Source organism: Hemibagrus wyckioides, linkage group LG11 (assembly GCF_019097595.1).
Source record: "Hemibagrus wyckioides isolate EC202008001 linkage group LG11, SWU_Hwy_1.0, whole genome shotgun sequence".
NCBI lineage: Eukaryota > Metazoa > Chordata > Actinopteri > Siluriformes > Bagridae > Hemibagrus > Hemibagrus wyckioides.
Genome location: NC_080720.1, coordinates 18,435,817 through 18,561,064, shown reverse-complemented (window position 1 = coordinate 18,561,064; position 125,248 = coordinate 18,435,817). Strand labels below are relative to the sequence as shown.

General features: G+C 39.6%; 3 protein-coding genes across 13 annotated transcripts; 2 read left to right on the top strand and 1 right to left on the bottom strand.

The window, feature by feature from the left end:
• Nucleotides 1-17,922: 17,922 nt before the first annotated feature.
• LOC131361191 (inhibin beta B chain) lies at nucleotides 17,923-21,144 on the bottom strand. The gene is made up of 2 exons (XM_058402160.1): nucleotides 20,733-21,144; nucleotides 17,923-20,044 (listed from the first exon to the last, which is right to left on the bottom strand). Exons 1-2 carry the CDS (start codon nucleotides 21,142-21,144, stop codon nucleotides 19,278-19,280), a joined length of 1,179 nt encoding a protein of 392 aa, XP_058258143.1. The 3' UTR covers nucleotides 17,923-19,277.
• A 6,850-nt stretch (nucleotides 21,145-27,994) lies between these two features.
• Nucleotides 27,995-82,671, top strand: LOC131361694 (R3H domain-containing protein 2). Of its 11 annotated transcripts, none has more exons than XM_058403161.1 (27): nucleotides 27,996-28,658; nucleotides 55,966-56,030; nucleotides 56,213-56,392; nucleotides 56,497-56,729; nucleotides 58,688-58,729; nucleotides 59,033-59,122; nucleotides 59,209-59,332; nucleotides 60,382-60,460; nucleotides 62,409-62,468; nucleotides 63,015-63,155; nucleotides 63,425-63,533; nucleotides 63,610-63,705; nucleotides 65,912-65,961; nucleotides 66,683-66,736; nucleotides 70,072-70,304; nucleotides 71,052-71,269; nucleotides 71,584-71,685; nucleotides 72,230-72,508; nucleotides 73,330-73,459; nucleotides 77,068-77,228; nucleotides 77,320-77,477; nucleotides 77,583-77,683; nucleotides 78,849-78,994; nucleotides 79,937-80,081; nucleotides 80,963-81,063; nucleotides 81,220-81,304; nucleotides 81,757-82,671. In XM_058403161.1, exons 4-27 carry the CDS (start codon nucleotides 56,568-56,570, stop codon nucleotides 82,113-82,115), a joined length of 3,225 nt encoding a protein of 1,074 aa, XP_058259144.1. In that variant the 5' UTR covers nucleotides 27,996-28,658; nucleotides 55,966-56,030; nucleotides 56,213-56,392; nucleotides 56,497-56,567; the 3' UTR covers nucleotides 82,116-82,671. The 11 variants fall into 11 exon arrangements, with proteins under 11 accessions (XP_058259151.1, XP_058259144.1, XP_058259145.1 ...); XM_058403162.1 differs by lacking the exon at nucleotides 55,966-56,030 and adding an exon at nucleotides 54,079-54,155; XM_058403168.1 differs by lacking the exon at nucleotides 55,966-56,030 and having other exon boundaries at nucleotides 27,995-28,658; nucleotides 81,220-81,300; nucleotides 81,757-81,897.
• Nucleotides 82,672-83,192: 521 nt separating this feature from the next.
• LOC131361696 (SH3 and cysteine-rich domain-containing protein 3-like) lies at nucleotides 83,193-97,530 on the top strand. The gene is made up of 13 exons (XM_058403169.1): nucleotides 83,193-84,003; nucleotides 84,462-84,516; nucleotides 85,973-86,051; nucleotides 86,923-87,079; nucleotides 87,159-87,256; nucleotides 87,403-87,484; nucleotides 87,614-87,714; nucleotides 87,794-87,857; nucleotides 87,958-88,001; nucleotides 88,106-88,209; nucleotides 88,368-88,419; nucleotides 90,993-91,130; nucleotides 91,299-97,530. Exons 2-13 carry the CDS (start codon nucleotides 84,500-84,502, stop codon nucleotides 91,395-91,397), a joined length of 1,035 nt encoding a protein of 344 aa, XP_058259152.1. The 5' UTR covers nucleotides 83,193-84,003; nucleotides 84,462-84,499; the 3' UTR covers nucleotides 91,398-97,530.
• The last annotated feature ends 27,718 nt before the right edge of the window (nucleotides 97,531-125,248 follow it).

The following is a 125,248-nucleotide window of genomic DNA, read 5'->3' as shown; positions in this document are numbered from 1 at the left end:
ACACGTACAAAATACGTATATCCCATATTGGTTCATCTCAGTGAAAAGGAAAGAAATTTTACTGTTAATTGTTGAAAGTACATTGAAGTCTGTATGATGTGAAGTTTGTGGCATACTGTAACTTTGATACAGCAAGGTCACTCAACAACAACAACAACAAAAAAAGAAGAAGAAGAAGAAGAAGAAGAAGAAGAAGAAGAAGAAGAAGAAGAATTCATGTGTTTTAAGCAAGTCTGAACTTTTTTTTTTGTATATGAATTTCTTCATGTTAAAGGCAGAGGTGTGTGGGCTGAACTGAAACGCTGTGTGTGGCTGAGGGAAGAAGAGGTGAGACGCAAAACCCGGAGTGGATTCTCACACACCACACGCCTGCTTAGAGGAGCTGAGGAGAGCGGAAACAGTGCAGTCACATCCAGCTGCTGTTGGGACGGACATGCAACAAGCACGAAGGTCTGGCATTAAAAAATAGCTGAATGCAAATAATCTTTTATGTGCGTGAACGTGTGCGTGCATGCATGTGTACATTCAGTTCAATTCAATTCAACTCGAAGTATAGAAGTATAGAAACACAGAAAAATGTAGGTTATGCATATATATATATATATATATATATATATATATATATATATATATATATATATATATATAACCGCAGTGTACTTCAGTATTCGTTCTAGTCTAGTTAAAGTAATGTAAAAGTCAAAATGTCTTTCTGTCCTTTTTTAACATTAAGCAATTTGAAATAAAATGTGTAAATATAATTTCTCCTTACTTGCAAACATACACTATATTGCCAAAAGTTTTAAGACACCCCTCTAAATCATTGAATTCAGGTGTTGTTTTTCAGGGGTTCAGATTTGCCCCTTAGTTCCAGTGAAAGGAACTCTTAATGCTTCAGCATACCGAGATATTCTGGACAATTTCATGCTCCCAACTTTGTGGGAACAGTTTGGGGATGACCCCTTCCTGTTCCAACATGACTGTACACCAGGGCACAAAGCAAGGTTCATGTGAGTCCTGACTTCAACCTGATACAACACCTTTGGGATGAATTCGAGTGGAGACTGAGAGACCTTCTCATCCAACATCAGTGCCTGACCTCACAAATGTGCTTCTAGAGGAATGGTCAAAACTTCCCATAAACACACCCCTAAACCTTGTGGAAAGCCTTCCCAGAAGAGTTGAAGCTGTTATAGCTGCAAAGGGTGGGCCAACTCCATATTACATTCATGTGCATGTAAAGGCAGATGTCCCAGTTTTGGCGTGGTTCACAGTCTCCACCCTAATTCATCCCAAAGGTGTTCTATCAGGTTGAGGTCAGGACTCTGTGCAGGCCAGTCAAGTTCCTCCACACCAAACTCACTCATCCATGTCTTTATGGACCTTGCTTTGTGCACTGGTGTACAGTCATGTTGGAACAGGAAGGGGTCATCCCCAAACTGTTCCCACAAATTTGGAAGCATGAAATTGTCCAAAATGTCTTGGTATGCTGAAGCATTAAGATTTCCTTTCACAGGAACTAAGGGGCTGAGCCCAACCCCTCAAAAACAACACATGAATTTTCCCAAATTGTCCCAAAACGTTTGGCAATATAGTGTATCTCCTCATAAGCATTCTGCAAGCACAGCTAGAAATAAATTTATCTAAGACAATTACTTAAGTACTTCAGTTTATTCAATAATACATAATGTCTATATTTATATCTAAGCCTAAAGAGTAATCCAGGATTATTCTTGTTGTATACTTCAGTAGAGATAGAGTGAATTTAGCAAAAAATCAAGTGTAGTGCACAAAGCTTTCAGAAAAATAGGACATTTTTGAGAAATGTCCTTCATAAGCTGGGCAAGAAAGAGGATTATGGGGTTGTAGGAGGAGAAACCACTAGCTACACAAAATGAAGATCTTCTTTCTGTTGGTGATACATGATACATGGGTTGCATTGCTAGTTGTTGTCATGGGAGCAATAATGTGAGGAAATGTAAGGAGAAAAATCTCACTGGAACTTTGGAATGACATTGAATGAATGTCATATTTTGACTACAGCTATTATTTATATCATCACCCATTTCGATTATCCGCAGGTTTTACCTCCTACAGTCAGAGTTGAACAAGGAACTATATATACATATATATATATACATATATATATATATACATATATATATATATATATATATATATATATATATATATATATATATATATATATATATATATATATATATATATATATATATATACACCCTGGTATATTGAATCCTTCCTTTGATCATGGACTCAAAGTAAACCTGGAATTCCTCTAAGCTCTCTGCCTAAGTTCTCTTGCTCTTGTCAGGAGCAGATTGTGAATGAGAGTTGAAGCTGTCTGTGATAGCATGGGCTTAATTTCAGGCAGATGCTACAGCCATATGCCAGGTGACTTTAGTTATAATTTCTGTCCTCTGTTTCTCTCTTTTATCTCTCTTCTGTCATGCCCCCACCCCCACCTCAAACACATATGGTCTATCATATGAAGAGTCTTGCATTCAGGGGTAGCTGATTTATGAATATAAACGGTGAGGGGACTGAAGATGTTTTAAATTTGTCCATTGCTACTTCACACATGTTACTGCCGTTTTATGTATTATGTGTTACGTATGTGTCCTAAGAGTGCCATTATATATATTGTGTGTACTGAACGTATGTATGTTTGTATGTGTGCATGAGTGCATGTATGCTGTAGGTAGATCAGCAACTCTGCCATGCTTAGAACAAAGGCAACATTTGCTTGAGCTAAAAGCAGGCTTCAAAGAGGCTATCAAAAGAAATTAGTGAAGTTCAGCTTTACTACTTTAGGCTCAGATAAGATACTGACCACCTGTGCATCCAGTGAATTGGAATAAGCAAGCTGTAGCTTGGTTCACAAATAGCCTAAAAATTACAGGTGTCCATTCACAGATGTCTGGCTGAGATCAGTCACAGCTTTGTGGATTAGTTCAATGGCATGCCATACGCCAGAGCAGAATCTAATTTGAAGAAACAGCCCTGTCCAGCACTTTCCAAACAAAACTCTAGTATCTGTTGTGTTGTGATAGTCCATGATCATGTATATAGTCGTGATCCATATGTAACACTAATGAAGACAAATGATGCTTTAAAATCATTGCAATTTCAGCATTCTTTCTGGTTTTTGTGTGTGTGTGTGTGTGTGTGTGTGTGTGTGTGCATTTATTCCACTATAAACCACAATTTTCCATGGATTCTTATAATCTTCAGATATTATTTAATATCATAAAGTTGTTGGCTCCTCCATAGATTTAGCTACAGGCAGAGATAGAGAGTGTGTGTTAAGGTTTGTACATCTTGCAGTACATCTGTTGCCTGAGCATTTTGTTGTACAAAATCCACACCATCGTTATGGGATTTGTTTTTCCATTGCAGATGGTCTCATGCACGTTTTCTTCTCATTGGCCCAAGATCCAGAGCTGCTACCGATACACCACACACAGAGTCTCATATAAAAGGCAGCTTCTCCCCTTCTTTCCCAGCTTCTCTTTTCCACTCCTGCACAGCAGAACGAGAGAACAGGAAAGACAACAGAAGTATGAGGAGAGGAGGATGAGCAAAGTCATTCTGCAGAGATGCACTGAAAATGCACTCGAAACAGCAAATGTATATTACAAACAGGTTAGTAATCTCTGCTAAATTTCATTTCATTTTGCATGCTTTCATTTTTTGGTCGGAATGACAGAGGAAAATAATCACTTAATTAAAAAAATGTTTTTGTTGCATTTACTAAAACAGGCAGCATGCCTTAAAATGTTTGGCAAATGTAAAAAGAGCATGCTATTCTGTGTTACTGATCTGCATATAATGAATGAAGAAGTGGCATCCCTGAAATAAATGATCTGAAATTAAAAAAAAAAAAAATCATAGTAATTTATTAAAGCATTTCTGTTTATGTGTAAATTTAATATATTGGTAACCTTCACATATTTAAGTATAAATTCCATTTATGCCATGGGAATAAATATGTTTCCCTGCACTTCATACTGGAGATGATGTAAATTATTGTTAATTTAGTACAGTATTATATTATTATATATTTTATAAAACTTGAATGAAATTCTATTTTTTGGATTTGTTATGCACTTAATTACGTAACAAATCTTTTTTAATAGGCAAAGAATAAAAACACAATTAAATGTTAAGTGATGCTGTAAAATGCAAGGAACCTATCTTTGATTTAAGAATTAATCAAAGTAAAAACATAAGAATAGTTCGAGTTATACTGTTTTGCATATTTTACATCTGTGATACATTTGTCACCCAGCAGAGGGCAGTGCTACACAATCTCAGCTACAAAAACATTCTCTCAAAATCACTTCTTACCTAGTACTGTATTTCATCAGCTTTAACTTTGGCAACGTTGAGTATTGTACTCATGTTATGTTCCCTATTTTAAACTGTATTTGCTAAATTTTTGATGATGTCATATAGTAAGATATTCATAGAACTTTAGCCTTGAAATCACCCCTTGGTTTCCCCTTTGGATAGATAATAGATATTATTTGCTCTTCACAAAATAAAACCACCCACAGAGGCTTATGCACCTTCCAGCAGCACCTGTTTTCTTGTATCCACATAAATCTTAAAGAATTAGGTCTCCTTAACAAATTATATGAGTGGTTGAAATCCTTGTGCCTGTGGGGGTTAACAGAGTGCATCGCCTGTGACATTAATTCCCTGAGCAGGATCACTCAATAGATAAATCTACTAGTCCTCATAACACGCACATGCTGCTCTCTAGATGACTTTTCATACCCTATCTACAGTGAGGGGAAATAATGATTCTGACACCTAATATTGTTATTAATTATACTTAAAATGCATATATCAAATTAAAATTTTACACTTAAATAAAATACACAAATTTACACAAAAAAGGCAGAAAATTACAATAAATTAAAAAGATATAGGGTAAGGTAAACCCAGAAGCATTTAAATTAATCAGAATTTATTTGAAACAATATACTGTTTCAAGATGAAACAAAAAGAACAAATAAAGAACAAATCCACTCACCAGCCAAGAAATAACCAGCGAAGAAAACCCAAAATATAAATACAGCCATCATAAATCAAAAGGCCCAGTCTGCTGACTTAAATCCTTTTGAATATTTATGGAGAATTGTGAAATTGCAAGTCCACCAGAGGGACCCTCTTTGCCTTGGGAAATTGAAGATAATTTAGGTTTTGGACAATGTTGCAAAAAGCCAATATTTTCTTACCATAAATGTGTTTACAACTGCAGCTTTGAAAAAAAAAAAACCCCACTAATGTTGGTATTTTTGTTGTGTGTGAATCGTTTTTTTCAACTTTGCATTCTGACCCTATCTTTGTTTGTGATTATGAATTAATATATTTTTGTTTGTATTTATTCCACAGTAAAAGGACATTAGACAAGCCATTTGAAGCAGATATATATTGTTTTTTATTTCTTCCTTTGTCTACTTCCATCTGGGGTCACCACAGCAGATCACTGGTCTGCATATTTGATTTGGCACAGGTTTTAGACCAGGTTTTATTACCTGGACTGGAGCTGGGCACCAATGCTTTAAGATTTGCTCAAACTCAAAGGAAAATGTCCTCCATCCATCCATCCATCCATCCCTCCATCCATCCATTTATCCATCCAGTCATTCTCTACACCGTTTATCCTACTGGGTAGTGTGGAACCTGTAGTCTATCCCAAGAGGCACAAGGCAAGGTACACCCTAGAAGGGATGCCCATCTATCACAGGGCACAATCTTACACACAATCACACCCATTCACACACAGTTTAGAGATGCCAATCAGCCTCCAGTCTTTAGACTGAAGGAGGAAACTGGTCTACCCGGAGGAAACCCCTGAGGCAGATGGAGAATATACGTGGCAGAGGCGAACATCAAACCCCCAACCCTTTTCCAAGAAGCAGTTATTGATCACATAAACAGACGTTTGCATACAGGGACTATGAATGAGAGTGCTGAGTGTGTTGTTGTTGTTGTTCTGTAGAGCTGTCTCCTGCAGAACGAATTAAGCTGGGCAGTTCATTCCAGCCTTGTGTAATCACAAGTGGAAAGAAGCTGGATTTAGGCTTAGTAGCAGGTTGGTAGTATCAGCAGGTAGTTTCCTAGCAGACCAGAGTGACTGGAATAGACCATAGACCTTTATGAGGTATTGCATATAAGCATGGGAAATTCTTCTATTAATCTTAAAATGATCAAGACCTTGTAGCCAATGGAGAAAAAGAGTGTTGTTTGGGCTGTTTATTCATTGGATAATTTAATATGGCCACACTGGTAGTTCAGCCAGCCTTGCAGAATAGTTTTGAGTTAACAAGAGAATCCTGTTGTATTCTGAACAGAATAGTCTGATTTTTCTACATACTCTATGGCTACTCAAGGGTTCATGGAAGTCCTCCTTGGTAATATTGATGTAAGAGATTTGTCAATGAAAGTTTATTGATTCAGAGACAATATCAGCATGGTAAGAAGATGAGAAGAAGAGATGGTTATACTGTATTGTCAGTAAGGTATCCTGTTAGTTAAATGACCTTGAGCTTGGATTATGGTCTTTGTGGAGTTTCTAGTCATGTTCTCTGTGTCCAAATGGATTTCTTGTTTAAGTGAAATATCATACTTCAGCTTATTTTTAAACATTTTGTAAGGAAGGCACGCATCTAGCTCTAAGTAAAAACGCTGTTTTGAACGCAAAACTGAATCTGGAATGCTGAATAATGAAAGATCCTAGTCTGGATTTAATTGATGGTACAATTCCAGGTGTATATTGTATCACAATACATTCTTCTCAAGAGATGTTTGTTGTAATAAAATGGACTGTATTTCAAAGGTAGCTATGAATCTTTTAGCACCACCTTTTGATCCTGTCACTTTTTTCTTTTAAACTGGAAATAATTATTTGTCATTCTATGCATTATTCCTTGTCTCCAAAGCTGTAGCCTCAGTTACAGTGTGGAATTGTTTTACATGATTTAAAATACCAGTTCTCAGTTCATTACCAGTTCATTCTGGATTCAAATTTGGTTTGTTAGTGCAGGAAGTGAGTTTGTCCAAAGCATGTTTCTTTATGTATCTAAGCATGTATCTGTGTTTCATGTATCTTTAACTATAGGCCCTCACCTGAATGGTCCTACAGCTCTGACATGCATTAATCAACTATCAGAAAAGAAGCTCCTTGCAGATTGTGTCCATTAGGCTTTACAGAGAAATTCTCATAGTATCCAATGTGATATTAGCAGATACAAAATATTTGTCTTTAGTGACGTGATTTTCTATCCATTTTGGTGAAATTCAGTGACACAAAGTCATTTCTGAAAATGCAGTAATGAGTTTGCCTGGGCTGTTGAATCAGGATAAGGTCCATTACCAGAGTATACTCCCTTATAACTATGTAAAAGGATATTGTCGTACTTCCTTTTACAAGCTACCTTCACAAGATGGACTGTGGACCTCTAGTGGCAAATCAGTGTAGATCCACTTGATATGTGAAAACATAACCCCAAAATAATGCTGGTCCTTAGCAGGCTTCCCCCTTCATGTGAACCCCATTCCAGCCCTCTTCAAAGCATCCCAGGTGCTTTTGAATTCTTTACCTTCTTTTCCTTCTTTCCTTTCCTTGCTTCTTTTCACTCTGAGGTTGTATGGATGACATGCAAGGACCGAGGACTCATCACCTAAATTATTTGCCAATGAGGCCCTTATGTTCATTGAAATATCACTCATTAGCTTCAATATTGCTTCTGAGCTTGGGTTTCTAGTTTTGCATGTTCTTCCCATGTTAGTTTGAGCTTCCTTCGGTATCTCCACTTTCGGTGCACTTGGGTGGATTGGCTGCATCCAGTGTTTCCAGGATTGGCTCCAGATTCACAGGATACAGAAGTTATTTATTCATGTGAATTAATTAATGTATAAATAAGTAGGCTATTTATTGTTAATCATTACTGGGAGGAGATTTTAGCAAGTATACATAGTAAAAACTGTATTAGATTGTTTTATTTGCCATTACTTTGCAATTTCCTTCAGAATGAAAGTGATACTAGTCACTCCCTGGACTCCCTGTCCAGTGACAGTTGATGTTGGTGAGTTGTTGGGATTGCAGAGTGAGTGTGATGTAACTGTTTAAATAAATCAGGTAACTGGATCTAGAGTAATTGGATCAGCACAAAGCTTTGGAAGTTATTTCAAGTGGCTTTTTAAATGCGTTGTGGGACGAACACAAACAGTCTTCTTGTGACCTGCTGACTGTACACATGATTGTTAGTCTGCATTATATGGTTTATTTACAAGGCTGTCAGAGAGACAGGAAACAGAGTGTTAGGCTTATATTTGGTCTATTTCTGATGATTGGTATAATGACGAGGTTGTATTGGGTACAGAGCAAAGCATATTGGTTGGAAGTACACAGGCTGGGAGAATCAATGTCTGGTAGATAGAATCAATGTTTATTTGCCCAGTAATTCTTGTACCCAATTGACAAAACTTTATTTAGTCGGCAAAGACCAGTTGGCCATTGACTCACAAGCTGGCAGTGATTTCCACATTGCACGTAATAGCCTTCCCTGGACATAGACCTGGTTTGGGTGCTTTTTCATCATCCGGTTAATGGGTATATTGGTAGAACACAGTGTCAACATATTTCATAGGCATTTCAATGTTTGGTCTCCATCCCAGACATGGCATGTGTTCAATACTGCTTGTAATTCACTGAGTTGTCTGACTGTAATGAAGGTCAATAATGAATAGTAAAGCTGTCTTATGTAAATGTATACATCTTAGTATGCTTAGCATGACAAAACTCATACAGCTGTAGATGTTGCCAACTGTGTGACTGCCCTGTCTCTGAACCACACTGGACAGTGAGTTAGGTAACAGATCAGATTCCACATTACCTAAACTACCACATTGTAATTTTGCCAATCCTTGTAGTAGTGGGCTGAAGTGAGACCATGACTGTGATTACATTTACTCTTAGCACTTCCGCATGCAAGATTAGGACATGTCTATATTATTAGGTCCTGTTGATTCTGTCCTCACAGCTGCCAATCATCCATAAATGGGAGTAAACCCAGACCCTGGCATTGCACACCTTGGGTGTGATTTTATATTGCTGATATGAGTAGAAGACTAAATGACAGTTATATTAACAACATATTTAGGCTTCTTAGATTCTGGATCAGAAATGATTTTTTTAGTATTGTTTGTTTCTACACTAGTGACAGGAACCTTATGCCTCAAAATGTCCAGTTTTTATTTAAGACACAAAGGAGGCAAAAATCTCCTGCTCTTGGTCCTGTGTGCCAAAGACCTGTTGTATGCTAGCTGATAACATTTGGAAGGTATTTTCAGTCTAAGATGTCTGGTGGATTACCACTATATTTAGCTGCGGATTGTGTTTGTACCTCTGTGTAGCTTCGGCAGATGGTACCCTGAGTATAGTCTGACATTGATATTCAACTATTTACAGAAACCTTTTCATATATTTAAAGCAAATTGTACCCTACTGATTCAATGTACTCTGGGATTCCGTAAACAGCATTGGTTAGCAGTGATTTCTAATTGGGGCCAGTGGGGACATAGGGGATAGTGTGATCAGTGGAGAGTTTAGGTAACAGAACAAGTATGTAAGCTTTCAAGGATTTATCTATGATAAAAACAAACAGCAATTTGCACCTGGAAATGTTAAGAGACAAAAATCAACAGCAGTGAGGGAGTTGAACCCCAGCATGGAATGAGCAGGGATTCTAATTGTAGGAAGATGGCAAGCACAGGCAGTTTTGCTGTATAGTCCTTCTCAAATATTCAAAATCTTGGGGTCAGTAAGATTGAGAAATGGATGTTCTATTTCCTCTTTACATTCTTCCAATTCTGACATGATGGCAGGTAACTCTTCTCGACAACTCAGGCACTAATAATTTCTTCTAGCTGTGCTGGGAATAAAGGCATGGGATATCTGAATTTTACTGATATAGAGTTTAAATCTTGATAATCAGTACATTTCCTGGCCTATACTCCTATATGTTCCTCCATGTCCAGTGTCTCAGAAATTGAAAGAGGTACTCTTTGCTTTAAGGACCAGTAGTCCAATGGAAGAGTGTCACAGTGATGAGATGGTAACTTAGCTGCCTTCTTTATACTCAATACTTCAGAAAGGCCACTACTGACAGAAAGAATATAGATGGTGTTATCCATTTCAGGGCCTTTTACCTGAAAGCATTTTATTGAAGATTTAACTATGTGGGCTTTATGCTGTTAATCTCCTCTTCACTCCCCAGGTAGATTGGTTTGGGGTAAACATGGACAACCTAAAATTGTGGGGTTTCTGTGGGATGTTGTCACAAGTAACCAGATTGTGTTAAAGCTGTGCACTGCATCATTAAATTCATCACTATGATGTTATCTTGTAGCATCCTTTTAAGGGACTTTTAAGTGAGTTTACTTATATTACTGTTAATATAACTTATATTATATTACTGTTACTACTATTGTAAAAAAAAATTACAATAAAGTTAAATAATAATTTGACCATGGTAACAGTTTTTCTATAAATAAGTTTTTTTCTCTGCCTAGGTCTGTTAAGGATGGTAGAGTGATCAAAAACACACTGAAAGGCTTTCTTTTGTACCATTTAAAAAGACTGCTTTTCCAGTGTAAAAAGATTTGGGTTAGAGGGATATGCTGGGAGGTACACTGCACACTGAATGGGTGACCACCTACATTTCCTGAAAGATGTTTCAATGGCCACTTGTTTGATAAAGATGATCATTGCATTGTCAGGAAAAAATGTATTTTGACTTCTTCATGGTTATGAAACCCTGCTGTTGACCTTGTGAAGGTACTTGGCATTGTAGTAGAAAATTGTTGTTAAAGTATATACATTTTTGTCATGTGTGTACCTGTGTGTACTTTTTTACCAGTCTGTTCCTGACTAATGAGACTATCTGTAGCTCAGTGTGCCATGTAAGAAACCTTTTAGTGCAGTACACTGTGTGAGGATTAATGGGATGGGAGATTATCTGTGTGTGAGGACGCATGTGCTGGATTAGAGTAATTTAGTGGGTCTGTGGGTTAGTGTGTCAGTGTTTCAGTAAGTCACTAGGTTTCCCTGGATTACACACTTCTTTATATTATCCACACATAGCAGTCCATTCTTTGTTGCAAATACTTTCACACTTGGGCATGTGGACAGACACACCTAGACAAACCTGCACACTTATTGCAAAAAATGCATGCATACCTTTTTCCCTACCTAACAAAATGTATATTGTGTCTTACTGAGATGCAGATTGGTCCTCTATCCAGGATGCATTCCCACCACAGGTCCCATGGTCCTTGGAAAGGATCTGGATATACACTGACCCTGGCTAAGACAAAGCAATTATTGAAGATGAACAAAATGAGAAATAATGTGGAAAAATTGTGCATTTCTTGTTTTTATGCCAGAAATTAAGATGACATTACAATGTTTTACTCTTCAGTATTGACATAACTGAAATTTGACAGATGACATGTGATTGGGACATGAAATCTGTTTTGTCTGAACTTCAGTATATCTTATAATTTGAAGAAAAATAAAGCGGGGAATAGTATTTAAAGCATTGCACAGTAAAACGCAATCCCTGATCTGAAAATAGTTTGTAGTAGCATTAATTCAATATGTAATTAAATTTCTGTAAATTTGATTGAATTTGACACATTCCTTCTTTTTAAATTTTGATTAACTGCTTAGCCTATAATATGTTTTGTCAATCCAGATATGAAATTAGGAGAAAAGAGAAGGCCACTAGATATGATGAAAACTTTAAGAGTACTTTATTAACATATTCAGCCCCAATTTCAGGTTTTTGACCTGACTCAAGTTAGTCGCAATATAACACCCAGCTGTTTCATGAATGACTCCCTAAGGTGCTTCAACTAAACCACTTACTTTTAGTAAGAAGGCCTCCACCACTTGGACTAAAGTATGAAAACCTGGAAGGTTGATGAGGGAGCAGGATTCAAAATATCAATGAACTACAACCACTGTATCCTGAATCCTAAATTTAGGAAGCCGCAAAACAAAATCCACAGTGTTATGTGCTGTTGAGCATTGGAAAATTAAAATACTGGCAACTTATATGGAACTTTTGATCCCTGATAGCAGCTTGCAAACGCAATAGTTGAAAACATTTCAGTTTCTTGAAGGCTGTTTGGGTGCAAAAATCCTACACTATACACAATTCAGATATTTCCCACCATAATAAATACTGTTTCAAAATGACCAGCTAGTAAAGAAATATTCAATGTCACAGTCAGCGTTACCGTCCTATAAGTTTAGACCTAGATAAGACAGATAAAAATATTTATGGTTTACAAATATAAACTGTATTATTGTAGAGTGAGGATGCAGGAGTACCAGCAAGCAGAGGTAGTCGGAATGCTTATGTTTGAATATAAAATAAAGAAAATAAATGATGACAATAAATACTGAAATTGTTTTATCATCATCTTCATCTTGAATATGTTCATTTTCCCAGGAGATGCTGTACTATTCAGAACACCCTGCTTCTATTCTGCATGGTTTAGGACACTCTGTGGACTGGATATTAATGATGAGCAAGATCAGCTGCCAGGCAGTGAGGAACAGCTAGAGCTCTGAGGCAAGTATCCATGTACTGCCTATAGCTTCTTCCTTAGACTAAGCATCATTTTCTCCTCCAAGGTTTGCTGATGGTTACACTATAGATGTGCTCATGTGCTCACTATAAATGTGCTCATACCGCTGAGGTTACTGTAGAGATATTATACTCGGGCAGAAATCAAAACAAGAGACAGCATAATTCTCTCTTTTTATCATACACAAATTCCTGTTTTGTACAAACCCTGAGCAGACATAACATTACAACCACCTGTCTAATATTGTGTAAGTCCCTATTGTGCAAAACAGCTCTGACTGGACATGAACTACACAAAAGAGCAGATCCTTTAAGTCCTGTAAGTTGTGAGATGGGGCTTCCATGGATCAGAATTGTTTGTCCAGCACATTCCATAGACGATTGATCAGATTGAGATTTGAAAGCCAAGTCAACACACTTTCATGTTCAATGGTTTTTGCAGTGTGGCACTAGCGGATATAATTGCCATGAAGGGGTGGACTTGGTCTGCAACAATGTTTAGGTTGGTGGTATGTGTCAAAGTAGCATCCACATGAATGCCAAGACCCAAGGTTTCCTAGCAGTACATTGCCCAGAGAACCACACTGCCTCCTACGGGTTGACAATAGCATTCTCTGTGGGCTTTGGGCAGCCATGACCCTGTTACTGGTTCACTAGTTGTCTTTCCTTGGACCACTTTTGGTAAGTTATTCACATCCTGAAGAAACCTGGATCCCTCAGACATCAGAAAATACAAACTGGTATCACTTCTCTTTTTTCTGTCTAAAATTCCTGAATGCACTGCTTTTAATAAACTGTCTATCTCTGACAGAATTGGCACTGGTGGCTCAGTGGTAGGTTTCTCACCTACTATACGGAAGGGCTGGGTTAGATTCCCAGCCAGTGCCCAAGCCCCAGCCACTGGATGCAGTGTCAGTCCCAAAACCTGTGCCAAGATGTTGTGCAGACCAGTTGGTCCACTGTGGTAACCCCTGAGACATGTAGGGAGCAACTGAAAGATCAACAACAACAACTATCTCTGACAGAACAATCTCCAAGATCCAAACCAGTTTGGCCTCAAACTGGCACATTCCACAGAGACTGCCCTTTCAAACAGCCAAGCTGTCATCTGTCTTTATTCTCCTCAACCTCTCAGCAGCGTTTGACACAGTCAACCACAAGACACTCCTATCAGCCATCGAATTTGTGTAGAAGCATAACAATAGTTTGCTTCCTACCTAGAAGTAGCTCATATCAGGTAACATGGAGGGGATTGACATCTGCTCCATGCAGACTCTCCACTGGTGTCGCATAAGGCTCAGTACGTGGTCCTCTTTTTTTCTCACTCTATACTCACTGTTTTGTTGAAGTTATATCCTCACATGGGTACTCTTACCAATGTTTTGCTGATGACACTCAACTTATCTTCTCTTTCTCTACCTCAGATACCACAGCTTCTGCTCAGATTTCAGCATGTCTGGCTGACATATCATTATGGATGACAGCTCATATGCTGAAACTCAATCCCAACAAAAGTGAACTGCTGTTCATACTTGGTGATTCATCCCCTGGTCAGGATCTTGCGATCTCCATGGACAACTTGCTCGAGCCACAACCTTGGGGTTACCGTGGATAATCAACTTTCCTTTTCCTCGCACATTGCTAGTTTGGCATGCCCATGTTGGTTTCCTCTTTACAACATGAGAAAGATTTTTACCTACACAGGCTGCTCAGGTGCTTGTTCAGTCTCTTGTCATTTTCAGAGTACTGCAACTCTCTGCTGGCAGGTCTACCTCTGAACACAATTCATCCTCTGCAAATGATGCAAAATACAGCTTTGTGACCTGCCAAAGTGCTACCACCCAACTCCATTTCTACGCTCCCTCCACTATCTCCCGGTAGCTGTTTGCATCAAAACACTGATGCTTGCATACAAAGCCAAAAATGGACCAGCAGCCTCTTACCTCAAAGCTCTTATCCCTCCTTGCAATGCACCATGCTTCCTCAGATTTTGTTAGCACTGCTTGATTGGTCCCACCATCTCTCAGGGTGCAAGGTAGGTATACATCGACATACAACTCTTTTCTGTTCTGGCATCTAGGTGGTGAAATGAACTTCTCCTAGATGTCCAATGTCTGAGTCGATGATTGTCTTCAAATTATGGTTGAAGACCTATCTCTCCCTGAAATACTTAAATAAAAAAATACATTGTTTGTGTGCTATATTTCATTTTAACAGAGTTTTAAACTTATAATATTTGCAGTCTGTGACCGGGTATTGTTGTGTTCATTGATAGAGACTTCAGAGCCAAATGTTGTAAATGTAAATGCTTAATCATTAGCCATTTTGGTCATTGTAGTTGAAGTCATTGTTTGGTCATTGAAGTCCCTCAGATCCTTACACCTTTTTTCCTGTTGTCAACATATAATGAACTCACTGTTCACTTGCTGCCTATGGGTCCCTCAGTTAACTCAGTTGAAAGTCTAATGAGTTGTCTGTGATGTTTGTGCAATCTTTTTGATATTTACAAATTCCATGTTACCTTACAATAACATTTCATGTTATTACATATAGTACTATAGTACTTACTGTAGTACCTGTACTGGCACTTTGGGACCAGTCTGCACTACTCCTTGGGGCAGGTGTAGTTCACCACATGCCCCTCCCAAGGCCAGCTCTTACATTAGCCACTGGTTCCACCAGGCATGTGCAGTGCTCTGGAAATTAGGTTGTTCTACCACTTTCTGTACCTTCCCCATCCTATTCCCACCTGAGTGCCAGCCTGTGAGTCTTTTGGGTGACTGAAGCCCCTGTGCTGTTGGACTAGCCTTCATTATTCAGTTCCGATACCAGGAACTGATGTAGTACAGTCTAGCCATCCATGAATGCCCTTATCGCTGCACTCATTGTAGCCTTCATCAATATGGTCATCAACTATGCAAAGAGGATGACAGAGATATGCTTCCCAGTATGACTATTCCAAGTGTATATTTTCAGTGGTGACTCAGTTTCATATCAGTTTCAGAAAGATCAAACTACAGGTAATGGTCAGGTCTATCAAAATCACAAATTTTTCAATTTTATTTAATTAAACAAAATTGGGAAGCATGCCCATTCACACCTCAACCCCCCTGTGTTCAAACCAAATCTATGCATATGACTTGCTTCATCCTTTTACCACATGTTACCACAAGACTTGAGGCTACTTGGAGTATGAGGTACAAGTGAACTGATGAGTTTTCTCCAATTTTAATACTGGCCTTGCATGTCATAGCCCTAGACGGGGGAAGGTTATATTACGGGGACTGTTACGCTCTGCCTACTGGCAGAGCGTAACAGTCAGCATAAAAACTGGCCACTATGGGAAGAGATTATGGCAGAGGTCTTCATCTTCCTGAGAATGGTATTCTTGCTGACAAGGGAGGAGCCTCCCCAAGATTATTTAGGAGAGGCTACAGTCAACAGAGACCTTATTTACAGTCAGCTGAGCCCATGTTACTTCAGGAGGAGGAGGACGAGTTGAGACAACTGAGACTGCCCTTCATGAGGCTGACGATAGGACCTCTCTAATTAACCCTAAGCTGGTGACATAGCCATACTAGCTCTGCTTGAGGTCTGTGCTGACGTGTCTACAGCCAAGCCAGAGGCTGATGATGTGACCTTTGAAGCCAAGCAAGAAGATGATTCTGAACCTGGTGAGGATGTCATCATTCTCTTTCTTGAGCCCAAAGAAGACTTCATTATTAAACCAAACCCCCTGACCCTCTCGAGAACAGAGTTAGCAGAGAAATGCTGGGCACCATTTAACTTTTTCAACAATTCACCTTTTTCAACATTTTTAGGGGATGTGGCCATTGGCCAAAATTGCCCTGCTTTGCCCCACCTTTGCAAACAATATCTTAACTTGTTCCAGGAAGTGCCAGTCTAAAGTCAAATTGCACTTATGAAGGTTCTTCCTAGGTGTCCAAGACCCCATCTAACGCTTTGGGAGTCATGCTTTGGGAGCCACACTTTAAAGAGGGGAGATTCAGATACAAATTCCTCATCTCACATGGATGCTCTTTGTTCTGAATTCATATGTTTCCTTATAACCATGTGCATTTGCTCTAACTCTAGTATTGTCTCTGGCCCTGTCCTGTTATTGGTTTCCTTACTGTGTCCAGGTGTTCTGTGTTAAGTCTTTATACCCTGTTGTTATGTTTATACCCTATACCCTTAATACCCTGTTGCGTCTAAGTTTGTGCAGTCACCTGTCTTTATTAATATTGAAGATAGATTATCCTTGTCCTATTCTGTGGATTACAACAACAATTAACTGACTGACCATAAAAAACACCACACTGATTATGTCTACTTGTGTCATCCTTCATCCAATTACTGCACTTGGAAACGTGCTACAACTATTAGGTTCAGGTGAGCATGTACATAATCACTATGGAACAAGGTGTGAAGTTTTTAGGTAGTGTTAGCAATATTTGTATACAGGTTATATAAATTTTGTCATTAAATAATCAAATTATGAAAAAGGTACTGATAAAGCCATCCAATGTTAGAAGGTTTTATTAACACTTTATATACTTAAAAACATTGTAATAGGAAGGTCACACAGGCAAGCCTTTTGTGTAATGCATTAGCTGTAACTAAGTAAGCCTTAGTTCAGTAACAGGCCACTTAAGAACATAATTTGTTATGTGTATAATGAGACTGGACATATAAAACCTCTTTGCTCTACTTTTTAGAATGTGCTGTGATTATCATCCACTGGCTCTTGGATCAGAAGCCATGCATAATATGCTACAAAGGTAAAGATTCAGTGTTACCCATTTTTTCTTGAAGATTTCAATAAATTTCACAGTGGATTTGGGTCTTGAAAAAACAGATGAATGTTTACTTGGCAAATATAGACGGTCCATAGAAAAACTAATTCAGGTGTTTGCCCAAGCAAACACACTCTTTACCTTTCAGACATTATTGATTTTAAGGGCTTTAAATCAATAACAGTGCATATACAGTTAGTTCTTTTTTTATGAAACTCTTTTCCATAGCTTTTAAGGTTTTTGTAACCCAAAAACATGCTTATCTGAGCCAGTTATCAAACTGCATTACTCTATCACATTACTTTTTTTTTTCAGATGAAAAAATATGATGTCATATTACAATATATCAGTCTTCAGGTTTTTATATTTAAAAAAGAACCCAATAAACTATTTGCTTTAATAAGTAAAATATTTATTCTTTAAAATAGAAAAAAATCAATAAAATTACATTATATGGTACAAGATTTCCAAAATATAACACTTTAAGAAAATAACACATTGTTACAAAATTATATAAATTATATTAAAAATGACTTTTCTGAGAACTTAACATACAATATTGCCATTTATACATAAGTTACGGTGCATTTACCAATACTACTGGAAATGGAAAAACAAAATTTTATACATGTGTGAATTATTAAAAAACAATAAAATAAAGAAAAGCATTTAAATGATTCAATTCTGACAGATAAAGTGCAGCCTCAAATAAGAAAAAGCTTTCCTGGAAATCTTACATGTTTTCAGTTCAAACATGAAAGTTATAAAGGCAGACGTTACATAAGCCTAGCATTAGAAAGACTTTGTTCTTTTTCTGTGGCCCTGATGGTGAAATCAAGAGAAGTGTAAACATGGAATATGAAGCAAATGATGATGCCATAACCCTGAAACATTCCCGTGTTAATATGTTTTAGGACAGGAAGTGCTTTAAAAATCAATGAAAAGACAACTTGTTGCAAGCTTTGGTTTAAGTGACTGCTTTGTCTTTCATGGTCAGTAAAAAGGTTTTGCTTTGGATTTTAGCATGAATTCAAAATGTTTGCCTAAAATAAACAAAATCTAACCAATATCTATGCAAAAATAACATGTCTAAAGAAAAGTCTTAAGTTAATATACTTGAATAAAACATATCAAGCAAACACACGTGTGCACACACATACACACACACACACACACACACTCACACACACAAACATCATTTACTAATGCTTTACATAACAAAACAGTACCTAAAAAGCTTTGAGAACTTTGGTAAAACATATATCATGTTTTGACTGGATATGCAGATTTAGACATAATCTAATTTATATCTAAGCCTTACATTCCAATAGCAAGCAAACATAAGTGTGTCACATTTACCATAATGTCTTCTTAGACCTTCATTTTAGCATGTGGCAATAATTAAATGTTTACCCATCTCATTGGGTAACCAAGCAGAGGTCAGGCCAGTGGCCTCAGATGAAAACTAAACAAACAGTACAGTGAAAAGTCTTGGAACCTCCCTATAATTGCTAGAGAGGTGTAATTTCAGCAGTATTTCAAATATATATTTTTATATGCATTAAGAATATTGCTATATGTATCTTGCTTTGAAGGGAATAAAGAACAGGACGATTTGCTAAAGTCGGTTATAAATTCTGTTCAGCTGCATTGCTTTATACTATTACTGTATATAATGCTTCCTTGGGTATTTGAATGTGTATTTATAATCTCAAAAGATATCTCAGGAACATTTATGGTAAAAGAGACTTTTTGCAACATGGACTTGATTCTAACACTTCGATTTTGTTTATGTGCACCCACAGGACTCCACAATCATGTCAGGCACATCAGTCTTCACAATGCTGTGTTGTGAGTTAAAATAGACCATGGAGAGTGGACGCCTCTGGATGGGAACACAGCAGGATGAGACAGCTGTGTGAATGCCATTGGCCTTTAGCTGGCTAAACACTGTGGCATGGAAGGAGGAAGCGATGCCTGGTGAGCCAGCCAGGTGCTGCGGGCACTGGCCCATACAATAGTTCATATGGTAGCCCTCAGGAGCGATGATCCAGTCCTGCCACTGGATGTCTTGGAACTTGATGTAGAAGTCCTTCTTGCAGCAGACGCTGACGTCATCACCACAACTCAGAGAGCGCTTGCTCACTGTGTGCTTGGGGTCATCATCACGGAGCTTCACCTGTGCCACCAGGTAGGACCTCTGAGATGCATCAACACCACTCTGGCTGCACAGGTTTCGGCCTCCCACTTCACAGTGCACTTCCAGCTGCAAACTTTGCTGCCCACCATCCAGGAATGCCTGCAAGGTGCGGGTGATGGGAAAGATCTGCCAACCACCCTGTGCTACCTCAATGCTGCGTTGGAGCAGGAGCGTGCGGTTGCCATTGCTTGTGTTTGACAAGTACACCTGGGCAGAGACACGGCCAGCCGGGGAGGGACTATTAGCTGGGTGCACATAGACCCATAGGGAGGACTGCAGCACCTGGATGCTTCGACCTTGCTCCTGCAGAAACTGGAAGGACAAGATGGAGTTGATACCGCTGGAATCCACATCATCTGGAAAGAGAGCAACACATGCAAGAGTAAGAGGACAAGAAATGGATGAACCTTCACGTGACTTGGAAGGGAGTAAGGGTAAACGTTTTGAAGGGAATAAGAGAAGTAAGCAGTGCATTGATTTATTTTGTTGATTTGCTATTTTCACAAATATAGAAGGAAATCACCAGCGTGAATATTTATAGCATTCTTTTTTCACAGAACTGAGTTACATGAACATTACAGATTTAAGCAGAAGTCAATTCAGCACTAGACATTTTGTTATTTACTGTTGATCTGTGTCTCTACAGCTGAGTGTTTTTCTATCAGAATCCTTCGAAGAATACCTTTTTGGTTGCACTGAACAAGGTCTTGTATGTCAAACTATTATACATTGTCTACTACAACAGTATTACATTAGTAGAGAATGTCAGAACATTCGACTACTGTAACTGATAGTTTATATAAATAGTATGCCAACTAAATTATACAAATCTGTGCATAAATGTATTTATTTATTAGAAACTGTTAAAATACTTTTGCAACACGGGGTTTAAAAGAAACTAAACGATCCTTCAAGAAACCTTAAAATCAAAAGTGTATAGCTGTGTCGGAAACACTACTGACATACTGACACACTAACTAGTATTGGTTTTAGTATTAGTAGTAGCTACTAATGTTATGCTGATTTCTAAACTAAACTCCTTACCCATATTTGCAAAGCTGACGATCTCGTACGCCTGGTCTGTGTGCTGTGCGCTCGCCAGGTTGTTGTCCAGCTCCACTGTTCCGTCCGCTCTCACGCGTCCCGCATGCAGCTTGCGCAGAGCAGTGGCGAGGGCGGCACGGGGCAGCGTCTGCGTGATGTTGGGTCTCTCCCTCAGGTGAAGTTTGCTGAGAATCTGCTTTTTGGCAAGTTCGATGAGGAACTGCTCCTCCGAACCCTTGTCCATCTGTTGAACGCCGCATGTCGTGCAGCCAGTCACCGCTCCCAGTCCTTCAGGCACGAGTGCGCCCAGCAGCACGAGCGAAGTGAGCGCAATACCGCGCCACCCATCGCCACAAAGGTATGCCCAGATGACTGGATAGACAAAAGAGATTGGTGCCGAAGCTGACCACATTGTAGAGTCTTTTTGACTTTTAGTATTCTCTATGATGGGGCAGAGAATAGGTGATGCTGTCGCTAAGAGGCGACTGTCACGCGCCGAAGAATGTGGAGGCCGGTTTGTGACAGAGGCAGAGCAAAACTGGGGTAATCCACCAAAAGTTATGACACGTCCAATGAGCGCACCAATGAACGAGGCAGGACACTCTAACGGGCGCGCACGTACGCACACGAGTACTCACACAGACAAGCGCACACACACGTATATATACACACACACAGAGAGAGAGAGAGAGAGAGAGAGAGAGAGAGACAGAGAGACGCTGTTATTGCATAAGGCATTTAATAAAAGTTACTATTACTATGGGATTTGACAAGAAACAAACAGAAGGGCTACAGTACGTGCCGTATACGTGCCACACTAGACAGCCAAAATGCTGGCAGCGCATCACCAAGAGAGAGAGAGAGAAAGAGAGAGAGAGAGAGAGTGTGTGTGTGTGTGTGAGAGAGAGAGAGTGTGTGTGTGTGTGAGAGAGAGAGAGAGAGAGAGAGAGAGAGTGTGTGTGTGTGTGTGTGAGAGAGAGAGAGAGTGTGTGTGTGTGTGTGTGTGTGTGAGAGAGAGAGAGAGAGAGAGAGAGAGAGTGTGTGTGTGTGTGTGTGTGTGTGTGAGAGAGAGAGAGAGTGTGTGTGTGTGTGTGAGAGAGAGAGAGTCCAGAGCTCATGATCTTTATCCCAATGACCTCCATCCTGCCACACATTCAAACCAAACAGACAACTTCACGAGAGCATGCGGAAGCACGTGTTGTAAATATCACGCAATCGGCTGTTCACCTCCATGGGAAAGAATAGACCAAATCTAACGGTTTCAGGGTCGCTGAATGGAGGTAGCTATTTTTGTATGAACAGTTTGTTGTTGAAACTGTGACTTAAACACCATAAATATGCTTTTTTCTTTGCACAAAGTGCATTCCACATGTAAAGTTACACGTATAGTAAACCTTAAGTGTCGCACAGTTAAGTGTAATTATATATCTCAGGTTGTTCTGTTTAAAAATAATGAATGTTTAATGAATAATGAACTATTAGCCCAATTTTACAAAAAAGCCTAGTCGCCGCCTAGCAGTGGGATCTTGGAGGTGCAACCAATCTGAGACACGAGAGCAACAGGTCAAGTGTTTTGCATGTGTGCTTTTATTTAAACTATAGAAATCAAATTCGATGGATAACCAGAAGAAATCTACAATATCTCAGGATATCTATTAATAACATACGTGTACATTTTCCATTTTCCACTGAAGCTGATCAGAGACACAGAGAATCCCCTACCCCACCCCAACCCAGCACACACACACACACACACCAAAAAAACCTTTGTGTACCTGCAGGACCATCTATTAACAGAAGCAAACAGACATTTTCAGGAAAATACTAAAGGTCTAGTAACCTCACCTTTATCAGAACTTCATAGTGGTAAGAATTTTAACCCTAGAAAGAGAGAGCGAGAGAGAGAGAGAGAGAGAGAGAGAGAGATGTAACATATTTCATTTAAATTATTTTATATAATTATATATTATATAAAAATTGACAGCCCAGCAGCCCACAACACATTTCACTAAGTAATACAAAATCAACAAGTTTGTCAGGTGAGAATAAGATTTGGGGAAGAATAGATTTTGTACAAATCCACTGATTTTCAGAATAACCATGTTCAACTATACAAATGTTAGAAAAATGGTATGAAACTATAACTTCATTTTGGTTGTTGTGGTACCTAAAATGGTCCACTTTTTGTACACATCAGGAAGATGCATGTAGTAAACATTTATGCCCATTTATGTACCTTAAATCATTATATCCACATTTCCAGGTGAAAGATACATATTAAATGTACAAAAGATTAAGAAATCATCTCAGCTGCAAAAAAAAAGCTATAGGTTAATAGAATTTTTCTGAGATTGTACATTCCGGTAATAATCTTTTTTTTGTGCCTTTTTGTAACACAAACACTTGAATCATGCAATCATGCAGTAGTGAGTTAACCTGTACCTTGGACTGAACAAGAGCAGATCAGGATTTTACAGGTGGCCTCATATGCACGCTGTTGACTGTGGAGCAAAGGTCACAAGAACCTTCCAACTAAGAGAACCATTAGCCTTCAAATATATCTGTGGAAATGAACCATCTGGAAGATGTCTTGACTATGATGTCATTTTAATTGTCTATTCATCAAAATTACTATTAATGATAACACAGTATACTTACAGTAGATGTGACCAAAGTTGAATCAGCTGATTATACTTTCTGTTATTTTATTTTAAATGATTAAAAATTTGACTTTTTTTAAATAAAAAAAACCAAAAAGGTATAAGCATTAAAATGAAATCAATTACATTTTTCTGTGATGTTAATATTTATTAGGCACAACTGTGTAGACACATATAGCTCATAGCTCACAAAGAACTCCTTTAGTAGGTGATGAAGTGAATTAATCACATTGTGAAGACAATGCCAAGTCATGGAAAGCTATGAAGTCCTTTCAAGGAAGACGTTGGTGATCCAGATGCCTCAAGAAGATGTCACTGTGTCTTATGAAGTGCATTATGAGTTCATTTCTAAAGTACAAGCATCAAAACCTTGGTGCTATATGAATTTCACAGAAGGATGATGTAAACACACAACACAGAAATAAAGAATACATGCCATGTTCTTCCATATAAAAACAAATAAATCATATTAGAATAAAAAACAGGAGAATCAAACATGTCCAAACGTTCAGCACAGACATTTACATAGATACACATTTCAAGAAAATAGCCTGCAGTCCAACAACATGTTTACAATGCTATTTGAACGTCTGTAAAAACAAGAAAAGACCACAAGGTGGAGCTACACAGAAGTACAAAGAAGTTTAGGTCAAGATGAAATCTGTGAAACATCCGAAACAAAGCTCTTTAGGGTGCTTTCACATCTATAATGCAATTTGCATAAACTGAATCTAATAAAATTTTATCCTTTTGGTTCGCTAGTTTGTTTTGGTTTGACACTGCATACATATGACATATAAAATGGTCTTTTATGCCACCTACTGTGGGGTTTTGAAAAGTGTTTGTGCTCCAGGAAAACAACAGGGACACAAACATATGGAAATGTGGCTTAACTCTTAGTTACACCGATCAGGCATAACATTATGAGCAGTGACAGGTGAAGTGAAGAACACTGATTATCTCCTCATCATGGCACCTGTTAGTGGGTGGGATATATTAGGCAGCAAGTGAACATTTTGTCCTCAAAACTGATGTGTTAAAAGCATGAAAAATGGGCAAGTGTAAGGATGTGAGCGAGTTTGACAAGGGCCGAATTGTGATGGCTAGACGACTGGATCAGAGCATCTCCAAAACTGCAGCTCTTGTGGGGTGTTCCCGGTCTGCAGTGGTCAGTATCTATCAAGAGTATCCTTTAAGTCCTGTAAGTATCCTTTATGTCATGTAAGTTGTGAGGTGGGGCCCTTGGAGACCCCACCCTGCAACCTACAGGACTTAAAAGATCTGCTGCTAACATCTTGGTGCCAGATCCAACAGCACACCTTCAGGGATCTAGTGGAGTCCATGCCTTGATGGGTCTGGGCTGGTTTGCCAGCAGCACAATATTAGGCAGGTGGTCATAATGTTATGCCTGATTGGTGTGAATGTTGAAGTCAGCTTCCTCCTATATTCTAATTTATAATTCATATAATATTTTGGTATGTAATAAACACAAGTATAAAAAATATATAATATTTGGAAATTGCTGTTCCTTACAGTTTTGCTGTTTGTCTTTACAGATTATTATTATTCTATGAGATATCATGGATCCTGGCACACATCAGTGATATGGCTCATATGCAAATAATATAATAAATCGGAAAATTCAAATAATACAGAATGAATAATAATAATAATAATAATAATAATAATAATAATAATAATAATAATAATAATAATAATAATAATATTTTTTACACCCAAACAGTAGACGTTTTATGAAAATAGGAAAAAAAGAACAATTCATATTTATTTTAGCCAAAAAACAGAACAAAAACAAAGAAACTAACAAAAATCTCTCCAACAACTTTTTGTTAGACTATGCTTTCCAGCTGTGTGTAGGAAATTGATATAGATTGCATCACCTCAACTCTCTCTGTAGTGCTACAGATCACCTGGTGTCTGGATGAGAATTTCAACCTTCTAAAATCATTTTAGCCAATACAGCACTTTAGTTAAAAGAATACCGAAACAGAACAATAAAGTGTGATTTCTCATCTATCTGTGGCAACGGTTTATTATAGCTGTCCCGCTAAATTCACTGTCGTATGTTTCTTCCTGCATAAAATTAGCAAAAAATAGTCACTATCTAAAGGCCGTAATATTTCTAATGGCATTTTAACTAAGGTATAAAATTTAACACAGTTGTTTATCAACTGCCACAGAATAGATATTTCTACTGCTACCCTGGATACTTAATAAAGAAAAGTAAAGTGAGTCCATCACACTTCTCTATTCATCATACAGTTCATGTTAGATAAATCAATACATGAATGAATCTATAAATCTATTATATACACTTACAGGTCAAGAGCTTCAGTTAATGTTCATATCAAACCTCAGAATGTGGAAATAACATGATCCCTGGACTTTGCCCACTGCATGGTTGTTGGTGTCAGATTGGCTGGTTTGAGTATTTGAAAAGCTAGTAAACTGTGATTTTTCAATCACAACAGTCTCTAGAGTGTATACAGGATGGTGTGAAAAACAAACAAACAATAAACATCCAATGTGCAGCAGTTATGTGGACAGAAACTCCTTGTTGGTGTTGAGATCAGAGCAGAATGGTGAGACAGGAAGGCTATACTAACTCAAATAACCATTTTTTATAAGCTTGGTGAGCAGAAAAGCATCTCAGAAAGCACAAACTTGACAGCAGCAGCAAAGAAAACCAAATCAGGTTCCACTCCTGTCAACCACAAACAGGAATCTAGGGCTATAAAGGGCACATGCTCACCAAAACCGGATAGTCAGAGATTGGGAAAACCTCACCTGGTCTTTTTCCAACAACCACGCCACAAAGCCAAAGTCCTGAGATCACATTTTTCCCCTTTGTGATGTTTTAGGTGAAGATTAACTGTAGCTCTTGACCTGCATTTTCTGCTTTGTGCTTCTGCAACTGGTTGCATAACTGCACTGATGAGCAGGAGTACCTTTTAAAATGGCCAGTTAGTGTATGTTAGTATTTCCTCATGCATAATCAAAAGCAAATACTTTAGAAAGACTATGTTTAATATTCAGGCCTCCAAGTAGAAACCCAATGCAACGAAAGTGAATACACTTGTGATGACGCACAAGTTAGAAATCCTGTGCTCACTGAAACAAAATTGAGTATACCTGTGATTTCAAACTTGTATAAGCATGGTAATAAAATGTCTATAAAAATCTTTAATCAACAGAACATCTCCAGTTTTGTCTGCATCATGGCTCCACATGAAAGGAATTGTAAGAGGAATTGAAAAATTTGATTGCTGGAAAGATGGAAAACGATACAGGAGAATCAGTGAACAACAAAAAAGCAGTTGAACTACTTTTACATTTATGGCATTTAGCAGACGCCCTCATCCAGAGCACATTACATTTTATTTATCTCATTTTATACAACTGAGCAATTGAGGGTTAAGGGCCTTGCTCAGGGGTCCAGGGTTGGACGCTTGGTGGACCTGGGATTTGAGCTCACCACCTTCCAAACAGTGGTCCAACACCTTAACCAATACCTTAATACAGTTACCAAAATACCAATATCAAACTGTACCAATAGCAAAATAGAGCTGCAGAAGTAATCAGTAGGTATAAAACAAGCCACAGTAACACTAATCAGAACTGCAGTGAACCTGACCACACTGAATGCATAATCATGACTGTGAAGCATGGAGGTGGGAGTGTGGGCATAGGAGGACATATAAAGTATTGGGGGAAAAAAAATTTTGCATCTTATTAATTAAAGGAGCACTGTCTTTTTTGCATTGTGTTCCTACTGTGGGGCTTAAGCTGGTTCATCGGTTGTCCTTCTGTGAACCACTTTTGGTAGGAACTAACCACTTCATAATGTGACCCCAAAAGATCTGCCATGTCGGAGATGTTGTGAATCAGCCATCTAGCTACTGCGATTTGGCCTTTTACAGGCATCGAGTAATACCAGTCCATCCTTGGTTAACCATGTCTTCACTGATGGGAAATGAAGAGAAATGGCTTCAGATGACAATGACAGACAGATAGATAGATAGATAGATAGATAGATAGATAGATAGATAGATAGATAGATAGATAGATAGATAGATAGATAGATAGATAGATAGATAGATAGTTGGGTGGATGGATGGATGGATGGATGTATAGATAGATAGATAGATAGATAGATAGATAGATAGATAGATAGATAGATAGATAGATAGATAGATAGATAGATAGATAGATAGATAGTTGGGTGGATGGATGTATAGATAGATAGATAGATAGATAGATAGATAGATAGATAGATAGATAGATAGATAGATAGATAGATAGATAGATAGATAGTTGGGTGGATGGATGGATGTATAGATAGATAGATGTATAGATAGATAGATAGATAGATAGATAGATAGATAGATAGATAGATAGATAGATATCCTTGAGGTGGAAGTTTGAAAAGTTTCAATTAGTAGAAAGTAGAAATTAGACTAATTCAATATAAAGCACACATATCAAGCCAGGCTTTTGTCTAAATTACTTTTTATTTCCTCTCCCGTTTCATTTTATTACACTTAATCAACATCTTGTGCGGTTTTTTTATTTTGGTGACATGATATTGCTACTGTTGTGTATGTGTATATATATATATATATATATATGTGTGTGTGTGTATGTGTATGTATGTATGTATGTGTATGTATGTGTATGTATGTATGTATGTGTATGTATGTGTGTATGTATGTGTGATCATAGCGGATTTGTGTGAAGTGAAAGTGCGCTCTGTCATACAGCGCGTCTGACGGCGCTGGAGATGTGAAGCGAGCTAAGCTAAGTAGTTAAGCTAAGCTAAGCTAGATGTGGAATAGTGGCTCTAACAGCATTAACTAACCGCTGAGGACTAGCGCGCTTAGCTAACGGGATTTAGGCAGAGACCGACACTCAGTGAGACTCACACAGCGAGCTGGTGTGCACGAGCTGCATTTTGACAGCGCAGGCTGCTATTCGGTGATTAAACATACACGCACATACGTGCTGAACGCGGTTAGCTCTCTGAATGAAACACCTGCACACCGGCATTTATGACTAGGAATTTCTCGCAGGCTGTAAGAAGCTAGCGATAAGTTAATGGTCCGGTGTTCGAGCGCTAACGCTAGCCAAACTAGACGGACAAATCAAACAGAGCTTTAGCGAACATTTTAATCAATCGGTGTCGAAGCTCAGTGTATAACCAAGGAGTTTGACGTGTTGCTGCTTTGAATGCACATGTAAATACACGGTAAGTTAAAACAAGTTTATCCCCAGTGACACTCGTCTGTCCCATTGACACTTATGTAACGCTGTAGTAATGTAACTTGGCTAGCTAACTAACCCCTTGCTTGCTTTTAACTTGGCTATAGCTACGGCTAACTGGCTAGTTAACTAGCAGGAGCTCTGACCCGCTTATTGAACATGACACAAGGCTAATTAGTTAGCTAGCAGTATCGCTAGCGTGATACGGCGTAGCTAAAAGCAATGTTTAACCACGTTGGCTGTAAACGTTATTCATACATTTGCTGTTCAGCACCTTCTGAATAGTATCATTAGGACCACAGGCGTTCATTGGTGGATGGCGTTTTCATTCAGACTAGCTCTAAAGGCTAATCTACTAATATTAGCCATCACAGCTCGTGTTTCCAGGATGATGGATTTGTCGCATCCACCATGAGAGACGGAAAGAGCTCGTGATTTCATCTAGCTTCCTGACACAGTGAATAATCCTCACACACACAGGAGCACATAATCACGCGCAGGTGACAAATGAGAAGCTCGCAAAGTTTCCTCCTAATTAATAATTTACAGGATTTGTAATGTGTTGGACTTGGTCGACTTTCGGATATGAACCTTGTTGATTTTATATACAGCAGTTATTTATTAAATGCTGCCTGAACCTGATCTGTGGCACTGTTCTGTGTGTGTGGTGTTTGAGTCAGGTAACATTTGTAAAGGTCCAGTTACATCATATGAATTGCTTTGGAAATATCTGATATGGAATGTTGACATTTTTGGTTTAATCAGATTGTTAGATAAATGTTGAAGCATTAGTAATTGCCTTGTGCTTCCAGGGTCAGGGGTTTGATCACCCGTATCTGCCTGTGTGTGTGTGTGGAGTTTACATGAGCTTCAGGGGTTTTCTTCATTTAGGCCGGTTTTATCCCCCAGTCCAAAGACATGTGTTGTAGGCTGATCGGCATGTCCACATTGTCTCTAGTGTGTAAATGTGTGAGCAGTTGTGCCCCACAAGGCGTCCAGGGTGTCCCTTTCCTTGTGCCCCGACTCCTCTGGGGTAGACACTAGGTTCTAGGTGCGACCCTGTGGAGGATAATTAGTACAGAAATTGATTTATGTTAGTTTTTATTTATTTTTTCTTTTAGTAGCATACCGATTTCAACTTTTAGATTTGGTCAAATTCATAAAGAGAACAATTCATGTCAGTATTTCACTAATCAGTCCACAGGGAGTACATGAAATGAAAAATCTGTGAAAACCAGAACGAATGTCTCTCACCCTGTAGCTGATCTCTGATCCAGTGAGCTGCCTTCAGATAAATAATCTTTATAAATGCATGTGAGTGGATAAACCACATCAGAGGATCTACTGGCATGTTTCATTCTCACGACATACTGTGATGGTACTGATTTGTTGTTGTTGTTTTTTTTTTGTCCCTCCCAAGTACTTGGTTTCGTCAGCTTTGCTAAGTCCATTTCAGGATTGCAGTCTGCCAGTTAATGGCCGCTGGCGTGTAACTTTAAAAAAAAGTTTAGAGTGGACTTTAGATTTAGGTACCGTAACGTCACCGTGAGGCTTACAACGTCACAGGCTTTTTTGATTACCCAGCTGTAAAAACGTGTTGCTGTGCTTGTTTAAATGATACTCTGTTGTGAGATAACCACAAAGGTGTTGTGAAAGTATTCTTTTGTGACGCTTGGCAGCAGTGTGAGGAACAGAAGAAGTTTGTCCACCAGTAGAGACTCTTAGAGACCCATTCTGCTGTGGTAGAATGTGGTATGTGCTGTGCTAGATTATAGAAATATACGTTGTTGAATATAGTTCTTCTGAAACACAAGAAGTTGTGATTAATGTCTGTGTATATTTAAAATACGTAAAATATATCGCCAAAAGTTTTGGGACACCCCTCCAAACCATTGAATTCAGGGTTTGAGCTTGGCCCCTTAGTTCCAGTGAAAGGAACTCTTAATGTTTCAGCATACCAAGATATTTTGGACAATTTCATGCTCCCAACTCATCCATCTCTTTATGGACCTTGCTTTGTGCACTGGTGTACAGTCATGTTGGAACAGGAAGGGGTCATCCCCAAACTGTTCCCACAAAGTTGGGAGCATGAAATTGTCCAAAATGTCTTGGTATACTGAAACATTAAGAGTTCCTTTCAATGGAGCTAAGGGACCAAACCCAACGATTCAGAAGGGTGTCCCAAAACTTTTGACAATATAAGTATAGCTGAAGCAGTACACCGTGAAATGAGACAATGTTTGTCCAGGACCCTGGTGCTACATAAAACAACCTAGAGCTACAAAACAGCACAGAGCTAAGGACAGAAAGTAAGTTGTCCTAGCTACATAAAGTGCAACATGTGCAAACAGTGCAAGACAAAAAGACAGTATGTTTCAGCTGTAGCGCAGAAGTGAATAAACTAAACTGTAGTTCCCTGGCCTTCCTAGAGCCATGATCCTGATTGCATTCTGCTACTCAAATGTTCTCACGAATATCAGTTTTTCTACAGCGTGAGGTATTGCTTTGCTGCCCAGTCCTTGTTTTGTTCAATATGCATATCGTTTTTGAAGACAAGAGAACATGCCAAACCTATACCGAAAATCCATTTGCTTTCCGCAGAAACAATCTGCAAGAACATGCCTTACAAAAGCCAAGACCTTTACAAATGCCAGTAAAATCAGTGTGTCTGTGAAAAGTGTGCTGCCCTGGACACGAACCCGACGTCTACGTCGCTTGTGTTGCCTGCGATTCCATTTTCCCAAAACCCTTTTAACACTTCGTTCATGAACGCGCTAGTTCTCTAAGCCTTATGTAACACGTTATGTTTCCAGCATGGATCCAGTAGGTACAGTTGTAGTGAAATTCGACTCTCCACATGTCTCTGTGAGTTATCAGAACCACAGCAGCCCTAATACTCTCAGTGGCGTAAAACATTCCTGCCTCTCGCCCAGATAAATTGATAATGCAGATAATTACGACTTGCTGTAAGTACAAGCACCGCCATCATGAATAATTTAGATCAAATTGATTCTCATATTTCTTCTCGTTTGCTAAAATGGCGAGTACCTGTCTCATTGTGGTCAGTCGCTGAAAGTGTTGTGCTTAATGTACGACACACAGGATCGAACCTGCACAATAAAATCCTTCATACTGCAGTTACATTTTAAGCTTTACTTTGGCGTTCTATTAGTTTGAATGATTTGATTATGGTAACATGTAGGATGTTCTTGTATGGTGATTCCCATTTGGTTATTCTGATTATTGCTTTAGTTCCTTGCATGTTGTCACCATGACCAACCTCAAGCAGTATAGCAGTGACTCTTACCTTGTGTTCACACGAGCGAGCGACAGCGTGACAGGCGAGCGTTCATGTTCTGTGTATGCGCGTGACACAGAGCTGCGATTTCAGGGAAAGTGACAAACACGCTCAGCTCAGCTCTCTCCAGCGAAAAGAAACCTATGGAGGTTTTTCCTCCCCCTTTCCATTTCCCATTCTCATTACATCGATCCAATTAGTCCGCATGACATGTTTTGATGTTTGTACCAAATATGTTTTGCATTAGCATGTTTTCTTCTTCTGATATATTTGCATTTCCCGCATCATACAGTATATGTGCCAAACTGCAGGCATGCCCAAATGTCTCCATGTGCTAACACATTTGGTTCACATTTGGTGTAACATCGTTTGGGACAGTTAACACAGGCTGGCCATGCCAAGAGCATTTTCCCCAAATGTGCAAAGCAGCTTTTAAGGTACATATGTGTAAATAATAATCATTCTAACCTCGCAGATCTTTCTCCTTCTTGAGAGTTCTCTGATTTTTGGCCATGAGAGCTCAGTGTCAGCTATAACAATGTGCAGCTTTATTTGGTGCGGTCCTCCCACGTCCAGCAGTGAGTCATAGACGCCGGTGATGTTTAGCAGGAAGCACTGCTCAGATATTGACGAGGGAGAATCCACTGTATTACGTCTTAATGCGCTTTACACATCGCACACTGCATTTCTCAGTCATTTCCTATAATTAAGCAGATTTAGGCAAAACCAAGCTAAAATTTCCTTGAGCTTTCGGTAAAGCTGACATTCTTCTTACGTTCATGTTGAATAAAAAACATGTACTCGTAAAGTACCATAGACACCCCGAATCTTCATCTTTTTAACTGCAGCTTTTGAAATTGAAGTAAGTATACGGTTCCAGTGATATATTTTGCATCTAATGTTGCAGTGTGTCATTCCAGTTATATGATTTGAAGCATGTCACATTGTTGAGTCTCCTTATAGATACAGGAGCTTCTGTAGCACACGTTTCACCAACTAACTGGATCTTCATGAACGTAGTTATTGTGTATATGCTCCTGTAATTTAACTCCTTTCTGTGTAAATTAGTTTTTTTCTTGGTAAATGGGTCACTGCATTTGTGAACTCTGATTGATGTTACTGTAAGATCACAGGAGAAACATGCATGTGGATTGAGACATACGGTACGCTCTCTCCATGCCTGTTTTCTTATGGTTGGTTTACAGCAGGAGCAGAATAGCTTTTTTTGTGCTTCAGAGATTGGAAGTGCTATTTATAGACACCTACTGGTGCACCAAGTGTGTGGTGCTGCTGCATCTCCCTCCCTCTCTCTCTCTCTCTCTCTCTCTCTCTCTCTTTCTCACTCACTCTCTCTCATGCTCTCTCTCTCTCTCTCTCTCTCTCTCTCTCTCACGCTCTCTCTCTCTCTCTCTCTCTCTCTCTCTCTCTCTTTTTCTCACTCATTCTCTCTCTCTCTCTCTCTCTCTGTCTCTCTCTCGCTCATTCTCACCCTTTCCCACTTTCCCCCATATTTACCATGCTGTTAATTTCTGTATTCTCACCTCTCACATCTTTATATCGTTTTATCCAATTCCTGTCTTTGTTTCTATATTGGGTCTTTTCATCTTTTGTCTTCTACATCCTGCTCTTTCTCTTTTTTTTCCGCTCTCATTTTGTGATGCCTCCATGCTCTCATTGTATGCTGCTGTCTCTTTTTCTCCTCCATGCCCCTTTCCCTTCTGAACCCCTGTCTCTCTCTGGCTCTCACTCTTTCTCCATCTCTGTCTCTCTCTGGCTCTCACTTGTTCTTCATGCCTGTCTCTCTCTGGCTCTCACTACTTCTCCATGCCTGTCTCTCTCTGGCTCTCACTTGTTCTTCATGCCTGTCTCTCTCTGGCTCTCACTTGTTCTTCATGCCTGTCTCTCTCTGGCTCTCACTTGTTCTTCATGCCTGTCTCTCGCTGGCTCTCTCTCACTCTTTCTCCATGCCTTTCTCTCTCTGGCTCTCTCTATCTTTCTCCATGCCTGTCTCTCTCTGGCTCTCTCTCTCTCTCTCTCTCTCTCTCTCTCTTTCTCCATCTCTGTTCTCTCTCTGGCTCTCTCTCTCTTTCTCCATCTCTGTTCTCTCTCTGGCTCTCTCTCTCTTTCTCCATCTCTGTTCTCTCTCTGGCTCTCTTTCTCCATCTCTGTTCTCTCTCTGGCTCTCTTTCTCCATCTCTGTTCTCTCTCTGGCTCTCTTTCTCCATCTCTGTTCTCTCTCTGGCTCTCTTTCTCCATCTCTGTTCTCTCTCTGGCTCTCTTTCTCCATCTCTGTTCTCTCTCTGGCTCTCTTTCTCCATCTCTGTTCTCTCTCTGGCTCTCTTTCTCCATCTCTGTTCTCTCTCTGGCTCTCTTTCTCCATCTCTGTTCTCTCTCTGGCTCTCTTTCTCCATCTCTGTTCTCTCTCTGGCTCTCTTTCTCCATCTCTGTTCTCTCTCTGGCTCTCTTTCTCCATCTCTGTTCTCTCTCTGGCTCTCTTTCTCCATCTCTGTTCTCTCTCTGGCTCTCTTTCTCCATCTCTGTTCTCTCTCTGGCTCTCTTTCTCCATCTCTGTTCTCTCTCTGGCTCTCTTTCTCCATCTCTGTTCTCTCTCTGGCTCTCTTTCTCCATCTCTGTTCTCTCTCTGGCTCTCTTTCTCCATCTCTGTCCCTCTCTCTGGCTCTCTTTCTCCATCTCTGTCCCTCTCTCTGGCTCTCTCTCTATTTCTCCATCTCTGTCTCTCTCTGGCTTGTTGAATGTTAATTATTGATGTTTGCTGGAGGGTGGGGATTGCTATTATAACAAGTAAAGAGCCTGGTTCCTGATTGGACATTTGGCATGCATGCTCCTCGGGCAGTCAAGTGTCTAAAAATAAAAGTGCCCAAAATCAAACAAGAAGATTTGTCTATGTAACTTTTGAATCACTGAAAAATACATTTTGCTGATGAACAGGCTTGTCTGCAGCAACACTAACACACACATCTCCAGTTGTGTGTAATGGGTGCACTGTTAAAGTGCTACAGCAGTTGGTGTGACCGGAACTGACTGTTCTTGTGACTGTCCCTGAATGCACACAGAGCTTTCCAAACAAAGCTGCTTACTTTAGAAGTATTTGTACTCGTAGTCCAAGGCATACATCGGTATAGATTTTGGGTTTAATAGTAGCTGAAATATCTCTACTAAGGGTTCAGGCTTAATAATAATAATAATAATAATGGCTGCTCTGTGTAGCTGTTAATATTGTGTACCAACTTTCAAGACAGTTAGTTGGGATTCAGGCTCGAGATCTCCCTGTCATCCAGAGTGGCTGTGGTCTTTGTGCGGGAGGGCTGACTTGATCGCTTCCTGTCAGTCACAGGGACACTAGTCAATCTTGGACTCATCAGCTGGCCAGAAGAGGGTAGATAGTGGTTTATAGAGAGCGTGTATGTTACTCTTCCCTGTGGAGCAGCATGAGCAGCAGTTTGAAAAGAGGAAAGGGTCTCATGTGTTTTGAAGGAAGCACATTTGCCTAAACATCCTTGTATGTTTATGAGCTGATTTTAATCTATAATTCATACTAGTGATTCTTAGCGACTTTTTGTAACAACTGAATCCATTTGTTGTATGGAAACAGAAGACATATCAGCAGTTTTAATAGTGTCTGAAACTGATGACACAGTGAGCTCTGGCTTCTACATGGATTCAGAGAGTATTATAGTTTCTGCATCATGCATAGAAATGCAGCATGTTTGTTTCTTCTTTTACTCAGTGCCTATTAAATATTTGTGAGTGAAATAACTGTAAATGGCAATCCAGGCCTTCTAGTAAGGACCTTGTGTCAAAGTGCATGATGTCAACAAGCACGGAGAGTAGACTACGCATATACAGTCTATATGTGTCACTCACAATTGTGAAAAACATGTCAATTATCGAAATAAAGCACCTACCCTTGAAAGTAAAGTCTGCTGTATAGTGCTCAAGTATGGCACTGATGCTAAACTCGCTAAAAGCAGCACAGCCAAGCCAATGTGGCATCTAGGTGTATAGCTACACTATATTGTCAAAAGTTTTGGTACGTCTGCCTTTACATGCACATGAATGTAATATGGAGTTGGTAGACCCTTTGCAGCTATAACAGCTTGCTTTCCACAAGGTTTAGGAGTGTGTTTATGGGAATTTTTGAACAGGCACTGATGTAGGACGAGAAGGTCTAGCTCCCAGTCTCCACTCTAATTCATCCCCAAGGTGTTCTATCAGGTTGAGGTCAAGACTTTGTGCAGGCCGGTCAAGTTCCTCCACACCAAACTCCCTCATCCATGTCTTTATGGACCTTGCTTTGTGCCCTGGTGTACAGTCATGTTGGAACAGGAAGGGGTCATCCCCAAACTGTTCCCAAAAAGTTGGGAGCATGAAATTGTCCAAAATGTCTTGATATGCTGAAGCATTAAGAGTTCCTTTCACTGGAACTAAGGGGCCAAGACCAACACCTGAAAAAACATCACCTGAATTCAATGATTTGGAGGGGTTTCCCAAAACTTTTGCCAACACAATGTATATATTGCCCGTGCAGCACATTTTTACTTGCTTTCGTATAAAAATGTGAATTAATCTGATTTTGTAGCTCTGCCTTTGTCGTCTTCATTTCCTGGCCTCTGAATAGTGCTTGCATGCTAGTTGAATTGATTTCCTGATTTTTCTTCCCAGCAGTTTTTACTAAATCCTGGCCTCACAGTTTGCAGACCAAATTTGCCGAGACAACGATATACAAAAAAACAGATTCCATGATTTCTTCAGCTTAGCTAACAGTAGAGTGGAGTTTTATTTATATGGTGCAGTATGTGATACATGATATTACTGTCTTTTGACACGTGTGAGTGAAGGTGGGTGTATCCAACATTTACAGTATGTCTGCCACTCAGACACACACCCCTCTTTAGTCTGTGCAGTATTGGGTATTATTAGAACAGGCTCTCTTTCTCAGTTACGTGAAGCATGTCCAGTTTAGCCTTTCCTAAAACACACATGTATGCTCTGTTAGATTTATAATCTTTTAGGGAGCATTAATATTTTATAAATGCAAATTTTTTCAAATTTCTGACTGAAAGAGTAAAGTGTATTATGAACAGTTTCGACCTCAAGTCTTCATCAGTTACCATCAGATAACTTTAACAGCATAGACGTCATGTTATAACTAGACTGAATTTCCTGGTTACACAATTACAGTGACCATATAGTGCAGGAAATATTTATAATCTCACTATATGGTGTCACCCAGATGATGACTCTCTCTCTCTCATATCAGTCCTACAGTTAGACAATATAGACCTTTGGAACATGTTGAGACTGTATGGGAGATGTGATAAAGTTGAAGCGTTTGCATTTTCAGATCTAGGTTTTAACATTAGGGGTCAGGCTTGACAGCCTTTACTCGACTGGACCAGAATATGAAAGTGCAGCTGTAACATTAAATTAGGACTCATGTAAGACATAAGGCTCTCTACGCTGCTTAAAAATACCATGCCATGTTTACACCAAATAGCGTAACCACACTTGCCCTGGTGAGAATAAGAGTCTCTTCCTGTAAACAATAAGAGGAAGAGAATAAGAACTTCCTTCAGTTCTGTGTTATTTCTCAGAGCGTAAATAACAACTGTTTGGTCAAAAAATAATAATAAAAAGTAAACCAACATTCAGAAAACAGTAAATAAGTACACCTTCTAATTCAGTAACATGTAGAACCACCTTTAGTACCAACAACTTTAAGTGATTTTGTTTTAATTTTTTTAAACGTATGTGTTGATTTGGCTAATCATCTTGTTGGCATTTGTATTTACACCGATCAAACATAACATTATGACCACTGAGAGGTGCCGTGAATAAGACTGATGATCTCCTCATCATGGCACCTGTTAGTGGGTGGGATATATTAGGCAGCAAGTGAACATTTTGTCCTCAAAGTTGATGTGTTAGAAGCAGGAAAAATGGGCAAGCGTAAGGATTTGAGCGAGTTTGACAAGGTCCAGATTGTGATGGCTAGATGACTGGAACGGAGCATCTCCAAAACTGCAGCTCTTGTGGGGTGTTCCCGGTCTGCAGTGGTCAGTATCTATCAAAAGTATCCTTTAAGTCATGTAAGTTGTGAGGTGGACTTAAAGGTTCTGCTGCTAACATCTCAGTGTCGGACACCACAGCACAACTTCAGGGATCTAGTGGAGTCCATGCCTCGATGGGCCAGTGTTTTGGCAGCAGAAGGTGGACCAACACAATATTACACAGGTGGTCATAACGTTAAGCCTAACCGGTGTATGGCCCGAGTCTGAACCTCCTGGCAGAGACAACCAGGGTTGGCGCTTAAATATCCTGGTACTTGGGAGACTTCATAATGCGATAAGTCTTAACAAAGGTCCCTGAACCACTGACCATAGAACAGCACCAATGTGTCAGAGATCGGTGTTATACTCCAGGGAATCAGGACACGGTTTAAAGCAAAAGCAGGCAGGCAAAAGCAATAATGTTGGATACTTTAGGAGTGAGAGCAGAAGAATGAGAGCTAATACCTTACTTTTCTTGGAATAAATAAAGATTGAGTGGGAAATTTTATTTTTGCATGTAAGGTTTATATTACATAACCTTTTCCACCGTTTTTTTTATAAAGCATGCTGGTAATTCTGGTGGACACTGTTTAATAAAATAAATTTCTGAGAGCTGCATACTTATTTTAATGTATTCTATTTTTAGTGTCATTTATTCATAGAAGGAACTGGAAGAAGCTCTTTTAATGGTCTGAATCTGCACATCAGTGAAATTATACTCTGGTTATTTCAGATATACTGCGCTGTAGAAAGTATTTTGAATGAGAGCATGTTAGTGGAGAGAGTGAATGAGCGCATGCTCGTAAGTTGGGGTGAGGGAGAGAGAGAGCACGAGCACGAGAGCGAGCGAGCGTGAGTGAGTGCAGTTCAGTTCTTCTTGCGCTTCATTCAGAAAAAGAAAGGGGGCATCAGAACTGAAGCGTCCTCCGTTCACGCTAAACGTAGAGGAGGAGAGAGGGAAGAACCAAGCGTGAGCAAGGGGAAAAAGAAGGTGAAGATTTGTCTCTTTCTGCAGGTGAGTGCATCAGTAAGGTTCTGCAGCTGCAGTTTTATGATTGTTGCTGTACACTTTGCTGTCAGTCTGTGCTTCAGGCATAAAATACTGATCGGAATCCCCGAGAATATGCCACTGACGACAGTAAGGTGTGTGTGTGTGCGCGCGCGCATGTGCATTCAGGGTCAAGGTAACCGAGAACTCATAATAATGTGTGTTATTCTGTATTGCATTTCATTCATAGTTTCTTTGAACCTCCTGCAGCTCTTCTGCTGCCTCAGTCTATTGTTTGTTAGTGGAGTTTCTGCTTTCCTCTGAGCTAAAGAAAGGTGTGTGTATGTGTTTTAAATCAAACCAGAAATGTGCTGAGTTTAATGTTGTGTGACTATCATCGCCTTGCATGAAGCAGAGAGTGGGGAAGGTGTCTGGAGGGTTCGTGTGTGTGTGTGGGCACACATGCATATGTGTGGTTTCTGAACTTGGAGTAGGTGACAACATTTCGTACCTTCTCACCTCTACAGCCTTGCGTTATGCTTATGAAGGAACTCTATATTATTTGTGAGATCTGCTGATTTTTATCCTTTGCCTCAGTGCTAAATTGTGCTGTAGGTTTGTTAGTAGACTGTGGTGCACATGCAGTGGCCATTCACATATTGTGTGTATGTGGCATTGAGAGAGGTCCCTCTGTAGCCACCCACTTGTGTATAGAGAGAGTGTGAGAGAGAGAGAGTGTGGAGGAGGGATGGAGGCAGGGCCACTTTCTGAGGTAATGAGGAATTCCCTTTTACTGCGTCCTTCTACACCACGCGCCGGTGGTGGACGTGGAGGTGGAGAGTTGGTGGGAAACTTGCCATGCTCCTGTCATCTACACTGTCACACACACAGTTCAAGGAGTGAGTAACTGTGTGGGAGGTAAAGGTGGAGGATGGATGGATTAAGAGCATTAAAAGGAGGGGTGAATCAAACCTATAAAAGAATTTTCCAAAGACTTTGTTAGTGAGGATGCTTACCTTTACACCTACACACAGGAAAAAAAAAGCATCGTCCCCCACCCCTGTGTTCTTTTGTTTCTTCTTCTTTTTTTCTCTGTTCCTTTTCTATTTCTCACTTGCTCTCTCTTCTCTCGCTCTGTGTCTCTCGGCCCCTGCAGAGCTGCCTCTGCCATCAACAGCTCTGTCTGTACCTTCACCAGAGCCTAGTACATACACACAAACACACATGCACGCACATGTGCACACACATGGGTGGCTATTTTTGAACATTGCTTGTTGGACAAAGTCAGAGAAAGGATTAGGTAGAAATGGAGAGTAGGAATTGGAAATGGGGATGTAGAAGAGAGAGAAAGAGAGATTGTGAGCGAGAGGGAGTGAGGATGCACAGAGAAAGCATCGCCTGAATAAAAAATCCAGCACTATAAATAGCAGACAGTCCTCATGGCCTCAACACTGTGAGGTTTTCATTCCCCCCCCACCCCCCACTCAGGCCTATTTCCTATCTCCACCAGCTCTCAACATGTCAGGTAAACATCTTGTTTTAAATGGTTGTGGTATAGTATAATTTTCTACAGTCGGGCTCTTATACACTGGTTTTAAAAATGCAAAAGATCTATTTATTAAAAAAAAATGCCTGCAAGCGTGCTTTCACCTGAAAGCAGTGATTTATGCACTCATTGGAAGTTGTGTAATTGGTTTTTAAAGTCGTTGAGTTCACAATTCTCTCATCGGAAATCACAGCATCAGAGACTGCATGCATACATCAATCACGGTCATTACAGAAACAAGGCTCCAAATGATGGCTGTGTTGAAACCCAGCAAATGTATTGAGTAAAACCTACCCCCTCCTCTCATTAGCTGATGTTTTTGAGGAAGGATCCCCCCCCCACTTCTTCTGCCATTTTAAGTACAAAGGGCACATTCACACAAATGTCAGATAAGTAATTACAAAAGGATTCTAATCTGAAGGAGTGGAGAAAGTTCTTCTGGTCATTCTCAATCCACACACACCTTTGAATTTCGGGCCATCATTTAACACGCGTCTGTGTTTGCCTTGTGTTTTCTTGTAACCACAGACCTCCTCCTTCTGTTGCTGATTTGTAGATAGATTGATGAAAAGCCTGGGAAAAATAAGACCTTGCTTGGAGTCAGTGTCAAAGATGTGTACCTGTAAGCTCAATGTTGCTGTTATTGCAGTTTACTTTTTTTTTTTGGTTGGATTGAAATGAAGCAAATGTGCCAAAATAATTGGGTGGGACCTGGCGGTCAGGGCTTGTTCCCGGTCCACTTTACTTCCTAAAGCTGCTGTATCCTCTGCCTGTAGAGAGCCTTCACTTTTAGACGTTGGTTAGTATTTTAAACTCTGAATGGGATTTAATGCCTAGCTGATAACGCTGCAACACCTTTATTACTTTAAGACCATCATTTAGTTATTTGCATAGCAAGGTGTATAAAATGCCAACACATTTTTATTAAACACCAAGTTTTGACACTGGCTGTAAAATGTCCTGTAAAATGTTTCTGCACGTGGGACTCGGATCTGATCTCCCTCACCGTAATTCAGTGATGCTTTGCGCCTCACTGGCTCAGGATGCAATATGGATACGACATTGTATATGAACAACGCGTGCAAATTCATAGGGAGTTGCTGGAAAAAAAAGAAATTAAACGGTTTACCGAAGTATGACGCTAAATGGCACTGAGTGATGTAGTTATAAAATAGTAAACACAGTGTATAAGATCTATAAAGCCCTTCCAATTAAAAACTGTTGGCAGCAGTATAAACTGATTAGCTGATTGTCCAGCTTCTGCTCAAAGACCGAATAAATATAATATTTTTGCTTTGAAAAAGTGATCATTTCCTGCTGAAGTCATTCGGTACTGTGTTAGCATTATATTATTATCTAAGAGTGAAAACTATTTTTTTTAAATGTTTTACAGTCATTAAAGGAGGCACACTGAACAGTCAGATTTTTAAACTAACCTAAATCCTTTTAAATTAGTCACACTGGTACGGTAATTTATCAGATGTGTTGCATATTATCAAGCTATTATGGTTTTTATTTGTGCTATTATATTGGCCTTATTCCAACTGCCTTCCTGCTGAACACTTAAGCTACTTAGTTACTTAGATTGTGTACTGCTGGCATTGGTGAGAACGATGTGCCACAGCAATTTCAGGGTTGCCAGGTCTTATTTTTGCGCAGAGGTAATTCAGATGACTCTAATCTAGCAACACTGAAGAAGTCAGGCAGCATCTTTCTAACCCCTAACCACTGTTTGAAAGTCTAAAATGTTGTTTCTATTTTCAGGTTTGTAGGAGCTTGACCATCACACCCGTATGTTCTTGTTGACCATACTATTTCAGATTTAGTCCTTATAACCTCCACTCTTCAGGGAAGGCTCATCACTAGACTTTAGAGCATGGATGTGGAGGTTTGTGGTCATTCAGCAACAGGAGCATTAGTGAGGTCAGGCTCTCATGTTCGGCTTGTGTACTGTCAGCATTACATTTCATCCCAAGTGTTCAGGTGGGTTGAGGTTCAGGGCACTATGGTTTTTCCACTCTAGCCTTGGCAAACCATGTCTTCACAGGAGCAGTGTCATGCTGAGACAGGTTTAGGTCTTTAAGTTCCAGTGAAGGGAAATTGTAATGCTATAGTCTACAAAGACCTTCTGGACAATTCCAACTTTGTAACAACATTTTGGAGAAGAACCACGCATGGGTGTGATGGTCAGGTGTCTGCAGACATTTGGCCATAAAATGTACATTTGAAAAAAGTAATGGAATATATGCGTAAGACACATGTAGTATGTACAGTAAACCATTTAGGAATGGTTATGCTGTTAGTGACTTTGTTTAGCTGGTGGCAAACCCCTTATTCAAATATCTGTTTAGGATATAATTCACTAGTTGTAAGCTGCGTTATGTGAATATGACGTGGGACTAGTACTTAGTTGTACATTGTAATGTTTTATGATGCATCCCTTCATGTTTGCTAGCAAAACTGATGGCTATGAGATGTGCTATGACCTCACACTCAGAAGGCGTCGAAATGCAGATCACAAATAGGCCATGTGTGCAAATTCGGAGAAGGTTTTTCACCCTCAGTGCTAATCAGTACTAACGATTGATGCGTGTTTCAGCCCTCGTATGTAGTCACGCCTCTGTCCATGTGTACACTTTTTTCATTTTGCAGTTCATAAAAGATTCATACAAGATCTATCAGGCTTTTTGTTTCAGTGCAAGCTACAGCCGAAGCCGCAGGAGGGCTGGATGAAAATAGAAAGGTTTTTTTTTTTCCCCCCCGCAGAGGAGTGAGGGAGAGTTAACATTCGGAGAGAGAATAATAGAAGGGACAATTAGGGAAGGGTACAGTGTTTATTTTGTGCCATCCTATTTGAAGAAGTATGGCACCTGAGCAGATGGCAGGGCTCAGTGTGATACGGGCAGTGGCAGCACTCACAGGTTACTTACGTCACACAGAAGACTCCAACTCTGCAACGCTGAAGTGCTCATGAGCCACCCGTGTGCAAACAAGAGACATGCTGAAGCCCAGGATAACAATCCCAGTAAGTAGTGAAGTGATAAAAACACCTTTAGTATACGGTCTGCTGTTTACAATCAGAAGAGAATCCAGCCATTACAGTAACAGAATACTTACTATTGATTATCTGTTTGTTTAGATCTGTGCAGTCCGAAGAATCGTTTTCAGTCATAAATTCTGTCCGACGACTTCAATGAGAAACATCTTTTTGATGAAAGATAAAGTTTGAATTTGTTGACTTGAATGTTTACTCATAAATAGCAGAAATGAACATATTCTATACTTTTACTCTAGAATTTACTTATTTTCCTTCATGATTTGTACTACCTACCGATTGGCTAGTGTTGCTGTGATTGACAGGGGACAGAGATGGCAGGGGAGAGACTCTCCTTCTCACCCAGAGATCACAGCCAGTTTTGCTCTCTTGGACTCCCGCCTAGATGGCTGTAGCATCGCTGAGATTTTAACTCACGATCTCTGGAAGATAGAGTGAACATTTCTGTGCCGCCACCCAGGAGTCCAAATCGTTCACTTTGTGTCAAATGAAATGAGAGCATACACCGATCCGGCATAACATTATGACCACCTGCCTAATGTTTTCTTGGTCCCCCTTTTGCTGACCTGCCATACACTGTGCTGTGTACTCTGACACCTTTCTATCAGAACCAGCATTAACTTCTTCAGCAATTTGAGCAACAGTAGCTCACTTGTTGGATCAGATCACACGGGCCAGCCTTCACTCCCCACATGCATCAGTGAGCCTTGGTCACCCATGACCCTGTCTCTGGTTCACCACTGTTCCTTCCTTGGTCCACTTTTGATAGATACTGACCACTGCAGACCGGGAACACCCCACAAGAGCTGCAGTTTTGGAGATGCTCTGATCCAGTCGTCTAGTCATCACAATCTGGTCCTTGTCAAACTCGCTCAAATCCTTACACTTGTCCATTTTTCCTGCTTCTAACACATCAACTTTGAGGACAAAATGTTCACTTGCTGCCTAATATATCCCACCCACTAACAGGTGCCATGATGAGAGAATCAGAGTTATTCACTTCACCTCTCAGTGGTCATAATGTTATGTCTGATCTGTGTATGGCCCACCCTGTAAACAGAATGCTGCAGGCCAGTCCGAAGAGAAGGGTTTGAAGGCAGCTGCTCTAGGAAGCTGACCACAAGATACAATGGGATAAAAATGGCAGTGAGAAATTTTGGAGAGCTGAAAATGAGTTCTCATTAAACTGCAGCTCGTGTAATATAACCTCCTTGCTGTAAGCGACCGTTGAGTCTGTTTCGAAATGACATGAGGTGTGGTGTATCTCAAACACTGTTGGCTTTTGTGGAAATCAGTCAAACTCATTCAACACACACTTTCATTTCCCTTCCCTCAAAAGGAAATGCGTCGACAAATCACAGCTCTCAAACCATTTCATGGACGCGTTAAGGAAGTGATTAAGCCTAATCTCCAGCTAATCGAAAACTAAGCTTTAATGCATCTGTAATGCATGGATGATTAACAGCGGGTTTTTTTTCTCCCCAGAACAGAGAAAAATAAAACTTTAAGACTAACAGTGTAAGTCTAAGGGCTGGTGGTGTTTGAAATGTGAAACTTGTATTTATGTAAAAAGCTTTCATGCATTATTTTGGGGTATTTAAATCAGTGGTGCAAATTAAATATATCATCATAATTAATAATTATAGCCTTTTATTTAACAGTATAGATAGTGGCATTTTTGGAATATTTGTAATCGTTATTGACAGTGACAGGCGCACCTCCTGTGGAAGAAAACCTGACAATAAGTGATATGACGGAATGCCTCATAATTAAATGTATGAAAACTAATTAGGGTTAAATTGGCCGGTGTAACAGGTCGTAATTTTAGTTTGTGACTATTTTAATCTTCCAAGTTCCCTGTCTTTTGGTCCCCTTGTTCCATATTTTCTGAACTGTTGGAGTTGACATATTGACACATGCCTCTAAATTCTGTCTTCTTACATTAAGCATCTGTGTTGTTTATCAGTATACTCATATACATTATTGAGATGATTGCCAACTTCTTAAAATTAGGTAAACAAAAAAAATAATCGGAATCAGTCATTACAAAACAACATTTTTTTGAGACATGATCAGCGTCTCATTGGCGTGATTTCCGTAGTATCCAGTTTGACGTCAATAGGAATTTGTTTGTACTGCCTGTAAAATGTCAGTGCGGCTGTGTCTATAGGTTTCGTGTTGCTTCGATTCACCTGTTTGCTGAGATAAAGCCTTTGCTCACATGCCACCTAAATCCCTCTGTCAAGCCTGTAAGACGACTCCCCTTGCAAAGTTATAATTATGTATCGGTGTGTTTTTCTAAAACTTTCTGACTGCACAGTATCACACGAACAAGATTGTTGTTCTGTTCAGTATCAGAACATCTGTGATTCAGCTGCAGGTAATCAGCATGATTGTGTGATATTGCATTTAGACAACAGTTCTATAAAGGAGACATGAATATCGAGTACCTGACATTGGACACAATATGGCCAAATGTTTTGTTTGTGCTCTGTCAAAACACAGAGACTGAAACACCTGGTTTTAGACAATAGTCATTTATTAGTATGGTGTGGGGTCTCCTTTGGGCAGTGCATCTTGAGAATGATGAATATACACTGATCAAGCATAACATTATGAGCAGTGAGAGGTGATGTGAATAACACTGATGATCATCTCATCATGGCACCTGTTAGTGGGTGGGATATATTAGGCAGCAAGTGAACATTTTGTCCTCAAAGTTGATGTGTTAGAAGCAGGAAAAATGGGCAAGCGTAAGGATTTGAAGGGCCAAATCGTGATGGCTAGACAAGGTTTGACCATGAATATTGACCCTGTAGAAAGTGAAGGGATGTGTGTTTGTGTGCCTTCCTTTTTCCTTTCTTCCTTCGTTTTCCTGGGTTAGTGCCCGGATATCGACAGTTATTCCTGTTGGATGTGGTTTGTTCTTCGTGGTGTTATGCAGACTTTACCCTGGTTACCGTGGCTCTTATCAAACCACAATGACTTGCTGTCCTGGTCACAGTTGCACCACTGAGATGTGCACCAACAATTTTTGGAACTGTCCCATTATGATGTGAGAACTGCAGTGTTTTAAATACAGCTGTGTTATTGCTCTTCACACACTGCTCGTACTTATGGCATGTGAAATGAGCGAAGATTTTCCACCAGGCCGTGCGTATTATAGGCGTAAAACCTTTAACACTATATTGGCCAGCGTTTTAGTTTTATTGTCCAACCTCTGTAGCTACCAAAGAAGCCAGAGCTGGAAAGAGTGGTGGTGTATTTTGCCATGCCAAAAGACAGACATGACTGACAGCCCATAGTAAGTCTAGTAATGGTTTTAATGTAATGAGCACTTGCTAAAAATGATTTTTTTTTTTTTGTAGTGAACACAGAAAAACACTGAAATGTACCTTTGGACTCTTGAACACTTATAGTCCAATCAAATTAGTGGAGCAGAACTAACTGTTTTATAATTGGCAGTTTTTTTGGTTCATTTTTTTTGCTACATCTAATGACTAATAGTGGAATTTAAAGTATAATTAATAGTCCGGAAATAACACATACCGTGTAAAATATCATAGTGAACAATATTAGATATATTCAACGTTTTCTTTAGTATAGTTGAGTGCTGGGGCTACTACATGTTTAGGGTGAGTGACATTGTGCATACGCAGTGTTTGGAGACACAGCTCTCTGCAGACTCAGTTTAATATGCATACCCATGAAGCCAGATATGGACTAGCAATGTAAACCAGTGTGAGGACACTTAACTAATGACCATCGTCCTGTAAATACACTAACAAATGGTATTGATTTGCATTCAGTTGTAGCTCTTCTTGTAGTTATTAAGATCCAAACTAAGTTTAGGTGTGTGTGAGAACTTCCTTACAACTTCTTTTTGTTCTGAATGATCAGTTCACAGAATGCTTACACTCTTCTTTTTTTACTTAGTTACTTAAAACCGATTTTGATGTCTTAAACTTGAAATTATACTTCAGTTGTCGGAAATATAAATATAAAATGCAACACTTACAGTCTGTACTGATGCAAGAATCTGCTTCTGTTGCCGAAAGCCATTTAGTAGTGTTGTTTCAGTGCCAAAAGCCATTTTAGGAGTTAGTGATGTTGGTGAAATAGTTGGTTCATATTGCCCACCAAATGCTTTGGTTTACTCCAGCATGCCTTAGTCGAATCCCTCGGTGTTCTGTAACTCATGAGGCATGCAAGTAATTTAAAGGACTTCAGTAATGTGTATATGTGCTGAAAGGTGTGTTTGTCTAACCATCCCATCTGTCTCTTTGGGCTTATTTCAACTCCATAGAGTGCCATGATGCACACTGCAGTACTGCTGCACTCTGTTGTACCGTGCAACCCTCACAGAGACGAACATAGTTGTTCATGCAGGACTGTTCAAGGGAAGAACATGTCGCTAGTGTTCATTCAATTCAAACTCTTGCAATATGTCAAGAAGTGTGGAATATTTGAAGACACCTTACCAGTCCCAGGTATTAGGAGGCAGGTTTTGAAAGCACAACTCTGAAACTTAGATAACTTGCGTGCCCCACAACTCATGAACTGTGGTTAAAAACGTTACAGTGCGCAAAAAATAGGTACAATACACTGGCACTGATACCAGAAATGCTGTGGGGGATTTGTGGATATTCAACCATTGGTGAAGTCAGCTGAGGAGGCCTGGGGTGCAGCCAGCGTTCCAGTTCATCCCAAAGGTGTTCACCAGGTTAAAATCAGGGTAGTTACATTCTTCTACTCCATCCTTGGCTGAATCATGCCTTTGCTTTGTGCACACATGCATTTACAGGTTTGGGTCCCTTAGTTCCAGTGAAGGGAAATTTTAATGCAAAAGCACATAAAAACAGTTGTGTGCTTTAAAATTTGAAGAAGACCCACATGTTGGTGTGACGAGCATGTGTCCACATACTTTTGGTCACATAGTTTATGTCTGACATCAGTTCTGTCTGTCTGTCTCAAAAATAGAAATGGATCAACACATACACACTTAGTCTGCAGTAAATCACTATGCCAATTGGGAAGTTTCTACTCAGTAGTGGAGAAAGTTGATAAGTTCATAATAATAAAAAAAATCACATGTAGGGCTACAGAGAGCTAGGTGACTCTTGACAGAATCAGAAATGCCCTATGCTTTAAGAGACACAGTCATTAGAGTCACGCCAGTGAACGATTAATCATATTTCATTTTGTTTATCCTAAGACACGTTTTTATGGTTATATGCTGTTATAGTCAATATGCGTCATGCAAACACCGTCAGTACTATATTTCACTTATTGTCATTTTATAATGGTTTAATAATTTTCAACTCGATTTTTTTCCTGTCATCTAAATTACAATTGAAGTTAAATAGTTAGACATACACAAGCTGCAGATTTAAACAGACTCCTAATTTGTGCTTTACACACAGGGGCAAGTTGGAGAACTGTCAAAATAACCTGATCACGGTTGTTGTGGCTAGGTGTTTTGCACAAGTTTACAGTTAACATAACACAAAAGTGAAAACTAGCCTTAGAACAGTCCACATGTCCACAGCTCGCCAAAACCCGGTAGCCGGATACCGTATGCTGTAGTTAGACGCAGGTAACAAGACGGCGGCGTTTCAGACAGAAATGTAACTGCTATCTGTATGCTTGGCTTAATATAATTTCTCTTGTATTGATTGTGGCATGGTTATGAACGACAGCACGATGAAACATTTTCATGTGCTGTCACTAAATCACGTGGAGTAAATGGTCAGTGGATGAAAGCAACAATGCGTATGTGTTCTTGTACATCCATTCAGAGCCATTAGTACCTGTCTAACCGGAAGGGGAGAATTAGACAGGGGCAGGATCTGTGTTTGAGTGCAAGAGAGCGAGTAAGCATGTTTACTGAACTCCTCTCTCAAACATGGATAATTGGGGTGATGCAGAATGGAGAGAGAGAGAGAGAGAGATATTGGGGGACAGGGTTGAAGTGAGATGGATGGGGGGTAGAGGGAGAGATCACTGTTCTCTCTTGGTGACAGAGCTTGTTGCCATGGAGCTGCCTCTCCTATTGGTGAAGGCACCAGCCAATGGCACCGCCGCACTTACTGTTTCATCATTGAGAATTTTTCCTTTCTCTTCTAGTCTCCTTCTCTCTCCTCTCTCTCAACCTTTCTCAAACGCTCCTCGGCAGGGAGGAGTGGAGGAGTTGCATAAGGTTTGCAATGGGATCCAGGTTTTTACCTGACACATTTATTTTTAGAGCATCGAACTGGAAGAGAGAAACAGCAGTGATTCTCACCATCTCTCTCTCACACACACACTTTTGCTTGATAGTGATTGACACATGAGCATGCATACCCTCAGTTACTTCCTGCTAATGTCCTGGTCTGAACAGATGAGCAAAAAGCTTTAGTGTTTGTTTTTTTTTTTTTTAGGTCTTTTTGCATGCATCAATCTCTCTCTCTCTCTCTCTCTCCCTCTCTCTCTCTCTCTCTCTCTCTCTCTCTCATGTTCTCAATCTACTTCGTCAGAGTGAGGATCCCCTTCTGCAGCCTCACCCTTCCCCTCCCTCTCCATCTATTCCTACTTATATCAAGCTGTGTGTGTGTGTTGCTGACGCCATCCTCCTCCTCCTCCTCACATCCTACTCAGTCCAGTGGGACCAACTCTGACTCATACTCATACCCCCCCCTTTTCCTCTCTATATCTCTCTTTCTATATAGAAAATCACGGTCATTATAGAAGTCTAATGCCGTTTGCTCAAATTAACGTTCAGTGCATAATCTCTCATTCACATCCTCACAAGCGAAGTCGTACTTCTTCCCTAGTGCGACTGCCTGTGCTCCTGGACATCCGTCTATTTGTGCATGTATACACCTGTTAACAGCCGGTCAGCACATGCCCAGGATTGTATACAGACCGAGATTATCCACATAACAGCTGTAAGTTGTAAATCCACCCAAGATTCATTCATGTTTTAATCCAGCTGTCATTTCATGTGCTCTGAGGTACATTTGAAGCAATAATAGTGTTACTTTCTCATTATTTTTTTTTTTTTTTAAACATGCAGCAGGTTTGTGGAGTAGAATGTTTAATAGGAAATAAATAATTATCTTATCTGACCATTATATTCACTGAAGCTAATGGTCATTATTAATTGTTATACCACGTAATGGTTCAGTTTTCATATTTAACTGGCATTATTTTTGAATGACTACAAGGCTTGGGCAGTAGATCTGGCAGTATCGTGAACGGTAGGTTTGTATTAATGTTCTGGTTTTAATTCGTTAATTCTGTTTTTATAGTTTCTTTATAGGTAGAGCATGGTGGACACACCACATCATCTAAGACTAATAATAAATTATAAAAATAATAAAATACTATAATAATAAATAATAATAAAAAATAATAAAATGTCTGTTTAACAAAAACTTGTAATTGTATAGAATCGTATTTATTTTATATTTTTTTAATTTATTTATTTTTTTCAATATAAAATTCCTGAAAGTAGTCTTTCAGGATTTTGTAAAGTGCGGGAGAATTTTTTGGGAGATTAGACTTTCCATTTTCTGATTACTTTGTAAAATTCCATGCTAATTTATTTATTTTTTTCTTTTTTCTTTTTTTTCATTTTTTGTCTTGTTTACTTCCCAACTCTTTGTTACCTTCGATTGCTTCCATGCTTGTGTGTGAGCTGTGGTGTATATCCCCCCTTTAAAACAGCATATTGTATCATCATCGTCATCATTAATTTATCATAATAAATTAAACGTTGTAATCAATAGCATAGCTCCTTGGTATAAGAGTAATAACTCACATTTGTGCCATCATACTATAATAATACGACTCAAAGTAAAGCAAACCATCACATACGACCTGCCGTGTCGTAGTTTCATCTGACAACAGGATCCACTGTGTGATATTCCTTACTTAAGTGCTAAATTTACCACGAAACCGTATTTATGTAACATATATGACTGTTTCATTTTTTTCCCACCCGTGATTCGCACTCATCTTGTTTAGAGCTCATCTGTTCTGAGCATAATTGCAGGCAGAAAATTATAGCTTGTTGACATGACTATCCCGAATGAAGTTACCACATACTCGCTTGGAATAAATTGTAAGCATGATGAAAATCCACTAGTTCATTGCTTCCGAATCCATCTGTGTGCCTGCATGGCAATATACGCTCACTGTCCACTTTAATAGGAACATTTATGCAGTTATCCAGTCATGTGGCAGCAGCACAATGCATACAATCATGCAGAAGAGGTAATGTTCACATCACAGAGAAAAAGTGTAATCTCAGTGTCTTTAGCCATGGCATGGTTGGTGGTACCAGAAAGGCTGGTTTAAGTATTTCAGAAACCATTGATGTCCTGGGGTTTTCACACACTACAGTCACGAGAGTATAAACAGAATGGTGTGGAAAACAAAAAAAGAGTGCAACTGATCTGTGAAGATGATTTAAAAAGAAAAAAAAAAACCCATGCTCTCTTTCGAGTCTTCTCTTATCCAGTTTCGGTGAGTCTGTGCCCCTGATAGCCTAAAGTTCTGGAGGTTTTTTTTTTTTTTTTTGCAAGCTTCTATGTAAACTCTGAAGATTGTTGTGTGGGAAAATACTCAAAGCAGCCCTCCTTATACCAACAGCCATGCCATGGTTCAAGTCACAGACTCAAATCACATTCATTCTGATGTTTCATGTGAACATTAATGCCGAGTTCACACTGCACGATTTTAGCCCTCGCAGACAGGTTTTGCCAAATTGCAGACAAATGCCCGTAATTGGTGCCCGTTCACCTGAGTGATAATCACGCAGACGCGATCTGAGAGAATCGTCAATGCGTCGCCGGTGCCCGTGAAATATTTCCCATGCTAAATATCTGGACCTGTCAGTAATTCAAAATTTTGCATTGTGAAATGAGTTCTGACTGAAAAATACATTGATGATGACCTACAGCCAATGAGAGCGCAAGATACAGGGCAGGGGGCATTTAGAGAGGAGTTATGCGTTCGGTTGTGAAACGCAGTTTGTGGACCAGACAGAGTTACACAAGTCATGCAGTGTGTAACCTCCTGTCCGATCCATCATGAACATGGCAGTGACTGAATGCTGCCCTACATAATCGTGCGGTGTGAAAACAACGGTGACTTTGTTCACTGTGCTGCTGCCACATGATTGGCTGATTAGGTAACTGCAAGAACAAGCAGGTGTACATGTGTTCTTAATCAATTGGGCAATGAGTGTGTGTGTGTGTGTGTATTCTATTTTTAAAGTTTGATACCAAACTGAAATCATATCACTAAACAATCCATAAAATTCGTTGTTTAGATCACATTTCCATTTCCAGATCCCTTCTAAAAATGTGAAAATATAATGATATAAGATTTTGTGTAAATAGCCCAGCTGAGTCAGTCACGATTTTTGGTTCCTAGCCCAGTATAATTGCAGCTGAATTTAGCACACGTCGTCCCGAAGCGTTATCAAACAGCATTGTTGGGGAGCTAGGTCTGAGATTGAGACAAACAATTAGTAGTAATGTATTTTATCCGACGATGTGGTGAATCTCATCTTGAGCACGTCTCTTTCTCTCTCTATATATATATATAAAAAGAAAGTAAAAGACCTTGCAGAATAAGTGTATTCTATTTTAAAAAGTACATTATGTCTGAGAAGTCAGGCGGCATGGTGTAACTGAAGCGCTGGAGCCAGGACTTTCTGAAGTGAAGGGAGGGAGCGTAGAACGAAACGGTCAAAAATAGGCACAGTCTAGCAAAGTGTAGGAGGAGAGGGTTAGCAGTGGCACTGCTGGGAGAGACAGTCTCTGCTTTTCTCTCTCTCTCTCTCTCTCTCTCTCTCTCTCTCTAACACACAGTATGAGTGGATTGCTGCACTAATGGCAAGTGTGTAATTTATGCGTGACTAACATGGGAAGTGGAAACGTGTAACAGTACATCATGTTTCCAGTCTTCCTATTGTCCATTATCAACTTTATTCCCCCCTGACACACACACACACACACACATCCAGAGGAGGATACACAATATACTCTAAAACTATTATTAGTGCAAAATTAGGATTGTGTAAAGTTAAGGCTATAGCAGCGCCACTTAATTCATTCATAATAATGCCTTTTGTTTCGTGCAAATGAGCCTCGTAACTAGTAACTTCCTGTTTTGTTCTTGCATTGTCATCCTCCTGATTGTCCTAAAGCATGGCTGTGGGTGTTTTGATGAATCATGTTGCAATGTGTAGCAATAAAACTACACTATAGTATATTATACACCTGTTTTGTTTTTTTGTGGTCATTCTGAGCAGCTCCTAAATAGCTAGTGGCAGTGAATTGCTATATACACTGTTTTCCCAGGATGCTGAACAGAAATGACCTGTAATATTCGTTATAGGCAGTAGTGGTTAAGGTTCTGGGTTTCTGATTCAATGTTCTTAACCCTCTCTGCTCCAGGTGTGCTGTAACATGGCTGACTCCAGCTTACTAACCAGGGTGAGGAATATGTGACGAGTTTCACTGTGCTGTAAAAGGTACACAATATATAATGGCGCCTGCTTGTTGAATTATTTCCTATACCAAAGAGTTTCCTTTCGGTCAGAATGAGCCTGAAATGAATATCAGAGTATTCAAGATCACGTTCCGCAGACAGTCATAAGATGATGCCCCGGTCATCTGCAGTCCTGCTGTCTGTATAGGAAGGACAGGTTTCCTCTCTCCCCAGGTTTTAGCTCATATGTACATCACAGAGCAGTTAGTGCTCTCCTTCAGCGCAGTCCACACCCTTATGATGTTACATGAGCCGCATTAAAAAAAAGTGTGGTGTCTCCGAGGGAGCATATGCTGGACTTGAAGAAGGTTTTAGAATTGTAAACAGTATTCGCTTTGTGCACAGCGATACATATTTGCACACTATTTTTGAAGTGTTGCTCTGCAGCTACGCTCACACATGAACCCCATATCTGCGTCACGACCCAGATATGCACACATGCGTCTAGTCTTGGTTTCTGAATTGAGATCTGTCTGCATTGTTTGAAAGTGGAGTTCAGTTTAGAAAACTGACCAGTCTGATCCATATTTTCAACTGTTATGTTTGGCATATGGCTTATCTGTGTCTACAGTGCACAGTTTGGACTTGACCATCATTTAGATGAGCACATGTTCACATACACCCACACAGACACAGAGCCCTTGTGCGCGCACACACACACAATATATGAACCATAGTCATGTGCATTTACAGGATGTCAACGTGAAACAGCAATTGTTCCATGAATCATTTCTGCCCTCCGTTTGTCATCAGCCCCAGAAAATAGACCCAGATGAACATGGCTGTGTGTGTGTGTGTGTGTGTGTGTGTGTGTGTGCGCGCGTGTGTGTGTTAAACAGCCAGACCTTATGTTGCCCATGTGTTTGCCTGCATGCATGTGTAAGCTTGTGTTCATGGCCTTGATCAGGCCAGTGAGGTTTAGATTGTTTTTGAACTGTCCAGACGAAATGAGGGCACACGGTTTCCGTGGTTACTAGCACGGAGCCCAAACATGCTGTTTAACACGGTGGGACGTGGTGTTTGTCTTTGGTTGTCTGCAAAAACAGACAACCAGTTTTGTTTTTTCCCCCAGTTTTTTTGCTTCCACTTTCCTCTCATATTTATTTTTATTTTTAATATCAACTCTTCGACCTTTCCTTGCGTTCATGCGAACAGACACAGCTGAGATTGGTGTTAACGTCTCCTTGGCAACTCTGTCTGTCCTGTGAAAAAAGGGGGAACGTGTGCAGCAAGACAGGAGTGAATGAAGGCCATCGTTCATTCATGAACATTCCTTGCTCTCGTTTTCTGTCACTGGAGTTTGGTTCATTTCTGACTTCTGAGTCTTGTGTTACATAACAGCAATACTGCTGCACGGCTGTGTGTGTGTGTGTGTGCTGGAAAGTGTAGGGATGTGTGTGGGTGACTGGTCAGCAGTGTCATGAATTGCAGATGACGTCTTTTCGGCAGTTGGGAATCCCTCCTCTTTGTGCTTGCTCTCTCTCTCTCTCTCTCTCTCTCTCTCTCTCTCGTGTTTGTGTGAATGTTACTGCGCCTCTCTCGCTCTGTTGCTCACATACGCACTTTCCCCCTCCCTCCCACAGTCCCTCTCTCTGCAGTATGACGTCATTACTGGAGGTTCCTCTCTCCTTGCAGCACCTGCTGTTTTGCTTCCTTCACGTACAAAGCCTCAGGCTTTCAATGCCTATGTGCCTTTACATCCAAACGATACTATTTTTTTTCTTTAAAAACCTTTTCTGTTTGTGCCAGTGTGTTTATATTCATGTGTCTCCTTTTTTTTTTTTTTGTGGCAGATGGTTGGTTACTCAGCCCTGGCACTCTGTTCCTCACCACCCAGACACATCCAGCTGAAATGAGCGTATGAATAAAATGCTGACCTTTAGCTCGTCATATGACTCTTTCTGTATTTAAGTCATACCGTGTCAGTCATAGAGCATATATAATACTCATTCAGTGCTTCGCAATTTCTTTCTTCTTCTTTATTTTTTTTTCCTTTAGATGACTCACTCATTAAAGTTCTCCCACTCTGTGTGTCTCCAGCAGGAGGGGTTGATGTGACTGTGTGTGGGGGAACTGCAAGATGCAGGAGCACTGAGGACACACTCTCTCGCCATGGCGTGTCCCCCATCCCCTTCCCCTGTTTAAGAGCACTGTCTGTCCAACATCTGGTCTCTGGGGCTTCAGAGTGGAGCCCCGCACACCAACACACTACAGTTTCAGGTAGTGACCTTATTTTTTTTTTTGCCTTTGATAGTTATGCTTCATAAATATATAAGCTATGTTCTTGAACAAATCTCTCTTTTTTTTCTGCCTCTGTTTCTCAGTCTTCTGTGTTTGTGTGTGCAGAAGGTGTGTGCGTGTGTGAGTTGGGTTCTAACCTCTTTGTTGAAGGAAGATGTCTGTGGTATTGCCCCTGGATGGGGTAAGAGAGGGGGAGAGCATGCTGGGTACCGAAGCTGCCAGCCGCTGTAAAGGAACCACTACTACACTGATCAAAGACAACAACACTGAGAACAATGGTGCCGAGCCTGACGACAACCTCACACAAGACACACCGGTAACATGTGCTAGCATACAAACTGTCAAGGCCAGGACACAGAAAGCATAACCATGATCTTAAATTCTACTCTAGAGTGATCTGTTCTTTTTTTTTTTTTCCCCAAAAAACAAGTATTTTAGTTTTAATGTGTTTTGCCTGCTTGCACCACATTAAAAAAATTTCTCTCTCCTACATGGAGGGGGAGTAAAGGCTTAGCACATGCTTCCTGCAAGCTGTGTGCATCTTTTTAAACTGCTCTTCATGCTAAGTGTAGTGTAACACACTCGGAGGAGAGCCCTCTCTGCCCTCTTCCACATACAGTGGATATCAGAAGTCTACACAGCCCTGTTAAAACGGCTGCTTTTTGTGATGTGAAGGGGTCATCCTCAAACTGTTCCCAAAAAGTTGGGAGCATGAAATTGTCCAAAATATCTTGGTATGCTGAAACATTAAGAGTTACTTTCACTGGAACTAAGGGGCCAAGCCCAACCCCTGAATTCAATGAATTGGAGGGGTGTCCCAAAACTTTTGGAAATATAGTGCAAGTTAAAATTTCACATTGATTGTAGAAAAGGTTCTGACATAATTTGTCTTGCTGACATGATCCATCTTGCTATTTTAACAGGGGTGTCTAGACTTTTTTAGATTCATTGTACATGAGCTTACAGAAGTCTAATGTACTGGTGAATGTTTTGTGATCGTCAGGGTAGAGAGAGTAAGCCATCATTCATATCCAGAGAACAGACATTTGCTCTCTTGACTCCCAGGCATGAATGGCTGTGACATCTTCGGCAACGAAACCCACAATCTCAGGATTTGTTTGCGAGTAAGCACTCTGCTTACAGTGTGTGGTACAACAAAAGCACTAAGTGAACAAGCAGGGGTCAAAGAAAGTACCTGGTGCTAATTGCTTTGACCTTATTACCATTAGATGAATTTTCTGGCACTGTGAGACATTTTTGTATGTAAAATAGCTTTCACTAAATAAAATGCAAATGTTTTAATCTGGACAACATCAGGACAGGCCGCTCAAAATATTTATCGTCTTACACAGTATACATGTTCAGTATGTAATAAATCTCTGTATTCCGTTCATGTACAAGTTTAGATCTGGATGTCATTCATATGTCTTAAATCCACAGATTAACTCCATGGTCTTGCTCATACTGCAGAACACAGTAGAAATGTTTTGTAACTTTTACAGGCTTCGGTTTAGCTCTACAGCAATGCAGCTCATTAATCTTCAGGTTTCATCAACTTGGAGACCTATTGCTTTGCTAACATCCAGATTTGCTTGTGGTCACTTTTTTTTTTGGCATGGAGGATTATTTTTTAAAAGCCTTACACTATTCACTACAGGTTTCAGTAGGTTTCATTAAGGTCCCGCATCTACATTTGACTCGAATTGATTAGTACAGAGCGAGTTCTAGCACATTTACGCCCGAATGTTTGCGCCTGTTAATTTGTTAGTACTGGTCCTGTCAAAAAAAAAAAGAACTGTTTAGAGTGGCTGAAGATGTTCGGACCGAGAGTCTCACTTAACACAGACTCTTGTAATAAGATGAGCTACTTTTAAAGCCATCATGGAAAGCAATTTGAGCTGAATGGCTGAAATTGCAGAAAATGTTGGTCATCAGCTCTTTTATAAAATGAACTTCTTAATTTTGTTGTCTATATAATAACAATTTATCATTCAGGGTTATGTTCCCTGTATATTTGAGATCCGAAATCCTTCTTTTTCTATTTATATTCATAGTCATGAGTTTAAATTTCAATATTTCATGGCATTTATCAGTTCATCTTTGTGATCACTTCATAAAGCATGAATATTGTACAAATGTGTCGTGAGAACTGCAAAATGGCCACTGCAATGTCCTGTATTTGAGTATGAACAGAGATGTATAGAAAATAATAGATTTATTCATGATCAAATACAATCTAAAATATTGTGTTGTTTTTTCCTCACTGTACCACAGAAACGCTGTCAAAACCATGGCCATAGCAGGAAAAGAGCCAAGGTAAACACTGTTGCATGATGTACTGTAGTACCATGTTGCCATGAGTTGTGTTTGCTAATCCTCCTGGCAAAATTCCAAGTGTGGCAGAGGAAAGACAACATGCACAGAAACACATACACAAGCATTTCAGGTAGATATGACTCACAGGTTTTAGATACAAGTGTGAAGGCTTTAGATGCACTGAGTCATTCACTCTGTGCTTCAGAGAAAATTCATAGGAAATGTAACGGCATCAAAAACGTATTCAAAAATATTCAATAAATCTGAGATTTAATTACATATTTGGTCATGTGTTCGTTTTAGTCCAATGCCAAGCTAAAGCTGGTGAGGAGTCTAGCGGTGTGTGAGGAGTCATCAGGCATGTTTTCTAGTGATGGACCTGCAGAGAGCCAGGTACTGCACCATGCTCTCACCAGAAGAGATAAACAGTGTCCTGTATAATTGTGTACTGATTTTCATTCATATCGTAATCTCTTTAGGATATTATTCAGCTCCACATCAGCTGTCCGTCAGACAAAGAAGAAGAGAAGTCTTCTAAAGATGAGTATGAGAGTGAGGAAAGGGAGAAGAAGGACAAAACTCCACACAAGATGCTCTCACGTGGTAAGTTCCCTGTGTGTGTGTGTGTGTTTTAATGGTCATCATTTCAAATTCATTAAGGAACATCTCCTGTCAACTCCACATCTGAGATCTCAAAAACTTCATCTACACACTCTGTGTCCACTGTGAAAATGTGAAAACGCTGCAATTGTAGACACTAGAAACCTTAATTAGTGACAAGGTCTGATTAGATGTCTTTCTGCTCAAGTCTTCGTATGTGATGTACACTACTGTTATTTGCACTACTATGCACTGTCACCCTTTATATACATTTCTAACCTGTCTCATACTCTGTATATTAATTAATTAATTATTTTTTATTTTTTTTGTATACCATTGTTTGTTGGTTAAATGTATAGCGTTGTTATTTTATGTCTGTACTTTTGAGGGACACCAGCAGCCAGTACTAAACCCCTTGTGTGTGTGTGTGTGTGTGTGTGTGTGTGTGTGAGAAAACATACTTGGCCAATAATTCTGATTCTGAAGAGAAAGACTTTACATGTTAGTAGTGTATTTCTGATAACAGAACATTGGGGAGTCAATAGACACAGCTCACTGCTTGTTGTATAATGACTGTATTTATGAAAGGTTGTTTAGTGTTTTCACGGTAGGACACTTGAGATAACTATAGCAGACTAGATTTGTGATTTGTTCTTGAAAAAAACATTGTAATAGGAGCGTTTGAACAGATCATTTTAGCTACTGAGCTCTGATGTTCCCTAATGAATGCTTGGAAAGCACTCAGGATTTCCTAATGACCAGATTGGTTAGTGCTCCAGGCACTTCCAGTGTAACAGATAGTTGTTTACCCCGAGGAGGACCCGTTGTTACTGGCCTTGAAATTTCTTACATTTTTTTTATGTTGGATTGCTCGCAAATTGCATGCTGCTCCAGTGCAATCACCTCTCCTATTTGGGGACTGGGAGGGTGACCACAGAGATGTGGGAAGGCAACGTTAACTGCCATTTTCCCCAGTTTTTCATGCACAATTGCTCTGAATCCACAGTCAGAATGAATATAGACTTACTGTCCTGTTTTTCTCCTTCCTGCAGACTCCAGTCAGGAGTACACAGACTCCACAGGCATCGATGTGCACGAATTCTTGGTGAACACACTGAAAAACAACCCCAGGTACAAATGAGGGGGTTTAGCCGAAGGTTATCCCATGCTTCCACTGAGATACACAGTCTTACAGCTTTACCTGTACAAGTTAGAAAGCACGTACACAGGAGACTTCTTCCCAAGCTGCTAAATAATAATCTCCTTATGGAAAACCTCATCATATCAGTGACTACATACACTACTCACAAAAAGTTAAGGATATTTGGCTTTTGGGTGAAATTTATGGAAAATGTAAAAAGTTCACGCTACAGTGATATTATATCATGAAAGTAGGATATTTAAGTAGAAGCATACAACACAACAAAAAATGTCAATGTCTCAATAATTTGTCATGTGCCCTTGACCATCAATTACAGCTTGACAACGACGTCTCATGCTGTTCACAAGTCGACTTATTGTTTGCTGAGGCATGGCATTCCACTCTTCTTGAAGGGCGGCCCTCAGGTCATTGAGGTTCTGGGATGCAGGGTTACGAGCCTCTACACGGTGACTCGGCTGATCCCATAGGTTTTCTATGGGGTTCTGGTCTGGAGAAAGTGCAGGCCACTCCATTTGAGGTACCCCAGCCTCCAGCAGCCGTTCCCTAATGATGCAACCTCGATGAGCTGGAGCATTGTCATCCATGAAGATGAAATTAGGCCTGTGTTCATGTAGGTGCACAGTGACTGGATTAATGATGTTATTCAGGTAGTATTAGCTTGTCACTGTACCATTCACAAGATGTAGGGCAGTTCTGTATTGAGTAGACACACCTGCCCAGACTGTAACACCACCACAACAGTGGCTGATACATAGCGCTCTCCTTGACGTCTCCAACATCGTTGGCGGCCATCATTTCTTCTCAACGTGAATCGACTTTCATCAGAGAAGAGCACTGAGGCCCACTGGTCCCTCATCCAGCGTAAATGCTCCCTGGCCCGACGCCTGTGCCTGGTGGTGTGGTCAGGTACCCTTGCAGGTCGTCTAGCATGCAGACCACGCTGATGTAAACAGTTTCGAATGGTCTGACGTGACACTTGGGTGCCTCTCACCTCCCTTAAATGTGCCTGGAGTTGAGTGGCATTCATCATCTGGTGCCGCAGGGCACTGTTCACAATGAAGCGGTCATCAACGTGAGATGTGGCCAAAGGACGTCCACTTCTATGCCTTTCTGTGACTCTTCCAGTCTCTCTGTATCTCTGTCACATCCTGCTGATGACACTCTGTGACACTCTAAGCTCAGTGGCCACTTCCCTCTGAGAACATCCTGTTTGAAGCCTCACAATGGCGAGGTACTGTTGATCAATTGTTAGGTGTGGTCTTGGTCTCATGATGTCAAAATGTGAACAGCATGATGAAGAGGACTGTTTAAATACCAATTCTAATTGAACCAGAAAATGGACTGGTCGATTCATGGATCAAACACCAGTTGTGAATTTTGCTGTTAAGCACCTTGTTAGAGAACAGCAAGTTATGCAAAAAGTACTGAAACACTGAACAGTTGGACATGTGCATTCAAAAGTGTAGAGAAGGTCAAATTAAGTTCACCTGTAAAGGTTATAGTGCATTTTAGGTGCATCCTGAAATTTCACCCGAAAGCCGAATATCCTTAACTTTTTGTGAGTAGTGTATGTTTTCAATCTGCTTATCTGGAGTCTCTGTATAAATTACTATAGAATTGATAACAGATTAGAACAAATGCATTCATATTAACCTGGTGGTCAGATCTATCTATCTATCTATCTATCTATCTATCTATCTATCTATCTATCTATCTATCTATCTATCTATCTATCTATCTATCTATCTATCTATCTATCTATCTATCTATCTATCTATCTATCTATCTATGCAGATTTCTGTATGGATGACACAAACTGTTCTTGGTCTCTCATGTGTTTTTATCTAAAACTCTGTCCTTTATTGTTTTTTTTTTATTACTGACCTATTTCTTTTCATCATTTACCCACTGGGGCAGGGACAGAATGATGCTGCTGAAGCTGGAACAAGATATACTGGAGTTTATTAATGATGATAAGTGAGTGTGTGTGTATGTGCTCTTATGTTGACATGGGTTACAGAGTATTTCACAATGGCAACAAGTCAATAAGGACATTATTGAGATTAAAGAACACTGTAAGTGATATGCAAAAACTTGATCTAATATGAACACGTCTGCACAAGTACGCACCCCCTAGAAAATGTTTGTATTTGTTGTGTTATATACTAGAACTGAAAAGGTAATTAGCATTAAAAATAGCCCAGAATATTGAAGCTGGTAGAAAAATAAATACAGTTTGGACAAAGGTCCATCAGCTATGCAAGCAAAGTGTTTCCTAAACAGCAAATTGTTTTGGTAAAACAGTGTAAGCCAATGCATTTGGCAAGAATTGTAAATTTGTGCATTGGTAGCTTCACCCCTGTTGCATCTCTGTCACTTAAATGTTTCTTATGGTCCCTTGTTGCTATCTCAAAGCCTTGCTTTTTGATTTGTTTTCTGAATAATTAAGAGGATTTTAAATGTTATAGAATTTGGCTTTTTCTTTATAAATGGAACTGGTAATAAGTTCTTTCTTTTTTTTAGCAATCAGTATAAGAAGTTCCCCCAGATGACCTCATACCATCGCATGCTGCTACATCGAGTAGCGGCTTACTTTGGCATGGACCACAATGTGGACCAAACCGGCAAAGCGGTCATCATCAATAAGACGTGCAACACCCGCATGTAAGTAGTTTCTTTTTTCTTAAATAAATAAATCCCTTATCAGACTCCTGTAGCTGCCTTAGTTTTAGAGAATGTGAAATAAAGTGTCAATAAGTGCAAATAATTTTCTAGGTATTGTGCATTAGCTTTACACAGAAACACTTATTATTAATGCTGTGATTAATTATTAGTAGGTCTAATTAAGGTTTTGGCTTTTGTGTATATTAATTATAAAGTTAAAAATCACACAGACTGATTTAACAGACTGAGTCTCTCTCTCTCTCTCTCAGCCCCGAGCAAAGGTTTTCTGAGCACATTAAAGATGACAGAACCATGGACTTCCAGAAGAAGTTTATCTTGAAGAGGGATGATGCAAGCATGGACAAAGATGACAACCAGGTGAGCCGCCAGTGCTACAAATCACACCGAACACTTGTATTTTTTGTTCTATGAACTAATGTATGGTTATTTTCAGATTCGGGTTCCTCTGCAGGACGGCCGCCGTAGTAAGTCCATTGAGGAGAGAGAGGAGGAATATCAGCGTGTCAGAGATCGGATCTTCGCTCGGGAAGTAAGTGCACAGGAATAGCAGGTGTGCCATAAATCGAGATCTGTGTTGTCAATAGGGCTTACATGTAGTAGTAGTATAAATAATAATAATAATAATAATAATAATAATAATAATTACTTCAAGTACAGACAAATAATAAAAATGAGTATTTCAGTATTTTCTTTTTTGTGTTCCAACCCCATAATAGTTAGAAAATAAAATATCAGTTAATTTAGTTGCTTTATCCTATGAAGAATGTATATACAGTGAGGGGAAAAAATTATTTGATCCCCTGCTGATTTTGTACGTTTGCCGACTGACAAAGAAATGATCAGTCTGTAATTTTAATGGTAGGTTTATCTGAACAGTGAGAGACAGAATAACAACAAAAAATCCAGAAAAACACATTTCAGAAAAGTTCTACATTGATTTGCATTTTATTGAGTGAAATAAGTATTTGACCCCTTTGCAAAACATGACTTAGTACTTGGTGGCAAACCCTTGTTGGCAATCACAGACGTCAGACATTTCTTGTAGTTGGCCACCAGGTTTGCACACATCTCACATCTCAAAGAACTTGGGCCCACTCCTCTTTGCAGATCCTCTCCAAGTCATTAAGGTTTTGTGGCTGACCCTTCAGCTCCCTCTCACAATGCCCTGGCTGAGGGAAGGAGGTTCTCATCCAAGATTTAACGGTACATGGCCCCGTCCATCGTCCCTTTGATGCGGTGCAGTTGTCCTGTCACCTGGGGATGGTGTACTTGGGGTCATAGGCAGCATTCCTCCTCCTCCAAACACGGCGAGTTGAGTTGATGCCAAATAGCTGGATTTTGGTCTCATTTGACCACAACACTTTCACCCAGTTCTCCTCTGAATCATTCAGATGTTCAGTGGCAAACTTCAGATGAGCCTGTACATGTGCTTTCTTTAGCAGGGGGACCTTGCGGGTGCTACTGGATTTCAGTCTTTCACGGTGTAGTGTGTTACCAATTGTTTTCTTGGTGATTATGGTCCCAGCTGCCTTGAGATCATTGACAAAATCCTCCAGTGTAATTCTGGGTTGATTCCTCACCGTTCTCATGATCATTGAAACTCCATGAGGTGAGATCTTGCATGGAGCCCCAGACCGAGGAAGATCAACAGTCCTTTTGTGTTTCTTCCATTTGGGAATAATTGCACCAACTGTTGTCACCTTCTCACCAAGCTGCTTGGTGATGGTCTTGTAGCTCATTCCAGCCTTGTGTAGGTCTATAATCTTGTCCCTGACATCCATGGACAGCTCTTTGGTCTTGGCCATGATGGAGAGTTTGGAATCTGATTGATTGCTTCCTTCTGTGGACAGGTGTCTTTCACACAGTTAAGGAGCTGAGATTAAGATCACTCCCCGAGAGTGCTCCTACTGTAATCTCAGCTCGTTACCTGTATAAAAGACACCTGGGAGCCAGAAATCTTTCTGATTGATAGGGGATCAAATACTTATTTCACTCGTTAAAATGCAAATCAATGTAGAACTTTTCTGAAATGCGTCTTTCTGGATTTTTTTGTTTTGTTGTTATTCAGCCTCTCACTGTTCAAATACACCTACCACTAAAATTACAGACTGATCATTTCTTTGTCAGTGGGCAAACGTACAAAATCAGCAGGGGATCAAATAATTTTTTCCCTCACTATAATAATAATGTAGTTTGGAGCTCTTGGACCCAGCAGCTGTGTTTATGTTGTGGACATGTACTATGACGATGGAATTTTTCTCTTTCTGCTCCAATATATCTTTAAAATTGCTTATAATAATTTAATAAGAGCTTATACTTTTTACAGAATGAGATTTTAACAAGTTTAATTCACTAGTCATGTGCTAGGCCATGTGGAACGGCTCTATCAAATGTTATTACCCGGTAACAAAATTTCTCTTTAACTGTTGTTACAGAATATTTAGGGATGATTGTTCCAAGGACCAAGAGCTTGTCCAAATTACGAGTCTTAAAAATCATGTCTTCCTTCAAGCTGCTTAGGAACCTCAGAAAAGGGAAATCAGAGTGTCACTTAGATTAGAAATGTGTGTTTAGTCGATGCACCCATGTATGCGATTATTTTATTAGAAACAATACATTTTAACACAACCTGAGCAAAGTAGCAGATTTCAAAAAAACGTTAAATGTTTATATTTGCATTTGTGAGCAAGTGTTTGGGGATTCAGCTTAGCTGTGGAGCTATTCGTAATGTGCAGGTGTTTTTTTCTTCACAGTCTTCTCAAAACGGATACCTCAACGACAACAGGTAAGACACACCTACACCGGTGAGCAACGCAGGTTTGAGTCAGTGGGGGTTTTGTAGGCACAAATAAATTGCTGCTGTGATCTTGTGTGCGTGGAAGAGAAATGTTGGTCAAATGATCACATTTACTGCTTAATTTAACTGATTTAACTGATTCCTGTTTCTTAAGTGCTAATGCCAAAATACTAGAATAGGTTTATACAAGGTAATTTACAATCATTTTTTGTTTAACACGTTTTGATTTTGGCTGATTAATTATTAATGCATTGTCTAAACCAAGACCTCTTGCAGTAAACTGAAGGAGTGTATACATAAGAGTTATACCTTACACATAAGAGTTTTGTTAAAGCACCATGGAGCATGGTTTTAAAAGTTAAGCAATTTTTTTGCCGAGAAGCGGATGAGGTGGAGGAGTGCTGAGACAGATAAACACTGGGGGCTTGTGAGGAGAAATTCTGCGTTGTTTGCATTTCTTCTCTCCTCTACACAGCAGGCGGTCCATGATCAAATCAAACAAATCCACTTAAAATCTTACTTTAATTAAGTTTTTTTTTTTTTTTTTCCCCCAGCCTTGGTGTGGGATGCAGCCTGGTTTCTTCTATTTCTGATATCTGATTTATCCAGATATACACACACACATGCCAAATACACACATTGAGTCACTTCCTTCACCTCACACAATGCAGTAACTTGCAGCCTTTCTCTTCCCAATGTGACCCCACAGACTTTCCACTGAAGGCTACTCCTCTTCCTCCCAAAGGAGGAGGCAGATCTTTAGGTACTTAGTGTTTGCTGTGTGTTCCCATGCGCGTTTCCATGACAAGCGTGTGTGCTTAGCGTCAGCTCGATGCATGGCTGCTATGTGGATTTGAAACACGGCTCTTTAAGGGGGAGGGACTTGTTCAGTCACGACCATTCTTGCACTTTTCTTTGATTGTGCATTTGCACTTTGGTGGGTGGGCGGGAGGGACTGTGTGTGTGCGTGTACGTATGTGTTTGTGGGTCCAGGCTAAGCCTGGTTGCTATGGTTGCTGTGGGGAATGTTCTGGAATTGTCATTTGCTAACTAGCGCATGCTATGGAGTTATTTGTCGGGTGTCTTGCTATTCTCACAGCATTATGCTAGTGGTGTTAGACTTGTTGTTGCTTTTGTTTTTGTAACATGTGAAGTGAACTATTTATATTTATTGCTTTAGCTTGTTGGTGTGTAAGGGAGGAATGGTGTACAATAGAGAAAGTAGGAACCATGTACTTGTATTCTCTCTCTCTCTCTCTCTCTCTCTCTCTCTCTCTCTGCAGTATGTCTGTGTCAGTAATGGGCTGTGTAGGCAGCAGCTCATTCATTAATTGCATACACAAATGTTCGCTACATTACTGCACCTTTTAAAAGCCCACCCTCTTACACACATACTCCAATAGTTTTTTGTATTCATTTATGTATGTGAGATTCCAGACTTCGAATATCCAGATATTTGTAGAATTTCTAAATATAATTGTTTTTGCTTCAATTGTCACACTGGATTAATTTACTCCAAAGAGGCTCCTTTTTTATTAAACAATTATTAGAGTTTTTTCCCTTTTTTTAAAAAAATTTATTTTTATTTTTTTAACATGTTTAATGATTGAATAAATAATAGTATGATAGCACTTGAATGAACTCGGAGTATTCAGTTGTGATATATTGGAAACATTGTCATAGCACTTCTCCTTATATTTATAATTAAGGCAACTAAAAGGATGCTGCTGAAGCCTTCGGTATTGCGGTTTATTGTATCTAACACCACAACACGGTTGAATCCTCGAGTTTGATTGTCAGAAGATACGCATTATTGTCGTAGCACAGCAGCTGTAACATGAACAACAGGTTTATATTAATGCGCTTATTCTAATATTATTGTTTCTATAGCAACAGCTCATACACAGGGACTTAGACTTATGCAGGGATGTATGCTCCACATAATCTAAGGCTAGTAAAAAAAATTGATTTAAAAATGGTGTTTAACAAAGTATATTTATAGTAGTTGATGTGGTACATTTTATTTGACCTTTATTTATTGTTACATTTTTCAGTAAAAAAAAAAGAAAAAGACAGGAGGTCTAGTCGGTTGCTGTGGTATAAGTGGAGTACCACACTCATGGACACACTGTTATACAAAAGTAATGCACTTCTGCTGCTATGACGTTTTACATACGCCTTTCAGTTCAAGAGTAACATTCAGCGATGAATAAATTCTATAAAAAGTCTAAGAGCTACACATTCTGGAAATCTACATTGTTAGGCTGTATGGTAACGGCTTCTGTAGCTGACTTGGAAACCCCACTGCATGTCACTATGGCTTAATTATAATTAAAAACAAACATTTATAGAGATCATGTTGTGTAAGAAGCCATTTTAACAGACAGAGTGCAATGTCTGCTTGAAGATGTCTAAAAGATGAATGTGTTTTCCTCACATAGTGACACAGGCTTTGATCGAGTTAGTTAGTTAGGTACCATAGTGAAATGGGCATACACATAACCATTGTAATCAAGTGCTAAAATGTCTGTGAGGTGCCTGCTGTATAGCATTACTTGCAGTTGTGAACGTTATTTGAAGAGTTTTTTCCAGTCCTTAACATAGATCATTTTGAGCTAATTGAGCTAAAAGATAATCATGCTGCAGAAAGGCCTTTGCAGAGTTTAACAATTTAATAATGATTATAGTAGTTTATTTTCTGTCGCGTGTATATTATACAGTATATATTATACTGGTGAATTGAGCTTCAGAGGTTTGTAACTGTAAATATAGTGACCCTGTTGTAAGGGTCAGTTATAAAGCAAGATATACAGTGAGTTTATAAACGCTACCAACTTAAACACATCATCTTGATCTACAGCCAGCTCACTTATCCTGGACTGTTCACTGTTATTTACCAATTTCTTCATGCCATAAATGGGTGGTACTACAGAATGTAGTCTGCTGCCAGTATAGGAGATTGACCCTTTTTATGGCCAATTCCAGGAGCCCTAAGAGCACTAGGATAAAGACCAGCAATGAGTAGTCAGGTATTTTCAGGTAAGTGTGTTTATATGATTGCAAGTTACTTTTAAGGTATACAGCAGGTGGTCTCTGTGTGAAAACTAACAAAGGGGTTTGCAAAATGTCTTGGTCTGGTGTTAATGTGGACCATGATCGGAAATGAATTGATTTCCCGGTTATATCAAAACGACCAAATAATGATGATGAACTGATGAATTCGGTGTGTGCAGGAAAATCACCAAACCCCAAACAAACACAGGACAGACCTTGTCAGCTCCTCAAAATGAATATAACATTGTTATCTGGCTGTTGGCAAATTTCATACTGTACATTTGTTTCTTTTGATTTAGCACTTATATTCAGTTAAATCCAATTGTCTAGATCATACTTGAAGTGCTGTGATCAGGGATCTCACATGATTAAAAATGACACGATTGATTATTGGTTTTCATGGTGACTGCTCCTGTCTAGAGAGACAGTGTAGCACACAGACAGTGAGTGTGTATCCTAGCAGTGGTGTGTGTGTGTGAACTTGTCGGGTTGTTCCATTGTGCAGTTTCTATCAGAAGTGTTGAAAGGGCATGAGTTTGTGTTAAATACCCAGTTCTATATATATATATATACATATATATATGTGTGTATGTGTCTGTGTATTTGTTTACTGTTTGTGTGTGTTGGAGTATGTGTTTCATGTTGTCTGGTTTGTGTTGCTTGCTGTAATAGTACTCAAGGTATTTATGGCAAAGTGTGCATCGTGAGTGGTTTGTGAGTAGTTGAGTGGTCTGTGGGCCTTGTTATCATAAATATTGTTTCCAGGTATTACTCTGAGATGCTGATACTTCTTATTTGTAGTGGTGTATGTTTGTCAGAAAGTATATTGTGTATGTGTATGTCTGTTTTCTTCTGGTTTAACATCTGGAAACATGAGCTTGATTTGAGTGCATCGTTCTAAAAGTTCTAGCTCTGTTTTAAGTCCTTATTAGTATTTCAAATATAAGATTGTCTTGTTTCTTTCATCTTGTCTCTTTCTGCTTTTTGCTTCCTCCTCTCCCTTCCCCACCTGTTCTCTCTCTGTTCTGCTGGCCCGTTCTGCAGGGGGAATAAAGAGAGCTCGAGCCGGCCATCGAGCAGTCGTCAAAGCAGCACCGACAGCGACATGAAGAGTCTGGAACCACGGCCATGGAGCAGCACAGACTCAGACAGCTCAAACCGCACACTCCGGCCTCCCGTTACCAAGGCCAGCAGCTTCAGTGGTATCTCCATCCTAACACGTGGAGATAGTCTGGGTAGCAAGGGCTCACAGGGCAGTGCCAGGGGCTCACGCACAGGTACACACCTTTGCAAAAACACCCAGGTCTACAGTAAAATTTACACCACTTCTGTTTGCTTGGTAAATCTAATTTGTAGAGCCCTCTGGTGCCTGAGAGGTGAATTGCAATTACAGGTATGGAGGGATCCATTTTCTCCACAAACGAGTATTCATTAATGTAACATGTAAGGATCTACAGCCCACTCTTGCACTGAGTGAGTCAGTGTTCATTAGTCAAACAACAGACTAAAACTTTTTGTGCCTGCCTCTGCCTGTCTGGAGTTTGTTTAAAACCATGTGGATAAGTGTCTAAACACTAAGTCTATAAATAAATGGTTTAAGCAGAAAAAATATAACATTTTGAACCTAAAAAGAGCAGTTCATGCAAGGAAGCCCACCAGTGTTACCAAGTCGAATTCATTTTGTATGAAGGAATGAGCAAAAACTTCAACCCTTTCTGCTTGATTTGATCACCAATTACCGGAAATGTTTGGTTGCTTCTCATGGGGGTCATATAAGTTACTGATAACAAAGGTTAACATACTTGGATAACTTTGTTCATCCAGATTTTTTACTTTGTAAGAAATAAACAGATGACACAAAACAAATTTTGTTTAATAGCTGAATGTTCTGGCTTTGTGAAACATACCTCAAACAAATTATATTAAAGTATTTTTCCAGATCAAGCAAGGGAAAATGTTGTGAAATCACTGGGTTTACCTAAAAGTTAAATGCTAACTCCCACCATCATTTATTTATTTTGTAGGTCTTCCTCTTGTAACTACAGAGGCTTGCCCCCAGCCACCTCAGCAGAGCCGCACGCTCCTGCCCTGTCCATCCAGCTGCCCCTCCAATGTTCCTCAGAGCCAGGCTCCACCACCACCTCCACAAACAGCTCTGCTGCCCACCCCTACTCACGCTCACACGCACTCTCACCCACAGCACCCCATTGGTAGCCACAGCCATAATCACATGCTGCCACAGGTGAGACAGCTGGCTTTAAAACAAAGTACACTTACCCACTGTATTTAAATTCACTGTTTGTGCATTCTATATTTATATTTTTAGAGATGTTTTTTGTTAACATAGCATCAAGCGTTGCTTAAGTAATGTGTGAGATATTTCATCCTTTGCTTTATACTTTTTTAAAGGTTTGTTTTTCTTTTTTGACGCCTCCTTTCTCGATCCCTCTAACATTCTTTTTTTTTTCCTTCCCTCTCCCTGTTTTTTATTTGTTTGCTGTTTCTCTCTGTCTCTCTCTCTCTCTATTGCACTTTCTTTCCCCTGACTGTATTTAGCCGGTGGCATCTCTGCAGCCTGCTCCGCAGCCTGTATCATACTCCAGCTCCTCCTGCCCTCAGGTCATCCTGCCTGTTTCTCCTTCTCAGCAGTATAACTTGGTACTAATTATTCTTTCCTGCTTTACATTTCCCTGCTATCTTCTCATCTTCTGTCATAATCTCTAAGCGGTACAATAAATTCTCAAGTAGCACAACAATTTGCCTACACTTTTCATCTTCTTCATATCTCTCTCTTTCACTTTACCCTTTCAATCGGACTCTCTTGCTGTTTCTCTTTGGAATCGGTAATAGTTTTCTGGTTATTAGGTTAAGTTTGCTCTGTGATGATTTCAATTACTGCGAGCCCTAGAGACAGCCAAAACAGTTGACTACTGAATACCGAGATTCATAACTGAAAATGTTCGATGAGTAAAAACTGCAAAAAAATCTCCAGTTTGTTTCTAGTCTTTGTGAACTTAATGAGATTTTCATCAGTTCATGTCTGACAACAGTCAGGTAGAGTTTTATAACCCCAAAGTTTAGCCCTTTAGAATGCCTTGTCACAAACCCACTTGTGGATGGTAAGACATCTATTTCAGATCTGCTCTTTGTCTACATAGATCATACTTAGTGCATGTATTTCCCCTCCTACCTTCTCTCTCAGGCTGATGAGCTGACGCCAGGTTTTGGACAGATGTCTTTGAGCCGTCAGGGCTCCAGTGAGGCTCCAGAGCCACCAGGACTCTATCAGCCTCCACCTGCCGTGTTATCCCAACATCCTCCGCCACAGCCAGGCTACATAATTGCCCCGCCTCCGTCCAGCTACCAGCCGCCCACAGCCCATCCACACCCCCCTCCACCAGCTCCACCCCCAGCTCAGCCCGTACTGCAAACAGCTCCGCCCACACAGGGCTACATGCAGCCCCCTCCACCACCTCAGCAGGTGCGACTTAAACTTACAACAGAATGGTCATAAATGACACATTGTCATTTATCCTGTAAAAAATCTTATGTAGAGCTCATTTAAACCACGATTTTGTCACTTTGGTCACATTTTGGTCAGGACTTCTATTATTTTGTCTACTTTACTGTACACTACAAATTGGGCAAAAATGAAAAGCTGCTGAATTTGACGGCTGGTTTGAATTGCACAACATTATAGCACTTCCCAGACTGAAAATGGAAGGTGTTTGAGTGTACCCAAGAAGTGGCAAATAAAATGAGACATAAATATGCATTCTACACTTATTTATGAATACTGATGTTCTGTCATCTAGAAACTGAGGAAAGAAAATAAGGAAGATATTGTTCCTTTTCGGTTAAATGAACTACCACCAAAATATCTCTTGCTTTGCTGTTTTAGATAATGAGGTGTATGCTGAACATTTTTTTCATTCAAGAATTAACAAACACAGTGCACTCTGGTTGTGTGTGTGTCTTTCAGTTGTAGAGATGCCATTTCAGAAGCATGTAAAATACAGTTATAAATAGGTTTTTATTTTACAAAGGTATAGTGATGCACAGAGCTTCTTAACGCTTACAGGGCAACTCTCAGCTAGTGAGCTCTGCATTGTAATGGTATTGGGGATTAGAGATTATCTAATGTCTGTGGCTTTTTGAGAATATCCTATTTAAATTAAACTTGCTGTATGTGTATATATTTGTGCAAAACGATAGCAATGATGCATCAGCCTTTTCACACTATAACTGAGCATCAGCAAGTCCTAATTGCTCTCTCTTTTTTTTTTTCCTCTTTTCTCTCAGATCCAGGTGCAGTATTATTCTGCTGGTGGACAGTATCCAAGTTCAGGACAACAGTACAGGTCCATGTCCCACCAGGTGTCGTACCCTGCTCAGCGCTCTCAGCCCATGCCACCGCCAGCACAGCCCTCTGGTTAGTCTATACCTCTTGCTTTCACTATTGCTTTTTCCTGTCCATCCTAAGCATATGATGTGTTTTTTCCCCCCATATTTTATTCCTGGGTCAATATAGTTTGCTTATTAGGGACCAGATATGTTTACATGCACAAATGCAGCTGATGGTATTAATTAAAATTAGATTAGGGTGATCCAATAAAGGCTGATATGCACAAGCATCATGCTCCATGCTGACCAACATGCTGTGGGGAAAAAAAATCCTCTGAAAGAAAATCTATATTTCCTGCACCTCACTGCCAGGGGTGATGTGAATTTGTGATGCAGTATTTACAATAAATATTGCTGTCCATCCTTTCATTAAGTTTCTTAACTCTTCTGACCCTGTGTACATCATAAAGAGATATCTGCCTTTCCTCTTTGACATGCCAAAGCTGGCCATAGCCTTCTCTCAGCTTACAGCTTCAATGAGAATGAATGCTCTATTTTTTTTGAAGAACCCTCTAGAACCCCTAGCCTTAAATTTCTAGCACTCTGACTGCATAGTGATGCTAATGTCAAAACAGCATGCTCAGCTGGCAATTTGAACCCTGTTTTGGAGTCATGTCCAGCAGCCAAAACAGATACAGTACTAGCTACACATGGCTACGTATACTGATGACTGATAACTGAAGATAAGCCTGCAAGCAGATATGACTCAGCTAACATTTAGATTTCTGAAGCTGATACTGTGCAGCTCAGAAGCTCATGTCACCAGAGCCCTCCTTATAGCCCAGTGACCACACATCCTTCCTGTTTCTTATTTGAGGAGCATGGGGATGCTTTGTCCTTAAGCTAAGGCTATACATATTTTTTCCAGGCTGAAAATGACACAGAAGCTGAACTGATGTTTATGTTCAGCGTTAGCAGCATCTGAGAGGCCCCTGCTAGCTCACAAATATCACTTCCAGGATCTGTGGTAGCCCCTCCAAAGAAGTTACTTGAGTTGGATTTGATGGTGCTATTCAACCTAGATTACTGAATGCGGTCTTTCACTCGGCACCATTTGTCACAGAATATGGCATAGTGCAATTTTTAAGTTTGCTGTAGTCACTGTCAAATGTTTTTTGTGATTATTATTATTATTATTATTAGTCCATAATACAGTAGTGGCCAAATCCCACCCACCAATAAGTTCTCCTCCTTATAGCTCAAAGATACTCATAATTGGCTAATGATGGTGAGACTGACTGGACAAAGGGTATGTCACCCCTCCTATCTAAAAGAGCATGGCCAGTTTGCTCTATTATGGATGCCTGTTGATTTGACCATATTTGATCATCTCCGGACTAAAGCTTTTCTTTTGTGCCATGTGGAAGCCCTACTGCAGTAGAGTTTAATGCTAAAATAGTGTACATAAGTGATGACTGAAGGGAGATACTTGGTGTGTGTAACATTTGCATGTACTACTATAAAGTATCAGTTCATAGAGGTAGTTTTTGCCTGTTTAACATCTGTCTCTATTTTAACGGCAGTATTTATAATAATCATTATTCAAAATAATGTTTGTTTAAAATTAGGCCATATGAAAAGTTAGACTTTTAATTTGTCAGTATCAAAAGAAATCTACTTTCTCAAGCTTCATTAGTCACAAAACAGGAAAAGCAGTAAATCATATGCAGTAATCAAATTAAATTCTATATTAAAAATGTTTTGTCTACTAAGGTGCTGAATATAGCTAGCACTCGATGATTTTCAGCCAGATTTCTTATCAGATTATGTTTTGTCTATTAGTTGTCCTTTGTAAGCAAGGTAACGTTTTTTTAATGCAACGTTAAAAGTATTGGGCAATTTTAGAATAAAACAATTTAACTTGTTTTAATATTAAAAGTGTAACTTGTCACCTTGTCACTGGTCTCCAATCTTCTTGGGTTCTGGACCTTGTCAAAACCAGACCCCAACAAATCTACTTGACAAGGCATGATGTTTACCAGAAAGATTTTTTCATTGAATTCTAGCTGTGAAAGCTTATCACAGACCCTTTTCTTTAGTATGTTTAGCATGTCAGAGAAAGGTCTAGTACAGAAATCACAGGACTGGTTGGCATCAGTTAATTTGTGCAAGGCTTATTTATATGTCCTTGTTGTCCCAGAACAAAAATGCATTTAATGTTTTCCTTCCAAATTAAAACTCCTGTCTTTTACCATCTTCCTGGTGCCATGGGTGTTTTAAGATGCATGCAAGGGGCCTCTTTGCCCTGATCTGTAGCATAAGGATATTGCCTTTCTTGGATTACTGGCACTCATGTACTCCCACCAAGGAACCAGACATTTGGCACATACATACCGGTGTATTTCCTCACAGTGATTCACAATTTATAAGCATGAGGCTAGATCCAAGGTGAATGCTAGTGAGCCTTTAACCACATCGTGTAGCAGGTAACGCTAGCCAAATTTACAACACTGTCTTATTTAGAGGATGCTAGGCCTAATGAGTGCAGCCTTATCAGCAGTTATCCTGGGCTTGCTGGAGCTACAGACCTGTTCTCAGCCTACAGCTGGAAATGAGCTGGTTTTCACAGCAAGAGAGGCCCAAGCTCTAACTTGAAGTTTATTCTCCTGAAGTTGGGGCCCTGAGGCCCATTGCTAGTCGGCCTTGGTGACTTTCTTGAGCAGATATGTTGTCACAAATGGACAGAGATTTGGCACCCTCAGCCAGGTCCTCTGTGTCTGTGGGCATGGCTTCATGGGCTGCATCTTCAATGGAGGACTGCAGCATAACCCTTAAGTGAATGTTGTTCCTCAAATGGTATGAACTTCATTTGATGGACTCAGTACACTGCCAAATTCCCATGCTGACTGCAGCTTCATGGATACCATGTCTCTGTAGGCTATAATATGCTTACTACAGCTTTTTTTGAAATAGCTAAAGCAATTGCATCCACCACAAATCCCTAGGAATCTCACATGGACCCAGACCCCCACCTTCCCCATTGTGGTGAAGTCCCTTAAGACCCCTTCTTACATGGTATGATATTTTATGAATCAGTAAATTGACTGTGCAGTGTTCTATGCAGCTGAGCCTGCAGAATGTTTCTTGTTGTGCCCTAACGTATTAAACATAGACAAGACCGCAAACATCCCATCCTCAGATCAATGCTTTATATCCCACTGACTAAGGAACAGGGGGCTTTCTTGAATAAGAAGATCCTGGCCATAGACAGACTGATATATATACTGATATCTATATCACATGTCTGTTACATGTCAGTTTACAAAGACTGTCTCTTCTCAGTATTGTGAGTTCTGCAATCACATATAAGCTCCTTTTTAATAGGTTTAATAGGTTTTCATGACATAACTGACTTAAATTATTCTGGTGATTCCAGCCAACCCTGATGACTAGGGGGTTTTATAGGATCATAATTAAATACGTGGTTATTACTACTGTTGTTCAGGTTACACATTTGTATGAATGAGGGTTTGGTGAAAAGTCTTTCTTTTCCAGATGTCCAGTTAAAAATGTAATTACCTCCCTTCTTTTATTATTTGTTAGACCTATATAAAATGTCATGGTTTACGTTCAGCTTATGTTTGCTTATCATTTTCTTATTCAGTCTAAATGTGGTCATTGTTTTTGCCGAATCAGCTCCTCTCCAGCCCATCATGGCCAGTCAGCAGCCAGCATACCAGGGAATGATGGGAGTTCAGCAGCCACAGAGTGCCAGTATCATGAATTCTCCACGTCCAGGCATGAGTGGACAGATTCAGGGCATGGTGGTACAGTACACACCTATGCCTTCTTATCAGGTAGTGTAAGTGTTTGCCATGTGCATGTAGAAATGTTCTTAACTGGTATATAGAAACTTTTGTGCAACAAACACCCCTGTGCCTTCCCTAGGTGCCTGTAGCTAATGAAACCCAGCCTGTGGTGCAGCAGCAGTACCAGCAGCCTGTCATGGTGCCCGTTAGCCAGTCTGTTCAGGGTGCAATGCCAGCCGCCCCACCCATGCCAGTCTATTACAGCGTCCTGACGCCGACACAACAGAACAGCACAAGGTAATGAAACCATAATACAGAACACTTGCACACGACTATACACTTCTACTAGAAAGCATACATAGTATGTAATTGTGTGTGTGTGTGTGTGTATACACATTTCAGTCCTTCTGTGAGCTACCTGCAGCCTCCCAGTTCAGATCAGTACCAGATGACTCAGTCCCCTTCCCCTTGCAGTCCTCAGCAGATACAGCAGCAGTATTCAGGTATCTGAATAATTTGGCACATTTTTTACTTGGTTAATGTTTCTTTTCTCAATAGCAATATCAGGGTGAAAGCAATTGTGTAAATACTCAAAGAATACAAGGCTAATACAAGTAATTTTATATACTGGTCATTTACAAAAAAAATTTCTGCATATAATATCTGGCTTTCTCTGCTTTTCATTTGGCAATTCCTAGTTTTCCTGTTTCATAAATAGCTCTAAAACTCTAGCTAAATATTTTGCCCATTTACTCAATACCTTGATCAACAAATATCAGTAACCAAATCCATTCTTCTCCTAGAATATTCCAAATTTAAAACTATATGTAAATGGTTAAATCTGCACCTCATTGGTTGCTAGACACACCATCAGCTATGTTAGACAAATCAGACAGAACACGAAGGACAGTGTGTCCTATTGCAAAACATACTGAGTCTGAATCTTAAAAATACATAAACTTCTGCTGCTAAATATGATGGCAAGTGTCACGTTGTATGTAACACAATTATAATATATTATAATAATTATAATAATTTGTTCCATTTGTTTTCTGCAGCTTGTTAAAGCACCTCATAGTTAATGTTTGTGGCAAATAAGTAACCACTACACTCTTGTGTAGCTGAAACTGTCAATAATGGAAATCCCAACAGATGTCCCATGCCCATTAGCCATTCCGGCTTTACAAACACTTAAAAGTACATACAAGTTATCTAAATTGATGTCGTAACATAGTACCCTGTTTTGAACTGTTGTCTTAAAACTTGTATCTAAATATTTAAAAGAGTTCTCCAGACTGGAAGACAGCCACCAATCTCAACATCATTATTTACTGCATTCTTGTGCTGTGTTGAACCTGGTCCAGCACCTGCTAACCTTTTACAATCAAAGAAGTAATAGTGGTCATTGCCATGATCTTTGCCACAAATAGATGTTCTTACCTTTCACCCCCTTTCATCTAGTTTAGTCAGACAACTGAGCTCAGGGATGTACCTACTCTTATCTCCATTAGACAGTAGCTAGTGTTAGTTCTGTTTATATCACTACCTAAATGATACACAGGGATAGTTTACATTGTTACCATCAGTTTGTTTGATCAAAGACTTTTACCCAGTTAAACAGATGAGAACGTGTGTGTGTCTGTGTGTGTCTCTGTGTTTTTTGGTTAGGAGTGCCACCTCCTGGTCCAAGTGTTATGGTGATGCAGTTGAGTGTTCCCAATGGGCCACAGCCTACCCAGAATCCTCCCATGGTGCAGTGGAATCCCTGCAAGTATTACAGTGTGGAACAGAGACCCAGCAAACCTGAGCCACAGGTATTACACATGCATCTCTCTCTCTCTCTCTCTCTCTCTCTCTCTCTATGTTTCAAAAATGTTCTACAATTTTTGTACTGTACGTTATGCTAAGCAGTGTGTGTTAGTAGGTACAATTTATCTACCTGAGACACTCTCTATAGCCGGATCTGAAAAGGCACATTGTGCACAGTATGCCCTGTTTTCCTTTCCTTTCCTTTATTCTTGTTATCCTTATCTTATCAACAGAACATTTGGCCAAAATGTGTGCTGGGGGCTGTACCAGAGTGATAGCTAACTTGCTTTTATTTCAGTTTATGTGCAGCCAGCTAGTGAAGATGTAAATGTCTAGTTGTAGTATAGGTGTAAAAATAATGGAGAAACAATAGACTGAATAAATAAAGACACACTGAATAATAATTACAATCCATTTATCTGATTCAAGACGGCAGTTTTGCAATGAAACCCACAAAATATTGTGATTTACATGCATGTAGTAGAAGAGTAACAGGGAAGTGATTAAGCCAGTGATGGTAGGAGATCAGTACAGAAGGAAAGATATCCACCCAGAAGTAAACCTGCATGAAAGTGAGTCCATTATTATTGTCCCCTTGTGATTTTCTTTGCGTTAGTATGACATGAACCATGGGAGATGAAAATGGTCCATTTCTACTGTATAGCAGTCTTATTATGACAGTCCTAATACACAAAGTAAATAGCGGGACCTGTATTTGTGACAGTACTACTCCTAACCTCTCTCTCTCTTTCTCTCTCTCTCTCTCTCTCTCTTTCTCTCTCTCTCTCTCTCTCTCTCTCTTTCTCTCTCTCTCTCTCTCTCTCTCTCTCTCTCTCTCTCTCTTTCTCTCTCTCTCTTTCTCTCTCTCTCTCTCTCTCTCTCTCTCTCTCTCTCTCTCTCTCTCTCTCTCTCTCTCTCTCTCTCTCTCTCTCTCTTTCTCTCTGTAGGTCAGCACTCAGTTGAGTAGTCCACTGGCATCTCCTACTCAGTCACCCACTCCCACTCCATCAAGCAGTGGAAACAATGTGTGTCCTGGACTCGGCCCACTGCCTCTCATTTCCCAGTTTCCAAGGCCTGGTGGACCCACACAAGGTAACACTAATTTCACTCCACAGTATGTATTGTCATTTTTGCACCACAACGTGACACCTTTTCAATACAGAGGTAGAAATAAATATACACGATATAAAATAAGCATATGTTTACAGTATATATTTCTAATTGTGTATATATAGTTATAAAACACATTATACACTATAATCACATTAGACTTTACAGTAAATATACACATTGCATCACTTTGCTTAATATTTTTTGAGCAGAATTGCTCTAACGATGCCTTGTTACTCATTTGTAATTACTATAACATAAGTACAAAATTCTGTAGATGATTACTTGCATACATAACTATTAACAGGATTAAACTAGTATTAGACGCGTAATATAAATCGGGTCAAAGATAAAGAAGACCAGTGTGAAAAAAAACCTTATCTGTTTCTCTATGGCATGTAGCTATCTAATAACTTGATGAAAATATGTGATGCAGTGTGTGAGGAAATCACACTTAGTCAGCTAGGTTTTAGACATCTTAAGGGAGACCACCTGTTTTTACCACCATGTTTGTTACACTGGCTTCTTTACCATCATCGTCTTTGAAGGAAGATGGCCAAGGCAAGATTAAAACAAATATTTCCATGCAGTTTTACAGAAATATATTCTTAAACTTGTCAGCCACAGTGATATCATACGGGGTTTCCCAGACCACGAAGGATGGAGGCATATACACAATGATGTCAGAGATATCAGTTGTATGTGTCACTGTCACCCTGCTAGCCAACAGATCAGTGTGACCTGATTATGTTCTACTGTACACATACAAACACAAACACACTGGATCTGGTTTCCCTACTGCTCTACTGATAGTGTGGTCTTGCTCCAGAAACCCTAAACACTTTGCTGTGTGTATGATACAGGAGATGGGCGCTATTCGTTACTAGGGCAGCCACTGCAGTACAGCTTGTGTCCTCCAACCATCATGCACAACCATAGCCAATCCTCGTACAGCTCCCACCAGGTGAGTATGCATGCATAAACATAGTGATTTTCTCATATACACTTTCTTGCAGTCTCTTGCAACTTATCTGCCCTCTTTTAAATCCTCTTTCTTATCACGTTTTTTTTCCTCTGAGAGATCCTTGTGAAATCATAAAATTTGTCTGTCTATCCACAGAGCTCAGGAGTGATAAAGCATGGAGCCAGAGGAAAGAAACAGACACTGAAATCTGCCTCTACAGATCTAGGCACTACTGACGTGGGTATGGCCCCCCCCCCAACACACACAATGTATATGTGAATCAGCTTCAGTACTAAATCAACACACTGAGCAGTATGGCCAAAATAGCAGATGATGATGATTTTCATATCTTTGATATTAATTTTGGATTTCAGTTTTAGTTTGAATAAATGACATTGGCCATCTCCTATAACTGAAGTCACTGTTGAGAGTGAGGATATTTGGTACCCACAGTAGCCTGTGTAGTGTAGTGTGCAGCCATAGCATTTATCTATACCTCTGCTAATCAGTGAGTACATCTTGTCAATATTTTAGAGCCAGTGTTGCCGAGTGACATGATGCTGTGTTCTCCATACATAGATGGCAGTGCAGCAGTTAAACTTAAAAAAAAAAAAAAAAAAAATCTTCACTGTGTTATGACTGGCAAGCTACTCGATGCATGCCTTCACAGTATCAACCCATTTCTCTGTGCAGTGGTGAGTCGTGTGCTGGAGGTTACAGACCTGCCTGAGGGCATCTCTCGCACAGAGGCTGAGAAGCTCTTCAACCAGCTCTCGATGTGCGGGGCCAAGATCCAGTGGCTGAAGGAGCCGCAGGCATCGCGGGGAACTGGCACAAACCCAGCACATGGAGCTCCTGGGAACGGGGCAGTAGGAAAGAGTGACACCCACGACCCAGCACACCTCTACACCGTGGTGGCAGTGTTCCCCAACACCATGGCTGCACAGAGTGCTTCCTTTAAGCTTAACAACAGTGGAGGGAGTCTGTTCAAACTGCGTGCTGCCAAAAAGAACTATGACTTGCGTGTACTGGAGAGAGCTAGCTCACAGTGAGGAAAGAGAGAGAGAGCGGGAGAGGAGTGGAGTGGAAGAACAGAGAGAAGAAAGAGATCATTCTGATTTTCTCAGTCTTTTTTTTGTATCATTACGCAAAGAGGACATAACGCACGTAAGCATGTGTACCTCTGTTGTACCTCTGTATATATAATTCCTTATGTACACACAGATGCGCACACACTTACACACATGGCCATGCACTGGACAGAGGGTGTTGGACAGGCTCCTCCTCCCCAACTTTTTCTGTCTCTCTTTTCATCCTGTCTCTCCTTCAGTCATCATATGCCTTCTCTCTCCCTCTCACTGGCTCATATTTCCTCTATCATGTTCTTTTTCTGATGCTTCTCTCTCTCTCTCTCTCTCTCTCTCTCTCTCGCTTGCTCTCTTTCTGCACTTTCAAGATGGCTTTCTCTCTTCTTTCTCCCTCTTGCTTTCCGTTTGCCTTAATGCTCTTGTGGACTTCTGTATTGCGCTGTTCTTTCTCATATTCTCTCTCTCTCTCTCTCTCTCTCTCTCTCTCCTCTCTCTCTCTCTCTCTCTCTCTCTCTCTCTCTCAGATAAAATATTGAAATATTGTTCCTCTTTTGTTCGATATATTTATATAAGTGATGTAAGGATTATAAGAAATCTATATATTCAGTGATTTTTTTCTCCCGGTGGATAAGTTAAAGTTCCTTTACAACCTTGTCCCTCTTTCCTCCCTTCTCCTCATCCCCCTTCCTACATTCTCTCGTCTTTTCCTTCTTCATCATTGTGTTTTGCATCTTTTTTTGTGACAGCTGTGCAGAAAGTTATCTGAGGTATTTAAGTGCACAAAGATTGCAAATGTCTACTGTAAATTCCATTTATTCTGTTCTTTTTGTTTGTTTTTAAAAATATAAAAGAAGACAAAAGAAACCCCTTTGTGTGTGTGTGTGTGTGTGTGTGTTCTTGAATGATTAGGAACTGAAGAGGTCATTTGTAGAGAATGAGTGGTGAGAGATATAAATGTATCATTTATATTTTGTTTTATTTGATATACATTTTTATTTTAATATATTATATAGGGAGTTCTCCCCGTGCTTGGTGGGTTTCCTCCGGGTGCTCCGGTTTCCTCCTACATTCCAAAGACATGCTTCTAGGTTCTACTGCTAATGCTTCTACTGATTGGAGTCTCTAAATTGCCCGTAGTGTGTAATTAATGAAAGTGAATGAGTGTGTGTGTGTGCGCCCTGTGATGGGTTAGCACTCTGTCCAGGGTGTATCCTGCGTTGATGCCCGATGATGCCGGAGTTAGGGCACAGGCTCCCCATGACCCGAGTATAGCTCGGATAAGCGGTACAGACAATGAAATGGAAAAATATATTAATATTTTGGGTCTTAAGATTACTGAATCACTGAGAAATCAGTTCAGATTTAAAAAAAAAAAAGATATCGAAACCCCTCCGATGAATCAATTAAACTATATAGAATATAATAGAATGAATAGATCAGATTGGTGTATATTAATGCACTTGCTCTAATACTTTGTTGCCTAAGCTAATTCAGAGGAACTGATATGGCAGGCATTCTGTTTACATGGACTTAAAGAAGGTCAAGTGTGTTCTTGTCTGCTAAGTCTTATTCAGAAGGGACTATCAGTTAGAGGATTTGAGGATTTGAATGGTCCATTTGGCTTGTTCATGTTTTCAGTGGGGTATAAACTCCTGACAGGTGCAGCTGTTTCAAATACTGTTTATGGTCCTCACACATTGACTCACACACTTCCAAAAGGACTGGGACATGACTCCTCAGAATTCCCCACCTGTTGGGAGTGGGTGATGGGTTTGAGTTCAGATCTCACTTCACAGATTGCTCACTTCCCTGAATCAGCCATTGTGAAGCCCAAGCTAACAAATTGACTAAGGTAAGATTTTACATTCGAGCATATTTTAACTTGTGAAAGAGCTACATTTTTATTTTAGATGATGTTTTAGAATAGCTTGGGTTTTTGTTTAAGATTTAAATATAAACCATGTAAAAAATATTTTGAAGAGCTGTAATGTAATATATAATTTATAATTTTGCCACTGCATCCCCAAAAAAGACAAATCCTATTTAATTTATAATCATTTATTTAACGTGTGATTTCTGCTACAAACTGAACCACACATTAATATCCTTTCTGTTGACTGATCAGTACATACACATACTTGTAATATTATATAAGTGTGAAGACCTTTCGTATGTTTTGCTTGACAGTTGAATATGCTTATAATACAGAATCATGGTTTAAAATCTATTTTAAAATGCTAAAAATAAAATAAATCCAAATTTGGTTCCTGTATGTTCTGCGATGAAGATGCCTTATGTTTAATGTTACAGCGCCCCCTGTTGGTTGTACAGTAGTTTTGCAGCTTGCCATGTCTCAGTTTGACCAGTAAGTGTCTAGCATATCACTCATCTTTTTCTTATTCTTGACCAGTATTTCAGTGTTTTTTAATCTAATCTCTATCCAGTGCATCTCTAACCTTCATCATTTTACCCAGTAATTTTGATATTCTGAAAAGAAACTAAAAGTTTATAGACCAGATTTTTGCAAATTTAACGGCAATGTGCATTCTCTGATCAGCCATAACATTAAGGCCACCTGCCTAATATCCTTTAATCTTATGCCTCCAAAACAGCTCTGACCCGTTAAGTCGTGGACTCCACAAGAGTGTGCTGTGGTATCTGGCACCAAGACCTTAGCAGCAGATACTTACTAAATCTTATATGTTGTCAGGTGGAGCATCCATGCATCAGATTTGTTTGTCCAGCACATCCTACAGATTCTTGATCAGAATGAGATCTGGGGAATTGGGAGGCCAAATCAACTTTTTGACATCTTCCTCAAACCATTCTGAACAATTTTTGCATTGTAGCAGGGTGAATTGTCCTGCTGAAAGAGGGATGTTGTTGCCATGACAGTGCATACTTGGTCTGCAGCAATATTTAGCTAGGTGCTACTTTTCTAAGTAACATCCACATGAATGCCAGGACCAAAGGTTTCCCATCAGAATATTGCCCAGAGCATCACACTCCAATGACTTGCCTTCTTCCCAAAGTGCATCCTGGTGCCATCTCTTCCCCAAGGAAGTGACACACACACACACAGCCACATGTGAAAGAAATCTCCGTTCATCAGACCAGACCAGCTTCTTCCATTGCTCCGCGGTCCAGTTTTTAAGCTCACATACCCATTTTGGGTGCTTTCGTCGGTGGACAGGAGGCAGCATGTGTATTCTGACTGGTCTACACAGGGCTACACACACCAAGCTGTGATGCACTGTGTGTTCTGACACTTCTTTCATAGCCAGCATTAACTTTTTTGAGCTACAGTAGTTTTCTGTGGGATTGGAAAAGACAGTCTAATCATTGCTACCCACGTGAATAATATTGGTTGCCCATGACCCTGTCGTTGGGTCACCAGTTGTCCTTCCTTGGACACTTTTGGCATGTACTAACCACTGAATACTGAGAACACCAAACAAGACCTGCTGTTTTGGAGATGCTCTGACCCAGTCATCTAGCCATCACAATTTGACCTGTGTCAAAGTCACTCAGGTCCTAACACTCGCCCATTTTTCTTGCTTCTAACACACTTTGAGAACTGACTGTTCACTTGATGCCTAATATATCCCACCCCTTGGCAGTTGGCATTGTAGCGATATAATCAAAGATTTTCATGTCAAGTGTTTTTATTTTATGCTTGACCTGTGTGTGTGTCATGGCTGTGCTGGTGAAAGAGATCATCAGAGATCAGATATTTTTTCGCATCAATAGTACAATTCATTACATACTCTGTAGTATCCTTTCACTTAAGTCACTTCACCTCAGCGTTTTGCTGCCCACAGATCGGATGATAAGGACTCCCTGGACCTCCATGACAATCCTCCTGTTCCTGACAACATAGTGAAGGAGGATAACAACACAGTAGGTTCAGTAGCCCCCTATCCTAGCTAGCTTGTTATCCCTGTATCAGCAGCTGGTTGTGTCTGTCGTTGCTTTGAAATATATTTCGGAGCAAAAATCAAAACCCCATTCTTCAAATCTTTGCTAAGAATGATATCAGAGTTATTTTTATATTCCCATGTGTGAAAGAAAGGTCAGGTCATGCACTGGACAGTGTACTTGGGAGGTGAAAACAGATCACAGGCAGCAACAGGGCCTTCTCAAAATGGAGGCTCTCAATAGATTTCAGATATTCTTTGCATGTTAGTCATCACAGGGTCAAATCTCTGAAATATTTCAGGCATATCAGGTGTTCTCAAACTCTGTAGCTAGGGACCTAATGTTTATTTCATGAGCACTATTTAAATGTGTACAGTTCTATTTTGTTTATTAGAGCCATAGAGGGTTTTTTTTTATTTTTATTAATTAATGTACATTCCACTGGCACAACACATTAGGTCAGAGTTGACATTATTTACAGGCTATTATTTTCGCGTTATTGGGGTTTAGATTAAACGCATTTAACATTTAAAATAAATTTAGATTTAGAAATAAATATTTTAAATTGAAAATATGGTCTGTATGGACTGTCTTTTTTGTTCAATGTGGAATCAAGCAGTTGTAATGGTTGAGGAAATATTTACACGCAAGTGGTTCACACCAGAATTTTTTTATTTCTTCATTTCTTGTTATTTCTTCTCCCATAAGACAGCAAAGCAGATTGTGCCCAATAATAGACTGTAGATATAATAATATGCTAGTTTTAACACAGTCTTATAATGGTGCATGTGTGGCAATGGGTTTTAATCCCACTACTGGAGATGTCACACCTCTGTGTGATTTGTTCTCTCAGGTCTACTTTATCTACGATGAAGAGGTAGAGGAAGAAGAGAAGGAGAAGCCTCCACCACCGGAACCAGTTAAACCCATCAATAATAAACCACACAAGTTTAAAGACCATTATTGCAAGGAGCTCCAATTCTGTGATGTGTGTGCACGCATGATTGTTCGTAAGTCTGATTCGGTGCCATATTCCTGGGTTGTTTTTTTTGGCTATGAGATGTTTAATCACTATTTTCTGTTTTGCAGTTAACAATAAATTTGCACTGAGGTGTAAAAACTGCAAGACCAATATTCATCATCAGTGTCAGAGCTACGTCGAATTCCAGCAGTGCTTTGGGAAAATTGTGAGTAGTAATAATATACTGGTATGCTTGTCTCATATAAAGTAAATTTAATAATAAATGAACTACTTCTGTATGCCCTGCTCTGTATGCTGTTGTGGACTTCTTTATTGCACTTCTCTCTCTCTCTCTCTCTCTCTCTCTCTCAGCCTCCAGGTTTTAGACGGGCATACAGCTCTCCTCTCTACAGCAGTCAGCAGAATGCCACGATTAAAGAGCTGCTTCCATTCTGTACATGGTTTACCTTCTCAAGTCTCACACAGTCTTCATTAGTCTCACCTAAACCCAGTCTGGTTGTTATATTGATTGATAATATTGTTCTTTTTGGGTTTTTAAAATTTTTATAAACTTTCTCTACAGCACAGTCTAACCGCACTGACCCAGTCTTTGAGACTCTGCGTATTGGGGTCATCATGGCCAATAAGGAAAGGAAGAGAAGATCAGAAGATCAGAAGAAAAACGTAAGGTCTTTAATAAAGTGAGAGAGAAGTGTTTGTATTTATTACTCAACACAAATGGCGAACTCTTCTACTGTCCTAGATGATGATGATAATGGAAGAAGAGGAATCCCAACCTAAAGCTAAAGAAGGGGAAGGAGAGACCTGTTAGTAATGCTTACAGATTTTATAGTAATTTGTTACAAATGCTAACAATGTTTAAATAAAAAGATAGTCAGTGTAACAAAAGCCCACAACTCTGCCTAGGGAGCCAAGAGATGGAAAAGAAGGACAAAACCACAGATGATAAGGTCAGAGACTACAGCCCAGCTCTAATCATCATGCTGAAAACTATTTGGGACAGCTTCATTTGACCCGGATGTGGACATAAATTAAGATTTATGGTGTGTTACAGATGAAGAAAACTCAGCTGGGCAAACTTGGAGTCTTCTCTCAGTCACACTACTACTTGGCCCTGTACTGTTTTAAAGCCATTGAGAAAGATGACCTGGACCTGCAGTAAGTGAAAATAAAGTCCAGCCTAGCTGATTTTATGCTTTCTAGCTTATATACTCCCCTCATAATTAAAGCTATCATTGAATCTGTCATGTGTTTGTGTTCAGGTCTGTCTTTGCTCAGTAACAGAGTTTATCCTTAATTACCTGTGTGTGTTTCAGTCCTGGGGATCATGTAACAGTGATAGATGATTCCAATGAGGAGTGGTGGAGAGTAAGTTTTCAATTATTTAATGTTAAACATTATTATATTGACTTATTGATTACTCAGAATATGTGTTGATGCATTTTCTGTAACAGCAGCACTGACAGGAGTTCCAACAAAGGATGGATGGATGGATGGATGGATGGATAGATAGATAGAGATACACACACACACACACACACACACTATATTGCCAAAAGTATTCGCTCACCCATAATCAGAATCAGGTGTTCCAATCACTTCCATGGCCACAGGTGTATAAAATCAAGCACCTAGGCATGCAGACTGTTTTTACAAACATTTGTGAAAGAATGGGTCGCTCTCAGGAGCTCAGTGAATTCCAGCGTGGAACTGTGATAGGATGCCACCTGTGCAACAAATCCAGTCGTGAAATTTCCTCGCTCCTAAATATTCCACAGTCAACTGTCAGCTGTATTATAAGAACGTGGAAGTGTTTGGGAACGACAGCAACTCAGCCACGAAGTGGTAGGCCACGTAAACTGACGGAGCGGGGTCAGCGGATGCTGAGGTGCATAGTGCGAAGAGGTCGCCAACTTTCTGCAAAGTCAATCGCTGCAGACCTCCAAACTTCATGTGGCCTTCAGATTAGCTCAAGAACAGTGCGCAGAGAGCTTCATGGAATGGGTTTTCATGGCCGAGCAGCTGCATCCAAGCCATACATCACCAAGTGCAATGCAAAGCGTCGGATTCAGTGGTGTAAAGCACACCGCCACTGGACTCTAGAGCAGTGGAGACGCGTTCTCTGGAGTGACGAATCGAGCTTCTCCATCTGGCAATCTGATGGACGAGTCTGGGTTTGGCGGTTGCCAGGAGAACGGTACTTGTCTGATTGCATTGTGCCAAGTGTAAAGTTTGGTGGAGGGGGAATTATGGTGTGGGGTTGTTTTTCAGGAGCTGGGCTTGGCCCCTTAGTTCCAGTGAAAGGAACTCTGAATGCTTCAGCATACCAAGACATTTTGGACAATTTCATGCTCCCAACTTTGTGGGAACAGTTTGGAGCTGGCCCCTTCCTCTTCCAACATGACTGTGCACCAGTGCACAAAGCAAGGTCCATAAAGACATGGATGACAGAGTCTGGTGTGGAGGAACTTGACTGGCCTGCACAGAGTCCTGACTTCAACCCGATAGAACACCTTTGGGATGAATTAGAGCGGAGACTGAGAGCCAGGCCTTCTCGTCCAACATCAGTGTGTGACCTCACAAATGCGCTTCTGGAAGAATGGTCAAAAATTCCCATAAACACACTCCTAAACCTTGTGGACAGCCTTCCCAGAAGAGTTGAAGCTGTTATAGCTGCAAAGGGTGGACCGACGTCATATTGAACCCTATGGATTAGGAATGGGATGTCACTTAAATTCATATGCGAGTCAAGGCAGGTGAGCGAATACTTTTGGCAATATAGTGTAGATAGATAGATTCTTGGCTGGTGATTAAACGCTTTCGCATATGATAACAGGGACTAACTTTTATTTTCTGCAACATTAGATGTATCTACAAAAGGATAAAATATATGTCTTTAATGTTTAATAAGCCTAAAAAATGCATCATGGGAATTTGATTCACTTGGTGTATATCATTATTCTATGCATCTGATGCAGTTGCACTCTTTAAACACCAGAGGTCCCAATCTGCACTGTTCATAATACACTATACTGCCAAAGGTTTTGGGACACCCCGCCATATCATTGAATTCAGGTGTTGGTCTTGGCCCCTTAGTTCCAGTGAAAGGAACTCTTAATGCTTCAGCATACCAAGACATTTTGGACAATTTCATGCTCCCAACGTTGTGGGAACAGTTTGGGGATGACCCCTTCCTGTTCCAACATGACTGTACACCAGGGCACAAAGCAAGGTCCATAAAGACATGGATGAGAGAGTTTGGTGTGGAGGAACTTGACTGGCCTTCACGGAGTCCTGACCTCAACCTGACAGAACACCTTTGGGATGAATCAGAGTGGAGACTGTGAGCCAGACCTTCTCCTCCAACATCAGTGCCTGACCTCACAAATGCACTTCTAGAGGAAGGGTCAGAAATTCCCATAAACACACTCCTAAACCTTGTGGAAAGCCTTCCCAGAAGAGTTGAGGCTGCTATATTTGCAAAGGGCGGACCAACTCCAAATTACATTCATGTGCATGTACAGGCAGACGTCCCAAAACTTTTGGCGAAATATAGTGTATATACATCAAGCATGCCGACTGATCGGCTATAGCATAGCATTTACTATATAACAGTTTAAAAGTTAAAAAGTTACAATATTAAACCTCTGTTGCTATTTTTGATTTATTTAATTATGTATAATTAATATATATTATATGTATACTGATATAAATGCACACTGTGTTGAATTGTTTATTATATAGTATATAAAAGTTGTTTTTTTTATTTATAATTTATCTTCATCAAAACTTTATTCAAAATATTCTGATCATCTAATTGAATCATGAAGCCAGTATTGTGAATTGAATTGAATTATAACCACAGTGTATTGTTACTCACCTAATTATGATTGATTATAGAATGCAGTTATGAATGCAGTATGGGGGTGTGTCTGTTGCAGGGTAGAATTGGAGAGAAATCCGGATTCTTCCCGGCAAACTACATCATCCGTGTGCGCTCAGGGGAGAGTGTGTACAAGGTCACACGCTCCTTTGTGGGGAATCGCGAGATGGGCCAAATCACACTGAAAAAAGACCAGGTTGGAATTGTCTCACGCATCCAATCCGACATGTGTACACTGAACATACTAATGAGTTGTGCAATGTTTTATAGGTACACCAACTATACCTGGTCTAGTCAGTGACCCAGTTAGTGTTTGTCTGTATATGTTTCGTTGTTAATCCTGAAATCATTGTATCTTGTTTAGATTGTGGTGAAGAAAGGAGAGGAGGTCAATGGCTATATGAAGGTCAGCACCGGGCGCAAACTTGGCTTTTTCCCTGCAGACATTCTTCAGGAGATTTGAGTGTGCGTGTGTGTGTGTATGTGTGTGTGTGTGCTTGTGTGTGCGTGTGTATGTGTGCGCTTGTGTGTGAGGGAGAGAGACAGTGTATCTATATCTCCTTATCTCAATGACTAACACAATTCTCTTCATTGACCGGCTGCATGTTTTCTGGCTTTTGGTTGTAGCTAACATGGGTTTTAAGGCAATAAAGCTGATTAAGCTTCATTTGATCATTAGTCACTTCTTGTAATTGTCTCAGCAAATTTGTGTGTGTGTGTGTGTGTTGAGGGGACAGGTTAATACCATGGTCAGTGTAAAGTAATACAGAAATTGCTATGCTGTGTGTGTGTGTCTGTGTTTGTGTATTATTTATTGTTAAAAATGGCTTATTACAGTACTTTCACAATGCATGATGTGCAGCATGGGGATGCAGTGGGTAGCAATTCTGCCTCACAGCTCTGTGATCACCTAATTTCATCTTAGGTTACTTTCTGTGTGCATGTTTTTCCTCCCACTGTCTAAAACAGCAAGGTGGGTTGGTATCTAAAATTGCCCCTAGGTATGCGTGTGTGTGTGTGTTTTCTAAGATGGATTGGAATCCCATTCAGGGTGTATTAATAGCCCAGTGTTCCTGGGATAAACTCTGGTTCCACCGTGACCCTGGCCATGATAAAGGATTTACTGAAGTTGATGAATGATGACAATATGCATCACACTGTTTACACTTCCTAAGACAGCATCAGCAAAGCAGTTGTGTCATGTTTAATAAAAATGCAACAAATTTGAAGGATCTCTTTGCCTTATACTAGCTCTTTATGCTTTACACAAGCTACAATTAGCTGGCTTACTCAACTTGACCCAGCTGACAGACATTATTGTCTAAAGGGAACTGCTATTAATTGATTTCATTTATAATTGATCCAGTTTATGCTCTTAAAGATTATGGTATCATCAGTGATTATCCTCATCACTGTCTACCTTGTTTTGTTACTTAAGTCACAAACTGCTCTCTGCCTGATCTTACACTGATGCTCAAAAAATTGCTGATTGATTCAGTAAATTCTGCACTGCTGACAACATTTCTCATATTTTGTTAGTTGATTCAACCATTATAAAACTTTGACTATGTAAGCATTTTTATCTGATGGTGCATTTGTCTCACTGACATTTAGATATCTGATTTAAAAATGGTCCTGATTACACATATCTGTATCATTATCACCTTTGGATATCAAATGGACTTGTGGCCCTGTGTGAGGAAATCATACCAGCAATGTTTTAGACATCTTTAGTCAGACCATGTTTGTTAAACTGGCTCCCGTCCCACTGAGATCTCTGAGTATATGTAGGTTTTCTTAAAGCAGAGATGTCAAAGTACATTATAGGCCAAAAAAACCTCAACAAAGGTCAAAAACCCAGTGGGTTTTGTGACATATCTTGCATTAATGTTTAATATAAAGCCATTTTTGTGAACAATTCAGTAAAGAGTCAGGTTGTGTTAAAAACCTACTGACGTTCCTCAAATTATATTATGCCATAACTTATCGTATTAAAGATTTATTTTCATAACATACTTGCCCAACATTTCTCTCTCTCCAAATCTTTTTCTTTCAGCCTCCCTCTTTCCTCCATCAGGACTTCCATCTTCACTCACAATCTCAGTTTTTATCTCTTTTTTTTTATCCCCCAAATTTTGTCAGGTTTTAATCATTTAAAGTGTGTCTGTGCGTCATAATAGTATGTTAAAATCCTGTGCACATGTGCATGCAAATACATAACCACACGGCTCATCTTCCTGTCAGCAGCAGGGCATGAAGCATGCACAGGTAAATATTAAGATTCAGAAGTCGCATGATTGGCTGACAGCAGCCCTCTTCAGATACGGGTCACATCCTGTGGATGGCTGGCTTCGTGCTGTTCGGCAGAGGACACGCCAGGGTGACCTCAGAGCTGCTGTGTCATATTTGACTTATGACCTCTGTCAGTTCAGGTAGACAGAAGTTAAGGGGCAAAGTGAAGATAAATCAAGAGGAGTGAAGTGTGAGAAGTAAACAACTTAATAATAATAATACAGTGATTTTATTAGTATTGTTTCAGAAAGTGCTCAAATATATACATATTTCTAATTAATATTTTGTCTAGGTACTAATCACCTTTCCTCACAGAACAGCTGCATTCATCTATTTGATGCCAAACATATCCAAAATGTTCTATACCGGATTCAAATCTGGTGACTGGGATGGCTGATGAAGTACACTAAACTTATTGTCATGTTCATGGAACCAGTTTGAAATGCTTTACAACATGGTGCATTGGCTTGTTGCCCTGATGGCCATAATAGCCATTTTATGATATGTGAATTGTTGAATAAATGGATGCACATGGTCAGAAACAATACTCAGATAGGATGTAGCATCCATCCATTCATTCATTCTCTACACCGCTTATCATAGTGGGTCACAGGGAACGTGGAGTCTATCCCAGGAAGGCAGAGTACAGCCTGGACAGGATGCCAATCTATCACAGGGCACAATCTTACACACTCACACACCCATTCACACACTATGGACAATTTAGAGATGCCAATCAGCCTATAACCCATGTCTTTGGCCTGGAGGAGGACACTGGAGTACCTGGAGTAAACCCCTAACACAAGAAGAACATGCTAACCCCACCTACACAAACAGCCGAGATGGGAATCGAAACCGCAACCCTAGAGGTGTGAGGCAAACGTGCTCACCAGCAGATGTGGCATTCAAATGAGGCTTTATTGGTATTAAGAGGACTGACATCACCACCTCTACCAGTCTGCATTGTGGTCACAAGGAGGTTGGGTGCATGCTGTTGATGGCAAATTTGGACAAGTGAAATTTATCTTACATTGAAATTGATGGCATTTAGCAGATGTCCTTACCCAATGTGACTTACATTTATCTCCTTTATACAACTGAGCTGTTGAGGGTTAAAGGCCTTGCTCAAGGATTCGATCAAGCAAACCAGATGGCGTTTTTCCAAACTTCATCTGTCCATTTTTTGTGAGTTTGTGCCCACTATAGCCTCAGATTCCTGTTCTTTGGTGAGGGGAGCCTCAAGGTTCTGTGTGTTTTTGAGAAGCTTTTTTGCTCACCTAGCTGTAAAGAGTGATTATTTGAGTTACAGTACCCTGCCTAGCCACTCTCCTCTCTTATCATCATGATGTTTCAGCTCAGAGAACTCACCAGTCTTAACCAACCAGAACTTTGCACCAGTCTTAGTAAACTCTATAAACTATTTTGCATAAAAATCTGGTCTGTCTGACCCCAACGACCATGCCATGGTCAGTCACTGAGACTATTTGCTTCTCATTCTGATGTTTGATGTGAACATTAACTGAAGCTTTCCTGCATGATTTTGTAAATTGTGCTGCTTTAATGATTGGTTGGTTTGGATAATTACATAAAATGATTTTATTATTTGTTGTTTAGTTTATTTATTCATCCATTTGATCATTTGTTTCTTTGTTCATTCATTCATTTTTCTATTTATTGTTTAACACTAGATGACGCTGTTGTCTCTTGTTCTTCATTGTGCTCCTGTGACCATTGATCTAACCAGATCCCTGTTTCTCTCTCTCTCTCTCTCTCTCTCTCTCTCTCTCTCTCACACTCACACACACACACACACACACACACACACACATGCTTTTGTTTGTACTCTAGCCATAACATCTTTCACCTTCCTTCTTTCATTTCCAGAGCAAATCTATAACCTGTTTGTTCAGCTCTTGTGAAACGTTGCTCCTGCAGGTTTCATGTGAACAGAGCAAACACACGCTTGTCACTCCTTCCGTCTGACTCCAGTCATGTGTATTTCTAAAACCCAGACTTGAACAAAGCAGACATTTAAGTTGTTAAGGCTGTAGAGCTAGGTTATTTTGTTAAAATGAGGCTGGACTATGTGGCTGTTATTAATTAAGTTATACAAGACTGACTTGTGAGCTTGGAAAACTTGTGTGATTTCTTTGTGGAGGGTGGAATAAAAAAAAAAAACTTCAGCAGTTTATTGTTTATACACAAAGGGGAATGCACATCATGCTCTGATTCACCATGGGCTGAGATAATTACAGTGAGCAGATGAGGTGCCTAAAAGGATGTTCAATAATTAGCAGGCAAGTATGTTTAAAAATAAAAAATAAAAAAGAAGGAGATATAAATGGAAACAGTTTAATAAATCACAGAGTGGACACTGGTATTTTTCTGCAAAGCCAAGACACTCCAATTTGGCTTATTAAATTTACTTTCCCTTGAGTTACAGAGTTACACATACAGTGTGATGCTGGAAAGATGTAAATGTTATCTGGCAGTACAGAGGTGATGCTTGCACTTTTTTTTTCTTTTTAAAGTTTGGACCTATCTCTGATACCTTAAGCTGTAGAGTTCTAGTTAAGGGATCCCCAGAGTGACAACCGTAGAAGGATTTTTTTATTTATTTATTTATTTATTATGTATTTTATTGTGTTAGTTTTTTGTTTGCTTGAGTATTTCAGCTCAGAATCATAGGTGTGCAGTGAGCTGTCTATTCTAAATGATGGATAATCTTAAATGAATGAATAAATTCACCTGCTATATTTAATGTTTTCCCTCTCCAAGCCGTGTTTATACAGTAACTATTTCTGGCGAGACTGGTCCCGTGTTTGGGTCGCCTCGACATGTAAACTTAGGTTCCTAATGGTTAATGCGTTTTTATGCTCAAACATATGATTGCATTCAAAAGCCTGTCCATCCACTGGTGCTTCAAATCATATTACGTGTCCAAACAAAATCCATCCATCTACGCTCTGAGCCACTTTTAGGCTTTGAAAAATGCTACAAATGTGTTTAGAAACTAGGCTAATAGAATAAAAGTATTTCTCACGGCAAGGTACGGGATCGAGCCGATATTGATTTTAGCACATTGTTTCAGAGCCTCTTGTCCGCTCCATTAATGTTTCTCTTCTCCAGTCCCTCAAAGCCACCAAACTACATTATGGCATTAGAGAACAGAATCAGTTATTTTTACATGTACTTTTTTTCCCCGCTTCTGTTGAAGCTGTTGCATTATCTTTATGCAAGTGAATGTGTGTGTGTGTCCAATGTGTCCTCTCTCTCTCTCTCTCTCTCTCTCTCGTGCTCTCGTGCTCTCTCTTTTTCTGTAGCTGTTTTGCCAAACCCTGTAATGGTTGAATCTATGAGGCATAATATTAAATCTCTGACACGGCTCTTTGGGAAATTGTTGGAGGAAAAAAAACGTTCTTATTCTGTCTCATTTTTCACTGTGGCTGAATTCAATTATCTAATATGATTTGTATGCTTATTAATTTTCATTATTCATATATTCCAAGTGGCTTTGCAAATGCAGGCACGTTAACAATATTTCCGAGTGTTCGTAGAGGGAAATGGGTAATGACACTGAGATTCGTTAGATGACCAGAGAGAGCGGTGGATGTTCTGCCGGTGGTGAGGTGAGTCACCTGGAGTGAAACACCACCAGAAATCCAGTGGCGCTCTGACAGTCTACTGCTCCAGTCAAGACTCCAAGACATGGAGGATTCAATTCTCGCCCTGACTCACACTCGACAATCTGTCTCTCAGTCTCGTTTTTTTCCTCCCCATCTATCTATCTATCTGTCTGTCTTTCTGTATCTTTTTCGGTCTCTGTCTCTCACACAGACACACATGCTCTCATTAATGATCCTCAATAATAACATCAGTATGATCAAGAGAGACAGAGGAGGTGTTAGGGTGAAGACAGAAGTTGCTACACACACCACACTGAAGAGGCCTGTAGGGACGAAGGCCTGGAGAGAAGGCTGCAGGGATAGGAGCAATTAAGAGCACCGGAGTCACACACGTTCACCATTGCAGACGAGACCACACACACACACCTGCCCGCAATGTGGCTTTGTGCCCCTGAGGAGTGCCGGTAAGAGTTTGTGTGACAGTGTGAGCGATTGTCATCATTAGCATTATTTATTCGCTAAGCACAGGCTCACTGCAGGGCCAGGACTAATAGAATTCAGGAATTACAATGAGAAAGTAAGTGTGTGTGTATGTGTGTGTGTGAGAGAGAATCTGTAAATGTGCATGCATGTATTGCCTTTTCCTCCCTGCTGCACAACCCTGTCAAGAAACCTAGTGAAAGCCATAGTGAAAATATTTTCTCGATTTTAGTGTCTCTGCAAGGTGCCATTTTTTTCAGCTTTTTCACATTTTGCCATATTCATATTTTGTATTGTTCCTGCTTGGCTTTGTTAAGGTTATCTATTCATATATTCATCCTAAGAAACAGGTAGTTAAAGATTGGTTGGTGAGGTGTTTGAGAAGTTTGCACTCTACATGCGATTAAACAAATAGACAACCATTAAACCTACTTTGTCCTATTTCTATATATTGAGGTAACGCATTTATAATGACATTTATAAACTGGTTGCTAATGCCTATTAATATAGAAGCAATGCTTTGTAAATGATTAATAAAGTATGTACTCATGCTTAACTGTGCAGTTAATATAAAGCGTTACCCATATTTATTTTTGATTTCAAGCTTTACAAGCTTTTTTTTTTTATTCTATTGGCAGATCATTTTGCTTCTTTTTAGAAATAAATGCTGAAAATGTGCACACTTACCAGCCAGTAGAGTAAGACTATTGGAATCTTGAAAATAGTGTAATAATAAAACATGTAAATAGAAAAAAAAAATAAAACAAGTTAGTCTATATTCAAGATATCTGGATTTGCTACAATGAATCTTTTTGCTTTGTTTTTCTGTTATTATTTTTATTGATGAGTGGGAAAATGGCTCCTTTACTAGGTATGTGCAGATTAATTTCATTTACACTGTGGAGATGCCAAAAAGTGCTAAAGAAAATGATTTATACAAAATTTATAAGTGTGAAAAAATAGATGTTGGTTAATGCAAGACTAAGCAAGCTCTGAGATTGATGTTTGATGCTTTCTACTGATTATTTACCCGGAAACCTTCTCAAGCTCAATCAAAACAAGTGTGAGTTCTGCTAATATACAAAATCTGTCTGTAAATCTTCTGCAGTAACTGGTTTTTAAGGTCAGTGTCACTGTGAAACCAGAGCTTATCCTTGGAATAAAGGGTACAAGGCAGGAATAAACCCTGAATGGGACACCAGTCTGTTTTTCCCAATGTTCCCTTTTCCTGAGCAAAACCTATTTCTATTGAGCAGACCCTTGTGCCACTGGAGCAGAAACACCCCACGACTGCAGCTGCTCTGGATTATATGTTTCACACCCAATGTAACTCCAGGGAGCCTGGAGCTGTTAGGAGGCAACTGAGTCACCAGTCTGAACAAAAATTAAAACATGTATATTAATTAAAATGAATAATTATACAATTTTAAAATACTTATTAGAGCACAATAATGAGTGGAGCTCATATATGTATTATTACATTTATAGGTAACACTTTACATAAATAATCATGCACTGACTGACCTGAATTAATACTTATGTTAGTATAAGCTAATGTTCAGTTAAGGCATGCACAAATCATGAACTAATGAAGAGCTAACCTTAACTATGATGTGAGACTTACACTGTATTGCCAAAAGTTTTGGGACACCCCTCCAAATCATTGAATTCAGGTGTTGGTTTTCAGGGGTTGGGCTTGGTCTCCTTAGTTCCAGTGAAAGGAACTCTTAATGCTTCAGCATACCGAGACATTTTGGACAATTTCCTGCTCCCAACTTTGTGGGTACAGTTTGGGGATGACCCCTTCCTGTTCTAACGTGACTGCACACCAGTGCGCAAAGCAAGATCCATAAAGACATGGATGAGAGAGTTTGGTGGGGAGGAACCACAGCAAACTCAGCAGAGACTGTGTCCCAAAACGTTTGGCAATATAGTGTATGTATTCATGAATGAAGAACAACCACCTTAGGTAAACTAAATAAGCATGCTCTATAAGAAAGAATAGGAATTAAATGTGCAAATTGTTTATATAATTTGCCGTATGCAGCTGCGTACACTCAGTGGATGGTGCCGGATTACTTTTATAATATACATTAAATCCTCCTTATCGAATAAATAAAAAAGATGCTGTTTCTCTTCACTGTAGTACTATTCAGTGCTCTGTAATGGCTCTTTAGTCTTTTATACATAGGAAATGTTTTAGTTTACACCAACATGTAAATGAATATATGAAATGAAACATGTACTTAAGGTGGTCGTTATTCACTCGTGAATTCAGGCTCATGTCGTAGTTCATTATTTGAACATCATTGGTTCATATTTGTTCATATGTATTGTTGCTTTTCCAGTTTAAACAGACTTGGCTCACTGTTTGTTGGACCCTTTTGTGCAGTTTGTGAAGAGATCTGTGATCATTTGTAGCTCAGTGTTTCAGGGTCTGCGTGTAAGTGATAGAGCTATGAGCTGAATGAGCCATCTACACACACACACACACACACACATACACAGAGTGCTCATATCTCAAGTGTGTCTCAGCTTGAGACTATCTGGTTGTACAGAATGTCAGAATATCACAAAGTAAATAAAGAAACTCAGTTCATTTTTGCACTGTAATCATTCATTCACCTACACAATGCTGTATTCAAATGCAAATGGAATTAGGTGAATAAATCTTCTCCAGTTTTTGTCAGGTAATGTGAGAAACAGCACTTCAGGGTGTGCAGGAGTCAATATAGTGTGGTGTAAAGATTACACACTGATCAGCACTGTTGAAATATGACATGCTTAAATATTCACTAGTTCCTATGATGACAAAAGCATTGATGATGATGATGTTACACATTTGATTTTAGAACACTAGCTTGTGGTTAGTACACTAATCAAGTGCTTGATGCTGGCATGCTTCCTCATTACTAACATCAGTACAACATGTAGAACTCTAGATGAGAGCTGAAGTGCTCTGTGGTTAGTACACTAGATACTAAAGTGCTTTATGGGCAGTAGACTAGGTGCTGAAGTGCTCTGTAGTTTGAGCATAAGTCATGACTCCAGAGAGGCCTCAGGGGCCAAACTCTAGCTGAGAGACTCGATCTTTTCCTACACTTAATCGATATTGTGGCCTCGATAGGCGAGAGTGGAGCGGTTGGGATTGGGGGATGAAGGATGAGAGTGGGGTTACATTTAGTCACACAGGACTCTTGCATATCATAGCTGACTTGGGTTTTTCAGAAGACAGCAGAAAAGAGAGAGAGAGATAATGAGGCTCAGAAGGAAGAAAAGTCAGAGGAGAGCTGCTGCGCTAGACCACAGGAGAGAAAAGAAAGGAGAAAAGAAGCCTCTCTCTGACCAGGTCAGCACACACCAAACACAACTCAGCTTTTTCCTTTTCTGTTGTGTTTTTATTGCTGTTATCCTTTATTTTTGTCTATACAGTACTCTGTAGCACGCTGGTCTTTGACTAAAGACACTTGTCATTATTATTATATATGGCTCAATCCCTGATTTGGACTTTGGTTTTAAAACTGAATACAACCACAACGAAAAAGCTTTTTTAAAAAATCTGACCGCGTGATCTGTTCAGTCTGAGTAATGTACTTTATTTTTTGCATTGTCATTTATTTTATTTGACACTTGTCTTCCTAATGGACACTTTTTGTTAAATCGTCTTTGACCTCTGTTCTGCATAATTGGTCTTATCTTATCTTACCCTACCCTGTCCTGTCCTATCCAATCCTATCCTACCCTATCCTGCCCTACCCTATCCTATCCTATCCTATCCTATCCTATCCTATCCTATCCTATCCTACCTTACCCTACCCTACCCTACCCTACCCTACCCTACCCTGTCCTGTCCTGTCCTGTCCTGTCCTGTCCTATCCTATCCTATCCTATCCTATCCTGCCCTACCCTACCCTACCCTACCCTGTCCTGTCCTGTCCTGTCCTGTCCTATCCTATCCTATCCTATCCTACCCTACCCTACCCTACCCTACCCTACCCTGTCCTGTCCTGTCCTACCCTACCCTACCCTACCCTGTCCTGTCCTGTCCTGTCCTGTCCTGTCCTGTCCTATCCTATCCTATCCTATCCTACCCTACCCTACCCTACCCTACCCTACCCTATCCTATCCTATCCTATCCTATCCTATCCTGTCCTATCCTATCCTCAGTTACATCCCTGCAGTAAATGTTTTATCCTGGTCAGAGTCACTGTGGTTTAAATAGCTTTAATAATTTGTTTCTGCTTTAAAAAAAAAATAGAAGCAGTACTGCAGACAGGTGTGTGAGAGGGAATTTAAAAAAAAGTGCAGACTAGTGCACAGAGAACAGTGCCAGTTTGAGCTCCTTTAAGTCAGCCTATAGATGTAAAATAACTTTCCATTGCTGAGGCTTCACTTCCTCTATGACTTTAAGCTACAACATGGTGTGTGCTTGTTACAAAATCCCGGCCCTGAAGAGCTCAAGTAGTTCAGCTCTCCTTCTTTATCAAGCAGATGGTACTGACGCAACTCAAAATACACACTTCACATTTCTCAGAGCTCAGTAAGTTCCATCCCTACTGTTTCCTATGTTTTTGTTTTTACACTGCACCTTCATTTCTTCTTCCAGCACTAAAAAATGTGTGATCTGTACCTTGCTTATCATAACACCAAGGCAATGTTATGGTGTATGTACAATGCGTGTGGATGTTCCTCTCCTCTCCTCTCCTCTCCTCTCTTTGTGTCTCTCAGTGGCATCACGTCACACAAGCCTTTCCTTTTCTGTGCTGTCAGAGCGTGTGTGTGAGTGATGGTGGAGCGCTGATGGCGAGTGTGAGAATTGACGGATGCCTGTGACAGGCAGATGGTTTTGGTTGTTGTCTCTTTAATCACTGCGACTAGGCTAGGCATGGAAGGCAGGGGTTTGTCTCGTCATGGAAACACAAACAGGAGACAAATTTATCCTCGACTCCCTCTCACTCATTTCTTCTGTCTCTTGTGCCATTTTTATATTTTTCATTCCTTCCCCCCTCCTCACACGTGAGCGAGAGCTAGAGAGAGCAAATGATACAGGGTAAAATAGTGTTTTTAGAGAAAGGAGAGGGCGAGAACAAGAGAGGCTGATAGGTCTTGTAACATGAGAGAGGGGGTGGAAGTGAAAGATGGTTTTTGAGACTGGTGCTTTTTCAATATGTGATTTGGCATGAAGATTTTTGCTGGTTATTGACTGTACTTTATACTTGCCGGCCCTTTATTGGTGTCTGTTTCTCTTTCTGCTCCTGTAGAGCTGGTGCTCTGATCTCTGTGTGCTGCATGGCATGGAGACAAACCGATAACCAAAGATGTGCTAAATTGTGATATAAAAAAAATCAGTAAATGTTCATTTAACAAAATAAACAACTAAACACTTCAAGAGAAAAAAAAAATCAAGATTTTACATTTACAGAAATTTGGATTCGGTGTGACTTCAGCTGATGAATGTAATTCTGCATTCTGGTGGATGATGGCTTGTGTTAATGCTAGATATTCTTTACAAACAGATGAGTCAATATATGCTATATCTTGGGTTTCTAGAGTTTTACAGTAGCACAGATGTTAACCTGCCTCATATCATTTGCCTCATGTCTTTAACATATGTTTCAGCTGCTAGCAAACAGTGTAATGAGTAATAAAAGATGCACGGCACAGCAGTATTGAATTCTGATTGGTCAGATTGGCATGTTCTGATGTTGGTTTATTTTCAGCTATGACAGTAATCCATGCTGTAAGGTTTTTAGGAATACACTTTATTTTATCATTATATCATTCATATTTTATCATTTCTATAGAAACAGGGATGAAAGCTTTTGTATAGCAGAAGCTCCACATGAATCTATTTTAAAAGTGTCTGTGTTTGTTGATGTGATGACGGGGACGTTTTCTGTGAGGAGATGTTTATACAGCTTCCTTTTTTTTTTTTTCAGGAGTCACCAGTGTCAAGCAAGTTGTTTTTTTTTTTCATCTCCAAAGTTTCAAAGTTAAAAGTTTTCCACCATGGGAGAATATTCATTTGTAAGGATTTCTTGATAGCATAACTTTGCTTTTCTTTAAGACAGATAATAAGAGGCTTGTAAAATAATGACTGTTTATAGCTGTTATAATGTTAATCATAACACAAACAAATCTTATTTTGGTTTTATTCCCAGATATGAAAAAATCCATGGCAATGTGATGAATCCTCTGTCTGCTCTATTAAACACCTATGTCAAAAAAATAATTTTTTTCCACGACATAGGAACGATCCTGATCATGAACATGAACATCACAAACACAGGGTTATGCAATACAGAACTTTTAACCATTTAATATTCAAGGAGAACTTTATCAGATCAATTTGTCTGTCATGTGCATTATGTAAAGCATATATATATATGAAATTCATGTGCTACAGTTGTACAGTCCTACCCAGACATACACAGTGCAAAACTAATAAATAGAATAGAGAGCTGTAAACAATGTGTGCAGCCACAAACTGGCATTATGGGAGATATTGCACATAATATCAAAAAATTATTAACAAAAAATGGAAAGGAGGGAGATTAGATGCTTAAACAGTGTAAATTTCTTTATTTTAATACAGACATTAAACTCAAATTACAAAACAGAACTGTGTGTGTGTGTGTGTGTTTTACAAATTATATAGTCCTAGTATGTTGAAATAGAAGGAAATGCTGTAAACATGTCATGAGAGAAAGAGTACTGATGTGAAACACACACACACACACACACACTCCATTCTCCACAGGAAGAAGCAAGGCTAAGCTTTCCCTGCTCTTGAACAGATTTGTGAAGATCATAATATTTGATCACTCCCCCTGACTGGCTTTCCCCCTACACACACACACACACACACGCACACACTCACACTCTTTATGTTTCTCTTACTCTCTCTACTTCCTTATGTATATTCTCTCTCTCTCTCTCCCCATTGTCATTGTTATTATGACTACAATGCAAGTGTATCTCAAGGTTATTCCGGCAAGGTGAAATTGACTTTAGATGAATTAAGTGTCGATTAAAGGATTAATTGTTTTTACAGTGTGGTCATCCCCCGAGGATAAAGGTGTGAGTGAGCAGGGGACAGCACTGTCAGAGTCGCTTTACTGTGTTACTCTGTCCACACAGACACAAACACTCAGATGCTACTTCAAACGTGAGGTGAGGAGATTTAGTAGATGAGGGCGGATCAAATGAAATGGAGACGTTGAAAGCTGTACAGAGAGCGCAGCGGTATAAAGTGAAGAGGAGAGATGAAACGTGCTATAGAGAGATAAAGGGAGAGGGAGAGAGGGTGTTGATGAAATGGTGATTGCCTCTTGTCTTTAATGGTTGGCCTGGAGGTTTCCTGCGCAATGGAGCTCATTCATTCTCTCTCTCTCTCTCTCTCTCTCTCTCTCTCTCCTTCTCTCTTTCTCTGCTTTGCAGTCAGGTGTTGTCAGACAAATTACCAAACTGTTTCCTAAATAAATAAACCTGCTCCTTCTTTTCATCTTTTAAACCATTTCCTACCACTTCAGTCTACTGAGGCATTCCTTTCTGTTTTTTTCTTTTCTTTCACATTTCTTGTTGTTAGTTGTTTAAACTGCTAATGTTTGCTGGAAAGAAACCCTGACATCAACATTTATAGGTAAGACTACTTAGCATATTGTGCTAGAGAGAGAGAGAGAGAGAGAGAGAGAGAGAGAAAAAGATCTGGTTTATCTGCAAAATTTGCCTTTAGACAAAAAAATAAAATAAAACGTGACTTTCTAAAAGGGAAAACAAAAGAATAATAAGATTTTCTAACTCCCAGTGTTTTAACTGTATCATAGTCAACATATTGTGAGTGCTGAAATAATTAGGTTTAATTTTATTAGTAGGATCCATGCCTTTTTGTCAGTCTGTTGATTAATGTTATAATGTAATAGTCATCTGATTTTAGTCATGTCAATATCAAAAGACATTGCCTTTAACCTGGAAGTTTTGCTAATATTGCACACCTGCATCATTTAATACATCTCTCTCCATTCTGTAACGTTTGCACATTCTCTACTGTCACTAAATGTAAAATTATTGCATATAATGCTATTGCATGTAACACTACATAATACACATCATTCTATTGCTTGTTATTATTTTTTATTATTTCTTTTCATTTTTATAACTTAGTTTCTTTATTAATATACATTATATACAGGCCTGGTTTTCATTTCATTGCAAGGTACACCGATCAGGCATAACATTATGAACAGTGACAGGTGACGTGAATAAGACTGATGATCTCCTCATCATGGCACCTGTTAGTGGGTGGGATATATTAGGCAGCAAGTGAACATTTTGTCCTCAAAGTTGATGTGTTAGAAGCAGGGAATATGGACAAGCGTAAGGATGTGAGCGAGTTTGACAAGGGCCATATTGTGATGGCTAGACCACTGGATCAGAGCATCTCCAAAACTGCAGCTCTTGTGGGGTGTTCCCGGTCTGCAGTGGTCAGTATCTATCAAAAGTATCCTTTAAGTCCTGTAAGTCCTCCATTGGCACCTCACAACTTACAGGACTTAAAGGATCTGTTGCTAACATCTTGCATACCTTCAAGGATCTAGTGGAGTCCATGCCTCGAAGGGTCAGGGCTGTTTTGGCAGCAAAAGGGGGACCAACACAATATTAGGCAGGTGGTCATAATGTTATGCCTGACTGGTGTATATACTGTATATAAATGTGTATGTAATAAAAATCTCCAGTTTTAAAGACTAAGAGAAATACAACATTGTTTAATAAAGAAAGCATTAATTAGTGAATATCTGATAATAGTTTATAAAAATGATCTGAAACACGTTACCTTCATGGATTCTTTAAACCCAGAGAATGAATGTGCTTAAAAAGAACTGTAGTAGATGTGTATGAGCCTTATCTCTTCTGGATATAATTTCTTTGGTGCAGTCAGTATCAGCTCATATACATGGAGCAAGATCAAAGACACTAGAGACTTGCAGTGTTACTTCCGAAAATTATCGAATCATTTTTCTCATATTCGTCCTTCTGATGTTCTAATGTGTGTTTAGATCAGATTTTTCTCTTGTAACACAGAGATGGGCGAGGTGAGGTGGCTGTTGTAGGGTTATATCACATTGTATGTACTTGTCAGGAGGCAGATGCTTGGAGGTGGCATGCAAGTGCAGGGTGTTTATTTAAAAAAGTCAAAATAATAGGAATAGTAAAAAAGAAAAAGAAAAAAAGATTTAATTCACACAGGCATTCACACAAAACGCTAGGCAGGCTTGATAACGTCACAAACACAGAGCAACTGAGAGTATACTTCTGACCAGTGAACTGAAACAAAGGTACATATAGAGTTCTATCCCAATATACATAATTAAACACTTGAACATAATCTGAAGGAAGGTGACTGTGAGCAGGGGAGTTCAGGTGGATGCTGGGAGTTAGAGTCTGTGGGGTCCATGTTTGTAGGCTGTGGTGAATCCGAGTTCTTGATGCTACGTGATGTGAACACTCTAATTTGTGTTTCATCTCTTTCTACTGAATTAATTCTTTAATAAAAAGTTATAGTGTGTGTGTGTATGTGTGTGCCCTGCGATGGGTTAGCACTCCGTCCAGGGTGTATTCTGCCTTGATGCCCGATGACGCCTGAGATCACAGTCTCCCCGTGACTCAAGGATAGATCGGATAAGGGGTACAGACAATGCAATGAAAAATGAATAAAAAGTTGTTCACGAAGATAACTATAGAAATAAAAGTGAATTCTATGGACTGTAGCAGATTTAAACAGCACGAGTGTTCATGCTATGTGCGTCACTGTTTTTTTGTCTGTTTATGGATCTAGCGTTGGGATGGTGCATGTAATATGTGCATCTGTAGACAGAAACCATGTGCAGCTTCTATCACATTTAACACTAATCTATTTTAATTAATGTTGGAATCAGTGTTGCTGTAATGAGTTTAAGGTAGAAATGTTGCTCTCTGGCTCTTTTGCTAATTGCTATCAGGACTGAAGTGGCCGGCTGTGTGGCCTGACTGTGAGCTTCCACTATACATTTCATTATTCCTCTGTTTTCATCCTTTTGTAAGTAAGGCAGCAAGGCTAATTGGCTTTTTTTTTAGTCATTCTTGCTCTGATTGCTCCAATAGTTAGTTCAGCATTGATCTGTACCCATCTGTTAGACAGTTTTTTGTGTGTGCATCCTATTGATCTCTTTATACATCTGATGATTTTGTTTATTCGTCCCTTTCAGCTCTTCCCTCTTCCTTTCTCTCGATGTCCTTCTGCTCTTGTGACCCCATTTGACTCTCTTTCTCTTTATCTCTTCTGCTTCCCCTTTTCCTCCTTTCTCATTTTGCATGAAGTTGTTTTTCTCACCGCTCGGCAGATGGCTTGGACACACACTGTTGCTTTAGTCTGAGGCAGTGGTGTGGTGTGAGAGTGGTGGGCTTCTGTGTGTTGCTGTGCATGTGTGATTTTTCAGCACGGCTCAGATTTGATCACCTTTCCCCAAACACACTTGATCTTCCCTCCTTTTCTCTTACAAAATAACCCTTCTTCGTCCTCGCCCTTCGCTTCGCCTGACACCACTGAGGTCTATAACACTTTTCTAACGTATCGATTACTGCCTTACTTGGAATTATGGAGCTGATCGTCTGTTATCAAGCTCACACCAAACGCTGAGGCTCAGGCAGAAAGAGGCACATTAGTGCAATCGCCAGTCTATTTGAAATGGACGTCAATAAGTAAGCACTTTTCCTGAATATGGGGGAAATAAAGTGCGTTTTGGGAACACTTGACTGTTATCGCACTTGTCTAGAAGCCATTGTGAGTCTGAGATTAAAGAAAAGGAAACTGGTTCAGTTTTTCAGGAATGGCTGTGCATAATGCATCTCATTTAAGGATGTGAAAAATCATGCACGTAAGCTCACACACACACACACACACGCACGCTCAGCTACTTTTGTTTATTCAGCTTTGACCTTCCTCTTGTGTTAAAACGCAGACATTCCTGTTGACTCCATGATCAAATGATTTTTTATAAAAAGTGCACATGCCTAATGAAAGGAGACACTATTAAAATACACAAATATTGTAATTCTGTTGGCCTGCATCCGCTTTGCACTCACTCTTATTTGCACTCTGTCTCTTATTGACAGACAGGTTGTCTCTGGAGTCTTGGAAATAGCAAACAAGCAGGAAGAACAAACAAGAAAAAAATGATGTTCAGTAAAGTGTTCCTGGAAAGGCTGTAGTCGCTAGAGGTGGGTTAAGAAGCCAAAAACATCAACATGTCAGAAAGAAGAAGACTTGAGTGAGAGTAAGGAAGTATTTAGTGAGACTATTTAAGTAACACATTATTTATTACGCAGGATATGATTTACTTTAGAAAAAACACAGAGATTATTTTTAGATTAGATGAAACAGTTTTTTTTTACAACCTACAGAAGGCCATGCAGGTCATTTACTGGTCATTTCCAGTTTGTTGATATGTCTAACTACCGGCAGTTACAATTACTACATTAACAAATGTTTTCCACAGACTCCTGTAACTCAAGAGAAAAGCCCTATCATCAGATCACAGGTTCATATCCTGACCACGCCAGGTGAAGACAGGTGTGGTCGGGAGCCCAAGGAGCAAAATTGTCCTCTGTTCTCTGGGTAGGAGGGATCTGTCCTTCTGTCATCTGTCAATCAAAATGATACTGACCAATCAATGGCAGCTGTGATGCCATGTATGTGGAGGAGGGCAGATAGCTCCAAGATTTTCTCACAGTGTGTTCAAAATGATGTGATATCTGGCTTTATAAATCTCTGAGGAAGCATTTTAGCCTTCACCATGCCAACATGGTGACACATGACACATTATGTTTCATATGAGTTTGTTGTATTCTGATGTATGCTCAGTGGCTGGGAATTGCCGGATGGCACGCAAAAGAGAACCAAATAAACTACAGAACTCTAATGAAACAAAATAAGTAGAATATTCAGTAAATTTGAGAAAATTTATATTTAAGTTTTTATATATTTGTCCTAAACATCCTGCTCACTTACATTATATTGCCAAAAGTTTTGGGACACTCCTCCAAATCATTGAATTCAGATGTTGTTTTTCAGAGGTTGGGATTGACCCCTTAGTTTCCAGTGAAAGGAACTCTTAATGCTTCAGCATACCAAGACATTTTGGACAATTTCATGCTCTCAACTTTGTGGGAACAGTTTGGGGATGACCCCTTCCTGTTCCAACATGACTGCACACCAGTGCACAAAGCAAGGTCCATAAAGACATGGATGAGAGAATTTGGTGTGGAGGAACTTGACTGGCCTTCACGGAGTCCTGACCTCAACCTGATAGAACACCTTTCGGATGAATTAGGGTGGAGAAATAGGGCCAAGCCTTCTCCTCCAACATCAGTGCCTGACCTAACAAATGCGCTTCTAGAGGAAAGGTCAAAAAAATTCCCATAAACACACACACAGAAGAATTGAAGCTGTTATAGCTGCAAAGGGCAGGCCAACTCCATATTACATTCATGTGCATGTAAATGTAGACATTCCAAAACTTTTGGCAATATAGTGTAAGTGCTGGGCACAGGGCAGGAGTACTACAACCCTAAATGGGACGCTGGTCCACTGCAGGGCAACATGCTCACACAGTCATTCACACATAGGAGCAATTTACCTAGAACCTACGCTTGCTTTAAGGCAGTTAACTAGAATGCTAAAATAAAACACATGCACACTGCACACACACAGTAGCCTGAGCTCAGGATGGCACTGCTAGGCCACTGTGCTACATTTGTGTCATTTTTTGTCTTTATTAATTTACTGTAGTATCACCCATTAAAACTGCCCTTAAAAGTGCACTTTAATCTATTTACAGAAAATACCTCAGGCGTCCAGTCAATGTTAATCTTTAATTCTACACAATCTTTCACTCCTAGACGTCACGGTCATAGCTTGTGGTGTGCTTTAGTACAGCAAGATTGGATGAGGCCTGACCAATCAAACCCATATCAGTTCTGAAATGATGTATTCATTTGCCATTGGGACAAGTTCTCCACTCAATCAGAAGTGCAGCCATAATCTAATGGAGACAGCTGTCATTGATAACACACGCTTACCGTGCATGCCGTGTGCAGCATGACAGCCTGCTATAGAGATATATGAAGATGTATCTGCTGAAGCGTAATGAGTAAGTGTCTTACATCTCTGCGTCCGGGGGAGGGGGGTGGGCTGGTGCTGTTGGCAGAGTGGGAATAAAACAGCGGCTGTCTCTCTTTTTGCGGGGGGTCAGGGGAAAAATAAATTACGGAAGAGAAAAATGAATTAGGGATGACGGCACGTTGGCTTTGAAAAATTGGACTGTCAGGGTGAGCAGTCGCAAGAGTCTGATAATGGAAGAGGATGAACTTCTCTCTTTGCTTTGATTCTGGAGTGTGTGTGTGTGTGTGTGTGTGTGTGTGTGTGTATTTTTGTGTGTGAGTGAGAAAGACCAAGACAGCGAGAAGATTGTGTGCTGCATATTACTGCATTATTAAAAGCACAAGAAGGGAGATCATTTAAATCCACTCATTTTTGTCCATAGTGTTCTCACTACAGGCAAAACTGAAAATATTATCAACTCGACAGCTCGTCTACAGTCGCATGCTATAGCTGAGTAAGATATGGCTGTAGGGCTCGGTCCTCCAGGACCTCTAGTGTGTTAAATAACCGTGTGTGTGTGAGAGAAAGAGAGAGCAGTGAGGTCTAGTGCCGCCACTTAAGTTCTGCCACTCTGACAGCTAAAGCAGAGCGCTGACATCTGGAATATAAAACACTTACCAACCGCGCACACGCACACACACACACCAACCATTTTGTTTCTTTCTCTTTCACTTGAATGCACAAACACACACATACTTAGAGTCAGATAGAAACCACACACGCACAAAGATCACTCGCACTTCTTCTCTTTCTCACCTGAGTAAACACACACGTGCCGTACTGTCACTCCACTCACTAGCTGGACTCTTCTCTGCAGGCTGTAATCAGGATATAGAGATGCACCAGACATCACATCTCTCTCTCTCGCTCTCTCTCTGTCTCTCTCTCTCCTTTTTCATTCTTCTCTCGTTCATTGCTTCAGACATGGTGCCCCTTTCCCGGGTGGCCACTGTCTCTGCACTGTTACTTGCCTTCGCAAATAAACACACACACACACACACACACACACACAGGGTCACCTTTTCTCATCCGTCTGTGCAGGTTACAGCACCCACTGCTAACTAGAGCAGTTCTGTCTTCTTATTTACAAACGCATTGCCACTCATTTTCTTCACCTCTTTGGTTTGTGTGATCACTTTGGCTCTGTAACAAATTAGTCAATTTCCAGTTACTAATCCTGCTGCTAATATGCATGAGGTAACTATGTTTACATACACAGTAAGCTTATAAATGTCTATTTAGTGTGAAGAGGCCATAAATAATAAAACCAGTTACAGGTGCAGTTATCTTTATTCTTTTTTGACTCCCTTAATTAGTCTTGGTCTCTCCTCACCCAACAGCTGTGCTTCCTCAGTGCTGCCAATGCCACAAAACAGGGCAGGGTAACAGATTAGAACACAATCACTATTGTTCCTCTTCCACATACATGAGCTCACAAATGCGCTTGATTGGCTAGTGTTGCTGGTGTTATTGCCTGGAGAGAGATGTTAATTGCGTCACACCCACACAGACAGCACAGCCAGTTTCAGTATCTAGTGGTCAATATCTAGTGGTCAATATCTATCAAAAGTGGTCCAACAGAACAGAGAACAAAGAACAGTGGTGAACCGGCGACAGGGTCATGATGGGCGGCCAAGGCTCATTGATGCATGTGGGGAGTGAAGGCCCGTGGGGTCCAATTCAACAGACGAGCTACTGTTGCTCAAATTGCTGAAGAAGTTAATGCTGGTTCTCATGGGTCAGGGCTATTTTGGCAGCATAAGGAGCACCAACACAATGTTAGGCAGGTGGTCATAATGTTATGCCTGTTTGGTGTTTATCTATAACATTTGTGACTCGTTTTACATTTTTACTAAAAGAGTTCTGCATTTGCAGATGCATTTTTGAGAGCTGTATTTCATAGCCAATGACTGCAGTAATCTTTTGTTTCTTGTGCTCTATTGTTGTTCATCACCCATATTTGTTAAATCAATTCAGAATAATAAACATCAATTGAAACATTGTTCCAATTCAAGTCTTTTCTAGATTTATGTCACCAAGCTTTTGAAGGTCTTTATCACAAGAAATGAATGACACTGTTAAATGTCATTGTTAAATGTAGTCTAGTAATTGCAAACATTAATCACACATGCTATCTATATTTTTTGGGATTGAGATAAAGACAATATGTGAAAAGGACTTTTATGTATATACACACATGGACAAAATTGTTGGTACCCTTCCATTAAAGAAAGAAAAACCTACTGAAACAACTTGAAACTGACAAAAGTAAAAATAATAAACAAAAATTAACTGAAAATTAACTTGTGAAAATCAGTCATTGTTTTTGAATTGTGCTTCAACAGGAGCATAAAAAAACTAATAAAACCGTTCTGAACAAAAATGATGGTACCCTTAACTTAATATTTTGTTGCACAACTTTTTGAGGCAATCACTGCAATCAAGTGATTTCTGTATCTCTCAATGAGTCTTCTGCACCTGTCCACAGGTATTTTGGCCCACTCCTCATGAGTAGGCTAAACTGCTCCAGCTGTCTCAGGTTTAAAGGATGCCTTCTCCAGACTGTATGTTTCAGCTCTTTCCACAGATATTCAATATGATTTATATCAGGGCTCATAGAAGGCCACTTCAGAATAGTCCGATGTTTTGTTTTTAGCCATTCTTGAGTGTTTTTAGCTGTGTTTTTTGGGTCACTATCCTGTGGAGGATCCATGACCTGCGACTGAGACCAAGCTTTCTGACACCGGGCAGCACATTTCACTCCAGAATGCCTTGATAGTCCTGAGATTTCATTGTACCATGCACAGATTCAAGACATCCTGTGCCAGGTGCACAAAAGCAGCCCCAGAACATAGCAGAGCCTCCTCCATGTTTCACAGTAGGTACACTGTTTTCTTTGTATGCTTTATTTTTGCGTCCATGAACATTGAGCTGATGTGACTTGCTAAAAAGCTCCAGGTTTGTCTCATCTGTCCATTCTCCCAGAAGCTTTGTGGCTTGTCAAAATGCATTTTGGCAAATTCCAGTCTCGCTTTTTTAGGATTTGTTTTCAACATTGGAGTCCTCCTCGGTCGTCTTCCATTAAGTCCACTTTGGCTCAATCAGTGATGGGTGGTGCGATCTGACACTGATGTACCTTGACCTTGGAGTCCACCTCTAATCTCTTTGGAAGTTGTTCTAGGCTCCTAGGTTACCCTTTGTGTTATCTGCCTCTTTAATTAATCATCAATTTTCCTCTTGTGGCCATGTCCAGGGAGGTTGGCTACAGTCCTGTGGACCTTAAAGTTCTGACTAATATGTGCAACACTATTCACAGGAACATCAATCTGCTTGGTGATGGTCTTTTCTAGATCCATCATTTTTGTCCAGGTCAGTTTCATTAGTTGGTTTTTTTAAATGCTTCGGGTGAACCACAAATCAAAAGCCATGTCTAAGTTTCATTAGTCAAATTTCAGTAAATTTTGATTTATTATTACTTTTGTCAGTTTCAATTTATTTCAGTGACCATTGTGGGTTTTTCTTTCTTTATGGGAAGGGTATCAATAATTGTGTCCACGTGTGTATTTTTTTAAAATATTTCTGTTATGCTTTGGAATCCCCAATAATTTTGACCTGAACAGTCAAATTTTTTAACAGTACCAAATGGTCCAAAGAGTGAACATAACACAAAGGATAGTATTTAACTATAGCATTAATAATTTGTCACTATCTTCAGGGTTGTGCTATTAAAGAAAACAAATCAACACTTTCTGACCGGTCAGTTTTGCGAGTTCAGCAGCACTTTGGTGTAATTTACAGTTTAACAGTAAACAAATGTTGGAATGCGCTTGCGAGCATTGATTCCTTTCTTAAACCCTGCTTTAACATAAATCAATGTGATGAGTACTCATGTGATTAATTGATGTATTGTCACTGGCAGGAGCCTCCTTATGTTTTCATTTATTTGGCTAGATCTTGAGGATGCAGAAAACAGCAGCATGTGTACATTATCTACATAGTATTGGGCTTGTGTACACAAAGCATTTAGGCACACATGAGTTCACATCGATGCAGGATATAAAGTCTGTGATTATGTGGTGAAAATCCAAAGTGACCCAGGTTCAGTGCTTGTGCTCTTAGACATTTCCTTTGGCCTCTGTGTGTGTATGTGTGTGTTTGATGGGAAATTCTCCACATGCAATCTTAAACATTCCATAACCACAGACGCTCCCTTGGTGCTGGTATTGCAGAGGAAGCAGTGCATTCATCCTGAAAGAGATAATATCCTCCAGCATCTTCGTGTGTCATATCCTGGACTACATCTTCACTTAATGAAATGCCCTCTTGTCCCTTGATCCACACACTCATTCTGTCTCCCTTACACACTCAGAGCATCCACTCTGCCCTATTGCAACCATTGTGCTGCTGCCATAATGAATTGTATTCTTTATTCTTAATTGCTTTAGCCAGTGGCTTATTGAAGTTTTCCTTCATAAGTCAGTGTGGTGAGAAGTAAAGAAAGTGCTGAACCTGCTCGGTTTGAGAGGTTTTGTGACTGCTTGTCTTGCCTGGTTAATATTAGTGTCTCGGTGTAGTGTAGGCTAAACACAGACCTGTCAGGAAGCTTCCATTACAGTGTCATGATTATATATGTGCCTGTGCTTTGAGAGGTACTTGATCTATATGGCTGCATTTCAGTATAACATTCATTCATTCATTCATTCATTCATTCATTCATTCATTCCATCTGCACATTCAGCCATCATTTTTAATTCTCTACTGTATATGACGGATGCTGCTGTCATCTTCACATACATCTCCGAACACTTTAAAAGGGGATTACTGCATTCCAAAAAAGTTTTATTGGTTTAAATGAAACGAAGAGATATGAATAGCCAACAGCAACAGAATAAGCATGGTGTGAATTTGACTCTCAGTACGCTTGACTGTGTTATGGAGCAATATCTACATGTTATTGTGACTTACTTCCATGCTATTACTTACAACAGGTTACATAAGCCTCAGCTGTCAATCAGGTGTCAAGCAGGTGGCACGACCATACAGAAACAAAAGTGTGTGTGTGTCTGTATGATATAAAGTGAGTTCTCCTCCAGCACTTAAGCACCCCCTCAAACTGCAGGCTCCAGCAGGAACCATCAGCTGGTATAAAATGTCTCGTTTAACAGGTGCTGTGCTGCTGTCTAATGGGTGCAGTTGAAGGTTTCATGCTTTTTGTCATGGGCCCAAAACAATCTCCTCTAGTTTAGAAAAGGAAATGTTGTACCAGAGGAATGAAAAGGGGACAGAGCAAAGCTAGAAAGTTTACAATGCAAACAAGAAAATACATCATGTATTGGAAGGTGTGTATTTTAAAGGGTTAATGTGGCTGGGGTTTTTCATCCAAATAAGCATCACATCTGATGGTAAAATGAAGGTTAAGATGATCAGATGTGACTCAAGCTTGATTGGAATGAAGGCCTGAGACACAGATCCTTTAATACAGATCTTCTGAGGTGCTATTTCTAATAAACAGTGACCACAAGTTGAGTTTCTTGAAATCTAATCTAATCTAATCTAATCTAATCTAATCTAATCTAATCTAATCTAATCTAATCTAATCTAATCTAATCTATGTATCAGTCAATTTGGACAAAGAGAAAAAAAGAGGAGTTTCCTTGACAGAGATTAAGCCTAGTCCTAGACTAAAATTTCCCTTTAAACCAGATTAACAGAAATCTGCTTTCTCTGTCATGGTTTTAAATAGTGTAAGACTTAGTCTAGTCCAGAATTTAATAGGTTGATTTCCTGGAGAAAGACTAGATCTACTTCAGGACTAAATTCAGGCTTAAATTAAACCTACCAAAATTGACTTAGACCATTGTATGTGATAGGAACATGAAATATTAAGCTTTACTTCAAAATTCTCTAGTGTAGCAGCTTAAACAACAACAGAAATGTTTGGATCCTTCCCACCAATTAATTAACTGGATTGAGTGTGTATTGAGTATGATATTCACACAACTTATGTTACACAATCTCATCCACTCAACCCACTGTTTTCAGTCATCATTACATTTCTCTATCTGCTGTCCTGTAGTAGAGGTATAGGAGTAATGTGAGTGCAAGAAATGTGATAACAGAACAGACAGCAGAAGAGAGAGAAAGAGAGAAGGTTTGTGTGTGTGTGTGTGTGTGTGAGAGAGAGAGAGAGAGAGAGTAAGAAAGAAAGAGAGAGAGTGCAAAAGAGAAAGAGTGTGTGTGTGTGGGATTGTTGAAGGGGCCACCGACCCCAAAGGCAATTCCAATTTGTTGGTGAGCGTTGTGGCATTGTGGTGCTGTGTGTGTTAGTTAATGAGGCGAGTGTGTGAGCTCTTACTCATCCTGCCAGCACTCGCTGATCTCTCTCTGATTACTATAATGAAATGGTCAGAAGATTATTAACCAAACACATAACACGCACACAGGGAAACACACTGTTTCTCACACGCTAAAAGAAACAGAAGGATTGCACCCTCAGGTTGTCACTGAGCCATTTAACCCATTTGTCTGCTATTTGTTGAAAGAGAGAGAGAGAGATATCAATGCCAAAACTCAGTCCGGCCACACTGACCTGCCACAATGTGTGTGCCCTCGAGCCACTGTGGTGTATGACTTTCATTAAACTCAGATAGAAAGAGAGACAAAGAAAGGAATAGAACAAAATAAGACCAAGGGAAAGCTATCTTTACTGACAGACCAATAGGTCAATTGAAAACACATGGTATTCTTTCAAATGGTGCTCTGATGTAGATTTCTGTAGAAAACAATGCACTGGAGAAAGCTTCTTTCAGTCTAAGCATAATGAATCATGGCCACTGGCAAATACAAATGTGCATTCAAGCAATTTCAGCTTGACTGGAGCAACTCAGACATATGCATTATACAGTCAACATGTCTGCTTGATGATGTATTCAGATCTTTATCTTCTGAAACATGGACACTTTCATCCTCTCTCTGTCACAAACCATTAAATCTCACATTATTATTTTGATTTGAGTGACTCAGACATTGAAGCAGGTGGATTTTTTTTTCTAGCTTGATGCTAATGTTATGCAAACAAGCGATAAGCAAAATAAGTGAAAGAACCAGAAAAGTTTTTCTTTTTTCTTTTTCCATTGCACAAGCCCTTGTAAGTGGATCTTATTAACAGCAGAATACTGTTGTGTGGGCACTCTGGCCTGATGCAGGTATTTTTCCACCAAATTATCTCCTATAATGAGCAGGCTGTGTAATTAAACCTTTGATTAGGAGTCTTTCTTAAGCACCTTATAGGAAATGAACTACAATCCATTCTCAGTGGCAGCTTGTAAGGTGCAGATACGCTGTGGTTCGACTGCTCTAGCCTCACCTTTTAATGTTCAAGGGACCTGATTCGATTTTCTAGGGACTGGATATCATGGTTATAGAGTATACACTAAAGCATGATAAGAGGAACTTACAGAAGTCTGCTACAAAGGTCTCCTCTGCTACATTCTGATGATTTATGATTACAGACTGTAAGTGGGATTTTTTTTTTTTTTTTTTTTTTTTGAAGTGCAGCATTTTCTCCAGCAAATTTTGTACAAATGTGAGTGAGCTCCTCAAAAATTAAATTATCGGTTATTGCTAACATTCTTCTGACACCATGCAGTGTTTAAAAATATGTGAGATTGGCTTACATGTGTCTAGATTTATATACAGCACAATAATCCCAAAATAAGTGAGAAAGGTGAATAGAACTGAGAACAACATCATAATATTATGAAATTAATATCCAGTTGACCACAGCATCTAGAAAATGAGAATTTTAATGAGAATGAGAATTTTACTTTGAGGGGAAATTATTATAAATATACAATTCAATCATTTATATACCGTATTATGTGTTGGTATTATATAAATATACACTGATCAGGCATAACATTATGACCACCTGCCTAATATTGTGTTAAGGCATGGACTCCACTAGATCCCTGAAGGTGATCACAGGTGCAAGACTGGTGACTGTGAACATGCAAGTTCTGGTGGTTGCTGGTGGTTCGTGGTAGCCGTGTTTGTTGGCCGTGGTGAAACTATGGTGAGACCATGACATTATGCGGCATGACAGATTACACTTATTATATTAATTATACTATACTTATTATTATACTAACTAACATCTATAAACAACATGGTCATAAATGCTGTTTAAAAGATAATTTTGCACTTTCTTCTTCTGGACATCAGAAATACCTGATGATCCTTCTAATACTGGGGTGATGAGTGACCTTGTGACAGGTCAGAATTTTATTAAGACAAGCTGTCCATGGGAAACTGGGCTCCAGGGAGGCTGTCCAAGAAAATGTAAGCACCTGGAACCAACATGTGGCTCAAAAGGGATGTTGGACAATAGCACAGCTGGGTGTGAGAGCCGAGTCACAGTGTTCATGACTGTTCTCCAGGTGCACATCTTTGTTCTGTGCACCAAACCGGAAGACATAAATATTATGTTCCGTGCTGGACAAAAGGGCACTCTTACAGTATGTGGGCACAAGGAGAGGAGCTCTAGTCCCCCATGGGGGTCTACAGGAATAGAACATGCTTACACATAATTAGACAGCAACAACATGTGTGCTCAACTGTACCTTATGGAGCATAAACACTTGAATAACTGATGGACACTGAGCCTTTGGGGGAAAAGGATTTGATGGTGTGGGAAACAAATAGCTATAGATGCCACAGCTGGTATGTAAACCTAGATCATGCATGTAGCAACACCTCTACAGCACAAAAAATCATTCTGACACTACTACTACTACTACTACTACTACTACTAAATTATTGGCACCCCTATGAAATATTCAAAATCAATACAAATTGTCATTCTTGCAAAATGAATGTGTATTATGTTTTATTTACTCTCATTCCCTAGAAACTCTGTTGTTGCTTTTAACCATGTCCTGCTTGACTGAAGTAAAAAAAAAAAAAGAGAGAGAGAGATTGCAGACATTTAAAAAGCCCCTTGTCATACTTTATTATAGGCAAAGTACAATAACAAAATATCACACATTTTGTTAACAGTCTGAAAAAAGCGCCAGTGAAATATGGCATTGGATCATTGCTGCATGATGTTGTTTTGTGGATGATGGACTAGAGACGCTTCTATAGACTAATGATGTCATGTTTTGCTTTGAAAATCTATCTGAGCGTCTCTGCTCCAGGAACACTGTACCATGGCTGACCCTGTGCTCTGTACCCAACTTCTTAGCAAGCTGGGATATGTGTAACGTATATGTAACAAATAAAAAGGCTTCTTCTTCCAAATATAAAACTTGATAGCAGTATTTTGTCGATGCAAAATGGCACTACTTTAAAAGATAACTTTGAAAGATAACTCTATCCTTGACCTTAAAATATCACTTATATATTCTTGTTAGATGGTTTTTAGGAAAGGTGCTAATAATTTTGTATTGGCTTTCTATTATTGGCTTTTTGCGAAAAAGACTCGTCTCTATATGGAGCGCTAAAGTTGTTCATTTTTACACTCACTCTAACAGACCCCATTGCAGGAGGCATCAGAAAAAAATGTCAGCAATTACACCACATCGACCAGCCTAATTCATCCCTGCATCACATTCAGAGACATTTTGTGAAGCTTTACCATTCCGTGAGCTGATCTACACCGTGTGCTTCTGAGAAAATCAATCGGAAGAATTATCGTACAATCTGGATGTGGTGTAAATTGTAATCTGTAGACTAGTCAGAGTTGTGCTCAGAGCAGTTTTGCCGTTTTTAATAGATTTGTAATGTCACAAGTGTTTCTCAACTGTGTCATACTGCAGAGGTGTATTGAAGGCTTGTTTGGAAATTCTTTGCATTAGTTGAGATATTTCAGCTTTAAAAACCAGGCACTTATTGCAAAGATTAAGAGTAAAAGAGATGAAGTTGGTGTTTAAGTTGTCTTTATTTGTCACATATACATTACTGCACAGTGAAATTCTTTCTTCACAAATCCCATCCTTGGGGATTCCATCCCCATCCCCCATCCCCATCAATCCCATCCTCTAGCCGACTTAATTATTATTTAGGGTTAAACAGAATCAGGATAGATGACAGGTATATGAAAAATACTTTTAAACTTGATGTGTTGCGTGTCCCTTTATAAAAGAGTTTGTGTAAACAGCTTAGTAACTTTTAGTTATTAACTTAGTAATTTTCTTTTTTTCTTCTAATTGGAATTTTGTTGATTGATATATCACATTAAAGATGGATAATAATAATAATATTCCTTCAATTTTAACAGGATTCTCTGTATTTAGTATACGAGCACCAGTCGATTCACATGTGTTCTGTATTTGCTTCATAAAACAATTACATTGAAACTGTTACTATGCTTATTATGGGCTGTCAGCCAATCTGTGCATTGACATGGCAATGTGCAACATTCTCTCCAGCTGTTGCTTCTTTTGGAACAAAATATTTGGCCATATTGTGTCTAAAACTCACTAGTTAATCTCACTAGAAATTTTTCACATACACTGATCAGGCATAACATTATGAGCAGTGATAGGTCAGGTGAATAAGACTGATGATCTCATCATGGCACCTGTTAGTGGGTGGGATATATTAGGCAGCAAGTGAACATTTTGTCCTCAAAGTTGATGTGTTAGAAGCAGGAAAAATAGGCAAGCGTAAGGATTTGAGCGAGTTTGACAAGGGCCATATTGTGATGGCTAGATGACTGGATCAGAGCAGGATCTCTTGTGGGGTGTTCCCGGTCTGCAGTGGTCACTATATATCAAAAGTGGTCTAAGGAAAGAACAGTGGTGAACCGGTAACAGGGTCATGGGTGGCCAAGTCTCATTGATGCACGTGGTGAGTGAAGGCTGGCCCGTGTGATCAGATCCAATAGATGAGCTACTGTTGCTCAAATTGCTGAAGAAGTTAATTATAGAAAGGTGTCAGAATACACAGTGCATGATGGGTCAGGGCTGTTTTGGCAGCAAAAGGGGAACCAACACAATATTAGGCAGGTGGTCATGCATGGTCAGTGTAACTGTTGTGTAAGAGCAGTATGACAGTTAAATTTGTGTTATACTGAATATCACACTGACTTTCAGTTTAATATTCTGGGTAAATCATTCATAGAGATAAGAATAATACACAATATAAATAATAATACACAAAAATAAAAATAATAAAAATAATAATTCACAATGAAACTACACACTCGGACAGACAGTTCACAAGGTTTGTTCCATTACATAAGCAATGTATTTGTGTGTGTGTGTGCGTGCTCTACTGTACTGCCAGGTCATCTCTCTCCTTCAGTCCCAGGATGATTCTAACATTTTACTAGATAAAATCATAGTTGCTGCTTTTATATTGGAACATTGAGGCAAAAATGAAAAGCTGTCAATTAAGGTTTTTCAAGTCACATCTTTACTTTGCCAGATGACAGTAATGAGAGTGTGGGAGAGATGGAGAGAGGTCTGGGGACAGACAAGTAGAGCTGCCTGTAAGAGAGACTTCAGCTGCTGCTCCTTAATCAGATCACATCAAAAAATCTAGTGGAACCAAAAGGTCAAAATTGTTATTTTTGCATAGATTAAAGGGGTTTCAGGTTCAGCTAGAAAGAACACGAGGCAAAGTAAAGATGATGTATCATGTCAGATTTTTGTGTATTTTGGGGGATTTTGTACTGGGATTAAACACTTTCCAGCACATTTGAATCAATAACCTTGATGAAGTTAATGTATAAAAAGAGCTTTGATTCCTCACATGGATGTGAACAACATCAATATGAGGCACTTATGTATGGACTGAACAGTAATTTACTGTATTGGATATTAAAGCATTGTTTCTGTTTTTTATTCATTTCATTGTGTAAATAGTTACGGAGGTCGGTATAAATTTGGAACAGAGCTGTCACTGAAGATGGCTATTACACCACAATACTCACACAGTAGAGGTATATTTTCATATTCACCAAGACATAAATACATTATATTGCCAAAGGTTTCGGGACACCTCTCCAAATCACTGAGTTCCGGTGTTGTTTTTCAGGGGTTGGGCTTGGTCCCTTAGTTCTAGGAACTCTTAATGCTTCAGTGTACGAAGACATTTTGGATAATTTCATTCTCCCAACTTTGAGGGAACAGTTTGGGGATGACCCCTTCCTGTTCCAACATGACTGCACACCAGTGCACAAAGCAAGGTCCATAAAGACATGGATGAGAGAGTTTTTGGTGTGGAGAATCCTGACCTCAACCTGATAGAACACCTTTGGGATGAATTAGAGTGGAGACTGCGAACCAGGTCAAAACTGGGACATCTGCGTTTACATGCATATGAATGTAATGGAACTGAGGGGCCAAGCCCAACCCCTGAATTCAGTGATTTGGAGGGGTGTCCCAAAATTTTGTATAGTATATAGTGTATGTCAAATGCTAACATCAGACATATGCTTATCATTTACATGCCAAAATATTGTCATCATTAATGTTATAATGCATTCCTATGTATACCATTAACATTTGGTTTCTCAATTGAGGTTCATGTCAAAACAAGATTCTGTAAACCTACTGTGTTGTTGTTGTTCATCTGCTTTCTGTTCGGGTTCACCACAGTGGATCATCCAATTCTCACATTTTGATTTTTGGCACAGGTTTTATGCTGGATGCTCTTCCTGACACAATCCTCCCATTTTATCTGGGCTTGTGACTATAACACTACTTTGTATTTACTTAAAAGAGGAAGAAAAGAATATTTACTAATAAAGGAAGCAAAATAAATCACAGAAATTCTAACACCTACGTAACTTGACGTTAGTAATACATGTATGTATAATTATACAATTATGAGTTATCCCAGGTCTTAAAAGGGATTATAATATTTAGCAGTGTACAAGTAAAAGATAAAACACTACACCATGTGCTGCTATAGGAAATTCAGCAACTGCATTATAAGTAATTAAAGTATAACTTTACTGTATACGGATTATTTACACAAGTCTATTTCCTGTGATCATGAATGCTGACAGCTGAGACTCCTTCCTTCCTTATAGAAAGCTTCACCTTATCAACTATTATTATTATTATTATTTTTTTTTATTATTATTATTTGTTAAAAAACAACTCCCTGCCTGTTTATGAGCTGCTTCCAAAGTAATTTTCATATATTTGACCCGGTACATTAACATAAACCTGTGATTTGAATTATACCTGGTATAGGTGTTACAGTCAGAGCTCTGCTGTTATAGAAAATGAATCCAGACCTTCTGACCAATCAGATTGGAGAATTCAACGGCGCTGCGATATAAATGCATTTAAAAGGCATTATGATTATGAAGATTCATAGCACGTGTTATACATGTTTGCTGAATTCACTAGGTATATCTCACAAGATAAATGTATTTCTTAGCCAGTCATAGCAGATTATTTAATTCATGTTCCTGGCTGTAGATAGTACAACATAATTTAGATTAGTGAGTGTCTGATCTCGTTTCAATTTGTTGGCAAAAATGAAATATGAATATAAATCTGATGGAAATAGTAATATTTTCAATTATTCTTTTTCATTTTAATCTAATCAGAGGCAAGCTACTGCGCTGTGTAGGAGCTGAGTGTTTTCTGAGGATCATTTTACCTTCTAGTTCCTGAGGTGTACATGGCCTCTAAATGGTCTAATTCATTATTTATTCTTGGGTCTAGCTTTGGGCTGCTAACCAGTTTAGAAACTGTCTCCAAACTAGATCCAAGAGAGTGTTCGCCATGCCAAACCCTCGGGACATTCCCAGTGCTGGATCAGTTCTATCTGGGATCAGGTGCATGCTGTGAATGAGACTGAATGAATGATCAATGAGTGAATCCCACTGCCAAGCCTGTGCCTGATGCAGCCTTTTAATCTCACATCTGTAAGCTGTGCTCATATGTATGTATGTTTTTGGTGGTGATAAATGTTGTGGGTTACTTTTCTGCTGATGCGAATGTTCTTTAACACAAAATGTTCACACATCACATCACACGTGCAGACATCAGATCACTAAAAGAGGATTTGGTGTCTGGTTTAAACTCTGATTAGCTGTCAATCTATACATACACATTCCAAGAGATTAAGGTGTGAGTGTGCTTAAAATATGAAAAATTAGATTTTCATAAGATAACACTATATGACTGAAGGTATTGTGACACCTGATCTCACATCAATATGCAGAAGTTGTGTAAAGCACAGAATTGTTGTCTTGCTTATAGCATCACAATTTCTTCCTTTCTGCACAGATCCTTCAACCCTTAACCCCATTGAACACCTTTGGTATGAAATAGAATGGCATGTGTGCCAAATATTCACCAGGCCTCCTCACTCAACATCACTCAACATCACTCAACATGCCTGACCTCACTAATGCTTATGTGGCTTGAAGAGCACCAATTCCATCACAAATTTAATGGAAAACTCCATATTAATGCTCCTAGTTTTACAAGCACATATAGGTGTGAATGTAGTGTAGATACAAGTGTGTTACTATGTAATGACAGTTAAAGATGTTAGTAAGAGGTGAAACTGTGTAACTGTTCAAGTCTCTAAATGAAAACACGTGGTAATAACTTTCCTTCAGCTTTGCGGACACACAGTGTCACTGTTCAGTACCATGCTCAGAACTGAAAGATATAAAAAAAAGAAAAGAAAAGAAATTGCTACTCATTTCTGATCAGATGGTTAAGTTTTCAAGCTCCAGCACAA

What these genes read in the sequence shown, in the direction of transcription:
- LOC131361191 (XM_058402160.1), bottom strand. Translation starts at nt 21,144, where the DNA reads ATGTGGTCAGCTTCGGCACCAATCTCTTTTGTCTATCCAGTCATCTGG. An exon ending in CGTCAGCTTTGCAAATATGG is followed by an intron (nt 20,045 to 20,732) that starts GTAAGGAGTTTA and finishes CTCTCTTTCCAG; the next exon opens with ATGATGTGGATTCCAGCGGT.
- LOC131361694 (XM_058403160.1), top strand. Translation starts at nt 56,568, where the DNA reads ATGTCTGTGGTATTGCCCCTGGATGGGGTAAGAGAGGGGGAGAGCATG. An exon ending in ACCTCACACAAGACACACCG is followed by an intron (nt 56,730 to 58,687) that starts GTAACATGTGCT and finishes ACTGTACCACAG; the next exon opens with AAACGCTGTCAAAACCATGG. An exon ending in CCTCGTACAGCTCCCACCAG is followed by an intron (nt 81,064 to 81,219) that starts GTGAGTATGCAT and finishes GTCTATCCACAG; the next exon opens with AGCTCAGGAGTGATAAAGCA.
- LOC131361696 (XM_058403169.1), top strand. An exon ending in AGAAGGGGAAGGAGAGACCT is followed by an intron (nt 87,858 to 87,957) that starts GTTAGTAATGCT and finishes AACTCTGCCTAG; the next exon opens with GGAGCCAAGAGATGGAAAAG. An exon ending in ACAAAACCACAGATGATAAG is followed by an intron (nt 88,002 to 88,105) that starts GTCAGAGACTAC and finishes GGTGTGTTACAG; the next exon opens with ATGAAGAAAACTCAGCTGGG.